The 143,416-nt window shown below is 44.0% G+C and overlaps 7 protein-coding genes and 1 long non-coding RNA gene across 8 annotated transcripts in view; 4 read left to right on the top strand and 4 right to left on the bottom strand.

Moving 5' to 3' along the window:
- The window catches only part of RBM15 (RNA binding motif protein 15), a 7,031-nt gene extending 6,841 nt beyond the window's left edge, over positions 1 to 190 (top strand). The window contains exon 1 of the mRNA XM_048498387.1: positions 1 to 190. This exon is cut by the window's left edge and continues 6,841 nt beyond it. The gene's annotated coding sequence lies outside the window, so the exon portion shown is untranslated.
- A 16,986-nt stretch (positions 191 to 17,176) lies between these two features.
- On the bottom strand, positions 17,177 to 33,103 carry SLC16A4 (solute carrier family 16 member 4). The gene is made up of 9 exons (XM_048498389.1): positions 31,793 to 33,103; positions 29,875 to 30,007; positions 29,275 to 29,418; positions 28,407 to 28,568; positions 27,587 to 27,850; positions 27,265 to 27,555; positions 24,710 to 24,921; positions 24,406 to 24,499; positions 17,177 to 17,678 (listed from the first exon to the last, which is right to left on the bottom strand). The coding sequence occupies exons 1-9, from the start codon at positions 31,928 to 31,930 to the stop codon at positions 17,536 to 17,538; spliced, it is 1,581 nt and encodes a 526-aa protein (XP_048354346.1). The 5' UTR covers positions 31,931 to 33,103; the 3' UTR covers positions 17,177 to 17,535.
- Positions 20,982 to 24,714, top strand: LOC125433680. Its single transcript, XR_007244647.1, has 3 exons — positions 20,982 to 22,148; positions 23,201 to 23,250; positions 24,140 to 24,714. It is a non-coding gene; the product is annotated as an uncharacterized LOC125433680 (long non-coding RNA).
- Positions 33,104 to 34,409: 1,306 nt separating the features above from the next.
- LAMTOR5 (late endosomal/lysosomal adaptor, MAPK and MTOR activator 5) lies at positions 34,410 to 39,223 on the bottom strand. Its single transcript, XM_048498388.1, has 5 exons — positions 39,086 to 39,223; positions 38,838 to 38,933; positions 38,639 to 38,700; positions 36,758 to 36,875; positions 34,410 to 34,963 (listed from the first exon to the last, which is right to left on the bottom strand). Exons 2-5 carry the CDS (start codon positions 38,870 to 38,872, stop codon positions 34,903 to 34,905), a joined length of 276 nt encoding a protein of 91 aa, XP_048354345.1. The 5' UTR covers positions 38,873 to 38,933; positions 39,086 to 39,223; the 3' UTR covers positions 34,410 to 34,902.
- A 9,300-nt stretch (positions 39,224 to 48,523) lies between these two features.
- On the top strand, positions 48,524 to 58,400 carry PROK1 (prokineticin 1). The gene is made up of 3 exons (XM_048498804.1): positions 48,524 to 48,736; positions 57,343 to 57,468; positions 58,224 to 58,400. The coding sequence occupies exons 1-3, from the start codon at positions 48,665 to 48,667 to the stop codon at positions 58,341 to 58,343; spliced, it is 318 nt and encodes a 105-aa protein (XP_048354761.1). The 5' UTR covers positions 48,524 to 48,664; the 3' UTR covers positions 58,344 to 58,400.
- Positions 58,401 to 65,537: 7,137 nt separating this feature from the next.
- Positions 65,538 to 82,808, top strand: LOC125433484 (embryonic pepsinogen-like). Its single transcript, XM_048498012.1, has 9 exons — positions 65,538 to 65,593; positions 67,241 to 67,400; positions 73,521 to 73,638; positions 74,007 to 74,125; positions 75,676 to 75,875; positions 77,085 to 77,198; positions 78,341 to 78,485; positions 80,032 to 80,130; positions 82,671 to 82,808. Exons 1-9 carry the CDS (start codon positions 65,538 to 65,540, stop codon positions 82,806 to 82,808), a joined length of 1,149 nt encoding a protein of 382 aa, XP_048353969.1.
- Positions 82,809 to 84,350: 1,542 nt separating this feature from the next.
- Positions 84,351 to 110,418, bottom strand: LOC125433363 (adhesion G protein-coupled receptor E2-like). The gene is made up of 12 exons (XM_048497864.1): positions 110,264 to 110,418; positions 109,801 to 109,863; positions 108,892 to 108,968; positions 106,893 to 106,997; positions 106,348 to 106,522; positions 102,798 to 102,917; positions 102,250 to 102,449; positions 101,196 to 101,366; positions 92,539 to 92,720; positions 90,199 to 90,367; positions 88,403 to 88,501; positions 84,351 to 85,290 (listed from the first exon to the last, which is right to left on the bottom strand). Exons 1-12 carry the CDS (start codon positions 110,301 to 110,303, stop codon positions 85,261 to 85,263), a joined length of 1,431 nt encoding a protein of 476 aa, XP_048353821.1. The 5' UTR covers positions 110,304 to 110,418; the 3' UTR covers positions 84,351 to 85,260.
- Positions 110,419 to 135,317: 24,899 nt separating this feature from the next.
- KCNA10 (potassium voltage-gated channel subfamily A member 10) lies at positions 135,318 to 136,920 on the bottom strand. Its single transcript, XM_048495734.1, has one exon. It carries the CDS (start codon positions 136,918 to 136,920, stop codon positions 135,370 to 135,372), a length of 1,551 nt encoding a protein of 516 aa, XP_048351691.1. The 3' UTR covers positions 135,318 to 135,369.
- Between the last annotated feature and the right edge of the window lie 6,496 nt (positions 136,921 to 143,416).

Here is a 143,416-nt window from a genome sequence, read left to right as displayed (position 1 = left end):
TGCCAATGCCCGTGTTTTAAGTGGAAAATTGACCTCTTTGCTTTGTGCTGTGTACACAAGATTTCTGCAAAAGTAAAGGAAAAAACATTTTTATGGCTCACACAGCTTAAAGTAGCTGTCACTCAAAACATGCGCTCACAGTCGAGCTGATTTTGTTTCATTCTAAATAAATTGTTTCTTTTGAGGAAAATGGTTTTTCTGCCTGGAAATGAATTGACGACAAACCTTTGACCCCTTTGTTTGCAGCTGTGGGGGTACTTTGCTGCTGCTGCTCCTCCTTGATCTGATAGTTGTTGGTCTGGCGCAAGAAGCAGGGGAGACCTACGTTTTGATATTGACCGTCCTGTTGTATCAGATCTGAAGAATCTCTAGTCTGTTGTGTTGCTTTGTCCCCTTGTTTACAGTGAATGGGGATCAATGGCTGCTATCTCCTCATCTATACGAGGAAATGGTGCTGTTGCTGGCATGCAAGAAGCAGGGAAAGCATCTTAAGTCTCAGAACAGTGTACAAATCTGGGACTTTGTTGATTTTGAAGAGCTGGAGTTCCTGAATTTAAGTTCTTGATTTGTTTTGTTCATCTAACTTGTTTGGTCTTAGTTCTGATTTTAGTTTGAAGAAAGTTTGAAATTACATTGCATCTTGCTCATAAAACCTTTTCACCAAATTGAAAAAAGAAAAAATAACTCCTAAAAATGTAAGTGATAGCACGTTTCCAGACATGCTTGAAGAGCTCCTCCACATCCAGGGGCTTTTCACCAGAGTTATACAGTCCTGGGTGTAGTTCTGAATGGATGAAGAGTTCCTGAGAGCTAGAGCGCTGTCATTAAAACTGGTGCCATTGGTGTTGGTGCTCTTACTTGACCAGTTTTGAAGCAAATGCTCTACACCCCTTGGATGTGCATGCAACCTTGATCGTTTCATAGGTACCACTGCAAACTTGTAGTTTGTAGTACAGATGATGAGAAAAAAAGTGGTGACACTTTGAAAAAAAGTTTGCAATAGTTCCTGCATTTGGGGCCCTTGAGCTTTGGAAAGCTGTTCCCACAGTGCAGGAGTACAACTCGTTGCTGCAGGAGACTTTGGGGCACTGCTGACAACACTTCACCAGAGGTCAAGAGGAAGTGCACAGTCCTGCACCTGCACCGTGGCTGCAGAATCTGCATTTGTTTGCCAGTCTCTCTTAGAATTAACTAGTTGCCATTTGACATGCAGATGGAAGACATCTTGAAATGCAAGCTTGCTCTGGTTGCCTTGAAATGTTTAACGTATTGTGGATAAAGAACACTAGCACTGTCCTGTATCCATGCAGGATAATTGCTAGGCAGCAGGTGCTTATCAACAAAGGATCCAACGATTGTGTTCTGCAAATTATCTGTTCCCTTGGCAATCTGCTGTATAAAACTCTTAAACAGGTAAGGGGATTTTAAGAGGTCAAACTAAATTGTAATTCTAGGGATTTGGGTTTATGGCTTTAAACCTTTTCTCATAGCCTCCAGACCATCAAGTTACTTACTAACCTATTCCTCTGCAATGACTTCCAGACTGAATGAATACTAATATAATATTTGTCTCTGTCACTTAATGTTATTTTTCAGCTAGTTTCTGAGTGTTTTAATTATGCAAATTGTTGGGGGTATAGAGCACTGATCCAATAATAAATGGTAACATTTCTGTTGGGCAACCTAGACTTCTGCAATTTAGCCTAGTTGCTGTAGCTGCTTTGTACATGTCTTCCTATGTGAATATTACTGTTTTGTAAGAAAAACTACACCGTCATGTGAAGAAGACATACATTGTTTTGCTTGCTGTACACTTGGCAATATACACACAAGTGTGTTCATCACATGACTGGACTTTGCAACATGAAATATCCACAGGAAGATCATTGTGTGAATAGGCAGTCATTTAATGGCTCAAAATTTGTCTTTAGTGATTTTGAGGGTACTGAGGTCTGGCTAGCAATGCAACAGTTGTTGACTGAATTCTGAAGCAGACTTTAGTATAGAGCTGTTATAAACAAGGGTAATGCAAAGTTCATATAATGCTAGACTAGATTTTATAATCAACTGGAATTTTCCCTCAAGTGTCTTGGTATTGTTATAAAACAGCCAGTTTTAATATAGGGATATAAAGAGGTTGGATAAAAAAATTCGCTATGGTTAAAATGCAGGTAATTTGGCCCAAGGGAAGACTTTCAGATGGAGTGAATGTATGTGTGACTTAACAAGTTGATCACTTTAGGAGCTGTAGTCTGAGGACCCTTTAGTTGAGTCCAGCAGATTCATTCTGGATCAGAATTAAAGAGTAGATTGTACAGCCTTACTGTTTATTCTTGTAATGTTAACAGCATTGATTAGTGGTTCTGGAAGATGTTCTAATGGCTGTCACATAATAGTGAGTTATTTCTTCACAGGATTGGTCAGCCCCTCTGGATTGGTTAGAGGGACATCTTTATCTGAAAGGTAACTGCCCTTTTCTTAAAATACTGCAATAATGCTGCTCACATTGGCTGAATGAAAGCTTCCAAAGTACCAAACAGGAGTAGGTGGTTCTTCAGACAATGAACCTGTGTTTCTTTAGAAATACACTGTATGATTGAGATATTTGAAATTTCTTATACTGAATAATGGAATACCCTTCTGTAAATTAAGAGCACAGACTAATCAAAGGTACACAATTTTAATTTCTCTGAGAAATAGGTAGGTGCTTAGCTTCCCCACTGAAATGACAAGTAGGGATGCTGTAAATTTTGCTATGAGTGTGTTTGACAGTAGAACTTTCTTTGTTTGAAGATGTCTTATTGGATGTGAGCTAATCACCTGGTCTGTTTGGTTCATGATGAACAACCATGAGTGACTGCTGACCAGGTTTACATCAAGCATTTTCAAAACCCCTCTTGTACGAAGAGACTACTGATTCAAACCAGTCATTAGCCTTTACCATTGCTAGGGACTGTTTAGGTGAACACTGAAGCTTTTTGTGACTGATTTATGGTATTTTATTGATTTAATTGTCTGTACAAACTGTTACCTGTTAGTGGAACAGTTATGCAGCGAGGGCAGGAGAGAATAGGGCTGTGTGTGATTGTGCTGTGCTGCTTAGTAAGGAATACAGCACCAAATGGATTGATAAACAGTTGAACTGACGATTGAAAAAAATCGGCTCACTGTTAGTGACTGAATGAACAAACATGACTCGAACCAATGAGTGTCTAAGCATCCATACAGACAGGTCTGAACTTTGGCTGCGTCATGTCAGAAGTGCTTGGTCTTATGTCATTCCACAATATAACGCTAACAAGGTAAACTCATTTTTATAACACATTTTTGAATTTGATGTAGCCTGATCATATGTGTGCTAACCTAGAAGTGAATCTTATCCAATTCAGAAAGTGTTCTAAAGTGAATGTGTATAGGACTATAGCTGCAAATTCTAGCTTTACTAATCCAAGTTCTAACTAAACATTTCCTTAATGTATAGAAAACAATGTGTCAAACAAAGTAGAATAGTACCCCCCACCCCTTTGATGTTTTGGTTATTTGTATTTTGACAAATATTCTGTTTCTTATTTCTGTGTCTAAGTGCCTTTGGAGATGTGCTGGGAAAAGAAACACTTCCAGTTTTAGGATGGAGCCATTTTACCCTTGGAGTCTATAGAGTCTGTGTTTTGCAAGATAATATTCTAGATTTTCTGTTACTGTTTTACAGCAAGGGAAGATGGACTACAAAAAGAGGATGTGGATACAGATAAGTTTCTTAAGGGTTGGTAGTAGTTAAAGTGACTTTATCAAAAGCAGCTGTGTTTATGAAAGTTTACCTAAGTGAGATTTCTGTTCTAATACTCAGCAAAATAATTTTGCCCATGGTTGGAATTGCAGACCTAAAACTCCACAGGTGCAAAGACTGAAGAATCCTTCCCTTGTCCCAGATTTCCAATCCAGGGAAGTTTATTCCTGTGGTTATGTATACTAACAGCCCCCAAGTTGAGTGAATATAGTGCAGAGAGGATGAAATCACTCCTTTCTTTCTCTGCTGTGAATGGAGCTTCATTTACACAAGAGACAAACACAGGATGATCTTGTTCTCCCCCCCCCCCCCAATACCTCCACTCAAACGCTGACTGTCACACAAGTCACTCAACCCTGGGAATAAACTTTCTTGGGATTGGATATGGTTCCTCGGAGTGAGCAAAAGATCCTGGAACACTGGGATATTCTGCTGGCTGTTCATGGGATCGAAGCAGTAATCTGGATACATTATTGTACCATACAAATAGAAAGTCCTAACTGAAGCTTTGAAAGATATTAAGAACAAAGAAGCATTTTGGCAAATGACTGTAGCAGAAGGAAGGCCGTGGACCATTGGCAGACTTCTGCTGGGCCTCCTAGTAGTGGATGCACATTGCTCTGGTTCTTGCATAGGAAGCTGCACTGGCTGAATCTTTGGAGCAGCAGTGGCGTAGGAGGTCAAGAGCTCGTGTGTCTAATCTGGAGGGACCGGGTTTGATTCCCAGCTCTGCCGCCTGAGCTGTGGAGGCTTATCTGGGGAATTCAGATTAGCCTGTACACTCCCACACACGCCAGCTGGGTGGCCTTGGGCTAGTCATAGCTTCTCGGAGCTCTCTCAGCCCCACCTACCTCACAGGGTGTTTGTTGTGAGGGGGGAAGGGCAAGGAGATTGTAAGCCCCTTTGAGTCTCCTGCAGGAGAGAAAGGGGGGATATAAATCCAACTCTTCTTCTCTTCTTAGTTGGGATTCAGTGAGGTGCCTACGTTCTTATGTTTGCATCCTATATTGTTGTTTTACTAGCAGAGTATAACTCCTGATTCTGAAGCATGGTCCTCCAGTATTAGGTGCTTTCTGCTTATGCAGAGCGCTTCATGAGCAGAAAGTGCCTGGTCCCAGGGGAACATGTCCTGCAATAGAGAACCATCCTTTAAAGGCAGAAGGATACAAATATTAAATGCATATTCAAGATTAAAAGCTAGTTACTGTTTCTGATTTGCAGACCCTAAGTATATGTTCTTGCTTTTTAATTTGTAAAATATATTGGCAGATCACAGGGATTCTAGTTTTTGTTTTTTAAAAGTAGGCTGTGCAAAACTGAAGTCAACCCACTCTTGAGCTGGTACCTGTGTTTTTGTAAATGGAATGCAATTTAGAGATTGTTAAAGAAGACAAAATAAGTACATCATATCTTTTGCTCTCAAGCATGAATGTAGAGGCATTAACTGTACATCATATTGTAAATCTTATTTGGCCTTAAGTGTTATGCTGTTCCAAATAAATTATAAATGAAACTGCATTATGGGGAAGAAAGTACAAGAAATTACGACTTAAAAATTCGTGTCAGTTATGTCTCCAATTACAAGTTGCATCAATTACTACTGTTTTTCATACAAAAATAGTATTATATACTTAGACTGTTTTGGCCAAATTAAAGCAAATGCAGGACTGTATGTGACCTGCAATCCTGCACAGATGGAGAATTTTTGCAGTGGCTGCAGGAGGCAATATCCTGAAATTCTCAGTACTGAATTTTAAAATAGATTTTAGCTCTTGTGTAAATGAGTGACTTTAGCTTTTCCTGGCTTTTTGGGGGAGAGGCTAAGTATGCATTAGACCTTAACTGCACCAGTTAGAATTGTCTCTATTTGGCAGTTGAGCATGATAAAAAAACCCTGATATATAAAGTCTTTGTTATAGATTTCTTTTTCTTTCAACAACTACATATAGAATTTCAGGTAATATTCTGTAATATTCTTGGAAGTCTTTTTTCAGCAAGTTGTCTGCTGTGAATACCCTGATCTTCAAAAGTTAAATGGTTATCGCTTGTGGGTAGTATTTTTTGTTTTTATTCCACTTTCTGCAAGGAGTTCAGGGTGCAGTGTGATTCCCCTGTACTCATTTGCTGTCTTCTCAACAATCCTGTTAAGTAGGTTGGACTGAGAGATTGTGACTAAAGTAACCCAGTAAAATTTTATGGCAGAGTAGAGGTTTCAACTAGTCCTAATCTGATACTCTAAACTAGGGGTGGTCAACCTATAATGCTCCAGATGTTCATGGACTACAATTCCCTCAGCCCCTGCCAGCATGACCAATTGGCCATGCTGGCAGGGGCTGATGGGAATTGTAGTCCATGAACATCCGGAGACCATAGTTTGGCCACCCCTGCTCTAACCACTATACCAAAAAGGATCAGATAAGGTATGCTTATGAAGTTGCCAGCGTATACAGTGAGTCCTGCATATTAAATTCTGCTTTCCAGGCTGTATTTTCCTAATTCCATATTTTCCTTATTTCATCATTTTTCAGAGCAGTGTAATTTAAAAACTAAAATTAAAACAGAACAATAAAACACAGCCATAGAACAGTCAGGATCATATTAGAAATAAAACTTGAGTCATAGTGACATGCATTTTAAGTGCTAGGAGCAGTATGAAATTAACCACTGAAACCAAAAGACTAAATCGGATGGGATCCTTTTTTGTAGCAGTACAACAAGCTTGTGGCAAAAACTAGTAGCCTTCCAGATTTCTCCTTTTTGAGAAAGTCTTGCTGAAAGCATCCCACATCCTGAAACCAGCCCTCCATCCTTGTTATCACTTGTTTGACATATTTAATATGATCTATCATGTTGCATTTCTCTATATACTCTGTTTCACATAGAGATATTAGTTTGGTCAGTTGAAGTGCAATGGTTGAAAAAATTGTATGTTTCTGCATTAGAATATAGTCTTGAACAAATATGAGAATTATTCATTTTCACGCATTGCCTTTGTCAAAACCATTATTTTGTGCATTATTGAACATGGTACTTTGATACAAGAGCATTTATCCCAAAATGTATTTTAACTTTCAAACGGTTCGGGGAAGCAGGGCTAGGTAGGTACTAGGACCCAGGCAAAGCATTCTGCAACAAGGAAGGTCTGGCATGCTTTGTTCTGTGGTGGAGGAATATACACTCTACTAACATCTTTATGTGAAATAGAGCTTTCTGTTTTGAACAGGAGAGATTGGGTGAGCTAAGTAGCATCCCATTTTGGAGATGAATATAACACAGTGTTGTGAGTTTTCTGTCTTCCCAGCTGCAGCAGTTCAGGAGAAAGTCATCTGTTCTGTGATCAACCTAGTTATACTTGTTTGAGAAAGGGTGGAGAATTGAAAGTTGTTTCTGCTGGGGTGAACCTCTGTAGCCATTTCATAGCCTGCTTTTCCAGTGAATCTGAGCTTGACACTGTCGTGCAAACCAGCAATGTTTTTGTAAGTTTTTATGACTGCTGTGAGAATCTGTTACTGAGGGTGTGAGCTGTTCTGTAGATCAGGAGGCAATTAGCAGCCTCTAGAAGCTGTGGTGGGAAGTGGGAGTGTTTTTTGGGTACGGGGTCAACCACATTACTCGTCACTGGCAGATTTTCCAGTACTGGCCTCTTACATTATTTTTGAAATTTTTCAGACCTGATATTCCAGGTGAAATGCTGAGGCAGACATGCCAGAGGAGAATGAGTGCGTCTTAAGTTCTGACAGCTATGGATCTTATTTTCCTTGCTGAAGTCTCACTACATGTAGCAGGACACATCAAAATTCTGTGTGTTATACTGGCATGAACATTGATATCACACTGCCTGTTAACTTTAGAAGACATAAGTGCTGCTACATCACAATCCCTTCAGGTAGGCTGGCCATTTGCTTAAGATTTGTGTTTGGTGAGATTCCAGATATCTAGGGAAATACCAATAGTCTTATTTGGTTTGTTGACATGTAAAATAAGAAGATGACTGAAGTCATTAAAGCAGGTGTCTGTTGCCAGTTCAGTTCTGTGACATAAGTGTGTGAAGGATGATTGGGAAGGGAGATTAGTGCAAAGTGTTTGTGCAGACTGCCTCACCAAAAGGGCAACAAAGTGACCATGTTCACTTGTACTGCTTGACAGCTGTAACTAGTGGATCACTTGCTGCTTCTGAGCTTTGTGTGAAAATGGCTCAGTTTCAGAATGGAGCCATTTTGCACATAACAAGAAATTGTGCAGAAGAAAAAATCTTTTGGCTTCACATTGAGGGTGGCTATTTTAAGTCCAAAATTAGAGCTTGAAATATTGGAGATTTAGAGCTGTCTCCATTATTTCGATATACTGGGTTGTCCTTTGGGGGGTATGTGGGAATCTACTTACCAGTTCATCTCAGGACAGTGGTGGCTAATGAAATGTAGTGAAAAGCTGAGTCATTTGACTAGGAATTCATGTGCCAGGGAGGACCAGGAGGATAATGATAGGTTGTATTGGTTTTCTGGAAACATTTGAATTGGAAAATACACCGATGCCCAATATAGCATCAGACGATTTCGCACAGTCATTTTGATTTGTATTTTGAAAACAAAATGGCTTCATGTGGGAATTTTTATTGGAGTACTTCTAGGAGTTCAAGATAATACAAGGAAAGTACATGCTGTGGGTGGGCGTGGGGAGAAGAACCCAGAAGTCCATGAAAAGATTGGCATACCAGTTTTAGCACATTCAAAGAGCAATTCATGATATGCTGTAGATATGGTTGTCCTCTCACTGGAGCACTTTCATTTCCACTGTCACTCTCTGAAGCATTACTAAAAAGTTTCATATCAGATTGATTACGGTATCCCGTCCACCCTGTAAAGAGCTATATAAGTAAGAATTTTTGCTTTTGTTTAAGTTTGACATGAACAGTCAATCAGGTGAATTCATAACTTGATCTTTTAATTTTGATTATTATATGAATTTGTGCTTTCTTTCTCCTCCCCAATTTACAAATAATAAAACAATAAAATTTATCCCTACAATTCCTGGGGATTACTGACTGGAAGATGTTAATTACCAGCTTTGAACCTGCAACATTTACCTGCCACTGTATTGGCCAGGGCTTTCACTCATTGTTTTTAATTTTGTGAAACCATACATCAGTAGAAATGGAAAATTTTCCATGGATGAATAAAGTACTGGGAAGAAATTGCATTCTGCATCTCTGGTTATGAAGAATTCCTCTCCGGCTAGGACTTAGGCTTCAACCTCCAAATTTTCCTCTAGCTCCACTATTTTTGGTGAACAGATGACGCTGCTAGTGAGCAAACTTGCACTATGACATGGTGTTGCTCAAATCTGTTTTCATCCAAACCTGAATGTTCAGGAGGATTGGATACAAATGATGTTAATGCTAAATCCATACAAAAAACTCAGCAGGAAACAATTATCTATGGCTGATTCCGCATGGACCAAAAACAGCGGTGTGAAAACGGTGTGAAAACAGTATAAACCCTTTTACACCGTTTTAAACCCTTTTACACTGTTTTCACACTGCTGTTTTTGGCCCATGCGGAATCAGCCTATGAGAAAAAGAGACCAAGAATTAGCTGCTTTACAGCACAATCTAAATGGTACAAAGATGGGTTAGGAATCCCAAATGTCAAAATTTACCATGATGCTTCAAAATTAAAATGGTTAATTAGATGGTTTTCAGATAATTAATTGGAAATAGTAATTGAACAGTACATATCAGTGTTCATTTAAAATCATTTTTGTGGATTCCTAAGAGATAAAAGTGATATACAATTAAGATTATTTCATGATTATGATAATCGGTTTTTATAACCTTTTTTCCCTTTAAGGAGTCTTACAGCAGTTTACAAATGCCTTCCCTTCCTCTCCCCACAACAGAAATCTTGTGAGGTGGGAGTTGGGGGCTCAGAGAGTTCTGACAGAACTGTGACTAGCCCAGGGTCACCCAGCAGGCTTCATGAGTAGGAATGGGGGGGAAATCCAGTTCACAAGATAAGAGTACACTGCTTATGTGGAAGAGTGGGGAATCAAACCCAGTTCTGCAGATTTGAATCTACCTCTCTTAACCACTACATCACACTGACTCTAAATAATTTACTAATTTCTTGGGAATCATAATAAAAGTTTATCATTTCAGGTCTCATGTTTAGTTTCTGCAATTTATGATTTAGATAGATTACATGTTTTCTTCTAAATGTTTACTTACTATTTACTTCTAAATGTGAGCAGAGGCTTTTTGCTTACTTTTTTACTTTTTGTGGAAAGTGGCAAGATTCTTGTTTATATGTTCCCAGACAAAATTTGGCATTACATCCTTTCAAATTGTCTGTCCTTTGTACTCAGTTAAGGGAAAATATATTTAAAATTCAGTTCTGGAAAATGACTGCAAAGAAACTTGCTAAAATGTATGGTCCTCTGAATAGGTGTTGCTTTTGCAAGCAATCCAAAGCAGGATTTTTACATATAGTGTGGTTTTCTCTGTATGGATAACTATTGTGGAAGATTTGCAGTTAGGTTTAGGTGTGTATGCACCTTTTGCTCCTGAAGTAGTGCAGCCCAATAATGTAATAAACTTCCCTAAAAGATTCCAAGACATTATGTTACACATGACCACTATAACTAGAATTTTGTGTGCTAGATATAGGAAAAAGAAAAATGCTTCCAGATATCTCAGAATGGACAAAAAAACTAAGAAAATATATATGCTAATCAATGTATGTACAAAAAGATAAGTAGTTAAATGAGCTAGATTCAGTTTGATTGCCTTGCATCCAGAAAATAGATTTAAGTAATCGGGTATGAGTGATTTATATAGTGTTGTGTAGTTTTGTTATGCTACTGCACACTTCAGTTATGTGTATTTTTTCATTTTTTAATCTTATTTTTTCTTGTTTAAGCTACTTAATTTTTAAAAAGTTGACTTGTGTTTGATTATAATTTATTTTTTAGAAAAAGCTACGTGACTCAAATTTGTGAAAGATGCAGAGATGGGAGTGAGCAACTTTGTGGATATTGGCAAATTATTCAGAGTAATGAAATGGCACACACATAAAAAAGGGTTTGAACTGTCATGGATTGCCTAAGAAAGATTTCAGAGATGTGCCGCTGGATCCAAACTCTCATTTCCATGTCTAGAAGAGCATTTCCGTGTCTGTGAATGTGAGCCTTTTTCACACTGTATCTCCTCATGTTGCAGCTTGGAAGATTCACTGACTTTTTTGTGGGAAGAGAGAGAGAGAGAGTTGAGATCTGCTTGTAGTTCTTGCGAACTCAGTGAGCTGCAGAAGAATGGTAAATTCAGATATTAGAAAAGGGATTGAAAATAAGACAGTATTATAATGCCATTTATATAGAATAATGTTTTCTTTTCAGTCCCTTTTACTAATGATATCTGAATATATACTCTGTAGTGCAAGTGTAGTTTAGAAACACTGTGTACAGTTCTGGTGATGTCAAAAGAATGCAATTAGTTAAAATGCAATCTTTTAAAAGCTATTAGCCATCATTCCATTTTAAAGAAAGTGACCATGAATTAAGTAAGCTTTCTAGAAAGAAGTTCTGTTTTATCTTTCCTGAATTTACTGCTAGCTAATTTTAGTGGGTAATGCTGAGTTCTTCTGTTTCACACTACCCATTTGCTGTACATTGTTCATAAATCTATGGCTGTACCCAGTAGTGGGATTCAAATAATTTAACAACTGGTTGTTTACAAGCACCATTTTAACAACCGGTTCTGCTGAAGTGGTGTGAACCTGCTGAATCCCACCACTGGCTGTACCAGGGTCCAGGTTTTCCCCCCTTCCTCTCTCCTGGTCTCAACTAAACATGCCCAAATCCCTTGTAAGGAAGAAATATTAATTCATTAGTCACTTGCATATTTCTGTATTTCTATTCTACAGTTCATTTTTGAGGTAAACTTGACCAGAACTGTACATATTAGTTTGAGTATAGCTGAGTTTAAGATTTGTGTAGTGGTATTTCTGAACCATACAATTTTCTGTAATCCCTTTTCTAATCTGGATTCTGATCTTTTGTTTAAATGCTGTGGTGTGAAGAAATGTCTTCAGTGACATTTTACTGGGGCCCCTCAAGTTGTTTCCTGGATACTTATAGCCACTTTAGATCCCTGTCAACCTATGTAGGATTTTTGGTCCCTGTTTGTCTTCTTTTAATATAACTTCCATTTTATTAACCATTCATCCCCTTTAGAAATGTCCTTGTACTGCATTTCCTGTATGATGTAGTATCATCCGAATACTTAAGAACATAAGAACTAGCCTGCTGGATCAGACCAGAGTCCATCTAGTCCAGCACTCTGCTACTCGCAGTGGCCCACCAGGTGCCTTTGGGAGCTCACATGCAGGATGTAAAAGCAATGGCCTTCTGCTGCTGCTGCTCCTGAGCACCTGGTCTGCTAAGGCATTTGCAATCTGAGATCAAGGAGGATCAAGATTGGTAGCCATAAATCGACTTCTCCTCCATAAATCTGTCCAAGCCCGTTTTAAAGCTATCCAGGTTAGTGGCCATCACCACCTCCTGTGGCAGCATATTCCAAACACCAATCACACGTTGTGTGAAGAAGTGTTTCCTTTTATTAGTCCTAATTCTTCCCCCCAGCATTTTCAATGAATGCCCCCTGGTTCTAGTATTGTGAGAAAGAGAGAGAAAAATGTCTTCTCTGTCAGCATTTTCTACCCCTATGCATAATTTTTGCATAGACTTCAATCATATCCCCCTCAGGCGTCTCCTCTCCAAGCTAAAGGGAGTCCCAAAGCGGCTGTACCTCTCTCCTCTGCATAGGGAAGGTGCTCCAATCCTTCAATCATCCTTGTTGCCCTTCTCTGCACTTTTTTTCTATCTCTCTTTTGACATCCTTTTTTTGGAGATGTATGAGCCAGAGACTGAACACAGTACTCCAAGTCGCTGATGCATGATGGCTTGTATATAGGGCATGACAATCCTTGCAGTTTTATTATCATCTCCTTTCCTAATTATCCCCAGCATAGCCAGTTTGCCTTTTCATACAGCTGCCATGCATTGAGAGTTGTATTCCATGGAACTATCAACTCAAGACACCCAAATCCCTTTCCTGGTCACAGGACTGATAGCACACTGGACCCTGTAGCGCAGTATGTGAGTTTGGATTTTTGCCCTCATGTGCATCATCATCACATTTTGCTACGGTGAACTGCATTGCCACATTTCTTGGCCCACTCACCTAATTCTATCAAGGTCAGCAGGGGCTCTTTATAGCGAATCCCTTTGTGGTTCTCACCACCATACTGTAATTTTAGTATCATCTGCAAACTTGGCCTGCACGCTGCCCACCCACCCTACTTCCGGGTCATTTTATGGACAGGGTTAAAGAGCACTGGTCCCAAAACAGAGCTTCGGGGGACACCTCCTCAACATCTCTCCATTGTGAGAACTTCCCATTTTATCACCCACCCTTTGTTTCCTGTTCCTCCAACCAGTTTTAATCCGCTAGGGAGGGGACTTCCGGCTTTTTATTCCTTCATTGCTGAGTTTTCTCAACACGGTCTGGTGAGGGAACTTTGTCAAAACCTTTTTGGAAATCCAAGTAGAACCAATGTCCACTTGGTTCCCCTTATCAACATGTCTGTTTACACCCTCAAAAGAACTCTAGTAAGTTTGTAAGACAAGGACTTGCTCTCTACAAAAAAAAGCCATGCTGACTTGTCCACTTCTCAAACTCCAGGTTGATCATGTATTAAGAAACATCAACTCCAGTATATGTCACCAGTACCCAATGTTTGTTAGACTGTTCTCCATAATTATTTATTCTCCCTTATGATCCCTAGTTCTCATGTCCTATCATCATCAATAGTTTAGCAAAAACATGTCATCAAATCTAGCTAGAGAATTGGCAGGTAATAATTGTAATTACAAAAAGGGCATGGCAAGTCTAGTACCATCCTTCACAATGCCTTAAAGCCAACTGAGGTTACTTCTTAATCAGGATTGGATGCAGTCGTGCAAAACTTGAGATCTGGTTAAATATCAGCCATAATTAACAGTAGCACAGACTTAACCCCAGAAAGTGGCTAAGGCTTTGAAGAGAAGCGTAGGATTTAAGAGCCCAGGGTGTTATGGGCTGGATCCAAACTAAATTTTACATTAACAGGAGAGGGATAAAGTAATTTTTACCAATTCCCTCTTCAGGCCCCCCAGTTTTGCCTCATGCTGTTCCCAAAGGTCTCTTATCTCCCAGGATCAGCATTTCTGGGAGATAGGGGTAGGCGAGGAGGCAGGAATGTTCTGCTCCCCAGTCAGAAGTACATTGCATGAGTGGAAAAATTAGTCTGCATCGAGTTCAATGTCTATAGCTCTCAGAGACAGAATTACAAAGAACAAGAGAACCTGAATTTTTTGAAGATAAAATCATATGTTATTGGGAAATGCCAAACGATAAGTTCTCTCTTCACTGAGTTATCAGTGTGGTACAGATACAAGACCTTGCACATTATTTATGGATATGCATTTTATACTTCAATGTTAAAGGGAATAAATAGTCAAACTGCTTGAAATAGTTGATGATCAAGGAAAATTTGACCAGAAGAATTTTATGCCAAGGAAATTTTGACCAGAAGAATTTGAAAATTTGACTGGAAGAATTTTATGCTTCAATATTAAGGGGAATAAATAGTCAAACTGCTTGAAATAGTTGATGATCAAGGAAAAGAAACCAGTGCAGATATTGGCAAATCGGCGTCTTCTGTACTTGTGGGAAAATTTGCTGTTCAGCATAGAAAATAGGGAGAATTGATAGGCTTCTATTTGAAGTAATATCAGTAATTAAATAAATGTCCTGTAAATGAGCTTGGGATAACTCTTCCTACAGGAGATTCCACATATGATTCTATCACAGGGGTCAGCAACCTTTCTCGCATCCAAGAGAGCCAAGAGGCTGGACCGGTTTTCACAGCCCGAAGATCACGAAGATACCTCCCAGTTCGACTCCCTCCACTCCCTTTCGCTTTCCTGGGCTGGAGGCAGGCAGGTGGAAAACCCCTCTATCCGATGGAGCAGACAGTCACCTCGCTGTCATAGGGCCAGAGCGGAGGATGGCGGCCATGCAGCGAAACCCACTTGCCTCTGCCACGTGGGCAGAGGGGATGGCTGACTAATGGAGATTGCAGAAGCGGGGATGCGTGCGCTCTGGAGGGACAACATGCATGTTACCTCCTCCGACCTCCGGACCCTCCGTCAAGCTATAGGCAGATGCTATATACCAGTTTTATGAGATGAATTACACACAAGAGATTGTGTTCACCAGTTATCCCTGCTTGTTTGTGTTAATCACCCTGCAGGATATAAAAAGTCACATGCTGATTAATATGGTTTTTTGGCTTTGTTTGCTTTTGCACAGTTTATTCATCCATGGAAAATTTATTTATTTCCTATATGAGCACGTTGCATCCATTTCCAAGTAGTTTATTCAGAGCTGATTGTACGCCTCTGGTTACAGACTTTCCCATATTAACTGAAGTACCAATGTACAAAAATATTGATCAAATAGGAAGCGTTGTGCCTTATTAAGTTTGTGTAATTCCTTCTAGGAAGCTGTATGACTTGAGCTAGCAGTGACCTTCCATCCTGTTCTGAGTGGCTTTGTATGTGGCAGATTACCATTTAAAGTGTAATTGATTTATTTTCTTTCTTTGAAATATACATTTCTTCCATCTTCCTCACTAGCATTTCTTCTTCTGACTTCCTGTTTACTCTTTAAATGGTGTCAGGCATTACTTTCCAAATACCGAGCTGGGGGCTTCAAAGGTGAGTTAGTTGTTCTTATGTTGGACAAGGACGTAGGTAAGGGGGGGTTCTCGGGTTCAACCCCCCCCCCCATTCATCAATCCCAAGGCTCAGCCCACACTGGCATTTGTGGAGTTTTAAAAGAAACATTTTAGTGTTTTTTGGTTTTTGGCCTGCAGGGGGCGCATTGTTTAGGCTAGCAGCACCAAACTTTCAGGGATTGTTTGGGGGGAATCTCCTGATTTTACCATCCAGATTTTGTGAAGTTTGGTCCAGGGGGTCCAAAGCTATGAATTCCCAAAAGGGGTGACAAATCCTCCATTGTTTCCAATGGGAGCTAATAGAAGATGGGGGCTACACCTTTGAGGGTCCGTCAGAACTTGGACACCTATGAACTAAATTCCACCAAGCCTGGGAGGTATCATCAGGAGGAGTCTCTTACTGATACCACCCAGGTTTTGTGAAGTTTTATCCAGGAGGTCCAAAGCTATGGACTTCCAAAGGGGGTGCCCCCATTGTTTCCAATGGAAGGTAATAGGAGATGGGGCTACACATTTGAGGGTCCATAACTTTTTGGACCCCTGGGCCTAAACTTCCGCAAGCCTGGAGTGGTATCATTAGGAAGGAGAATCTCCTAAAGATACCCTGAAAGTTTGGTGCTTCTAGCTTAAACCATTGCACACCCTGACAGCGAGGCAATCCCCCCCGAAATTTCCCCGGATTCTCCTTTTAAATCCACCCCCTTCGGCATGGATTTAAAGGGAGAATCTGAGGTCCTCAGTTTAGAAGAAGAAGAAGAGTTTGGTTTTATATCCCCTTTCTCTCCTGTAGGAGACTCCAAAGGGGGCTTTACAATCTCCCCAAGGTTGCCCGTCCCTCCCTCACAACAAACACCCTGTGAGGTGGGTGGGTCATTGAGAGAGAAGCTCTGAAAAGCTGTGACTAGACTCACCCAGCTCAATGGTGTGGTCACCCGCAGGCGTGTGGGAGTGCACAGGCTAGTCTAGAATCTGACCTCCAGATAAGCCTCCCACAGCTCTCAAGCGGAAACTAGAGCAAAGGGAATCAAACCCAGTTCCTCCAAATTAGAATGCACCTGCTCTTAACCACTTTGCCGCATTGAAAGTGATGCTGTTTCAGGGTGGGGGATAATCCACCCCAAAACAGCATCACTTTCAATGTTGTTTGACTGGGGACCCCAGATTCTCCCTTTAAGGTGGATTTAAAAGGAGAATTTGGGCTCTCTAGTTTAAACACCATTGAAAGTGATGCTGTTTGGGGGTGGATTCCAGCATCACAGCGGCTGCCGGGGATGGGGGGGCTCAGATTTTGCACCAGGCTCCATTTTCCCTCTATGCCTCTTCCCAGAGGGGAGGGCAGAAGGAACTGCCAGCTGCCGGCTGGGAGCCCAGCTGGTGGGGGCCAGGGGAGGGCAGGGAAGTCTGCCGTCCCCGGCCTTGGAGAGCTGCTTTTATAAGCGCAAGGCTGGGGGCGGGACTTGGGGAGGTGTGGCCATGCCCTAGGGGTGGGTGGGGATGCCCCCCCCCCGAACCCCCCTCCCATAAAAAATTTATATCTATGTCCCTGGTTTTGGACAACAAAATCAAGCATATCTCAGGATTTAAGGGGGTATATGGTTTATGTGTCAGAGTAAACTGGTTGTCCTTTGAAAGTACTGAAATAGCATATTGAGGCTGCTGACAGACAAGGTAGCTGGGGGTGGGTTGGAGTCCTCAGCCTTGAGTTCCAGGTATCTGTTTAGGAACAGAATTGTTTCACTTTGAAGCATAGATTATTTTTATGCTGAGGTGCCAAGACAACAGTTTCAGAAAGGTGTCTGGTTAGGTAAAAATTCTTTGATTTATTTCTTTTTTTCCATAATGAACAAGTCAATAAAATTAACTATAATCTCAACAAAAATTAACTTTTTCCCATTGGTGAAGAACTTTGCCTGCTTAAGTATCCAGTTCAGGTTCCTTCTGTTGCCTCCATTTTTGGGCTAGAGGCTCAAAGAAGAGTGAAATTGGAGAAACAAGGAAACAGATTCCAGCAAGAATGAAGGAGCAGGCGTACGTCTGAGTGTAATCATACAGCCAACCTGTAAGAATCACATCAGAGTTCAGTTATTAAAGCAGTTGGAGTTCCACCGCGTTGATATTTAGAAAATATTCCATTAAGTATATTTTAACTGTCACCTTTTCTAAGGCAAGTATTGCTACAGACCTAATACAAGTGAACCAGAAAACGATTGAGAGTGTTGTTTCCCTAAATCACATGTGAGTAGTTTGCCTTTCAGCAACTAACAGTGCATACAGTTAAAAATCACCTGAAAGGTCATAAGATCTTAGACATGTATTTTAAACTAAAACCAAATCTCACTATTCAAAAGGGCTAGGTAGAAATCTTATTTCATTTGCATAGCTTTTTAGCTGGCATTTATATATACATATATAAATATATATATAAAAGATGGTGATGTTTGGTTGCAAAAAAACCCCCCAATCCCGTGTGATAACTCCAGAAATCTACATTGTGGATTGTGAAATCTACATGTAGAAAAGCCATGAACAACGGGGGTGATAATAAATTGGGGAATTGGGTGAAACTGAGTGAAAATGCTGGCTGAATTGAACCTATTATTTGTTAATAATTTTAAAAGCAGATAACGCTGTGAGGCAAACGGTCATTTTTAAGATGTTTGTTATAATCCACTTTTGCTACTCAGACTCAAGGCAGATTATATAAGTCAGTGCAATCACTGGGATGAAAAGGCATCTAATCAATAATGTAGTAGGACTAGGACTGCAGAACTCTGAAAACACACATGTTTAAACCTCTTAATCAGTTCAAGCAATGATGTTACATAAGTAGCAATATAATGCAGTAACAGCACAATAAAAACATTCAGTAACTAATTCACATTAGTATAGTCTGCTGTCCTGTTTTCTCTATCAAAATGGCTTACTGAGTCATTCTGTTATAATGCAGAAATGTGAAAGTGCGGGAGCCTTCCTGATTTCATCATGCAGACCATTCCATGATGCCCATTTGCAGGGAGGCAGCTGTACAAAGCCCTGTTCAGATAAGTGAAATTGTTGTGGGACATAGGAGGAGAGGCGATCCTGCAGTTTTGAAGGTTTAGGGCCATGAAGTGCTTTGTATGTGATGATCAGTAACTTGAACTGGGTAGCTGATGGGCTGCCAATGACATGATTGCAGAATGCGTGTAATATGCACACTCTGCCCAGTTCTTGATGATCCCCAAGCTGCAGCATTCTGCACTAATCAGAGTTGCCAGAGTGGTTTCAAGGGGAGGCTTGTATAGCATGCATCATACAAGTCTAGTCTCAGTGCTATTGAGGTGTGGATCCAGGAGGCCGAATCAGCTGAGTCAAGGCTGGGGGCCATCTTCCAAGCTAAACTAAGGTGGAGAAAGCTGTTTTGTTTTGCAGCTGCATTAAATTGGTTCTCCAGATGTAATGATGGCTCCAGTATTATCTCTGTGTCCTTCGGTTAGTCAGCAAGGGTCAACCAAACCCCATCCAAAATGGGAAGCACAATGTCCTTCAAGACATCAGGCTTCTCTACCAGTATTACCTCTGTCTTGTCTGGGTTCAGTTTCAAATTCTCTCAGCCATTGAACCACAGAATCAGGCAGTGGATCTGGACCTCCGCTGTATTCCCAGGAGATACAGAGTTGGGTGTCACAGTAATGGTATCCAATTCCAAAACTACAAATGATTTCTGCTAAGGGCTTTACAAGAGAGATTGAATAACAAGGCTGCACCCTGTGGAATCACACACAGATAACTGGTCTCCAACAGCAACCCTTTGAGTCTGGTCCCTAAGGAATAATGTAAACCAAGCCAAAGAACATCCCCTGATACCTTCTGCCTCCCAGCATTTCAACAAGGTAGCAGGTCTACTGTATCAAAAGCAGCAGATAAATGCAGACATAAAGGATTTGCCAAATGTAGGCCTTTGCCTACGTTCTGATGGCTATCATTAGTTAAAGCCACCAGCACCCCGTCTATCTCATAGCCCAGCCTGAGAAGGGTCCAAAGTGTTCTCTAAAAGGCCGGGGAGTTGGTTCACCACTGCTGTTTCAACCAGGGAGTTAGTGATTAATTTATGATAGACATCAATGACTCATATGCCCTTTCATGATTTCAGCAACCAGGATGGCCAAGGATCCAAAGCACAAGTGCTAGCCTTCACAGAATGAAGATTTAATGAGCTATATTCACAGCAACTTATCAAAATCCTGCCCAGGGACTTGAATGATGGGCAGAAAAAAAGTACACAAATAAATAAAATGGGTGTCCAACTCTGGTGCTTCAGATGTTCAAGGACTACAATTCCCATCAGCCCCTGCTGGCATGGCCAATTGGGCTGATGGGAATTGTTGTCCATGAACATCTAATGCGCCAGAGTTGGACACCCCTGAAATCAATAAAGAGGATATCCATCTTGAAGGAATTTTCCAGCCTGAACTAGTTTTTCCCTCTTGCAAGTGCAGAGTGCCCTCCCCCACACAAGTCTCTCAAGGACCTGTTCCCAGGCAGGCTTAATTGGAACACGTACTTCAGCTGAGAATTTCACTCTGGAGGGGGAAGTTAACTTATACTCCAGAAGCCTCTGTGAAGATAGCCATGATTGGTTGAGGGGGATCAGAAGGTGAGGGGTTTGGATTTATAACCACTTTTCTCTCCTGTAAGTAGTCTCAAAGTGGCTCACAAACTCCTTCCCTTCTTTTCCTCACAGCAGACACTTTGTGAGGTAGGTGGGGCTGAGAGAGTTCTGAGAGAACTATGACTAGCCCAAGATCACCTAGCAGGCTTCATGTGTAGGAGTGGGGAAACAAACCTGGTTCTTCGGATTAGATCTCAACTGCCCTTAACAGCTACACCATGCTGGCCAGGACCAGTGTTATCCATAAGAGTAGCTAGTGAGAAGAATAGTCTCTCTTCCCTTTTCCCCCTTCCTCCTCCTTGCTGCCAGAAAGGCGTTTGTAAACTCTGGAAACTTTACATCTCAAGGATCAGCTACCCTGTGTTAGGACTTCAGTAAGTACTCAGCAAGTTAGCTTTGTCATTTTTCTATGCATTCTGCTATCACCAAACTGTATGCCTTATTTTAATATCTTTCTCTAATTTTTTCTAATGAAGCTGTTTTTAGGTTTTTTGCAGTGTGAGTTTACAGTAACTTGACATAGTATTTTAAAGATTTGGTAACTTTCAACGATACTCATAGCCATATTCCCAAACAATGAGAGAATACTGGTTGTTGTGGGTTTTCCAGACTGTGGGGCCATGGTCTGGTAGATCTTGTTTCTAACGTTTCACCTGCATTAGGAGCAAGATCTACCAGACCATGGCCACACAGCCCGGAAAACCCACAACAACCAGTTGAATCCGGCCGTGAAAGCCTTCGACAATAAAATGAGAGAATAGTTTGGGAGAGCATCACCTGAAAACTGAAATCCTTACAAGTATGAATGATGAAAGTTCAAATAGCTTATATAAGTTTCTTCTGAAGATTAAGGAGGCTGTGGTAAACTTTCTTAGCGATTTCTAGTTAAGCTTGTGTTCAATGTGATAATGTTGTGGTCACTGTTTCTAGGCTGCTGGATACATAGGGGCTGTTCTGCATTAAATGAAGGGTTGTCTTGATTTTCTGTCTGATGCTACAAATGTTTTCATGTCTGGAAAACTACATCGTAACTTGCGCTACTTGGCAAGAAAATAACCGAAGTAACCCATCATTACATGTTTTCTTTTGGTTGACTTATTAACTTTTTTCCCATCTCAAGATCACTGTTGGTTTTGGCCAGGGAAAATATACGCGACACCACCATCACTTTACTTTCTGTAACTTTTTATACAGGGATAAATAATTGCTCCCCATTGATTATTATTATTCCTTTATGATTCTGATTTCATTGTATCTCTATACATAACTGATGAAGAAAGCAGCAAAATCAGGCTCCACAGGCAAAGTAAGAGTCTCTACATACTTAAAGGACTACCCAGGTAAGTAGAAAAGTATAACTTTGTAAATCAAATAAAAAGGGGGAAAATTCAATAAGCAGCCCAGTGAGGATTGAAAATGTACCAAAAGGGATGGAATGTAGAGAACAGCAGAGAAGTCAGGGGCAGCCTACTCAAGCGCCATGGAAGGGGGAGATTGGGAATTTTCAGACGATTTATTCTCCTTCCCTTGTGATTCCTTGTGGGTTCTAAATTTGTTTTCTCTTAAAATCATAGATTGCCTCTCATGGTCTTGAGGTTTGTAGCATTAGCCGAACACAAAGCTAGATATTTGCTCCTAGAGTCTATACATCGTTTTTCATGTAATTTTTGCAATGATACTTCTCCATTATCTTTGCATTACCAACTTCTTATTACCAACTTCTATCTTTATTTCTGTTTGAGATAATGGATTGTTCCTTGCTATGGATGAAGAAGAAGAGTTTGGATTTATACTCCACCTTTCTTTCCTGTAAGGATACTCAAAGGGGCTTACAAACTCCTTTCCCTTCCTTTCCGCACAACAGACACCTTGTGAGGTAGGTGGGGCTGAGAGAGTTCTGAACAAACTGACTAGCCCAAGGTCACCCAGCTGGAATGTAGGAACGCGGATGCAAATCTGGTTCACCAGATAAGAGTTCGCCGCTCATTTGGAAGAGTGGGGAACAAACCTGATTCTCCAGTTTAGAGTCCACCTCCTCTTAACCACTACACCACACTGGCTCTCTGATATTCCAAACCAGGTTTTTCTCAATGTTTGCTTCTGGCAGCGTAAAAACAGTCCTGTCTATTCTCTTTCCCGCCCCCAACCCCCTGGCTTAGTTTCTCCAAAAATATTTCCCAGTTTCAAACAAATCTAAATCCCACTGTATCATCTATTCATTGAGAAACAGCAGCTCTAGCTGTCTAGCTGGCCTGTTCATGAATTAGCTATGTACATGTAAACATGGCATTTTTGGACATTTATGTCTTTGGAAAATAGTTCGGAGCTGTAGTGAAGGATGAGTAGCTTACAACATAATTTGGCATCATAATGGGAAGACTGAAAATTTCAAAAATAGACTAACATAATAAAGCCATATTGGCAGACAACAGACTTAAAAAGAATCAAACACAAACCATAAAGCCATGATTACAAAGCCACTTGTAAAGTAAAACAAATACAAACCAAACCAGCACTAAAGAACAATAGCAGTGTAAAAATTCAAACATTTTCAGGCTGTAAAATATACACTGATAAGCGCTCAGGAAAGCTCAGTTAAACTCCCAAAGAAGCAGAATTATAAAAGGCTTGGGAAGACAAATGTTGCCAGGTGTTTCAAAACGTGCAGTTTTGGTGCAATGGTGAGTCTTTAGGAAAAGAGTTCCATAGCCTAGGTGCCAATGCAGAGAAGGCCCTATCTTTAGTGTTTGCTTAGCATTGTTGGTTGAACCACACCAAGCAGGGTCTCCTCGACGCATTGGCGATCCTTAACCACAAAGGGCAAGGTATGTATCGGGAAAAAAATACCAGTCCCTTCCAGAGAGTACTTTTCAGTAGCACTGAGACCATTACCCAGAGCATTAATGATCTTTGATTTCTTTTTCACAGTATAATCTTTGTCAACGTTTTTCGTTGGATGCAGCTTGCTTGACAATCAGGTATGTGCTTTCATTTTGCTGGGGTGTTGATTATGTGCTACATATTTCTTGCTTTATGGGGAATAAGTCCCTCATGTGGGGCTGAGCAGGCTCAAACTATAATAATAGTAGTAATGAGAAACAACAAGGCCCTAGTGTGGCAACAACTAGGTAGAATACTTCCGTTACTAAGAAATTCAAAGTGAAATTCCAAAGCAGACAGAGGTATGCACACAGAACATAATAGTTAGATGGAGAAGAGAAGACACATAGGCCCTTTCCGCACGGCAATGGTGTGGGGGTGCGTCGGCATAAACAATGCCGATTCACACACCCCCAGGACCGTTCGCACGGACGGTCCCGGGAGGGCGGCAGGCGGCGGCGCAGCCTTCGCGCAGGCAGCGCTGTCCCTGAATGCTGTCCCTTGTCTTCTGGCTTCCGGTGTGTTGCAGAGGCCAGGGGACACCCCCACCCCCGCAGGCTGGAGCGACAGCTCTGGAGTCGCAGCCCAGGGGGGCGTGTCCCCTGGCCTCTGCGACGAGCCAGAAGCCAGGAGACGAGGTAGGCGTGCGGGGTGGGGATGCGCCTTCCAGCCGCCGCTGTTTGCACAGCAGCAGTTGGAAGATGCTGCTTCCAAAAAACCTCGCTCAGGGAGTGAGGTTCAGAAGCAGCGTCTTCACGCTGCTTGGGTTGCGAGGCTGTGTGAACTCCTCCCCAGGGACGCTGTTTTTAGCTTCCCTGGGGCACTCTTTCCCGCCCGTGCGGAAAGGGCCATAGTGATGACTTGTTATAATAGGCAATATTGATATATTGCACAGGTTATGATGCATAGTTGCGATTGCTTCTGTTAGACTGTTTGTATAAGTTGGATGAAGTTCTTTGTTACTTTCTACGTTTTTTTTCTCCCCAGAAGAATATATCTGCCATAGAACAGAAGTAAGGAAAAAGAACATGCAGCAGGGCTGAAAGTTTTCTTATCAGGGCTAAAATATCCTTTTTGTGCTGATTGTTCCTTTTTAAATGACTGAAAGCCCATAAATCTATCAGATCACAGCTCCTTGCATTTAAAAACAAATAAAGTACAAAGTGAGATGCCTTCCATTTTGCTCAGTTTGTTTTTGGCAGGGTGACATTAAGGGAATCAAGTTTTTTGTTTTATTTTTGTGCTTCTGATACCTGCAATGGGAGGACCAGCGATGACCCCAAAACCAGCAATGAATGAAGAGAGTCCCAAAGCACTATGGAAGCTTGGGGCACCTACAAGATCCACCTGTTGAAGAAACAAATATTTATTACCTCCTGCTTTTTTTGTGTGGTATAGCTAAAGCATGGCATGCTGACAAATTGCCGCCCATTTGGAATATGTTGTGTCCCTACAATTTTGCAACATTCATCAGAAAATTGTGTGTATTGTACAGATTATCTTTTGGATGTGTAAAGTGCGGACTCAGTGTTTGCCTAATGATTTTTTTCTACTTACCAATACAGGAAGCAACAGGGCCAAGTAACCACCACTGAAAATGGCAAAGACCACAGCGTAGGTCATTAGCACTGGGAAGGTTGTGGCTAGAGGACCCAGCAGGTTAGTGACACCACAAAGAATGAGGTATGCCTTGTGGTAATGATACTTCTTAGTCCAGTTCTGATCTGCAATCCAGCCGGAAAGCAGTAGGCAGACCGTCTCTGTTATTCCTGAAAAGATGGGGGGGGGGGGGGGATTAATCTGCAGTCAAACAAAATCTTTACAAAATTGTTAAAACATTGGCACCTGCTTTTCTTTATTTAAGTGTGTGTCATATTATACAGGAACTATAAAATGCATGTGAAAATGCTCAGTTGTAACTCTTAAAGGTTGATAACAATGCTCATGAAAAGAACATGACTCTAAAACTTCTGCCTTTTCATAATATTCAAATTTTCCCCAAGCAAATTAACGCTTTAGGGGAAAAGGCTACTTGGAATAATTTTGAATGTATTAAATATCCAGAAGCATCTCCTTAAGTGTTTTGACAGTAAAATCAAGGAGAACCAACAATTACTTTAATTGGTGTGGAGAAAACTACCACAACTTAAAAGACACAGGTGATTTTTAAACAAACTCAATTTTTATGCCACATTAAAACTAACTCACCCTTTATGATAGTGACTTCCAAATCACTGATTTTTCTTGGGATTCATAATTTAATCTTTTAATTTGACTAGGAAACCACCCACTTATGACCTTAACAGGAGCAGCAGTGGCGTAGGAAGTTAAGAGCTCGTGTATCTAATCTGGAGGAACCAGGTTTGATTCCCAGCTCTGCTGCCTGAGCTGTGGAGGCTTATCTGGGGAATTCAGATTAGCCTGTACACTCACACACATGCCAGCTGGGTGACCTTGGGCTAGTCACAGCTACTCGGAGCTCTCTCAGCCCCAGCTACCTCACAGGGTGTTGTGAGGGCGGAAGGGCAAGGAGATTGTAAGCCCCTTTGAGTCTCCTACAGGAGAGAAAGGGGGGATATAAATCCAAACTCTTCTCTTCTTAACACTTCATATTTCATTGACACCAGTAGCCAAAGCTGATAGTCTGGTGATCTTCTCATAAACACCTCAAGAATTGCAAGATCGTTCATCAGGATTTCACAAATCATTGTCTCCCCTCTTTTTGCCCCCCAATGGTAAAAAGAGTTTTATGCTGACAAAATTTGGGCGGTTAAAAACAAAAAACCTCCACAGCTTCATAAGCATGTTTACGATATGAACTTTTGTGGACTGTAGATAATTCCGATAGTTTCTGTTCTAAATTACTTCCCTTGTTTCATGACCATGGTTGTCAACCAGATTTTTTTTTTGAGAGGTTGCTTTGCAAATGTTATTGGGGGTTAGACTTAAGTCTGTGGTTTCCTTACTTCAGAATGGTTTGCTGATTCACTTTGTGCGCCTTTGTTATCTTTGGTTTGATAACTCGAGGCCAGACAGTAATCCTCAGGGCTTGAATGTTTCTATGAGAACTTAAGTTGCTGATCCCTATTCTGTGTTAATGTCTGCGCCACAGAACTTTTAAGTGAACATTTGAAGAAGTGATTTTGTTGACAGTGAAAGTTTGCTTTGAATAAAGTCATTTTTATTACTGGTGTTTGTTTCTTACTTTGTAATATAAATATCCAATGAGGGATCGGATTTTGTTGAGAACCATTTGTTTAGGGATTGGTTGCGAAAAGTGCACACATTAACAAATACATAAACATACCTTTGAGACAAATATTACACAGTGGCATATTCTGTGTCATCATTAGTTCGCTCTTTCCTAATGTTCTCTATGCCTGTAGCACGCTATGTTGCTGTTTCCAGGGAGCAGTCTACGCTAATCCAAAATTACAATGATTTTTTTCGTAACATGTTTCTAACGTTTGCTTTGCAATTTATAGCACCACATTAAATTTGTTTATGCCCACTATAATAGTGTTGCAGTGAGAGCCTTCATAATTAATGTATTTAATTCAGCCTTGGAGTCAAGATTCCTGACCTTTTTTTTAAAAAAAAAATGTTTCTAGAGTCATAAGGAACTATCAGCATGTAGTATATGTATTGCATCCTATGCTCATGGTTTCCTATGTACTTTGGATTGATGGGCTGTATACGCTGGAGTAGATCCAAAGAAGAAAGCTCTTCTGGTGGAATGGATTCTTCCCCTCTCTTACTATCACCCCCACCCCCACAGGGCCGGAGCGAGGGAAAACTGTGCCTGGGGCACGTGTGTGCCCTGCCACGCCTGCCCGAAACACCCCCGGAATGTCCTCACCCGGTGCACGCCCAGTTCGTCACATACCTCCCCCCTGGTGCTACGCCACTGCACCCCGTCACCCTAAGACCGGTCCAACAGTTCATTCTCTCCCCTTCCTGGAACAATGGGTGCCATAGCTTGAGTAGAAAAATTTGTGAATGTCAGTGAAGCCTTCCTTGTGTAAGCAGAAATACCTTCTCCAACACAAGGGCACCTTTGGACCCAACCTTAAGAATCCCACATTTTGAAAGAAAAATGATGTTTTCCTTACCAGCCACTGAAATGATGTAAGCAGCATCCATTGGGTCTATGCCCAGTGTTTTGGCTCTGGCTGCAAGATGAAAGGTGGGAACGAAGTAGGCTAGCTGACTGAAGAGAAAAGACCAAGTGAAAATGTAGAAGAAAGGATTTTTCAGCTGGGAAAAATCAAGATGGCATGTCTTGCAGGGAGAAGGCCCGGGATGTTTTTCTTCTGGGGGTGGAAAGTGGCTTTGACTAGTGGCTTGGTATTTTTCATTGTTGCCCATAAAGCTGTCTTTCTGTGGGTTTATTTCTGGGAACACTTATGGTTTACCGAGGAGGGTAACTGCCACCGAATTCTTCAAGCCGGTTCGCAAATTTGCTGAGTGACAACACACTTTCATTACGATTACCCGCAGGATCCATGCTGACTAATTCTGAGGTGCTGATTTTGTTTTGACAGTGCTCAAAAGTTTCTGGAAACTTGCAGCTTGTAGATATTTGGATATCATCATTTCTGATACCTACATCTTTGGTTCTATTCACATTAGCTGGCCATAGTAGCATGCTGGAAGGTACAAGGTTCAGCATCATGCCACCGTATATTAGTAGAGAACCTGAGTGAATGGACAGACATACCACCAGAGAAGCAGAATTGGTTAACGTTTTAATTCATTGTGAGAAAAATGCATGAAAAACAAAATTAGCTGTTAAGAGCTTTTTATTTTTCCTTTGAAACAGTGAATTTTCTTTTGCGATCTTATTTCCCAGCGGTATTTTAGAATGTAATTAACAAAGAAGAAAAGGATATCTAAAATACTTGGATCTTTTACCTTTTCGTGATTGTCATGTCTAATAATTAGGCAGTGCATTTCAGGAACAGGCAGTTATTCAGGCTTTTTCTGTTACATTTTTATGTGAAAGATGTGGCATTGCTGGTTTCCTGATTACAGTATAGATAAGTGGAGTGATTGAACCAGTAGAAAAATGAAGTTACTGTTTGACTCTAAAATGTCTCGTTCTGGTTTAACATAAGCAGTTTAAGTTATTGATTAACAGCTGGAAGAAAACAACTGACACTGTTGTGACATTTTAGAGCTAAAATAAAGTATATCATACCTAAAAAGCCAAATTGCAATATTGTGCAAGTTGAGATGTGGGAATGCTACTAACCTTGCCACCCGTAATTTTCTATCAGGAGCTGAACAAAAGGTGCCAGTAAAACGCACAGTCCCATTCCTGAGCGACTGATTGCATTGGCTAGAGCCAGCCGCTTCTTAAAGTACTTAACAACCATTACAGCTCCCACTTGATACAAGCAAGCAAAACCTAGCCCTAAAATGGAGAAATATAGAGAATGAAGCATTTACTCCTGGGTTAAATCACTTCCTATCCTCAGCCATTTGAAATGGAATGTCTTTACCATAACTATATTTTATTGTTCAGAAACATCAATATGCATTGCAGCGAGGGAGAGTAGGTCTGGCACACTGGGAGAGACACCAGATGTTGCTGTTGGAAACCACAAATAACTGGATCAGTGGTTTGCACTAGTGCCCTCTAGGATCTCCTTAAGATGGCAGCTATGTGTTCTACTGTCTTTGAGGTTACTATCCCTAAACTTGTGTGAACTTATCAAAAAATATAGCATGTTGACTGAACTAGCCCTCACAGAGTTCAGCGGGTATTATATTCAAGTAACTATGTTTAGGAGTGCAGTTTCAACTTGTCTTAAGAACAAAAAGGGGATTAACAACAAGGTAACTAACTGAAAAAAGTCTCTGTTGTTCTGTTGAACTGCATAGGAAGAAATGGGTTACTGTTGCCTGCAAATGTTTCTCATAGCTCAAACAGCAGGAGATCAAGCTGATTTACAGAGCTGTATTCTTAATTTTCTTTAAATTGTCTCTCATGTTCCCAAAATTCTTGTGCAAGGAAACGATATCTTCAGTCAGGACAAACTCTATAAACCGAAACTGCCAGTTACTAATAAAATTCTTATAATCTGGAGCTGACTTCTTTCCAGACAGGCTGTGCTTACCTGAAAGAAATCCCATAGACACACAAAGGAAGGAGAGGCTAGTGGCCACTGTACTAATAAGACAGCCAACACCAAACAGGCATGCCCCAATCAATGATGTATTCCGATCACCTAGCATGTCACACACTGTCGTTACTAGTGGAGCTGAAACGAAGAAGAAGGGGGGAAAGCCCTTCAGAAAAATGCACTATAATAGTTTGAGGAAGAATGCAGGACTATTCGTGGGCTTGCCCACTAATGGTGGCCCTTTCCTCTGGTGCAAGGAATCTTCCAATGCTACAGACTCTTCCAGTGCTCCTGAAGAAAGCTTTATGTGAACTTCATAAGATCAAGGCCAGAGGCTTTTATCTCATGCTGTGTGCATGTAAAGATCCTATGGTTTCCTGGCTGTGACATACTGACTGGTCCAATTCCACTTAGTAAAGTTCCCTAACCCACCACACACCCCATGGGAATTTAGATTCAAGGGTTACAAACAGTTTAAATCATGTAGTTCACAAGATAAAATAGCAGAAAAATGTTTCTGTGTAGATGTTGATGACATTTTGAATGATAATCTTTCTTTATATTGTCTGTTTAAACAAACGTAGTTGTGCTAACCTGCTAGGAATCGAAGAGAACTCATAATAGAGCCAATCCACCCAATGTGTCCAGAAGAGCCACCAACATTTTCTTGAAAGACCACAAAGAAAAGTGCAAAGTTCTTCATTGTTCCCATTACAGACACATTTACCTTAACAATAACAACAAAAATTCTCAGTACAATGTTAACTGCTAGCTCCTGCTTGTTTCCGTTCTGTAGAACCTAGTGCTTTCCACTTTAGGTTAGATTTTGTATTGAAGCTGGGGTAGGGGAATCCTTCCATGCACTTTTGTGGCTCATAGGGTAGATCTCCAGTTGGGTCTCTATGAATAAAAATGCATCTGCCCCTCCACATGTAATGTAATTACATGTTTCCAATCCTCCAGGTGTGTTTACAAATTGCAGCTGGCAACTTCCTCTGCTTCCGCTTGTGTGGGACCACAAAAAGAACCATAAGAAAAAACATAACTTTTTCAGTATAGGAGAGACACCCTCCATTCCCATGTTTACTATTGGGAGTTGACTATGGGTAATTCACAGCCCACATACACATACCTGTCTAGCATATAAGCTGGTTAGTAAACACTTAGATCAGAAAATCTGATTTAGGTCTCCCAAATTTTGAAATTAGGACTCCCTTAATAGATGGTGGCTAAGGAGAGCAGTCCTCTTAACTGATGTTGCCCACTTCTAAGATGTGAATTTTCTCCAGTTTATATGGGCTTTTTAATTTTATTATTCGATTTATAGGCCACCCTTTCCCATCAAGACAGGCTCAGGGCAGCTCACAGAATTCTATATACAAGAATAAAATAATAAAATCAAGTCAGCATATAGAAGTCTGAAATTTAAAAATATAAATTCTACTTCCGGTGTCAGAAGCCAATAATCATAAAACCTAGGGGGTTGGGGGGGAGGGAAGAGAGGGGAATCAAAGGACTACCAATATTGACTCAGAACACATTGAGAATGTTGATCTGGTTCAGACAGATTGGTAGTCCTTTGACACTACTTAGAATATGAGTTCTGAAATGAAAGGAGACTAGTATTTGCAGTAATTATAAGACCAACATTTGATTGGACTTTTCTCAACCCATTGATTCCTGGCTTATTTTATAGGTGGGGTTGTGTTTCCCTGAGACATCGGCAAGATAGCCAAACTCCCTTCGGTACACCAGACCCTCACAGCCAATACCTGAGATCTTTGGAGTGGGGAGTGCCCTGAAGGAGAAAGACTCCCAAAAGCATATTGCCAACCCCACCCCACCCCTCAACTCAGTCCACAGCTGATGAAGGTCTGATAAACCTGGGAGAACCAGCTCTTTTAAAGTGACTGTCTTGCCCAGGTCTCTGTCACGCATGACAGGTTCACTTTATGTTCTGCAAAATAATTTGTGCATTGTACAACATCAGGATAGAAGGAGGATGCTTATTCCTAGTTTTGCCACCATTGTATTGCTGGATGGGCTGAAGGTTGGAAGGAGACTGAGCACAACTGCAACTCCTTCCCTTTATATGCTTTCTCTGCCCACCATACTTATGTCCCCTAATCACTGGTATCCCTAACCCTCCACTAGCCTCCTTTATCCAATTTATATCTTCGCCCATGCAAATACTACCCATTACACAGCATATTCATCAATACCCTAAATATACTTTTAACAAAAGTCTACACAACCCCACCTTTTGTCCCCATCACACGCTCAGAGTTCCCCTTAATTGCCTAATAATGTAGGAGCCTTATCCTTAACTGGACAAGCCAGGCAATTTGATTCTGAAGAGGAGTGGAAGCTCAAACTATAAAACTACTCTCAGAGACTAGAAAGCTCTCATAGTACTCTTCCATTTTGTTATGTTTCCAAAGAGCATAATAAAAACCTATTAAGCTTACTTCTTATAATGTTCAAAGTAGCATCTTTGTTGTTTTTTACTTACCAGAAAAAAGTGAAGCACGATCATCCATCCCCACCCTCCGTCAGGAGGTTCTGTACTGTTGTGGCTTTTGCCATGTTTTACCATCATTGGCTGATCTTCTCTCATTTGTGTTTTTACAGCACTTGTACTGGCTGGCATTCTGAAAGGCCCCCCCCCCCCCCCCTTTACCTCAGAGGCTCTTCCTCAGCCTCTAAGAATACAAGCTGCCCCTGCTGCTTTATACAGCTCTTTCAAATTAACCATTAACTATGTTTTTAAACTTTGAAAAGAATTAAGAAATGAATGTCTTCTATGTTACTTTGTGGAAAAGTCCTACAGATAGGACATTTCTCAATATTTGCTGGAGTCAGGGTTTTTGTGTGTGTATGTGTGTGTGGATTATTTTGTCGCATGCTGGGATGATGGCGCCTGCTTTATCAGATAATTGCCTGTTTGTTTCTTTGTATGAACTATAACTGATTTAAACAGAACAATGTGCTTTGAGGGCCAAGGTGGATGTGGGGGCATCACCATGTCTGACACAGAGATGCTGCTTACATTCTAACTCCTAATGTTGGTGATTTGAAAATGCCAAGGGAGTCTGATGCTGACTGCCAGACCAGGCACTAATCCCATCAACCCTCCCAGCCCTTTTTCAAATGTGCCAAAGGGCTGTTTCTCCTTGAAAAAAATTTCAACACTTGGAAAGATGGAATGAGGGGGAAGAGTCCCAGGAGTGCCTGGTCCTGCCATGCTACCTCACTGAGTTTTATAACTGGCAACAGTGCCTAGTTTGGCCTGCTGCCTCACTGTGAAAAGTGGACCTATAAATTTAGTAAATAAATATTGTCATGCAGTTCACAGGCGGAGTATTCTAAACCTTAGATGGTCCAGAACATGGTGGATGAAGTTATAATTCTACTTAGTTCTTTTTGCTGAAAAGGGTATAGGAGGCTCCAAAGCCACGCATAGCTTTGGATGTGATAGTCAATATAGTCAGAGTTGGAAAGGGCTGTACACGCCATCTAGTCCAACACTAGGCTCAATGCAGGATTAGCCTAAAGCACCCCTGACAAGTGAGGTAAGGCTCATGACTGCCCTAGGCAGCTGATTCAACTGCTGAACTACTCTCACTGTAATTTTTTTTCATAATTTGAATCCAGTACGTGGTGAGCAGCTAATAGAATGACTGCAGAATGTGAGTAATGCACATGCCCCATCTAGCTCCTCTTATTAACCAAGCTGTGGAATTCGGTATAACTGATTGACTTTGAGGGTAGAACCACATAGAGTATGTTACAATGATCTAATCCACAGGTGTCAAACTCGTGGCCCTCCAGATGTTCTGGACTAGTTCCCAGCATGCTGGCAGGGGATGATGGGAACTGTAGTGCAGAATATCTGGAGGGCCACGAGTTTGACACCTATGAATCCATTACCAGTGTGGCTCCAGATAGCTAGATCAATTGAGTCAAAGTAGGGGTCCATCTTCCAGGTTTGGCAAAGTTGGAAGAAAACATTTTTTACAGCTGCATTAACTTGCTTCTCAAGCTGCAATGCTGTATCCAGGAGGATTATAAAGATACTTGAGACACTGTTGTAAGAGCCGAATATTCCCTCCATACCTGATGTGAAGTGCCTATAACAGTGGTGGCGAACCTATGGCACAGGTGCCAGAGGTGGCTCTCAGAGCCCTCTCTGTGGGCATGCACAGAGTGCCCCGCACACACATCTAGGCTAACCTGGGCTGCTGGGCTCGATTATTAGCATTAAACCTAAGACCTAGTTTTGTGGAAGCAGTGTAGGTAACCCTGTTAACCGCTGTTAAACCTCACTGATTTTCATGTGAAGAACTAAAGCACGATCCTTTACCTGGGAGTAAGCTCGGATGCTGGCGATGGGGCTTGATTAACCCGTTGGAAGACTTGCAGTTGCTTCAAAGCAAAACCACTGACTACTACCAAGATTACTCCTGAGTAACACACGCCTTGGAGCCACACGTTTTTTCTAAACTAAAACCTCCATATCCAGGTTAAATTGCCATGTTGGCACTTTGCGATAAATAAGTGGGTTTTGTGTTGCAATTTGGGCACTCAGTTGAAAAGGTTCTTGAAAAGGTTCCCCATCACTGGCCTATAACATCTGCTGTCCTTCCACACCTGTTCTGCATGTCTTTGATTGGCATTCAATAATTCTGGTTTTTGTTCTGCTTTCCACCCTTGAATGTGGGCAAAATTTAATATGATAAATTTAATTTGTGTGCAGCTGGAGGAACCTGCATCTAAAAGAATCGCACACTACAGCTATCTCATTTGGAAGCTCCTTTCTTTCCAGCTGTTTCATCTGATCTAGAAGCAAGAATATGCCTAGCTGCAAATGTTATTTATTTACTCAATGAAATATTTGCCAGAGAATTATTATCCTACAGATTGACAATGTTCAGCTCTTCTCTAAATGCATGGATTTAGAATGGTTCTATCTGATTGGTGGGGTGGGGTTAGGAATTATTGAAATACCAAATATCCGTGTGTCTTTTGATCAGGCAGTGCATTAAAAAACGTTTTGCAGAACAGGCTAAGAGACAGGATAACATGCATTTACATCTGTTCCCACAGTTATCACATAAGCTACTCATTACTTAGAAGCATAAATAGCTGTATTTGAGAGAAGTCACATGACTGTTATCACATTCCTTGCAAATTTAATAGCACTTGTAGTATTTAAAGCTATATTAGGGCATCCTGTCAACCAAGGAATAATGTTACAGTGTTTCTTAACAGTAAGCTACACTATTTGAAACCACAGTACAGCCAGAAATACAAAATGGAATACACAGCATTTTGACAAAACTGCACCAAACAAGCAATTAAGTGTCTTCTGGTGAAGCATGGGGCAGCTGCCAAGGTGCTGTTTCTGCAGCCACACCTCAGAAAAGCTTTCCAGGTTGGGTAATAGGGAGCTTCAAATATGAACAATCTGATTCCCAGGTCAACATACAAGATAGGGAAAGTATTTACAAACAGAATCAATTGGGATCTTATAGTGACACTGGATATACAATTGATGCAGGAGAAGAGCACAGTCTACAACAGTGAGTTGCTGAAGAACAAGGAGACATGCTGCAGGTGAGATCAAGATGCCATTTTGTGCACTGCCACTGTGATGCCATCATGCTTCTGGATCATGATATTACTGAAAGAAACAGAAGATTTATTTCGAATATACCATTATTATAATCCTGAGCATACATAGAACAAAAATAGTACAGGCTTACTGTTGCTCAGTTGCTTTTAATTTTATTCTCAAAGTGTTTGTGCATGGTGAACCTGTAGCATTTATTATTGAAACAGCTCTGAAGAAACGGAGGAAGTCTATGAAAGAGGGATTTCCAAACAGCTTGGCCTAGCGCCATCTCCACTCAAACAGTTTTGCTTTTTATGTTACAAATAATACTTTATATACCAGTAAGACAGATTGTGATCTTAGATCTTCAGTATGTTTCAAACACCAACACGCACTTTAATCGCATTCTAATTTGGAGAATTTGGAAGTTTTTGATCACAACTATGAAACTTACCAGGGTTAAAGTTACAAGATGATATTAAAAAAGTATCAGTTTAAGATTTGAAATTATTGCTTTAAGAACTGCAACAGTCAAAGGACTTGCAGAGGAAAAATCTTCCAGTATCATAGCAGATGTGTTGTCTCATCTACATTGCTTGTACAAATAGAAAACAGAAGTGAGCAAAATGTGGCTTAAGAGATGTGCAAATTCAAGGGAGAGACTCAACAACATGGTCTCATAGAATGGGAATACAAAATGAAGTTCTGCCTGTTCGAGCTCCAAAAGCTTTTACCTCTCCCAGTCTTACAGAGTTACGCTCACTTAAATAAGTTATTGCTTTTCAAATTCCTATCTTGTAAAAATGCAAAAGATAAAGTTGTCTTCTCACGAAAACCCCAAAGCAATAAAAATTTACTACCCTGTTTGTACTCATATATCACAAGAAAACTTAATCAGTGGACCTCCCAAGCCATTTATAGAGGGGAAAAACCTATCTACCCCATGGGAATAGCAGTCCACAAGGCTGCCCAAGAAATTATGCCAGTCATTTTTACACTATACTGTGTCTTAGATATAGCTGTTAGTACTGTCAGTTGAGTTGCAAGGGTTGAGAAAACAGTATGCTTCCACATTAGAATATAGTCCTGGACCAATGTGAGACTTATCATTCATTTTTACATGCTGCCTTTGTCAAAACCATTATTTTGTTTATTATTGAATATGGTACCTTGATACAAGAGTATCATTGAACATCTACCATGAAAGTTTCAAATGGATGGGAGCAGGACTAGGCAGGCACTAGGACCCAGAAGAAACGTTCTACAACAAAGGTCTGGCAGGTTGAGTTCTGTGGTGGAGGAATATGCTATCTACTAGCATCTTTTTGTGAGAAATAGTATTTGATTATTGAAGGCATTAGAGAAAAAACAGCAACAGATCCAAAGAAGTGGGGGCCAATGAGACTCATGGAGAGGGAACTCAACCCTCTACCTTCTCACACTCAGCTCTGCTGTCTCCACAGAGCCTGCCTGATGCGGCAGTTCAGGCTTGGGCATCTCCTTCCCCCAAAAGTCAAACTCATGGGGAGGGGAAACCTCACGCGCCTACCCCCTCCCCTGCCTATTCTGCCTGCTCACCTTCCCCCATCACTCTGCAGACAGTGGTGGTGAGGAGCAGCAGCAGCTCCTGCCCTCTCTCTCCTATCTGACTCAAACTGCAGCTCCGTTTTCGTCAATATCTCCCATATGATGCAGGGATGCTGCAGGCTGGCAAATGCAGACAATTTTCCTCTAAGGGGGAATTTAATCCCCTATTCAATTTTTTTAAAAGTTGTATTTTTTTCTGCAAACCAAGTGGTTTTTAAAAAATCTACAGATGGGGCTGTGCTAAGAATTAGATATATTGATGATGTACATGCTTACCCAGTATCTGATTCCAGGCAAACAACAGGAATATCTGTTGGATCAGATGTTAGTTTGGCTGCCTGCTGAGCTAGAACAGATATCACGCCTGCATGTTCATCTGAAAGAGTGCCACGACCTAAAAGACAGTACAGTATGGTAAAAAGAATTATTACAAAACAATAATAACAAGAAGAATATATAGGATGTAGTTAATTTAAGAGACACAATTCTATATAAAAGGATAGGATAACATTTTAACCCTTAGCAGTACTTCCTTGCAGAAATTTTTACCCCAATATTTCAAGTAGAATGAAATGTACCAAGACTGCATCAGACGAATGAAACACTGAGTCAGAAACTTGAATTCAATACTCTATTCCCACAAGCCATTTCAACTGTTTTGCTGGCGAGGCTCAAAGGGAGTAGTATGTCATACAACAACCGCAATGTTTTGTTTCCACAATATGTGGTTTTGTCTAGTAGTGTAAATGGTTTTTTAAAAGAGACACATTCAGGGAGGATAGCTCTGCCAAAGGCCACAAAGCATTTTCCGGATGCTGGGGGAAGAAACATACCCCAGTGGAGAGCTCCCAGGATGGCTGGCCACTTACTGCACACAAAATATTGGCCTACTTGGATCTGAACAGGAGTTTTATTTTTATTTGCTACTGCTACACTGTTATTGCCTTAGCATTTGTTGTGGTTAATTTTACCCATTTGCTAAGTGGCATCTACAGATGGTCCTGTGTCAGAGCATCAGGGAGAGGTGATCCTGCAGACAGGAGGGACCAAGGCCATGAAGGGCTTTATAGGCTTTGAACTGAACCTAGTAACTGATGTACTGCTGACTGGCAGAATGGGTGAAACAGGCACGCTCCACCTAGCCAATGATAATAACCAAATTGCAGCATTCTACACCCATGAGAGTGAGTTGACGTCAAGGGAATACCTATGTTGAATGCTTTACAGTAAGTCTAGTCTCGGTAGGATGTTGTGGGTTTTCTGGGTTGTAATATTTTCTCCTGGTTTAGCCTGCATCTGTTGCTGGCATCTTCAGAGGATCATTAGTCTAGCCTCAGTGTTACTGTGAAATTGTTCTCTTCAGTTACATTAGTTAACTATATTGCATAAGCTCATTTAACAATGGCCACAGAATTCTGAGTTGTAGATAACAATTACCTCTGCAATTTGGGAGAGGGGTGTGAAGAGAATTTCTCCTCTCTTTGAGGAAAACCCCTTCAAGACTAGACACAGTGTGTAACACTTTACTCTGTGATTCACCTCTGAAGATGCCAGATGCAGGTGAAACATTAGGAACAAGATCTACCAGACCATGGCCACACAGCCCGGAAAACCCACCATAACCCCTTACAAGAGTTGTCAAGTCACTTGGCTACCAGTAGGGGATGAGGGGGGGGAGTAGGGTCAGCAGGTCGAGGTTGGAAATTTGGGGATGGTGCTTGGGGAAGCAAACGACTTCAGCAAGGTACAAAACCATGGAGTGCATCCTTTAAGCATCCATTTTCTTCAGGGTAACTGATCTCTGCCGTCTAGAAATGATCTGAAATTCCAAGGAAGCCCCAGGTCCCATCTTAAGGCTAGCATTCCTGCCTCTTAACCCACAATCCTGCATTCCTATCAATGCAAGAAGCACAACCCTACTTAGATGATTAAGTGTTCCAGTGGTCCATTTTAAACAAATTAACCATCTTTTGTAGCACATTAGAGGAATCTTAGGAGTTAATAGCAGGTAGGAAAAAAATTAAAAGAGCTCGCTAAGGACTTTATTGTTATTATTTTGCTAAGAATGAGGAGAGAATGAAGGAATTCTAATGGTACAGGAAAGAAAAGCTTGAAAAGGTACTGTTGAATGAGTACTAAAGTTTCTAGGTTACTCACAGCCCAGGTTTAGTCCCTGAGAATCAGTACACAGGACTCCCGCAATGGAAGGATTCTTCATGCTAGCAAACAGGAAAACGACAGTAACTGCACCAGACTGCACATTTATCGCCCGCCAGCCGCGCGCCCCTCCCCCAATTCCAGCTCTTGAAGTCAGGAGGGAACTTTAGGTGGAGGAGAGAAGGGAAGCAGCACTCACGTGTCTTCCAAATGATGCTCCAACGCTCCTTCCATCTTGCGCTGCGCCAAGGCCTCTTCCGCATTCCAAAGTTTGTCGTCAGCTGGTTTTAGTCACCTGATAAAGGAATATAAACGGTGGCTCAGAAGGGACAACGGTCTAAGCGGAGAAGGCTGCGTTCCTGAACATTGCTTCATGATCGGGATGACTTTAAGCCTTAATCAGACTTATGCTGTTCTATGACTGTAGTAAAGATTTGATTGACTAACTTGCGCGAAGAGAAGTCTCTTAGATAAGCGGAACTTATTTTCGACTAAACTTCTTTGAGATAGGGTATATTGTCATTTTGATCAATTATCGTGTAGGCTCAAATTACACCGTGGAGCCGTGCTGGTACTCGTTGGTTGGCTCCTGTGCTGTGCACTGCTTGGTTCCTTCCAAGTATGGCCAATGTGGCGACATCAGCACCGTGCTTCTCCCTGATTGGTGGCTATTGGTAGGGTCAAGTGTCTTTCTTTGATTTCCCGCCCCCCGTGTCATTTCTCTGCTGGCAACATAGGCTACCTATGTCAGCGAGGCAACAGTGCTAGCGATACATCGACACAATAGAATTAACCAAATTTCCTCTCACTGGTTGTTGTGGGTTTTCCGGGCTCTGCAGCCCGGAAACCCACAACAACCAGTTGAATCCGACCGTGAAAACCTTCCACAGTACATTTCCTCTCACTGCCCATACTTGTGACGGCTTACTTTACACTGCCTGTAACTGACCACGTGTGCACGGAGCACTGGTTTCCACAGATTTATCTGCATTCTGCACCTGTTCAACCTTCCAGGAAGATCGTTCTTGGGGATGGTAGACCCACAGGAAGGAATACACATATGGGTTGAAGCACTGCCCAGAGGAGAGGGAGAAACTTCTTCTTTTGTCCGCAACACAAGCTCAGCTGTGCTGACATGTCAGAAAAGAAAGGTGCGGTGGTTTCCTTCTCACTGCAGCTCAACCCACATAGATATTTTTCTACATGGGTCCAATGACAGCAGCTTGGTCACCAAAGACTGTTCCCTAAAATTTGCTTTAGTGTTTCATTGCAGCACTAAATACTAGTCTAGAGTACTGTGTCCTTATGTTTTCTACAGTACTACTGTACTTACACAATTGAATGCATTTTATTTTAGTAAGTAATAAAGCACAAAAAGATTGAATAGTGAAACTCTGCAACTCAAATTTGGACTGCTGAGTCACATGTCAACATGATATCCAATACGATTTTATGACTGTTGCTACTCTGTCTATTGTATGTTGTGATATTTATTGTTTTATATATTAGTATGTGATTGGCTGGCCAAAAGGCCGTAATAATAAATATCTATCAATATATATATATATATTAGTATGTTACTCTGGCTTTTATTTCATGGCTGTATGCTCCCATGACTATAAAAATAGAGGCTGAAGGGGAAATTACTTAAATATCCTTCTGTTGTCTACAAATAATATGTATTATGACAGATCTTTAAAAACCTACTTACCTGGATTTCATACCTGACATATAAAAACATTATGGGTTTGTTTACTTGTTTGTTTGTAGCTATTTTTACTTTGCTTTTCTCCCCATCGCAGCTTACAAAAATCCAATTAAAATAAACAAATAGAAAAGCAAAGAGTGCACTGAAGCACATCCTGGGCTTATATTGTGGAGATAATTGCAGTTTAAAACTAGAATATACAGTCTCTGTCTGCCCCTCCATCAGCCCCCCCCCTCTCTCTCTCTCTCTCTCTCTCACACACACACACACACACACACACACACACACACGTTGATTTGCCCAACAATCTTCTGCAGAACTAACTGCAACCCCCACTCCTGGACAGCACCAGTGACTGGCCCCCCAAAGCTGTTTGTAACAACTGGAATTGAGCACTGTGTTCTGCATATTAAATGAAATGCCACATTAATTCTGGTGCATCAGCACTCTTTTCCTGATGAGAAAGTCAGGCACAAAAAGAGTAATGTCTCTCTTGGTACTTCCAATCACCTATGGGAGTATGATAAACATCATTCCATCTGTCACATCAGCAGCACAGAGCCCAAGAGAAAAGTCATTTGAGTTATGTGTGGAAAGTAAAGATTTATCATACTGTGGACAAGGACCTGTGTACAGAAGAGAAAACTTGTTCATCATTCTAGGCAAACAGGAATCAGTTGGGGTAAGAGAGTGTTGGAAGCCGCTACATATTTCATCTGTATAATACAGGGACTGCATGGACATACAACATCCACACTGACAATATTAAAAGTTCAATCCTGATAACTGCTGCTATGATGGTGGCCAGCTGCTAATGTAGTAGTGTTGCCTTTGGTGAGATCCCTGTAGACGTTCCATGTGGGAGGGGGCATGCCACCCTATCATAAGGCACAGACCATGTAGTAAGCATGCTGGAGTTCATAGCAACCTTAGCAACACCTGCCAATCAGACTGTGACCCCTGGTGACATCCCTCCTAGGAGCTGTAAGCCACCAGCTGCCAATGAAGTCACTGCTCCTCTTCACCACTCCCCCTCCCACATGGAATACCAGAGGACAAGGAGGGAAGACCCAGCAAACGCGTAACTCCATGAGAGGCAATTGACCTGTGTTCCCCCATGGCCCATAGGAGAAGGGTCTCCAACCAGCAGAATGCCCTGGCAAGGATCCGATTGTGCTGCCAACATGTAACCACCTTTGCTCCAAGCCATACATGCCCTTCCTTCAAAGAAAGAGAGAGCAAGAGTGAGAGTGAGAGATCAGGCAAAAGTTCACAGCCTTCACATTCAAGACTAGCACTGTAACGAATGGGCCAAGAAGGTAGATCCAAAAAAGGCATGCCATCAGGTGCTCCACCGCAGCCCTGACATCACCACTTGGCAACAGGCAGACAACGCTGCAAACACAGGCATGGCTCAGTGGAAAGGCACTAAAATAACACATCCAGGGCTCCTCATTTAAGGGGAGAGGTAAAAGTTTTAGAGCTGATGTTTTGCCCATGCAACCCACAGAAGGGGGTACAGAACAGCCGAGCTGATGGGCCACGGTGGACATTTATCAAGTTGGCTGAGACATCTTTTCACAACTCCTCTGTGCTGCATTATTGCATCCTGACTCTATAAACTGTCCCATTTATTTTGTAAAAACACTCATTCCTGAACTATTCTGTGATAGTGCAATTCTATTTCCTTTATTTAAAAAAAGCCCTCCTGATCAATTCTGTTTTATATAATCTGCATAGTGGCAGAAGAATGGAAGCTTTTGGGGCCTTCTAAGGCCAGACATATAAGAAGTTGGGAGCCATGACAGAGAATGCATATATATGAGCCACTATCACCATTTGCAAGGTGGCACCTTCAGAAAGTTCTGCTCAAATGAGTGAAGCTGTTGTGGGAGAAGAATGGAATCAAAGTGCATGAAACTATGTTGCAAAGTAGTAATCATTGGTTATTATTGCCCTCTTATAACTGATTGTTTTTGGTGGTTTCCTCTTGTAATGCTACCTGCTGCTGGTTAGTTCTTGATTAGATTGATTTTATTTATACTTTATATGTAATTTTATGTTTGTAATTCTTTTAATGGTTTTATTATTGCTTTATGTCAACACTGAAATATATTTTTCTTTTTAGAAAATGCTTTGAATATGCTTAACAAATATAAAATATTTTAAATAATTCAATGAAATTCATAACAGGCAGAATCTTTTTCCAATGCAGCTCTTTAAAGATATATCAGCTTTGCCAAATCTATCCGCTCAGTATTACTCTTCATCAATTGACTCTGGCTATCAAAATCCCCTTGCCTAAAAACAGATTAGCACTCCATTTTACCAGAAAAGGTCCTGGAGAATCACCATCAGCCAGGGGTAGAGTGAGTGGTGCCACAGGAATTGTAGCTAGAGGCTACAATTTTCCTTCCCACCTCAGATGGAGGGGAAGGTTTTTGCCCATAGCTACTGATACAGACACATGTCAAGGTGCCCTACCCTGCTGGTCATTCAGCATTGACAGAGGACATTTGGAGCATTTAAGACCTCAGAACAAATCACACCACCACGTTCTCTCATCAGACATAGTATGGTCAAGTCAAGAGGAAGATGCATGCTGAACCAGGAGGCTGACATAGCTTCTCTGGTGATGTTCTAAGAGAGATATTAGTATTGCTTTGTCATACAACATAGCTTCCAGCTGCTTCAACCCAGGAAAACCTGTAAATCCCTTTCTCCTGGATAAACTTACTAGGGAGCTAAACGATGTGTGGGGAACAGGTCAATTTGCCCTTATCCTTGGATCTTTTCTTACTTTAAATTTGCCCCCCCCCCCCCCCCCCCACACACACAATTTATATTTTGCTGGGACAAAAGTACACTTAAAAGATGTTCTGCTGCCATCACACATTTCCAGCTTTTAAACTTTTGAAGGTAAATAAATGCCTGCATGTGTTCCAAATAGTTGCACCAGTAACACAACTACCACAGAAAAACTGCTTGTGGAATCAGCCTGAAAAAAATTACATTTTTAAATATTGCATCTATTTGTGTTTAAAACTATAAAGTTTCTGACACTGGTTAACTGTGCTGGTTCATAATTAATATGAAAATGTAATGAACAACAATGTCTGAATGCTTCCAGTCCCACTTCTGTGAATGAAAGGGAAGAAGTCATTTTGGCTAGGGCTAATATCCCAAACAGTTGGAGTAACTTGGTGAGACAGGCAGATGATTTGGAATGGATCTGAAGAAGGTAACCCAATTAAAGGTTAATAAGAAAGGTGCTAAAAAAAAACCTCCTAGCAGTTAAGACTAGTATCAACTGTATTCTGCTCCAGTGAGGGGTGGGAGAAAGAAATATGAGGTAGTCTGGGGAAGAGAGAGAGAGAGAGAGAGAGAGAGAGAGAGAGAGAGAGTTGAAAAGCAGGACCTTAAGAATATTGAGTGGGGCAGATGCCTGTCGCTCTAGGCATTTGTCTCTCAGCTAGACTCCAATACCAGAAGTGTGCCCAGCTGGGGCAACAGTGTGTGGGACAATGAAGTCCAGGGAAGCAATAGGGATTCAGTTCCTTTCATCCACATAGCCCCTTAGAAACAGGCTCCTTCCCATGGCAACATCTGTGATTGAAGCACACCAGTATTTAAATAGGTCTGTCATTGATGGTTGCATCTAGTTGAAGGCTGATATTGCTTTATGAAAACATATCTACTTACAGATGCTGCGTAAATTAGCTTTTTGTTCCTGTCATCTTTTCATGGTGGAAAAAACATTTGCAGTCATTTATTCAGTGGAAGATTACTTACAGTTACTGCAGTAGACAGCCTGAGCTGGTGAAATGGCTTCCTTGAATTTACTCCATTAAAACCAAACTAGAGTTCTTCAAATATGCCAGTGCTGCACTCAGTGAATGAATCTGTTAGTTTTGACAGAGCCACTGGACTTCCATTTTATTTTTTTACAAAAGACTAACATTGCCATCCCTCTGATATTAACCTTCTTCTACTGCAAGCATATTGGGAAAACAGAATTGAACCATTTTGCCCTGTGATAGCTCAATCCTAGCCAAGTTTATTTGAAAGGACATGGTGTTGCTTTCAAGGAAAGTTTCTTCCATGTATGTTTAAGAATATTGTACTTTGGTCACATTGTTACAATAATTGTAACATTGTCACCGCCCTGAGCCTTCGGGGAGGGTGGTATATATATATATAAATAAATAAATAAATAAATAAATAAATAAATAAATAAATAAATAAATAAATAAATATAATTCTAAGAAAAGTTGGTGGCAGTAGAAAAAGAGGGACACCCAACATGAGATAGGCAACAACAACAATATTACTATCCTCCTCTTCCCCAAGAAAGTGAGACTCAGGGTAGCTAACAACAATAATAACAGTAATAATATACATTCATATATCATTAATAGTGTGGTCATAAAACCTACATATTTCCTTAATACCAGTTAAAACCTAACTAAACAAAACTATCTAAAAATGGGGCCTTAGCAATAACATTCCCCCTTATTTTACCATCATCCTTCTAAGAGGGGGAATCTCATGGGTGAACAATTTATTTTTTAGAACTCATGCTAGCAGCAGATCTTTAGAATAGTCCAACAGGTAAGGCATATTGACCTAAAGACTGTTTTGGCCTTCAGCCATAGCCAGAGGACCAGCTAGGAAAAATGGAGCTCGGGGCAAAATCTGAGTTTTCCGCCTACCCCCCTACCCCTATGTGGGTGGCCGCCACCCCCCACAACTGAAGAATGATTTTTTGCACCAGGTCATCTCAAACTCACCATCACATTATAGAACATGCCCATAAATCAAAACACACCCAGGAGTCCTTAATTTAAACAACATTGAAAGTGATGCTGTTTCAGGGGGAGGGGAATCCACCCCACTTTCAATGTTGTTTAGACTTAAGGAGCCCAGGTTCTCCTTTTAAATCCACTTTAAAGGGAGAATCTGGCCTCCCTAGTTTAAACAACATTGAAAATGATGCTGTTTCAGGGTGGACCCCCCCCCCCCCAGCATCACTTTCAATGTTGTTTAAACTAGGGAGCCCAGATTCTCCCTTTAAATCCACAACGAAGCGGGTGGATTTAAAGGTAGAATCTGGGGAAAATTTGGAGGTGTCTGTCAGGGGAGCAGTATTTAAGCTAGCAGTACCAAAATTTCAAGCTGTCTTCAGGAGACTCTCCTGATGATAGCACCCGGTTCTGGTGAAGTTTGGTTCAGGGGGTCCAAAGTTATGGACCCTCAAAAGGAAAGCTCCTTCTACTATTAGCTCCCTTTGGAAACAATGGGAGATAGGGGCACCCACTTTGGGGGCCCATAACTTTGGACCCCCTGAACAAAACTTCACCCAAACTGGGTGGTATCATCAGGAGTGTCTCCTGAGGATATCCTAAAATTTCGGTGCTGCTAGCCTAAAGATTGTGCTCCCTGCTGGCTGAAAAGTCAAAAACACTAAAAATGCATAAAATGCAAACAAACCCAAATTTTTCAGGCCCCACGTGATCAAATGGTGGGCACTCGGGACATTTGTCCCCCCATGTCCCCATGGCGTCTATGCCCTGGTGTATCATCTCCATTTTACAGACCCTGAAGAACTAAATCAAGTCCTGCAAGGCCCAGGTTTCATTTGAGAGAGAGTTTCACCAGGCTGGGCCAGAGCCGAAAAAGCCCTAGCCCTGGTTGTGGAAAGATGGATATGTCTTAGGTCAGATACATTGGCATAGGTATACTCACTCTATGAAAGTGAAAGAAGTCATGGTCTTCAGTCTGCAAGACCTGAACAAAGCTGTGAGCAATAAAACATTGATTTATAAGGTCAGGGGCAACTTGACAGCACTTAACACACACACACACACTTGTTTAGGAATGCAGCTTCAATGTCACTAAAGAAATGACTGATCATAGGCATAAGTCACTGGGAAATTCTTCTTCACACAACCCCCCTTCCCCCATGCATGGGACATCTGTGAAGATAAATAGTTTTACACAGCCCCCATATATTTTAGGGGGGCTTCCACAGGGGAATTTCCAGCTCCTTTACCCAGTTTGTATTTAATTCTTTCCTATTTGTTGTGGACAGCAGTCCCCTAAAACAAAGAAACTAAACTTTTCCAGCCAAGCAGTTTTTTAGAGGATACTCTCAGAAAGCAGTAAGATTGTTATTCTTGAGGTGCACATTTGTAAACTCTAACATAGATATAAATAGGTTGCCAGCTACAGTAAATTGACCCATCTGTGTCAATGGATCCTGGCTTGTCACATGAGAAAATTAAAATGTTATTGATCAGGGAAGTTAAGCAAAGCTTTTGAAAGAATCTCTGCTTGAAAAATGTTACCAGCCTCCTTTCACTCTAGTGCTGACATCCAGTTAACAACCGCAGGGCTGACTCATATGGCAAATGTGGTCAATGATCTCATTCTGTACAAACTTTCCCCCCTTGCATAGAGAATGAGAAGCGCTGACTTCTTCTATGGCCCTCCACAAGTCACTTACCTGCATACCTAAACAGCATATCCACACATTATTCAGCAGAGGAGCACCACAAGGTGTGAAACTGCTCAACAGAGATTATACCCCAAGGAAGACAAGAATTCCAGTCCTGCCTTGGTCAAAAAAGTCCTACTCTCATACAGAATGATGTAGTTCACAATGGGTGACAGTCATACATCCTATCCATGTAGGTAGGATGGTTGAAAAGTCAGCTGACATGGTGCAAATCAGCAAGAACCACACAGAAATGTAATTGTGTGATCCTGGATGAGATATTTCTAGATAGAATGTTGACATCCAGAATCTCTAAAATAGCATCTTCAGAATCTATTTCACAAGCAGGGCCAGATATTTGTGTGCATATGAGAGGGTGGGAAAGCTTTAGATTTCTTAGATCCAGGGGAATGTTTTGGGACAATCTGGGCCTGTACAAAAGAGATATATTTGTACACGTTGACAATTCCATGTGTGAATTATACAGCATCATATGAAATTCTCTTGTAGTGAATCACACCATTAGGCAGTCTAGCTCAGTCTTGTCTGTGCTGAATGACAGCAGTGGTCCAGGGTCTTGGTCATAGAAAGGTCTTCCCCAGTGCTTCCTGCATCTCCTTGGTGGTTCAGGGTAAGTAACTTACAGCTATGTCAGCAGGGTAGTATTGAAGCACTAGGGCAATCCTGAGTGTGGCTTTTCTTAAATAATCACTGGTTCCCAACAGAGATGTGTTTTTAGAGGTCTGGATAATTAAATTTGAGCATTTAAATAAAGGAAGTCTGTTTCCAACTATTCAATCCTGCTATTTAGCATGTCTACCAGTAGTGTCTTTCTAAATTACACATTTGTCAGTATACCAGTTATCTTGCCTAGCACTTTGGGGCTCTCCTTTGCCCAAGAGCCTAGTTGGCATCCTAATCCTTGTGGGCAGCCTTCACAGATGGGGTGTGTGTAGACTCCTTCATATGGGGCCCTATGGGCTTCACCTTCTTATGGGCAGATGTAAGTTTGAGCACTGCCATCAGGGAACTGTAGTTTGTTCCTGCAAACTCCGACTAAGTGACAACACAAGGAATGCTGTAAACTGGGCAGGCACAAAAGCAGCACCTTGAAAAGTGATTGAAATACAGCTGTTCTTAAATGAGACATGACCTGCCCATGATGATCCGGGGGGGGGGGGCGGGGGATCTAATCTATGCAAGTTATCAGCTTATATTGGCAGTGGTAACCCAGTCAGCCACCATGCTGAATGCCACAGTTGCATAATTATGTTGAATAATCACTGGAAATATTGTGACTGGGGAAGATGCTCAACTTGACACAAAATGGGCATTATAAAAAGGGAAGTTTGATTTTCAAACATCTTTCTTGCAAAATTGACACAACTGAAAGAAATTAATAGGTTAAAATAGAACTACAGAGATCTGATCGCTATATTATTTGTAGGCCTGCCAACATTGAAATTTTTTTAAAGCAGCCACCCACAAAAAGTATGTGTACTCCAGTTCTACACCAAATAAATCTTGCAAAGAGCCAAGACTGATTGTCCCCTCCTCGAATTTTATGTTATAGCTTCAAGGCTCATCCTGTGATCTCTGGGATCATTGGAGCAAGTATCACATTGGCAACAGAGACAAACGAGTGGTTGAGATGTTAAATAGCAAGCCAGGAGAGGCGGATGTGATCAGATCTCATTGAGAAACCAGAAAGACAGGAGGGAGGAGAAAGACTTGCAGCATTGCAGTCAGTGCAACTGTGAGATGAGAGAGGGATCCTGAGAAGGAGGACAAGGACGAGGGCTGACTAATTGTCGCAAGCATCATGAAAATGGTTATCCAAGTCTTGTGCTTCTCTCTCTTAATAACCTTGTACAAGTGTGCTGTGATCACTGGGGTAAGTGGCTTTCATTTGTCTTTTGTGTAATTGTTGGAAAAGTCTTACCATGTGCTGAGAACTTAAGTGAACATTTGCAAAAAAAAAAGTGGACTGTGATTTTGGCAAGTGTGGGGCTGAAGGAGACAAGCATTCCAATAACCTTTAGTATAGAGATAAGTTGTTGGGGCTGGTGTGTTTTAAAATCTGGCATCTTTGCAACTTTCCTGTGACAACCAGCCACTACACATTGTTACAGTAGTTTTCAGCCTCAGTTACAGATAGCTGATTCTGGCACTAATCAATGATAGTTATGAAATGCAACTACATCCAACTGGAACCAAAAAGATGAGTTTTGTTTGAGTCAGAATGTATAGATCAGGGTATAAAGAAAATTAAATTAACCAAGAGAAGTTTCAGGATGAGTTTCATTTTGGATGCAGAAATAAAATAAGTATTCACAAATGTTATAAGCACATCTGGAAATTAAGTATGTAAAAATCATTCTGTAAGTATTATTAGCTACTGTGCTCTCTTGCAAGGCTTGTGCTGTTCTGAGTTTTTGACAAAGCAGGTCCTGGACCTACGGAAAAACTTTGCTTGAATTTATTCCAAAGAATCTTTCTGATACCTTTGGATTCAGGAAAAAAATCAAAATGTAATCTTCGAGTTATATAAGAATTCAAGTGTTTGTATGGATAAGCAGATCGAATAATATTTTAATTTTTCCTTTTAAAAATAAAGGTTGAGAACCTAGCTGTGCTGATAACATTCTACAGTAAAAATTGCTTTATTTCCAATTCAAGTGATTATTTTTTCCCAATTTCACTTAAACATCTTCTTAATGACATACACCTCCCTCAGGGCAAGAAATTTCTAGCTTTATTAGATTTGTCGAAGGCTTTCACAGCCGGATTCAATTCAGCCTCTAGGAGTTTGAGGTTGTGTGGAGCCGAGGTTCAGGATCTTTTGTCTCCTTGATCGCTGTGATTTGTTGGTATCTTTCAGAGGTGTATCACAGAGAGAAGTCTGTTACACACTGTGACTTCTGTGATATACTTGAAGATGCTGTCAGTTGGTGATGCAGGTGAAACGTTCTAGTGGGTTTCCAGGCTGTGGCGAGGTCTGGTGGATCTTGTTCCTAACGTTTCGCCTGCATCTGTGGCTGGCATCTTCAGAGGTGTATCACAGAGAGAAGTCTGTTACACACTGTGACTTCCCTCTGTGATATACCTCTGAACAAGATCCAGCACCAGACTCTGATAACGTCCATTAACAGCCTGGAACTCCAACCTACCACAATGGAGAGAATACCAGGGGCTATTTATTAGATTTATTTTTCACATGAGATTGTCTAGAATGATAAACTGATGAGATGAACTCAGCTCCAAGCTGGGGCAGATGTTACATTTTTAAAGATTTGCAGTATGTTCTTCCACATGCCAATTAATGCCTGATTTGCCAACTCACAGAAGATCATAGCAGCTGCTTCTGGGACATGAAAAATCTGACCATGGGGAAAGCTCCAGAGACCTTCTATGAGTTCATGGATTACATAGTACATGATTCACATGAGCAGATTGCTTAAAACAGTTTGCATATGCCAACTAACTGCAATAAGGCTGTTCTGTCTTGTAAATGAAATTCTTTGACTGGAGCTGATGGCTCCTTGGTTTGATGGTTGCTTACAATGTTACTTGTTAATGTGCCAGGTTGATGCAGTAATCCTAAATGCTAAAAATATAATAAATGGAGTCTGCAGTCTTATACATATTTATCTGTAAATCCCTTTGAACTGGATGAGATTTAGGTCCTAATACATATGTTTAAAACAAAGTTGAGATCACACATATGTGATTCATTTTAGAGTGAGACTTAAACCCTTACCTACAGATGATCTTTGTTTATGATGGCGACTTTTGAAATGCTATAATTGTGCAAAGTATTATAGGATAAAAAGGGGTTTAATTTTTCTGTTTATATAATGAAGTCCAGCTTCAGAATCAACAGATAGTACTTTGGAAGGATTCTTCACTTAAAACTTTGCTTCGACCCTCTTCAGGCATCTCCCACCAGCTGTCAGCTCCAGAAATATCAAGTCATACAGACAAAGACAGACATTTTGTTTGCATCCCCAGTGGGGAAGAGAATGAGGTAAATATTGCACTTGCCTCTCCCCTAGATGCCAGGAAACATTTGTTGTCCATGCATTCAGAACATAAAGAGAAGCTGCAGCGGTTCAGTGGTTGTAGTCCCATTCATTTTTTTAAAAAAAGATTTACATATCCAAGTATCTCATAATGTGTACTTTCATCCTGAAGGAAGGGAGGGAATCCTTGCCCGGTGATGTCACAGAGCAAGAAGAAGTGCTGTGTGATTGTCCTGCAAATCATGTCCTCGTCTGATTCCATTCCATGTGTATTCAGTAGAGAGATGATCCCAACTTTCTACCTAATGTGGTACCTGCCTGATAGCAGTTTAGTTATTATTTGTATTTTATTTGAGCCTGCTATGCCCTGCTCAAAAAGGGAAGTCATGAGCTGCAGTTTGCAAATCCTGAACAAAGCTTTGAATGCTAGGATGTTTTGGAGGTCATTCATTCATAAGGTTGCCACAAGTCAGAAACAACTTGATTGCACGACCCACACACAACACATATGCTACTTGCTTTATTGGATCACCAAGTGCCCCCTTAGTCAACTGTGCCTATAAAACAGGACTGCTTATCAGTCTGAAATGTGTCAGAGAGTATATTTTTTGTATGAGAGATACAATGCCTTAGAAGTTCAGCCCTGTTGGGATGAATGGGGGATTACCGGTGGAAATATGTTTCCCATTGAAACCAAGAGAAACAAATATCAGTTAAATAGCTAAAACAATAGCTTTAATAAGAAATATAATGAAACCAAATGAGTATATTTAAAAAGAAAAACAGGGAAAAATTAAAATGGATTTATTTGCACATCTCCATCATCAAGTACAACTATATCAGCAACAATTCAACATTGTGCCCCCTCCTCAAACAAAATAACAAACTTAATAAGGAAGGAACTGTCAGACTTTGAATTCTAATAACTAAGTGCTGATAGCTTCATTCTTGATAGATTATTTCCTGTTCCCTAAATACTTCTAATGGTTTCAACATAAGAACTCATGAATAGACTTGGCAGAATTTGATTTGTATTTGTTTAGCATTTTCCTGAATAAGGCTGATGCTTATGTTCCCCTTGTCTTTACTTAATTTAAACTGTTTCAGTTTTAACAGATGCAGGAAACTGCATTATTATATATTCGTCCTGACTTTTATCTATTTAAATCATGACAGCTGTAGCTCGTGAGTCAGTCATTTTTTGTATGATAGTGTAAGTAGATATTTTAAAAAGATTAACCCATGTTAGTACTACTACTGTCAAGTACTAACAAAAGAAATTACAATAATAAAAAATTATAGTTGGAAGCAATCCTCCCATATCTCACCCAAGTCACTGGTCAATAGCACTATCCACCATGCCCTTACAGAGTAGTCTACTCTTGTCCGCTTGTCGTGTGCCGTGAGCAAAGATCAGAAGTGACCAAGCTGGCCAACAAGGCATTGAAGAACAGATAATGAAGTTTAGTGTGACCAAATACATTCTCGGGTTTAGCTTGAACCTGGCACATCAAGTTTTAGTTAAGAACCGACTAATAGCATTCTGGAGTGCCCCATCACAATCAGGTCCAATCAGTGGTGGGATTCAAATAATTTAACAACTGGTTGTTCACAAGCACCATTTTAACAACTGATTCTGCTGAAGTGGTGCAAAGCTGCTGAATCCCACCACTGGGTCCGATGCTGAAAAGTTCCCACTTTTTGCAGCATAAATGTTCTTCACATTGTGGAAATGAGAGAAGCATTAAAGGGTCCCCCCTTTCTGTTCGCTTCTTCTTCCCATCAGTTTTCTTGCAAAAACCCAACCACCACCCTCAGACTGTTCCCTTCAAATTCTCAGCAGTTCAGCCTACCATCCATGCAGTGTCTTCTAGACATACTGGCCCTTTCCACACGGGCCAATAACAGCGCCCTAGGGACGATAAAAACGCCGTCCCTAGGGAGCTGTTCGCATGGGGGGCGCAGCTGCATTGCAGCAGCACTGCCCTCGCTCCCCCCCAGCGGTGCGAAGCCGCTGTTTCCCAACCTCGTTCCCTGAGTGAGGTTTTCTGGAAACAGCGAAGAGCTCCAAGCAGACCTCCCCTTTCCCGAACGACGTACCTTCCCTGCGACCTTCTGGCACATCGCCCAGGCCTGGGGACACACACCCCTGTCCTGCGACTCCAGAGCGGTCGCGCAGGGCAGGGGGGGCGTGTCCCCTGCCTGGGCGACGCGCCAGAAGGTTGCAGGGAAGGTACGTCGTTGGGGTGATGGTGCAGCGCTGCGTCGTCTTCCCTGCCCCTACCGGGACCCGCTTCAGATGCTGTAGCGGTCCCGAGGAATGAAGTCGGCGTTGTATGCACCAGACAGCACCCCATCGCATGGCCCGATGCAGAAGAGGCCACTGAGAAGGCAGAAAGGGGAAGAGGAGAGCTCAGCCTTACTAATCTGCTGCTGTATGTGCTGTCATTGGGGTGAGAAGAGAAAAGGCTGGAACTCTATTTTACTCCAAAAGCAGAACTAAAGCCAGGACATTTTCCCACTGGTACACTTACTTGGACACATTTAGCTGCTTTAGTTGGTCTATCATGGCCAAGACTGTCTATTCTGGCAGTGGCTCTCCAGGGCCTCAGGTAAATGTCTGCCATGTCATCTGGTATTTGATCCTCATAACTGGAGATGCCAGGGATTGGAACTGGGACTTTGGCAGACAAAGCAGATGCTCTCTGCACTTCTTCTATCTCTTCGATATCCTTTTTGAGATGTGGTGACCAGAACTGAACACAGTACTCCAAGTGTGGTCGCACCCCTGCTTTAAATAAGGGCATGGCAATCTTTGCAGTTTTATTATCAATTCCTTTCCTAATCATCCCCAGCATAGAGTTTGCCTTTTTCACAGCTGCCATGCATTGAGTTGACATTTCCATGGAACTATCAACTAAGACGCCCAAATCCCTTTCCTGGTCTGTGACTGATAGCACTGACCCCTGTAGCGTGTATGTGAAGTTTGGATTTTTTTGCCCCTATGTGCATCTCTTTACATTTTGCTACACTGAATTGCATTTGTCATTTCTTAGCCCACTCGCCTAATTTATCAAGGTCTGCTTGGAGCTCTTCGCAATCTTTTGTGGTTCTCACCACCCTACATAATGTGGTATCATCCGCAAACTTGGCCACCACGCTACCCACCCCTACTTTCAGGTCATTTATGAATAGGTTAAAGAGCACTGGTTCCAAAACAGATCTTTGGGGGACACCACTCCCAACATCTCTCCATTGTGAGAACTTCCCATTTACACCCATCCTTTGCTTCCTGTTTTGAATCCATAGGAGGACGTCCCCTCTTATTCCTTGAGTTTTCTCAACAGTCTCTGGTGAGGAACTTTGTCAAAAGCCTTTGTCAAAAGCCTTTGTCAAAAGACAATGTCCACTGGTTCCCCCTAATCCACATGCCTGTTTACACCCTCAAGGAACTCTAGTAAGTTTGTAAGGCAGGATTTGCCTCTTCAAAAGCCATGCTGACTTTTCCTCAGCAGGTCTTGCTTTTCTACATGTTTTATAATTTTATCTTTAATGATAGATTCTATTAATTTACCAGGAGCAGATGTCAAACTGACTAGCCTGTAATTTCCTGGGTCCCCCCTAGATCCTTTGTTAAAGATTGGTGTGACATTGGCCATCTTCCAGTCTTCAGGGATGGAGCCTGATTTCAGGGATAAGTTGCATATTAAAGTGAGAAGATCAGCAATTTCATGCTTGAGCTCTTTAAGAACTCTTGGGTGAATGCAATCTGGGCCAGGGGATTTGGTAGCATTTAGTTTATCAATGGCTGCCAGATTGACCTTCTTAGTCAATCTGATAATCCAGTGAAGTTAAGAAACCTTATGCAATTAGCCTGTTCCTGCTCTGGACATACAATGGGTGCCCCCTTCTTCCTTATGTAGTGGGTGCATAGTGCATTTACTGGTTCTGTCCCTGACGATGCTCCCCAGGAGGATATTCTCTTGCAAGTTCACACTGCTAATTCTAGTTTCTTAGAAATTCAATGTTTGCACCCCTTAGTATTGTTAATTAAACTAAATCTAAATCAGTCTTTTTTAATTATCAATTTTAGTATTGTCAATAATATGGTGAACAATGCTATGTATGAAACAGAGTTGTGCATTCACCTGCCCTGCTACCCCTCCTGTCCAAACTGCTAAAGTAGATTATGCACAGAACATAGCAACAGAAGGAGAAAGCAGCAGCCCCTTCTTTCTAGCAAGGAGCTGCTTTGCCAGTGGATTACATCTCCTTCCTTCCTGGGTAAATAATATGTCTCAGGTCACCCAGCACACTTCCACTATGGACTGGTAATTTGAATCTGGGTCTGTTATTCTACCAAAAAATGAAGATACAGCTCAGAAACTGCTTTGTTATACTCATGGATAAAACTTCAGTGCTGAATCAAGATCATTTAAGAAGACATACATGCAGGATGTATTTGATCAGCACTGGTTTCCTTTTTCCAGTTTGTGGAATAGGAACTTCCTTTGAAATTTGTAACAAAAGAATTATTGGATTGGACCTAAGGATCAGTAATGGGTGTTTTATATATTTCTAGACTGGCTGGGTAGTGTGGAAGCGCCCCAACTTCATATTATAATTGACTAAAGCACCTCTAACTTCATATCATAATTGACTAAAGCTATTTGCATAACACCACAGTCTTCTATAGAAAAATTAAGTTCCATCAAACATCTCCAGCAGTCCAGCAATCATGATGAATAGAAGGATTATGTACCAATATCCTACCATAAGACAGACTACAGCCAGGATTCTCCTTATTTTTTGCATTTATTTTTCAAACATTATACTCTCTGGCATCACTTAATCCATCTCAAATGGCTTAACTCTACTTTTGCTTCCATAAATTACTTTACTGAGGACCAACACAGCTTTCAAAAAGTCAATAATGAACCTCTTCAGGGACACATAAGCTCTTGTGTACACCATAGCTTCTCAAAGTGCAGCTTTTGGGGGTTTTTCCTTGAAGAATAGTCTCCTAATAGCACCTACAAACTCACCTATAAACTCCTCTGGATTACAGAAGTGGCTTGATATATGCAGTAGACCGGCAGAGATGGCACAGGTTTTAAGATAGTAAAAATCCTGCAGGGTACCTAATGCTCATTGTATGGTTTTTGTACATTGTGCTCTGCATTACTAAGTCAATCAGAAACTTGCTGCTTTTTTCGTCCCATATATTTTCTTAATTTTACTTATAAACTCCTCCTCACTGTTGAAAAAAAAGTTCCCAAGCTGTTCACAGCACTATAAAATTCCATAAACATATCTCATTATTCAGCCAAGCTATAAAGTAAATCGGCTGTTGTATATGTTATAATTGTCTAAAGGTTTATCATTATTTATCATTGTTGTTTATCATTGGAGTCAATTAGAGAAATCACATGTTCACTTTTAAAAAAAACTTGGGTCCAGGTTCCTTGTACCTGACTTGGGTTCCAGCAGCTGTGGGGAATGGCTATTTAGGGGAAAAAAAAGCAGAGCCCTTTAGGGCTTAGAACAGTGCTGCAGGGGGAGGAAGGTTTAGGTCGACTTGACTTTAGCTATAAAATGTGAAGGCTCCCTTGCATATCAGAGATCCTAATGCATAGCTACTATACTACATGAGATGTAAAATAACTAGATTAAAATTAGATTAGATCTTTTGGTGACTATTGTATTGTGCCCTACATGAGGCTGCCTCTGAAAAGTGTTTGGAAGTTTCAACTGAGACAAACTGCAGCCTAACATGAGCTAGTTACAGGAACCACATGGCCCCGTTATTGCCACAGCTACAGTGACTTTCACAGAGCTCCCGAACTCAATTCAAAGTGCTGGTTATGACTTACAAAGCTCTTTGTGGCATTGAGGTGGGTAATCTGAAGGACCGCCTATTTTTATGCAAACCTGCCTGTTTTGTAAGGTCATCTGAGGAGAGTCTCCTCTCCATCCCACCTGTATGTTTGGTAGGGACTCAAGAGAGAGCCTTTTTGGTGGCTGCACCTAGACTCCTGAATGCCCTCCCAAGAGAAGCTTGGTTTGCTCCCTCGCTGATTGCCTTCTATCGCCTAGCCAAGACTTTTTTTTATTCCAAGCAGCTTTCACATCTGAGTATTTTAACAACTGAGAGCTTAATAAGTGAGTTATTTTAGTTTATTACTGTGTACATGGATTATTAATATTGTTGCTAATAATGGTTTTATTATTAAAATGTTTTATTCTTAGTATTTGGTTTTGCTGTCAACAAGCTGCCTTAAATTCTAACTTTATCATATATATTGTAATTGTAATTTTTTATAAGTTGTTTTGGATACAGATTATAGAAAGGCAGGATGTCAATATTTTAATAAGTAAATAACATTTCATCTTCATCTGCTTCCCCTCCATTTTATCTCCCTTTCTTACTGTCTTTTAAAAATTGGCTAATTGATACTGCTGTGGTGTTTCCTTCTAGGCCTGTGAGAGGGATCTCCAGTGTGGAGGTGGGACATGCTGCGCCATCAGCTTATGGCTCCGTGGACTGCGGATGTGCACTCCTTTAGGGCAAGAGGGAGATGAATGCCACCCCATTAGTCACAAGGTATTTGTAAATGTTTTTTTCCCTTTCTCGGCTGCAACACTAGCCAGTTACAACTGCTCTAGTTCCAGTTCTTCCTGTCAAAGAAAGTTGGAGAATGGCTGCTTTGGCTAGAGGAAAATTTCAAATGTTTCCAGGAGTATATCTACAGAAAATGGCACCCGGAACAAGTGGAGAAATTGCACACACACCCATCTGACACTCATCTTTTAGATTGTTGATTGTACTGATTCACTATGTGTCATCTGCCTTGAGTCCCTTTGAGAAAGACAAACTATAAATAATGTAAACAAACAAACAAAATCCTCCAACAGCATCGCTAAGAGTTTCACTCCCCCCTTTGACCCCAAAAACCTTCATGGAAACATTCAAGAGCAGTGATTCCAGAGCTGATCTTGACAGGACTGCCTCTTTTAGAAATACAAGTTTGTCTAAACCTCAAGATGCGCAGCTTGGGCAGGAATCTTTTGGGTCAGCCTCTTTTATCTAAAATTCCCCTCCCCCAAACTCTGGATCCTTTGCTGGGCTCTTCCACTTTCAAGAGAAGGTGCACATGGCATCCCCAGATGAGTCTGTGGGCTGTAACATTTTATAGTCATTGTGTAGTTTCAGATCACACAGACAGGGGTGTCAAGATTCAGCCATTAAACCTAATGGCGATTTTATCTATACTCCTTTCCTTATTCCATGTTCTTTCCCCCTTGATTGCAAATTATGTATATTGTTAATGTTTTCTGTGTTTCTGTTTTCTCTTAAAGGTTCCTTTCTTTGGAAAACGACAACATCATACCTGTCCATGCTTGCCAAATTATATATGCTCCAAATTCATTGATGGCCGATACCGATGTTCTGTTGATTTCAAGAACATGGACTTTTAATAAAAAGGCAAGAGTCTTCTGGCCCTTCCTACCCCAGAATCCACATAATGTACATCACTTAACTACACACATCTGTCTTTAACCCTTGTAAAGGCATTGACATTCCCATTTACACAAGCTTTGTCCATTGACTTACATAGGATTATGGCTGTGTAGGAAGTCAGTAATTCATTGTTTCAGTGCCTACATGCAAGTCTGTCAATTATGCACAAAGTCTGTCTTTAAAAATGAATATAATTGTGCACAAAGTCCTGGAATGCATTGCCACCCTTCCTCAGACAGGGTTGCAACAGTGGTGGAGGCAAGGGAAAGGAGTGAATAAGGGTACCAGTGGAGGAGGAAAAGGAAAACAGCTGCTGCTTGATTTTCCTTCCTCCCCCCCTCCCCTAGCAACAGGACCCCATGGGCTATAGCAGCAGCCTCAGCTGTTCATCCTCATTTGTACTGCTAAAGGAATGGTCCTCCTGCATGCTAACCTTCCTCCCTCATTTTGTGCTGTGCCTCCAGGGCTTAACACAAGTGACAAAACAACCTTTGAGAAAGAAGAAGGTAATGGGACTTAAGAAGGAGGTGGCATGGGGGGGCACAGAAGGTAGCTGGAGCTAGAGGGGAGTGCAAAGTTGGGCAACTGTGGCTGTTGACCATGCAAGAGCAATGGTGATGCACGCCTGGGAGAGACATCAGACAGCTAGCAAAGTGAAATTGGGCAGATCACATTTAAAAAGTAAAAACAAATGTATTCTTGAAGCTACTTGAAATTGACTTAGAAAATTATTAAATCACAGAGCTGCTGGTGGTAAGGAAGAAACAACTAAATCCCATTGAACTACAAAGGACTTACTTTTGGGTAAACGTAACTTAGAAGAAGAAGAAGAGTTTGGATTTATATCCCCCTTTCTCTCCTGTAAAGGGGCTTACAATCTCCTTGCCCTTCCCCCCTCACAACAAACACCCTGTGAGGTAGGTGGGGCTGAGAGAGCTCCGAGAAGCTGTGACTAGCCCAAGGTCACCCAGCTGGCATGTGTGGGAGCACACAGGCTAATCTGAATTCCCCAGATAAGCTTCCACAACTCAAGTGGCAGAGCTGGGAATCAAACCCGGTTCCTCCGGATCAGAGTGCACCTGCTCTTCACTACTGCTCTTAGCCACTACGCCACTACGCCACTGCTGCTCCAGATCTTTTGGTGTGGGGACTGGGGACTTTGCTGAATTTAAGTAGGAATATAACATTAAAAGCAGTGCAGAACCACAGTCACAATTTAGCTTCCAGCTGACTGGGCAGTGTAAGAGGACCTTACAGATCATTCCAGGGAAGCAACACTGTGGAATGCCTTGCAAAGATGTTTTTTTTAGGCAGCCAAGATATTTTGATTTCAAACCCATCCTACTAACACATGTGGCTAAGTCTGAAAGGGTCCTCTTCAGACTGTGGGGTGTTGGCCCTTTTCAGTCTCTGAAGCATATTTCCATATTTGCTAAAGAATTCCAGGGAGAACTCAATGGTCTTTGGAGAAGTATCATAACTTTATTCTAGTTTGCTACTGTTCAGTGTGGTCAATTACACCTGCCGCTGACTGAAATTAGTGATGTTGCAAAGTGACTTCAAGTTGCACCTGACTTAGGGTGACCCTGTAGGGTTTTTAAGGCAAATGACATTAAGATGTGGTTTGCTATTGCCTGCCTTCACATAATAACACTAGACTTCCTTGGTAGTTTCCCATCCAAATATTACCTTGGGCTGACCCAGCTCAAGCTTTCAACATCTGATGAGATCATGTTGGCCTGGGCCATCCAGATCAGGGGTATTGAAAGTAGAATCAGCCAGTATTCAATCTCTTCCAAGGTTCTGAAAACATGTGGAAAGACTTCTTGATTAAGTGAGAGAGGGTTCCTGATTTCCACTAGTGAAGTCTGAATAATCAGCATTGCTCTGAAGCTATGGCTAGCTATGTATGCAAAGAAGAGACAGATATAAAAGTGCCAAGGGTTTTATTGTTCTGTAACACAATATTTGAACTACTTATTTTATGTCTATGAAGAACACTGCTTTCAATGTGGACAGAAGCCTAGAATTACATAGATTGAATGTGAACTGTTGGTACAATATGGAATGTTTCCCTGTAATGTCCTTTATTGCTATCTGTACTAACATAAATTATTTTCCTGTATTTTATCATAAATTGTGTAAATACCTAGTTTTTGTCTTCTTGTGTAATAATTTTTAGTCATCACTGACTGGAGGCAGAGAACCAAATTACACATCTGGGCATGAATCAGGTACTGGTTTCCCCAACCCAAGTCTCTTTCCCCACAGCAACTGCACAGAAGTTTCTTATCCAAGCTCTGCAGCAGTTCTGTGGCTACAAAAACCAAACAAAAAAAGAGAAAGATACAAAACCAGGGCCTGAAAGGGGTACTCCAAACCATGTTTTATTTGGGCTTAACAAATTCCAGTCTGATTTTCAGAGACCAGAAACTGCTTTCGATGCTAGCTTGCTTTCAGCAAACAGAATTCTGAAGTATACTTTTAGGCTTCTAATAGTGGAGTGCCCCAGGAACCAACAAGTCACCTCATGAAGGGCTATATGGAGAAGCCTAGATGCAAGTCCAATCAGGCTCTTTGGATATGTCATGATCACCTGGCCTCAAATTTCAGTCTGCAGAATGGGAATACTAATTATATTCCTCACAGGACTGTTGTGAATGTGAGCGTAATAAAGATTCTAAAACACTTTACAAATTTTAAAATGCCACACAAATGACATTAGCAGCTTTAAGCCCCCCGCATCTAATCACATGTGCTCTATATGTATGGAAGGAGTATGGAAGGAAAGATGGCAGCTAATGGAATTTTTGCTATGCAACATTATACTATGGTACAAGGCAGGAAAGGTGACCTACAATATGAGTGATCTTGCTTAATCCTTTGTTTATTCACTACGATAAAGTTTCCAACAAATGTAGTTTGACTCATTAAGTACTTCTGCAAATTCAGATGCCCTTTTTACCAAAACAAGTTAGGCAGATATCAGATGGCCTTTAAACTGGGATTTTAGTAATGGACTGATTGCATTATGGCCAAGTATTAACAAGATAAAGCCAAAGAGAGTTGTGTACTAATTTGATACCTACAAACTGACAGAAAATTGGACAATAAATTTATATTGCAGAAATACAGTCCAATATTCCCATCTACTATTAGGACTTACATTGCCAGTAAATTTTTATTGTGCAATCTGGGGCAAGGCATTTGGGTCTGGAATGCCTACATTGTATCCCTAGAATGTGTTCTAGTCATGCAATTGTTTTATAGTTTGTAGTTTGATGCCAAAAAAACAAAACAAAACACCCTACATGGCAGGATTTAAAACACATGAAACTCAGTTTATTTTCATAGGATTACCAACTGCCAGGCAGAGCCTGGCATTCTCCTCGAATTAAGCTCCAGGCTACAAAGATAACTTTCTCTGGGGAAAATGGATCCTTCAGAGGGCAAACTTCATGGTATCATATCTGGGATGATCTCTCTTTCCTCCCCAAACTCCCCCTTCCCCAGGCACTGATCCCAAATCTTCACAAATTTCTCAAACCAGAGTTGGCAACCCTATGAATAGTCTGCCCTTCCTAAAGCCAATGCCCTTCTCTCTCCTTCATCTGACTCTTTCCTCTTCTATCCTTACTTTTCCTTTTGACATAAAGCAAGTATAGTCTACTTTCAAAAGGACAAACTTCTAAAACCTTTTTGAATGAACTACAGCTATTAAAATACAGTAGACAAAGGGCATTTGGCAATGCGATGTTTAGCAGTGAATCAGATGATCATTCGTCTTGCAGTGCAATGACTTGTAACAATTAGGTCTGTACTACAAACAGCAGATTTTAAGGATAGCTAATTTTCTCTGGTCAGTTATGTAAAGACATATATTTAAAATGTGTACAGAAAGAAAACCATGGCAGGAGCCTGAAAAACACACAAATGTGCAGCAAAACCATAAAAGTAATGGTGATAAAACCTTTCTAATTAATGTCTAGTCTTTGTGGACTTTTACACAAGATGACCTTGAGTGATCATTATTTCTCTCTCTCTCTTGGCCTTACCCACCTTTCAGGGTTGTTGTATGGACAAAAATGGCAATTATATGCAGAGGCATAGCTCTAAGGGGACAGGGGCACACGATGCACTGGACACATGCCCCTGTGGGGGTGTGGCGAGGGCATGGCGGGGGCATGATGGGGTGGGACGTGGTGGGGGTGGGATGTGGCGTGACAGAGCATTCCAGGGTGGGGGCAGAGGATGCACCGGTGCACCAGGTGCTTTCCCCTCTTGCTACGCCTCTGACAATATGTCCTGCTATGAATTTTTTGAAGAAAGAGCAGGATAAAATGTATTCATAATAATTATGTTATCATAGGTGTTTAAAGGGGTTAGAGCAGCATAGGGTCATTCCAATTTAGGAAATTTATCAGCTATTAAATGTCATTACCTATATCAATTTTAAATATTTGAACAGAGTCTAAAATTTCCTCACCTATTGTGCTCAAAAGATTAGGCTTGAGGATTTTCAGATAAAAACTGTACATTTACTTTGGCCATACAATGGTGGTCATTCATCAAAGGCATGTAGAACATTAGCCAACATTTCTCCCTTTTTCTTTTATTTCAGTCTTTTTATTTGACCAACTATTTGTTTATGAATGGTGAAGGCTGCAATCTGATGTACACTTTAATATCAAATATGATAAATAGGAATAGATCTGATTGCATGTAGTGGAAATTGTTTTTAAGGAAACGTGCTTAATCAGTCTGTAAGAAATTTTTTGGATGAAATAATACCATACAAAGATCATTACAGCTGCAAATGGAGGATTGTTTTATGGATGTGTACTTTAATCCAGCAACAGGGCTGGTAAAGCAGATGACTGCATGGGGTGCTCAAAACCTAGGGATGCCTGCCAAGCTATCACAGTGCAGCAGACAGAGATCTGTTACCTGGGCTTTTGGAAGAGGGGTGCAGGGAGAACAAAGTAGCTCATTGGCTCAACGGGAACCCCCACACTTTAGGGCAGATAGTTGACAGCCTTTTGCTCCTGCTGCCATAAAGCATAGACACAGGTTTAAAAGATGCAAAAAGACCAACAAGTATTGAGAAAGCAAATAGTATATTGGTCAGCAACAAACTGGAAAGTTAAAATAATCTGGGGGGAAATGGCACAATTGTGGTCCCCTGACTTTGTACTTCTCAGCCCATCTCAGGGCTCCCGAAGTTACTTGCAGCATAATTCTAGGAGTATCTAATCAGAAGCAGGTCCTCTTATGTTCGGTGTGGTTAACTCCCATGTATGCATGCTTAGGATCGCAGACTTGGAGAGGTTTAAAAGCTCTACCTGTCCCAGTGACAAGACCCTTCAGGAGAGCTTTTTAAAGAATGTAACAGCATATGATAAAACAGGAGGTGTAGAGCATCCATAACTGTAATTTGCCTTGGGCAACAAAATTTTATCCAGTATATAACTAATGTAATCTTATTTAAACTACATAATATGACCATGCACGTTATTCCAGTAGTCCATATGAACATATGAAGCTGTAAGGCTGAACACACTCAAACAAAGTCAACTTTAATAAAAGGAACGAACTTTATTGAATTGTATCGCCCTAGCTACAGGGTGCTGAAACTGGGGGTTCTTGCCCTCAGCTCCAGTATATGTAGGGTGTACAGTGGGCGGTGGCGGGAATGGGAGTTGTTGGGGAAAACAAAACTGAAACTTACTGGAAGTACGGGGATTGGGACCTGGTCCTGACAGAAGCCGCATTATAAGGAAACATTGATCCACCTAGCTCAGGACTCTTATTGGCAGCTGCTCTCCAGTTTTTCTCCCCCAAACTCTGTTACTGGACATCCTTCACTGTAGATGCCAGGGACTCAATGTTTATATGCTGAGCATGTTCTTTAACACTGAGCCACAGCCCATTCCTATGACATTCAGCGTTGAAAATTTATTTCAGGTGTCCCATCTCATGTCAGGACCTAGGTTTTAAACTTATTTATTTAGAAAAATGATATGCTGCTTCTCCTGAGACCTGCTCAAGACAGCTCACAAGGTAAAATCAATACGATAAAATCCTAAAAACTAACAGCATAAAAGCCAGCCATAAAACCCTAGTAGACTAGGTATTCAAAATAATCCTTAAACTGTAACTGGACCATTAAAATAGCTTTAAAAAGATGGAATCTCTCTCTTAAAAGCCTGGGTAAAAAGCAATGTTTTGACCTGGTTCCTAAATGGCAGATAGATAACAGCTAGGTAATTTCACTGTATTATCTGCTAGGCAAAATGTTATTGTTTCACACTGGAAAATGTTTTAAGAGTTACATGCTAGGACAAGTCATCTGAGCAAAATACAGTAAAAAATATGCACAGTGAAGCAGTTTTCCTTCCTCTCCTTTATCCCTCAACTTTCTTAACATCTGGGACCAATGTGTACCTCTCCATCAATTACAGATACAGAGGAACAGGCAACCTAAAGTGCCAGCAAGGTGTATAAATGGCCACAGGTAACTCACAAACCAAACATTTATGATTCTATTTTATTTTACTTCATCTATACTCTGTCTTTCTTTCTGATGGGATCCCAAAGCTGCTTACATTGTTCTACTCTCCTGCATTTTATTACCACAAGCCTGTGGGATCAGGTTAGGCTGAGACTGGGTGACCTGTCCAAGGGCACCAGCATGCTTCTATGGCTTGGGGAGTGAGGATTCGAATCTGCATTTTCTAGATTTCAGTCTAATATTCTAACAACTACGCTACACTGGCTCTCAGTTCCAAATACTATGATCAGTTCAATGAATAATCCCAAAATAGAATCCTTCAAAGTGTCACTAGAGATTTTGGATTAGTGATCATCATTCAATGTAAATTACTTGTGTGTGTTAAGCTCAGTCAGTGTAGAGGAAGGAGGTAAATTAAATAACCTTTTACAATAGAATACCAATGGAAAGGAGTAGGATACACTTAGTAAAGTGTTTGGTCACTTGGCTGGCTTCCCAGGTTCCAAAACTGGGCTGGATTTTCTATGCTAAAATATGGTAATTTATTTTAAAGATAAAGGCAAGCCCTTCTCAGGCTATAAAATAAGAACTGCACACAAGAAGCACCGGAGAAACTGAATTGGTCTCTTGAATAAGCAGGATGAAGTGCCTGGCAGTTCTCTTCACAATTGTTGCTGTCACCGAGTGTATCACTAAGTAAGTCATCAATTTGTTGTTAATATTTGCTTCACTGACAGCTAATTGATTGCTTCAAATATCATGGAAGGCAGATTGAAAAACCCACACAACAGTGCCATGTACAGACAGGGTCATTTTCCTACAAGCACAGGGAAACACCAAGGTTTGCAAGAAAAATCACAGTTTTCTTTTAAAAATTGACAAGGGCTTGCAAGAACTCCAAAAATGGAGAAGTGTTGAATGAGCAGTTGGAGACTATCAGGAAGATTTTCAACCATGGTGAGTGGGAGTGAAGGTGGCTGCTGGTGGCAATGAGGTGAGGACAGAGAAGAAGTCTGGCAGGTGAGGAGAGAGGGCTGGCAAGTGGGGCTAGTCTGAAAGAGAAGAAAGTAGATGGTGGTGGGAGCAGCCACAAGCCAGGAAGGAAGCCAGGTGGGTAAACAAGTTGGAAGTGGTCAGAAGGAAGAAGCAGATGCATCCTTCTTTCCTTCCCTCTTTAGTTATCACTCTCCACAGGGAGAGAAAGTGGACAAGTAGTGGTATTCAGGAGGAGGACATGCGGCTGTTCCTTTCTCCTTTCCTCATGAAGAACTCATTCCGCACATGCAGAATAATGCACTTTCAAACTGCTTTCAGTGCTCTTTGAAGCTGTGTGGAATAGCAAAACCCACTTACAAACCGTTGTGAAAGTGGTTTGAAAACACATTATTTTGCATGTGTGGAAGGGGCCGAAGAGAAGGTGGGCAAGCTGTAGTAGCAGCAGCAACTGGGGGAAAGGGTAGGCATTACTGCTCCCTCTTTCTCCTTTCTTCCCCACACACCACAGCCCACACCAAAGAGAGATTGTGGGCGATGGAAGAGGAGGAGGAAGCTTTCCTCCATCACCACACCTGTGAGTTTGTCACAGGTTTCCACTTGTAAGACTACATTTGAAAGGATACACCCCTCCACACACATATATTCAAAAGACCAAAATTTAATGAGCAATAAAATGTATCGCTAGCAGTACCTATATAGTTGCACAGAGAATGAAAACAGGCTGCCTGTGGTAATGCAATAGGACTCTTCGTCTTCAGTGACTCAGTGACAGGATAATGCCAGAGGGGGCAAAATAAAATGAGTTCCAGCTTTTTAAGTTTATCCCAGCACAATACTGCACTGCTGCAATGATGAGGAAAGGTAGAATTGCCATGCTGTTCTCTGTAATTCAACTAGTAAAGTCTTAGTAGTACTCTTTTAAAAGTTACAGAGATGAAAAACATCTTTAAAAGGACTGGGAAGAGTTCCATTTACATAAGTCAACAAAAGGAGAACGCTAAATGTATAGCTTTCTCCTTTTGACATTAAGGCAAATCATCCAAAGACTCCACTTTTGGGACCAGTGCTACCATCTGTTACTGCTGTGTGAGTACCATTAAATATAATGGACTACATATATGAGGAACTATATGCAGGACTATTGTTTATAATGGCATTTCTTGATAAAGATTTTGGGCAGTCATTCAGTTAGATTCCCTCAATGCTTTAATTCAAGAGAAGTTTAGGGCTGTTAAGAAATAGTTAAAACCATAAATACATTGTTGTTTGTGAGACAGAAAGGCAAGTCTTGCAATTGACACATATCTGTGGGGAAGATATCTAGTAATTTTGTTTCCCGAATACCAGGGTTCCTTTGGAGAGAGGGAAGAAGTTGAGAGACGTTCTCAGAGAGAAAAATTTGCTGGAAGGTTTTCTTCAGAGGCACCCTTATGACATTGGTACAAAATACCACACTTTTTCCAGTGCTGCCCAAGTGGCCAATGAACCACTTCTGAACTCCTTAGATGTGAGTAGATGCTTTGGTGTTACCAATCTATATATATAAAAATCTAAACGTGTGTTTGTCCCTGATGGTCTCCCTCAGAAGCTGCTGGACGGATCGCCCCCAAATTTTCACAGGACGTCCCTCCCCATTCTGGGCAGGTAATCGGACCTTCAAATCGCTGAAAGTCCATACCTGAGCCAGGTAACACGTCTTTTTCCTGGCGCACCAGGCCATGAAGCTGGCTGTGTTTAACTGTCACCCTTAGAATGTTTGTGCAGCATGTCTGTGGCCTAAGGGGTTGGTTTGCCCTTAGAATGTTCGCTCAGATGGGCAGAGATGAGCAGTGAAAACAGTAACTAGGTAATACTGTTAGGTAATACGAGTGGAAGTGAAACACATACACACTTTGCCACGTGAGACGTTAGGTGGCGTTCCCCCCTTCACACGCTGGTAACTTTCACTCTCTGTGCCTCACCCACTGCTACCACACAACACACATACTCTCATACACATCCAGCTCATCCTCACACACCTCACTCTGCCCTCCCTCACATCCAACCACCACTTACCCACTTCCTCACCCATATTCGCCACAGCTCTCTTTTACTAAAAGCGAGTTGGAGTTTGCCTTTTTCTCTAAGAAAATCTGCGGGATGGGGGCGAACCAACACTACCGGCTCCGCTTCTTTTGCACATGGCCCTTTAAGAACCCAAGGAGCTGGCCTCGATTTGAGCGCCTCACCACCCTGCCTCTGCTGCCTGACTGGGATAGCCTGCTTGCCCAGTTCTGCCTTACCCAAGCCAGGACTGTGCGTGTCAACCAGCCTCATGGACAGCGCGATTCGCACTCTGGACTGTTCCGTTGTGGAATCGAAAGGGTTACCTTATACTAAAAAAACAAGACACCACCATATAACAATGTGCATTGAAAAGGGAAAGAGGGATTCCATTTGATCACCCCAAAAGGCTATGCTGTGGATCATTGGACCTGCATGGACATCTGTGTGGGTTGCGGACTGTGATCAGAAGGACAATTACCACAGCAACGCGTGGCCGGGCCTGCTAGTTTATCATAATATAAAAACATTTTGCAAAGATTGCATGATATTCACTTTAGATCATCCTGATATGCCTGCAGCTGACATCCAGGTTTTAGCAAAACAATGCACTCAATCCAGCAAATTACAGTCAATACTAATTCTCACAAAATGCAAAAGAATGAGACAAAGCCAAGATATTCTTTTGATTCTGGTGATGTTTAAATTATGACTTGCTTTTGCTGCATTGCGTTCAATTAATTCAGGCATGATCTAGCCAAAGTAATGAGTCTAGTTGCTTTCACATACTTAATTGTCCCACTTAAATAATTTAGGCTTAAATATGTTTAACTTTGGCTGTTGTATTCCAAAGCTTCCAGGATATTTTCCTCAGGAAAAAGTGAGCTCAGCCAAAGCACTTGAATTAGATCTTTTCTATGCTTTTCTATGTTATCTACCTATGTCGGTGCCATTGTTTCCAAGACACGGCTAGGGAAAACAATAGTTCCGTTGTTTCAAGTCAGTTATTACAGTTTTAAAATATAAGTTACTAACTCTGTAATTTATAATGCCAATAAAGGCTTTGGAATTGGAAAATATAAGAGCAACTCAGCTGGATAAGAGCTGGATCAGAAAAGTAGTTCTTAGAATCATAGAGTTGGAAGAGACCCCAAGGGCCCTCAAATCCAATCCCCTGCAATGCAATGCAGGAACACCAGTTCTTCTGATCCAGCATCCTGTTTCACAGAGTGGTCAACCAGTTACTCTCTTGGCACTGGCTTTCAGAGGTTTGCTGCATATGGAAGTTGCTTTTAGTCACCATGGCTAGTAGTCATTGATGGACCCATCCTTCATAAAACAATCTAATCCCCCTTTTAATGTAATCCATGCTCATGGCCATCACTAATTCCACTGGTAGTGAATTCCACAATTTATTTACTTGTTGAGGCAAGAAGCATTTTGTTTTGTCTTTCTTGAATGTATTGCAACTTTGTTGGGTCTAGTATTTGGGGAAAGGGAGAAAAGGTTGGCCATTTATGCACTTGTGGCCTCATTTGCATTGATCACACATTCCCTTCAGATTTGATTCTCATTGATGCATGGTTTCCCCTCTTTGGAATTTATTGTGCTCTCAGATCAGAGAATCCCTGCAATTTCTGAAAGTTCTCGAAGTAAGACTTTTTCTGTCCCTTTTCAGGAAAAGTGAAGGAGATCCATATACATTAGGCTTCTGGTTTTCTTCTGGTTTTCTTCTGGTTTTCTCACTCCTCCCTACCTTTTCCTGCCCACACAACAGCAGTTCCTCCCACTCTTTTAGCCACTATCAAAAAAGCTTTCTTTCTTTCTTTCTTTCTTTCTTTCTTTCTTTCTTTCTTTCTTTCTTTCTTTCTTTCTTTCTTTCTTTCTTTCTTTCTTTCTTTCTTTCTTTCTTTCTTTCTTTCTTTCTTTCTTTCTTTCTTTCTTTCTTTGTTTAAACACCTAAGCTCTATCACTCCCACAATAGACCCTGAAATTGATATGAAATTTACATGCAAAGTAGAAGATGAGTTGGTTTTGACATCCACTTTCTCTACCTTTAAGGAGACTCAAAGTGGTTTACAATCACTTTCCCTCCCTCTACAACAGACACCTTGTGGGATAGAGAAAACTAGTCCAAGGTAACCCAGCAGCCTTGTGCAGGAGTGGGGAAACAAACCTGGTTTACCAGATGAGAGTCTGCCACTCATGTGGAACAGTGGGGAATCAAACCCAGCTTTCCAGATTATAGTCCACCACTCTTAACCACTATGCCATGCTGGCTCTACCAATGCTAGACCAAAGAGGGAGGGGGTGGGGAAAGGCAGCATGGCAGGTAGCCTCCCCAAATGGAGGTTGCACAGAAAGAACAATGAAGTAGTGGGAAGGAAACATGGATAGCTCAGCTAGGGACATTTTGCAGGGGAGAATACCTGTGTAAACAAAAGAAGTGGTAAAATCCACAATGAAGCAAAAGCTGTGGGCTAAGTAGTGAAAGCATAAGTGGTATTTGTCTCTATCCACTTTCTCTACCCCATGCATAATTTAATAAACTTCTCCCATGTTCCCTATTCTCACATTTTTTCTAAATTTAGAAGTCCCAGGGCCTTTCCCCACTCTCGTCGTTCCCCTCCATGCCGCGCGCTGCTCCCAGTGCGCACCATCCCAGGCGCGCGCCTGGCCGTCCCCATGACCCCGCGCTCTGCGCGGGGCCATCAAAAGGCGCCGTTAAGAAGAGCGCCTGGGATGCTGGCGCTGAGGGGCACGACAGCAGCAGCTTCGGGGCGGCTGCGCTGTCGCGGCCCCTCTCAGTGGGGAGTGTCGAGGGACCCCGCGCTACTCTCCTTGAGTAGCGCGGGGCTTAAGGTAAGTGGGGAAAGGCCCCCAGACTCTTTAGTCTTTTCTCATAGGAAAGGTGATCCAATCAACTTGCCCTCTTCTGTATTTCCTCCAGCTCTCCCATATCCTTTCGGAGATATGGGGACCAGGCCTCATCATAGTACAACTATACTGAGACCCCTTCCGCACACACAAAATAATGTGTTTTCAAACCACTTTCACAACTGTTTCCAAGTGGATTTTGCCATTCCGCACAGTTTCAAAGAGCACTGAAAGCAGTTTGAAAGTGCATTATTCTGCATGTGCGGAATGAGCCTGAGGCATGATAATATTGGCCATTTTATTTTCAGTTCCATTCCTAATTGTAGTCGACCCACGCGGTCAGCGTAAGAACGAGACGAGACGCGGAGATAACATCTGGTGGAGATCGCCAGAAGCGGGAGACCGGAGGTCCGTGTTCCTAGCGAGTCTCCCGTCTGCCGGTTCCTGGCACCTTTTATTGTTACCCATCGGGAGCAGGAGGACGAGGGGGGGAGTTCCGGGAGAACGGGGAGGCGGGAGGTCGGGAGATCATCATGTGATGCATGATCTCATCTGGCTACGTGCGGAGAGGAGCGTACGCGTCTGAGCCTAATCCTCACCTGGGGGCAAGACCATTGTCCCTGGGCGTACCCGGTGATTGAGTCGAACAGTTCATGACCCGTGACTCATGGGGATGAGGAGGCGATGCGACCGGCACGGGCGCTGCTGGGTCGGCAGTGCACTACTACATCTCCTCCTTTTTACATTTTAGAAAAAGTGGGACCGAAATGTTAAGCGATTTAAAGGGACGCTTGTCTCCGCTTGGTCAAGCTGACCAAGCTGCTTGTGTAACATTAGAACTTGGTTGCGGGGTAAGGGAAATTCGGGGGGAGGCTTCTTACACACGTTACAGGCAATATTAGACACGCATTGAACGAAACAAGATCCGATAACAAGGCACACAATTAAACCAATGCAGAGCTGTACAATAGCACTCAACCATCCTCCCGGCAGCCAGCTCCAGAGGGCTGACCACCAATGGGGCAAAACATCATACTTCAGATTAGATACAACTTCTTGCAGCTCACGCGCTCTTCATGTGAATCAACTGGGAATTATCAGAAAGATTAAACAGTACACATATTATGTACATTCTCACAACCTTGGTGATGTAACAACAACAAGTAATCAATAGCGGCACGATTGTCTAGGGTCGCTTGACGAAGTTCCTGCTGCTCGGAGGCCAGGGCATCCAGAGCGGTGGAGGTGGAGTTGATGGACTTCGCCAAGGGCACAGGCCAGCCGGCCAATAGTCTTAGCATTGTAGGAAGCAAGTCCGGGGACTCCCACTAGAAGTTAAGCGAGGGAGACGAACTCCGCTTCGGAGAGGGCGACCGCCGTCGCTCCGACAGGACTAATAATCCCCAGTATGAAGTTTGCCTTTTCATTGTTGCCTCTTCATCCAGAATCTGTGACAAGATGGAAGATTAGTTTGCTCTGGTTCCACTCATTGTAGTTTTTGACATAGTAAAGTTGTCTGAAAATGATTATTTCGTGTGGTGAACATTACGTTTGAACATGCCTTTCCATAGTGAAAGCTGGTATTTACCATGTTCACTATCTTGAATTTAGGGGTTTGATGATTTAGGTGATTTAATGATGGGTAGGTTATTAATTTTAAGTATTAGTAAATTGTTTTAAAATGTTGTGTGCTGCCCTGACCCCAACCATGGCCAGGGAGGGCAGGATACAAAATTATAAACAAATAAACAAACAAACTAAAATATCACAGTACTAAGATATATTAACAAGATGTATTATGTATTATTATGGATGTATTATTATGGATATAGACTGAACAATGACAGATGAAAGATCCATTATATGTATTATGCATGTTATTGCTTAAAACTCAGCTTCAGAAATTTTGTAGGTAACTGTAAAGACTGGGAAGAGCTGACGAAATGGGCTCAGCATCCTGCAAAATATTACAGCTGGCTGAAGTATTCTCCGATTCCCTCCTTTCAAGTTGGATGCTATTACACTGAAGACTGCACAAGCAGCATATAGCATACCTTGCCTTGCTATTTGTGGTTCTGGTACCACTGTTTTTGCATAATCAGGATGCTATGACTTTAAGGACAGACTTTTCTGGATATAGTGTACCTTGCCATGTAGTTTTGCGGTTCTAACCTGTTTGTGTAATAGTGTATTTTGTGTAGTATTTTGCTTTAGCCTTTACTGTGTTTGTTGCACTAATGTAAAATTTGTTGCATTTCCTTTGGGCTCATGGTTTGATGTCTTTGTATGGTTCATTTATCATGACCAAACAATACCTAGATTTTAGAAACTTACAGTGCAATCCTAAACTGTTATACCCTTCTAAGTCCATTAGCTTCAACAGACTTTAGTCAGCTTAGAAAGGTATAACTCTGAATAGTATTGCACTGAAGCAACAGTAAATAATAGCCTGCATGTTACATTTCTAGCACATGCAATATATATACATACTGCCATTTATTACATTGGCATGCATTCAGGAAATTTCTTTTCCTTTTCACACAATCTCTTAAGCGGTGTGTGTCTTTCTGTCTTTTTTTCTGATTTTGATTAGGTGGCATTCAGATTTATTGTAATTATGATACACATTTTTATTATGTTAAAATGTTCAGAAAGGTATAATAGGAAATAAAATCTGACAACATATATGTATTTTATGAATCTCTAGACTGAATACTATGGAACAATCTACATTGGAACTCCTCCACAGAAATTCACTGTTGTTTTTGACACTGGATCTTCCAATCTTTGGGTACCCTCCAGTGACTGCAGCAGTCCAGCATGTCGTAAGTAACCAAGTGTATCAACATTCTAGGCCAAAAGCCAGGTAATGCTATTGATTAAGACTAACCAAAAAAACTCAAAACAGTGTCCTGGTTTTTTTGTTCTCAATAATTTTTTTCCAGCCTGCTAAACAGTTTGAGAGAACTCTGAAGTTTCCATCCTGGTGTGTGCTATTTTGGTTGGTTTTAACAAAATATATTACATGGTTTTTGTGTTTGGTTTTAGACCAACACAGCTACCTTTAATTTCACAGTCGATCAAAGTAATTAGCATAACCTCATGCCAACTACTCATTATATAGAGCTTCTGTTCATACCTACCATTTACTAAAAACTTTTTTTTAAAAAAATGCTGTTTTTCTAACTTTTAGGAAACCATCAAAGGTTCAGTATGTCCCAATCTTCCACCTTCCAGAGCACACAGCAGACTATATCCATTGAATATGGTACAGGAAGCATGGAGGGAATCTTAGGATACGACACAGTGATGGTAAACAATAGTAGAGTAATGTCTTGGAAAGTAAACCAGAGGAAGTAATCAATGGCCATCTTTGCTGTAGGTCACCATGACCAGCAATTGTCAGCCTCTCTGAATGCAGGGACTATGATTTCAAAATAGTGAACACCATGTATCTTTAGGAATGCATTTTTAAAATAGCAACAGTAATGCTGTGAACCTAACGTTATACACCTAGAGTAACAAAATCATTTAAATTGAAGGTACTTAGGTCAAAATGGGTTTAAGGTTGGGTTTTATCTCTGAAGTATTAGATATAAATACACAAGCAAGTAAATAAATAAATATGAACAAAGTAGAATTAATACATAGATAAAATCAAATATATTTCAATGAACTGAATATATAATGCTTTAACATATTTGAAGCTATAACCATCAGATGAAGGTTCAAAGGGGGGCGGGGGAGAGAGAGAGATTTAAAATACAGTGTCCTCTTCCCTGTGTTATACACTTGTGACTCAATCCTATATAATACTGACCGGAAGTGAAGTTATCTTAACTCTGTAGGATAGTGAACATTTAGGATCCAATCAAATGATCTTTTGTGCAAACGGCAGAAAAACTGTGGCTGAGATGGCACAGATAAAGCCAGTCCGTGTGGAATTCTGTGGATGAGGCCAGCATTTGGGTGGCCTGCTCAGCACATAGCAGGTTCTACTGTTATCTGGAAAACACCCTGTGCCAATTATAACTTACTCTGTCATACACAGAAAAAGTTATGGCAACTGGATTTTATACTGATGGGTACATAGTTCCATTTTCATGGATTCATATTCATCAGAAGGATGGGAAAATATATCCAGTTTCTTATCAGCTCGGGAAGGCTTTCATTGATCAGCTTTTATGCATCCCTTTACCCACTCCCAGGGAAACAAATTTCCTATGAAACGTCATGGTTCCAACATGGTAATTATTTTGCCATGGTTTTCATTAAGGCAGGGTTTCACATAATAATAGGATATTGACTGGAGATCAGTGTGATTTTACTGCACATGCTAAGTGTGTATGTACCACACATCTATATATACCCTCTGGTAAAATGACAGGGTGACCAACTAGTTACATGCACACTCTGGTAAGGTACCACTTGGTTAATGGTCATATAACTGTAATGTAAAGATTAAAATACAGAGGAGTTTATGCTGGTAATAGGTATGGTTGTGGTGGGATAGAAATCAGTACTGCAAAACCAGACAAGCAAAGCATTTCATAAAAACATTAATAATTTACTCTCTAAATGCCATTTTCACAATAGGTTATCCCTGGAATGTTCCTTTGCAGAGTTAATCCAGACTACGCCCGTTGATTTGAATGGCCTTAGATTGGAGTAACTCCAAACGGAATTGTACCATGAATCTTCCTACATATTCTAAGACTACAATAGCACCCCACTGATCTACATCCCACTGAATTGAATGAGGTTTTCTCCCAGACAAATGGAATCAAGACTGCAGCCTTGTCATTCTTTAGCGAAATCCTGTTCTGTACCTCATCAGTGAAGGAATATTTTCTCTCTCTTAGGTGTCCAGTCTTACTGATGCTCACCAGATGTTCGCTCTCAGCACCAATGAGCCTGGCTTCATCTTTGTCTACTCTAAATTTGATGGGATCCTGGGATTAGCCTACCCCTCCATTGCTATTGGTGGAGCAACTCCTGTGTTTGATAACATGATGAGTGAAGGCTTAGTGCCACAAGATTTATTTTCAGTTTATCTCAGCCGGTAAACCATAGCTTTCTATCATGAGAAGATTTATATCATTACTAGGGAATGGACAAAGCATTTATTGATTGATAATGTACCTGAGATTGTTTCATACGCTGGCTACCACTTTACCTGCAGCATTCCATAAGACAGGCGGCCCAATCTGTCGTCTAAGTAAGATATTGATGAATGTGTTGAGGCTCACACTAGTACAAGTGCAATGCTGCAATCATAAATCCTTGTCCCCTTAGCATTGTAACTGGAGAAGAGGGATGCATTGTAAGAACCATTTCAAATAATTACTTTTAAGGCAGAGGAGTCATTATGGCTATCTTCCCTCTCACTCTTTGGATGCTTTCAGTGGTTTTATGAAACAAGAATGACCAGAGGCTGTATCTTCAGAGGTTGTTGTAGCCTAGTCATTTTGAGGATATAGAAACCTCTATCATTTTACCACTTAGGATCCCTTTCAAGTGATATGAATAATGAGGGGAAAAGAAGAAGAGTTAGTTTTTATGTCCCACTTTTCTCTACCTTTCAGGAGTCTCAAAGTGGCTTACAATCAGGTCAGAGTCTGTCGCTCTTAATCACTATGCAATGCTGGCTGTCTTGGGATATATAGAGAGCAAGGCAAATGATGTCATTATGTAGAATAAGAATGGTGGCATGATTTGCTTTTGCGATAGAGGTTAATCCCAAAAAGTGGTTTAGCATTTTTGAAAATATTTTCAGAGTGTTGGCTGAGGGGGGCCACGGCAGTGGAGCCTAGGTTTTTATTAAACTAGCTGAGTTTTCTCAAAGCTTGACTATACTGAAAAATAGCACAACTCAAACATAACAATGAAATCTGCTTCCCTCTGCTGTTGCCTATGCTGTCCAAGTCTTTTTAAAAGTAAGTTGTTAGGAACCATTACAGTCAGCTTTAGCCTCTGAATTTTAAAGTTTAACTGCAATGCTGAGTTGAGAGGAAGGGGGGGTACAGCAAGGAATTATTGTCTTCTTATATTTAATCAGGATTTTATCTCTTCATATCCATAGCTATAAGAGAGCTGAAAGTCTTTATGAACCATCACAGCTGCTGATAGGATACATAACTGACTTCCCTCTGTCTCTTTTGTAATGGGAAAATTTGAACCAAGACATAGAAATATGATACTTTTTGATTTGCAGCTGGATGAATATTGAATGAATGGCTTGTAAACAACCTATCATTTATGCATATTTCAGAGAAACAACTGGAAGTGTAGTCATTTTTGGTGGAATTGATGAATCATATTTTACTGGTTCCATTAACTGGAATCCTGTCACAGAACAAGGTTATTGGCAGATTGCTATGGACAGGTAAGCAATTTAGCAACACTAGTATTGGTATTATTATGGAGTCCCATATTTTAGTATAATTTGAAAATACTATAAACCAAATGTCTGTGTAACGTTTACATTCTATGTATTTATGTCTTTTAAAAAATTCTATCCTTGGTTATTTCCTTACATTCAAGGCAGCTAACTATGGATCAACAAGGTGCAAAGATACAAAAAGATCTCTTAAAAAGTTGGGGGGGAAAGGAAAGGAAAGGAAGAAGGTAGAGAGGAAGAAAAAAGTCAGTATCGTTATTCATATAAACAATATGTCAGCAATTTGTAGGTGGCAGCGGTTAGAGAAAGTTATCAACATGAAAGAAAAACTACAGCATTTATATATATATATTTATTTTCTGCTATTGCAAGCACAGATCAGGAGTCCACCTCACTTTATGAACCATATAATTGCAATGGCAAATATTTGCATTACAATGACAGTTGTGTAATTGCATCTTACCCCATCCAATCTCACCAATAAGTTTGTTTATTTAAATATTTATATCCCATCTTTCTTTTTGGCTCAAGTTTGAAGTCTCCATCCATTTTAAGGACACTTGCTTCCAATCAACAGCCCCATCCAAAGTTGTGGAGGGGGTGTGTGTGGAAAATGGGTCTTTGGCAAATGTGCTGGCAGGGTGGGCAATCTGGAAGGCAGATGGGCCCCGTGGACCTCTGGGCCCCGTGCCCAATTCAGAAGGGTGGCTGGCAGTCCACCCTGCATTGGCATCCAATCAGATGCCAGCACAAGGGAGGTGGGCCAGGGAATTCCTGGGGCCCACCCAGATTTTCAAGCTATGGGCACCATAGCCATTCAGAACCATGGAGGACTTTGGGCTGACTGGGGATATATTTTTTGTTCCCATTTTCCCAAAAAGCCCTCTGGATGGGGCTACCCCTGGCTCATCTGTGGGAGGAAGACTCCTTAGGCTGTAGGAAGGCTGCTTGAACGATAGTTGGATCTACCTCATGATTCCCAAAGCTTGATGTTACATCTTAAAGCATTACCTGCAATGGGAGTATGATGGCTAGCTAAGCACCCAACTATCACATCCCATTTGGCTGCAGCCATATTGTTTCCAGTACATAAAATTATCAGCATCTCACAATTTACAATGTCTCAGTATTTTAGTGAATGGCGAGGAGATTGCCTGCAGTGGTGGTTGTCAAGCGATAGTTGACACAGGTACCTCTCTCTTGGCTGGCCCACCAGCTTCCATATCCAAGATACAAAATGCTATTGGTGCTACTCCAGCGAACTATGGCCAGGTAAGATCATGCTAAAATATTTTATTCTTTGTCTCTGAATTTCCACTGTTGATGGAGGGACACGAAAGTTGATCCTCGACACCCCCCCCCCCCCCACATCAATCCTTAGGCAGGGCTCAAGTTTCAGGTGCACCTAGAAAAGTTGGGACTTATCTTAGTTTCTATCTAAGAAAACTAAGCCAGTACATTAGTGACAAGCATTGTGTTTTTTCATGATGCATATGTGTACATGCAGGATCACAAGGAATCATGGTTTAGAAGAGTGGAGTTCTACCTTCCACTGGATATATCAGAGTTAGATGATGGGGAGCAATGACCATTAGAGGGAAGGCTTAACTGGGCTGGCACCACATGGGAGAGTTTCTGGCTCAATAGCACAGTGCATGTTTTGCATGCAGAAAATGGCACCTGGGGCAAGCACTCAAACTGTACCCTCCCCCCTTTGTGGGTGTTATGCCTCTATTGATACATGCCAAAATCACATTAGCGCTTTTTGTTGTTGCATCACACTGACTACTCATATTTAATTTACTGTCCACCTGTATCACAAGTTCGTGTACTCATACACTACTACTCAGTAGTGTAACTCCATCCATAGAAAAGCGGGGGGAAGAGGGAGCTGGGGTGGTGGCAGGGGGCAGCAGGGGGGAAAGGTAACTAATATTCCCCACCAACACCAACACACTGCTGCAGCAGCAAAAGTCTGCGGTTGCTTTAAAATTAAGCTTAATTTACTTTCAGGCAAGTGGTGCTGAGGGTGGGAGGAGATTGGGGGTGGGGACAGGCCAGAGAGGATGCTCTTTCCCTAGCCTTGTTCCTTCCCTCAGTCTCCTCCTGGCTGCCACTCACCTGGAATTAATTAAGCTTATTTTTAAAGCAACCACAGCCTTTTTTTAGGAAGCTGTGGGAGCAGTAGTGGAGGGGTGGCAGACAAGATGCCCCCATGAAACTGATGTCCGGAGCAAGAGCCCTCCCTTGCCTCACTCTTGTTGTGCCCCTGAGCCCAAGTTCAATTTCTGGCACTTCTATTTAAAGGATTATAGATAGAAGATATTGGAAAAACTGTTTTCTGCCTGGGCCCTTGGAGACCTGCTATGAGAGTTAAGTATGCTGGGATGAATGATCCAATTTGATATAAGGCAGCTTCTTCTATGTTCTTATTAATTTAGTGTGCCAACAGAACTAAATCCAGAATGGGGAATGTTTTCTCAGACCAAAGTTTATGCTGTACATATTATCTGGTCAGAGTATAGTTTTGTGTATGATGACAAGGTGAGAAGCTATGGATTCACTGACCTGTAAATTTTACATACTTGTCTATAGGCCACAATATGCTATTCAAAGTGCAACACTATATTGGATGGTTTTTTGGATTAAATTCCAAAGCATTGAAGTTACTTAAGATGGCAGGTCTGAACATTTCCTGAACATTCCTGTTTAATTTCAGTGCATTAACAATGAATGCCTACAACCTTCCTCTAATTTGAGGTTTGCTAGTTTTTATTATCAGAATAACAGAAGAACTCTCTTCTTTATGTCTTGCAAGTATGACATCAACTGCAATAACCTCTCCAATATGCCTGATGTTGTTTTCGTGATCAATGGAATCCAGTATCCACTGACTCCATCAGCCTATACCAATCAGGTACGGAATGAAACACTTTTGTCCATCATAGGGATGCAGGTTCAAGGAGCTGCCTTGTCTTGGTAGCCTCCATTGCAGGACAGCAAGATGAATTTCCACAGGGAGTTTATATCTGAGGTCCTGAAGCCAGAGGCGTTCCTCCCATAGGGCAAAGTGGGCAGTTGCCCTGGGCGCAGCCCTGTGGGGGGCGCAAAAACTGCAGGTTCGTTTGTGGGATTTTTTGTATTTTCAGTGTTTTTCCATTTTTGGCCTGCAGAGGGCACAGTTTTTAGGCTAGCAGCACCAAAATTTCAGGGATGTTTTGGGAGACTCTCCTGATGCTATCACCCAGGTTTGGTGAGGTTTGGTTCTGGGAGTCCAAAGTTATGGGCTCCCAAAAGGGGTGCCCCTATCCCGCATTGTTTCCAATGGGAGATAATAGGAGATAAGGCTACACCTTTGAGGGTCGATAACTTTGGACCCCCTGAACCAAACTTCACCAAACCTGGGAGGTATCATCGGGAGAATCTTTTACTGATACCACCCAGGTTTTGTGAAGTTTGGTCCAGGGGGTCCAAAGCTATGGACTCCCAAAGAGGGTGCCCCATCATCCATTGTTTCCAATGGGAGCTAACAGAAGATGGGGGCTACACCTTTGAGGGTCCATAACTTTGGACCCCCTGAACCAAACTTCACCAAAGCTAGATGAGAATATCGATAGGAGAGTCTCCTAAAGATACCCTGAAAGTTTGGTGCTGCTATGCTTAACAATTACACCATGACAGCAGGCACCTCCCAAATTTCCCCAGATTTTCCTTTTAAAATCCCCCTGCCTTTGAAATGGATTTAAAGGGAGAGTGAGGTCCTGAGTTTAAACATTGAAAGTGATGCTGTTTCGAGATGAGGGGAGAATCGGCCCCAAAATGGCATCACTTTCAATGTTGTTTCATCAGGAACCCCAGGTCTCCCTTTAAGGTGGATTTAAAGAGAATCTGAGCTCCCTAGTTTAAACACCATTGAAAATGATGCTGTTTGGGGGTGGATTCCAGCATCACTTGTTTAAACTAAGGAGCCCAGATTCTCCTTTGAAACAATGAAAGTGATGCTGTTTCCCCCAATCGGGGGGACTGGATACAACACCATAAAATGTTTTCACAGCAGTAATAAAACATTTTGAAAGCATTTTCAAAATGTTTTCAAAAATTATTTCTGCTGTGTGGCATGCCCATTGCTGTGTTCAGATTTGTGAGTTGGGGGATGTTCTATAATGTGATGGTGACTTTGAAACAACCTGGTGTAACAAATCATTGCTTGGTCACAGTGGGGGAGGGTGGCTGCCCATGGGGGGGCGCTAAACTCCAGTTTGCCTAGATACGTGGCGTAGCTACAAGGGGGGGTGCGCGTTGCATTGGGCACGCGCCTGGGGGGGCATCAAACTCAGGTTTTGCCCAGGGCTCCAGTTTGCCTAGTTACGCCACTGCCTGAAGCAGAGTACCTGCAAGGGAACTGAGCACATGAATGATTCATCTGCCTGTCCTGCATGGGTTGTTAGCCTTAACTGTTTGTGCACAAGGTGCTTGTGTGCAAAGTTCCCTTTCACCAGTGTTTCCCATTATCCCTTCTGTACTGAGACAAAGGGTCAGCCTTGTGCATTTGTTTTGTGCATCTTAAAAGTATGCACTACTATTTATCTCTGTATCTAGATTGTTTCCCTCCTCCTTTCTTTGTGAAGGTCATATTTCTACCTTCCATGCTTAGGGTCTAGGCATCCATCTCCCATTGTATTGCTCTCTCTTGCTGTTTTTATCAGCTAACTCACAGTGTTGCCTGTTGTGCTCTTGCTCTTGTAGTGAGCATTCTTCCTTTTCCATGTGACCCTGATCTCTTTCTCTTGCAATAAGACTGGTCCCCTCACACAGATACCAATACAAATGTGTCTAGTGCAGGATTCTTTGAACAATTCCCAGACGCAAAGTGCATTGGGCAAGCTCAGATCTTTGTCACCTACAACAGGGATGCCAGCCTCCAGGTGGAACTTGGAGATCTCCCAGAATTACATCTCATCTCCAGGCTACCGAGATGAATTCCCCTGGAGAAAATGTATGCTGTGGAGGGTGGGCTTTCTGGCATTGTGCCCAGATGAGGTCTGTGTCCTCTCCAGGCTCCAGCCCTAAATCCCCAGGCATTCCCCAACCTAGAACAGGCAACCCTATCTGCTTACCCTAAGCTGGCTGTCAGGGAGGACCTGGAAACCCAAACCTACTGGTCCCACTTATTGGCTTTTTGTCCACTGGATCACTGGAAGCTCTGAGAAGGGAGACACTGGGGGGATTTAATCAAAAGCTTTGTTTTCAGGGATTTAATCAAAGCCTGTTTTATGCATTGTGTGTAGGAGGTCTGTGGGACTGGCTCCGTGATGCTAGCAGAACCATGGAACTGCTCTGCTCTTTGTCATATTTTTAGCATACTGAAAATGTTCAGTTTTGAGTACTCCATTTAATAATAATATAACATGGAGAATTTTCTATATCTAATTGCTACCCTTTTCTTCCCAATTCTAGGTCATGCAAGGAGATTGCACAAGTGGTTTCCAAAACACATCTGGGGACCTCTGGATCCTTGGAGATGTGTTCATAAGAGAATACTACAGCATTTTTGACAGGGCAAACAACCAAGTGGGACTAGCAAAGGCTGTTTAGAATTATAGTGTCTTTAAACAAACAGCATGTCCATGTAACCATCCTTCTCAAATTCTATTTTAGCATCATAGCACTACATTTATGTTAAGAAAAATTGATTGCATCATTTAAAAGTAACATCTGTCCAGTAAGACATGTATGAATACAAAATTATGAATGTCAAATTTGTGTACAACAGATGAAATAATAGTCCAAAAATGATTATTTGGAGATATTCACTTCAAAAAGCCTTTAACTAATATCAGTGAAGCTGACTGGGAGGGGGGAGGTGGTAGAAAGAGAGAAGATAAGATTCAGAAAATTGACTCAAGGGTTCACTCTAGCTGACATGGTGAAAAATCTGTGTATTTCAAAATACCTGCTTTGAAAGGTGGACTGTATGCACCTTCTTTACATGTAGAGGGTTCAGGGTTTTTTCCAGTTCAAACTGGGCTCTCCAGTTAAAAAAAAAGAAAAGAGAAGATCAGGTAGTATGTGATGTGAAAGAGCTCTGGTCTTTCCTGGAAAGCTGCTGCTAGTCAGAATTGATAAGCCTGCCCTTGGTAGACTAATAGATGGACTCTGTGTAAGGCAGCAACAGGTAGGGTTGAAACCTCCTGGTGGGATCCAGAGATTCCTGGAATTACAGAGATCAGTTCACCTGGGGAAATACCTGCTTTGAAAAGTGGACTGCATGGTGTTATACTTTGCGAAGGTCCAGCCCTTACTCAAACACCACCCTATCCAGGTTCCATCCCCAAATCCCCAGGAAATTCCCAACCCAGAATTGACAACCCTAGCATCAAAAGCCTTCCTGGAGTGAAAACTGATCTCTGCCTCTCTTTTTGGTGAAATATTATAAATTGCAATGTGCCCTTTAAAGGCACAAGCTCTTGTCTCATCCTTTTCAGCACACTGGATGGACCACAGTCCATGTTGGAATGAGGCACAGCAAAGTGGTCATCTGATTGCCTCAGTGCGCATCCGGACTGTAGATCTTATCCTTTTAGTAGGCCAGTGATGGCGAACCTATGGCACGGGTGCCAGAGGTGGCACTCAGAGCCCTCTCTGTGGGCACGTGCAGAGTCGCCCCCCCCCCACACACACATCTAGGCTGGCCTGGGCCGCTGGGCTCGATTATTAGCATTAAACCTAAGACCTAGTTTTGGGGAGGTAGTATAGGTAACCCTGTTAAGCGCTGTTAAACCCCACTGATTCTCATGCGAAGAACTAAAGCGCGATCCTTTACCTGGGAGTAAGCTCGGTTGCTGAAAATGGGGCTTGCTTCTGAGTAAACCCTCCTAGGGTTGTGATTTACCCGTTGCACGGTTGCTTCAATGCAAAGCCACCAACTACCACCAAGCTTACTCCCAAGTAATGCATGCCTCAGAGCCAACCATTTTGCAAAACTAAAACCTCAGTATTCATGTTAAATTGCCGTGTTGGCACTTTGCGATAAATAAGTGGGTTTGGGGTTGCAATTTGGGCACTCAGTCTCGAAAAGGTTCGCCATCACTGTAGTAGGCAATCACTTCGTCACACACCCAACTGGAATTTGAGCTCTGATTTTATATGTCTTGGAAAAATAGCAACAATTATATTACATAGTCTATGTATTATCATGAAGTGCACCTCCAAAGCTTCACAAGGATCTTCAGTATTATTCTTATAACAGCCCTGTAAAGTTGACCAGTCTGGTCTGAAACACAGAGTATAAAATCAGTCTGTAATTATGCTGATCCATTCACATGAATCCTAATAAAAAACATTCATGAATCCTGGACTGAAAACAAATTGCACTCCAAATGCATTCACCGCAAGTTTGAAAGAACCTCTGAAAGAGCTTTTTGACTTGCTTCTCGGGTGGAAGGGCCTGACCCTTAAACCCATCTTTCAACAATCCTCCTTTACACTTCATGCTGCCACATAAGTACCCAGTGCATCTTTATACTTGGCCCAGTCTTAGAAGTCATCAGTTTTGTGTGTGTATATTTGTATGTGTACATACATGTATCCAGACACGTATCTTCTATCGTATATTGGCTGCAAATGGGATTCTGTGGACAGAACACTACCAAGAGAAGAAGTAGAGCCCCAGGCAAAGTCATGTTGTCTTTCCTCTGAATTCATTTGATCCATCTCTGATGCTTTGTTCACTGAAATGGAAAGTGCAACAGGAGCACAGGAGAACTATTCTGTATTGTTTTTAGATTACAAAGAGAAACAGAGGAGGCAAAAATAATAATAGGGAATGGCTGGAAAAAAATCAGAATCTCAAAATGTTTCTGATTTTTTCAAGAAACTGCAGAGGCAGTACACAACTATTGCTTTGATATGCAGAAGACTAGCACTGTTAAAAATGGTCTCTTCACGTTCAATCCACTGAAGATGAGCAGGGAAGGATGAGGCCAATGTAGGAAATATGGAAAGGAATATTGGATTATGGATTTCTCTTCCACGTTGCTTTCTGTTGCTATGTTGAAGTAGTAGTTTGCACATTTTCCTGATAAAGAAAAGAACCACAATACTTGAAATCGACCATGAGACATCAGAGGGCTTTATCACAATTTTTAAATCAGCTGCTCCATTAGACGGTTGCATTGAAATGGCTGCATTACACAGTTGCACTGAAATGGCTGCAAGTCATTTCTGACTCATGGCAACCCTATAAATTAATGACCTCCAAAATGTCCTGTCGTTAACAGCCATTCTCAGGTCAAATACCTGTAGGCTAAAACGTTTTGACAGGAGAAATTCACTGTGAAGATATATTTATTTCCAAAAAGTGGAAGGTGCAACACAGCTTTCTATGAAATATTATATATATATAAACCTTTATTAGGCATAGAATCCATATAACAGCCAACATTGTCCAAACAAGTATCTATGAAATATTGAATCTACTAAATACTTCTGTCAGAGTTGTAACTGCAACATCACTGACAATGTACTCACATGGAGTTCCTTATGGCCCTGATCTGAAACATTAGTTTTTATTTATTTACTTATAAAAATGTATACCCCACTTCATACTCGTTTCTCTAGAGGCCTTTCCCCACTCGCTTCCATCCCCCCTATGCCGCGCACTGCTCTCAGCGCGCGGCATCCCAGGCGCGCGCCCAGGCGTCCCCACGACCCCGCGCTCTGTGCGGGGTCGTCAAAAGGTGCCGTTCAGAAGAGCGTCTGGGATGCCGCGCGCTGAGGGGCGCGACAGCAGCAGCTTCAGGGGCGATAGCGGCTGTGCCCGCCCCTCGGTAAAGGGACTGCCGAGGAACCGCGCGCTACTCTCCTCGAGTAGCCCCGGCGGGAGAAACAAAGGGAAGTGGGGAAAAGGAAATGAGTTAAAACCAATAAAAACCCAGGTTAATACCAATTTAAAAATCACAATAAAACATCATAAATAAAACATAACAGTTAAGGCAACAATAAAGTAACATTAAAATAACTCTAACCCCCCACTTCCCCACTCCCATCCTGAAAAACCAGCAGTTGTAGAGAAAGTTTCCAGAGAGGCTAATAAAATGCCTGGGTGAAAAGGAAGGTCTTCGCTATGCATCTAGACCCATAAAGGGCAGGCACATGGCAGATCCCTGAGGTGAGACTATTCCAAAGCCTGGGGCAATCATGAAGAAAGCCTTCTCATGTGCCCTCACCCTCTGCACCTTGGCAGCTGGAGATAGCATGAGTGCTTCCCCATGTGATCTCATTGCCCAGGTAGGTACATATTTGCGCAGGTGCTCCTTCAGGTAAACAGGGTCCCAGCCATTTTGGGCTTTGTTTGTCAGTGTCAACATTGGGAGTGAATTAGAAGCCAGTGTAGTTCCTTAAAGACCATTGTGATGTGTGTCTGGGCCAGATGTACCAGCTAACAGCCTAGCTGCCACATGCTGCACCAACTCCAGCTTCCCGACTGTCTGAAAAAGCAGTCTCATTTTTTTGGACAGTAGTCCAATCGAGAGGTTACCAGAGCATGTAACATTGTGGCCCAAGTTCCCTTTGTACAAAAATGGACAGAGCTGGCGAACCAGCCATTGCTGCTGGAAGGCCCTCACGGCCACCGCGGTCACCGCTGGAAGGCCCTCACGGCCACCGCGGTCACCGCGGTTCAAAGGACCGCGATGAATCCAGGAGCACCTCCAGATCTTGCACCTGATCCTCCCGGGGCAATACACCCCACCCAGAACAGGGTGTCTCGTGGACTCAGAAGCCCAGAAGTCAGAGAACCTCTGTCTTGTCTGGATTCAGCCTCAGTTTGTGGTTCCCCATCCAGCCCATAACTGCTTCCAGACAGTAGTACGGCACACAGAGTGCCTCTCCTGACTGATGAAATGGAGTTATCTGCAAACGAATGACACTTGACTCCAAACGCCCTGGTGACCTCATGCAATGGCTTCGTATAGATGAAGAATAACATAGGGGACAGGACTGAACCCTGGGAACCCCACCAGGAAGCTCCCAGGACTGCGAGCAAGAGCCCCCCAATTCTATCTTTTGGAGCCAACCCCGCAGGTAGGAAAAGCACCGCAGTCCTTCCTACCCCCAATCCCAGGTGCCAGTCCAGCAAAATACCATGGTCTATGGTATCAAAAGCCATGGAGAGATCAAGGAGAATCAACAGGGTAATAGTTCCCCTGTGTCTCCCCTGATAAAGGTCATCTGTCAGGGCAACCAAGGCCATAACCATGCTGGAAACCAAATTGACATGGGTCTGGAAAATAAGTTTCTCCAAGCAAACCTGCCGTTGAGTCACTGCCACTGTTTCAGCATCTTGCTCAAAATTGGATGTTGACCACTGGGCCATAATTGCCCAGCATCTTAGGGACCAAAGAGGCCCCCAACAAAAGGGGGTGAACCATCACCTCTTTCTGGAGTACTGGAACCACCCCTCTACCAAAGAGGCATTTACCACCTTGTGAACCCACTGGGCCATCCCCCCTCCCCGAGCTAGCTTTTATCAGTCAAAATGGACAAGGATCCAGAGGACTAGTAGTAGGCCGCATACCTGCAAGCAACTTGTCCACATACTCGACCTCAAAACTGAAACTGATCCAATATAACTGGACCAGACAGGATGCTGTTCAATGGTGGAGTCCAATTCCATGCAGATCTGAGCAACTTTGTTCCAAAAGTGCACAGCAAAATCACCACAGCAAATACAAGGGGCACTCCAGCTGTAGTCCTCCAAGTGGAGGACAGCAAGATGTTAACCACTCTAAATAACTCTATTAAACGGCTGCTTGTGCAGTCAATGAGGGTGGAGAAATACACCTTCTTCGCCACTGCCACTGCCACTGCCACTTGGTAGACCAGATAATGGGGCACAGAGTAGAAGTGATGATAGCATACAAACATCTAGGACCTCTTCTCTGCAACCCATCTCTCAAAAGAGCAGGTATACCACCTTGGGCCAGTGGTGTCCTTCCATTTACAGAGCAGAGATGCTGAGAACAATGGTGGTTTCTGTGTGAGGATCAGTTATCTAGAAGAGCAATTCTGATCCCTAAAAATTGTCCTGGACAGACATATCCTAAGAATACTTGTCTATATAAATATAAGGGTCTGAAAGAAGCAGGTTATCCATTTCATCATTGCTTTAGACAATGCATTGGCCTTACCGTGGTAACACTAGAGGGAGCACCAGTCATAGATATAATGGTAGAAGGAGGCTGGATAGTTTTGTGGCAACAAATCCAATTCCAATATGCCTCTCTCACCTGAAGAACCAAAACACACAGTGAGAATTCCCTTCTTTAAAGGACAAAGGCTCTGGAGACTGTGAGCTTCAGTAATAGCTTAACAAACAATTGTTCGAAAGTAGAAAGTTATCGCTATATCTCATACTGAAATATGAACTGAAGCAACATTAGACCAGGCAATCAGAGAAAGAGCTAAAATATGTGAAATATCATATTTGGTCTGGATTTGTGGATTTAGACATTAGCATGTGCATATTAGTTTGAACAGAGTACAGAATTAGCTGATTGCTTCAGGATGAAGGAGAATTTGAGGGCACTGTCTCAATTGGCCACAAGAGAGTAGTTTTTTACCAACTTATTTACCTGAAACAGGGAACTTAAATTTATTTAATAGACCTGGCCAGGGTGGACTGTTAAGGTCCTTAGTGAGGGGAAAGGTATGAAGTCAACAGCAGCTAATAGCCAAGTTTGGAATTAGGGTGCATTCATTCAAAGTGGATTCACCAAAAGCTGATTGCAACTTACACTAGAATTAGGGTTGTTTATTTGAAAATAAATATAAAGAATGTTTGAAAAAATGAAATGGCCTGGGGAAAACAAGAACTCTCAATCAAAACACTCTAAGAGCTCTCTTGCAGGGTGGCCTCTCTCCTCCTCCCACAATACTAAGAAATGTGGAAGAAGCACAAGCTTCCCCTTTCCCCAATTAAACTCTTACATATTACAACTTCTCCTACCTTCTATAATTTGCCTTTCCTTTGCCATTTTTTTTGTTCAGAGGGGAATGTCTGCAAAGCTATAATGACACAAACATGTGCATATTGCAGCTTCACTAATCATGCACATGTAGCTTCACAGACATCCCCTCAAAACACATAAAAAAGGGAAAACACTACACACGGAGGATCGGCAGGTAAAACAAACTTTATTAACCTACATGGATGAGCTGCAAGCAGAGGAAACCTCTGCGGGGAACCTTCACAGAGGATCTCTGCTGTAGCACACAAAATGGTGGGCACAAACGACAAAAATGAAAGTAAGAGGTTTGGGTGGGAGAAATAAAGCATCTCCTGCCTGCTCAGCATCTCCTGCCTGCTCCGTCTTCAACCCCAGTTTAGCAATTTTAAAAAACTGGGTGGAGAGAAATAAAACATCCTGAGGATGCTTTCAGAGGGAGAGCTGTGCAAACTTCCCAAAATGCTTTTTATAATGTCTTCAAGATGATATATTTCTGTTTTGTGGAAATCATCCCTGCAGTCAGAGGACAGCTGCAGAGAACTCATTACTTAAGCACTGCAGGGGCCAAACTTGGTCAGGAGCTGTAAAGTGGGGGAAAGGCACCATTTTCCTGACCAAAAATAGTCTGGAGGAATGTTATGTACCCTGCCTCCCACCCAGGAAGGCGGCATGTGCAGTGCCATTGAGTTATTCAGAGCTGCACGCAGGAAACTACTGAACTCACTGTACCTAGCATTCTCTTTAAGATCTCTCAATTCTCTCTAGACCCGATATCTGATCTCTTTTAATGCATCTTCCCATTCCACATCTTCCCACTCCAACAGACAACCCTTCTGGGACTTCCAGCACAGTGATTACTTTAACCCTCCACTTTGAAAAATTAGATGGAGTACTTCAAGAAGCTTCATCTCATAGCCTATAATGCCAACTCAGTGTTGCTGCCCACGAATTCCACCCTCTTTAGTCTTGTACATTACCTTTTTGTTGAGCAAGCAGTGAACTAGGAAGATGAAGGCCCCTTGTACGCTGTTGGTAAGAGTGAACAGATACGCCATAATATCAGCCAATGGTCCAAACTGAAAGAGACCTAGGCACCAAGTCAAGCCCAGGATGAACAGATGAGCTATGGCCTTAAATGTCAGCAATCTGTATCAAAGAAACATAACGTTGTAGATATCAATAGGAGAAAGAAATGCCAGGAAGACAAGGGAGCCAAACTGAACTTTCAAAGGACAATTCTGGAGTACAATTTGAGGCCTGAACTGGACAAGATGTTTGGAATTGTGCAGCTCCCTACATTTAGGCTCAATGCTTGCTTCCTCATCGCTGACAGTTGGTCAAGGATGAGGTGTCTATAAATATGACTTGGTCAAAAAGGCCATCTGATAAGACACAGGACCTCTGCTAAATGGCTTTTGAGTGTTTTATTCATGATTATAGCCCTCGTGTTAAGTTCTGTTCTCAAGCCTTGCTCTTCCTGCCTTCACCTGCATGTGGCTACTGGAGACAATACATTTTTGCATGGTAGCACCTCACCAATGGAATGCCCTCTCTCTTGAGGCTCACCCAGCACATACTTTATTTTCTTTTATGTGCCAGGCTAACACACATCTTTTTACTCCACCTTTTAATTAAATGTTTTATCTTTAATTAGACATTTTATTTTTAGCTTTTACGTTTTATGGATGGTTTTTATGTGGCTTACACCTAATGGCTTGCTTTTTAATGTCAAGCTAGCTTGAGCAAGACTTTGAACAGGTAAAGAAATATTCTAAATAAAATAAGTCAATGGGGAAGAAATTGTTTCCTATCACTCCCCCTTCTGAGGGGAGAGGTCAGGTGTGTATGTATGTGAAGAAATAGTCGACAATTGTGAAGGGGGGGGGGCAAACCATGACAGCTGTGAGTTGACTAAAGAAGACACTCTCCCATTGAAAATCTTATACGGGCAGTAGATGTGATACCTTCAAGGAATGCATGTTTGCTTCTACTTGTGCTCTACTTTCATACATGTAAACAAAGTAAATATTACAAAAATGCTATAAGTTCCCAAACACCACCAAATCTGGGTAATGCTAACCCTGAACTTCTCACTGCTCAGAGAAGTGAGTAATAATGCTACTATTTTATATCTTTAAGTACTGAACTCAGGAGTTCAGTTAGAAATTTTTGAGTTGAGTTGGAAGAGACCTGATTAAATTGAGAGGCGCTGACAAACTTTGGCTTGGATCTGGAGAAGAGCTTCTCAGCTGCCCTGGCAGAGGAAGGAGTTTCTTTCAAACACATTCCAGTTTATTGTGCCACTGAAGAGGCATTATGCAGTGGAAGTCAAAAGCAGCTGAGGAGAGAACTGTCTTTCATTTGCACTTTCACTTCTTCAGCAATGCATTCCAGGGCTATTTACACACTTATGGTCTCCTTCGCATTGAGCTTATATTCCCTTCAAGTTTGACTCTCAGTTATGCACACATTCCCCACTCTTCAGCAGCAACCCCACCTTCATATCAGAGATTCACCACAATCTCTGAATGCTCTGAAAGTGTGCCTTTTCCTTTCCCTTCTTAGGGAAAGTAAAGGAGATCAGCAGGTGTTTGGCTTTCATTGGGTTTTCTTGATCCTCCCTGCCTTCCCCCACCCACACCATTCTTTGAGCCACTATTTCAGAAGGATCACAAAGGATTTCTTTTTTATTTTCTTGCTACAGGTCTATCACTAGATAGACCCAGTGAAACTGACAAGAAATTGACATGGTCTAGCAAACTAATTCTAACCAAAGATTGCGGGGTGAAAAAAGTCAGCAGGCAACCTTTCCAAAAAAGTGGGGCAGGCAACGGGTGGGTTGCATGGAAACAACCAGGAACTGGTGGGCAGGCAAAATGGTAGATCAGCTCAGCCAGGGACACTTTGCAGGAGGACAATCCCTGTCCAAACAAAAAAACTGTGGGAAAACCCCACTGTGAAGAAAAAGCTGTGGAGTAAGTAGTGCATGCATAAATGGCCTAAGAGCTGTAGATCCTTCACAGTTAGCAATAATGATAAGGCATTTTATTTATTTGTACTCTGCCTCTCTCCCCAGCTACATCACTCTCCTCTATTTTATCATAAAGCAACCCAGTGAGGTAGGTTCAGTTTAAACGTGTGACTGGCCCAAGGTCACCCAGCAAGCTTCCATGGTACCTCTGTTTCACCCCAACAAACTGGCCTTCACAATGCTACTGTACTCTTCAGTAACCTGGGTGCTAGTCACCAGTGTGATGACTGAATGCCTATCTTTAATCCCTTCTATGTCTCATATTGTTATTTGTAGCTTTCCTTACCTGGTATTTTTCAAGGTAGATACTTTTGAATTGAGAGATGCAAGTTTCTCATGCAAGATCTTCAGAATAAGGCAGAAAAATAGTGTATTGATCTGATACAGAAAACAGAATGTAAAAAGAAGGTCAAACAAATTCCACTGGGTATGGTGACATAAGATCCTTCGCTCTTGATCTGACTTTGCCTTTAATGGAATGATGTCACAATTACGTGGAAACACACTTAGGTGGAAACACAAATATTGATGCCACAGATTCTTTACTTAAACTAGTGGTGTCACTGCAGTTATTTCTAATTCAGTATCACTGCATAGTAGGCAATCCTGCATGATAACTAGTTTCTCAGAAGATATAAGGTAAATATGAGACTGGAGAGTCTGCCACTGGTCTGAAGTTCTACTAATTCTAGATCAGACACAAAAACAAAGTAAAGTGAGTTTACACAGATACAAATCCTTAGGAACCTTGTGGTTCAGTGAACAAATTCCATTGTTTCCAATGGGAGCTTATAGGAGATGGGGGCTACACTTTTGAGAGTCCAAAACTTTGGACCCCCTGAACCAAACCTCACGAAACTTGGGTGGTATCATCAGGAGAGTATCCTAAAGATACCCTGAATTTTTGGTGCTGCTAACCTAAAAACTGTGCCCCCTGCAGGCCAAAAACTGAAAAACAGTAAAAAATACAAAAAAACACAAACGAACATGGGGGGCGCAAAACTCAGATTTTGCACTGGGCTCCATTTTCCCTAGCTACGCCTCTGTTTATAAGTACTCAAGATACCTTTTTATAAAGCTGAATTATTCCTTGAAGCTTAGGGTGAAGCTAAACTGAAATTATTCAGCTCAAGACAACTTCAAACCTATCATAGTGGAACTGCTTTTTGCTGACCGTGGAAACAAAAGCAGCTATAATCTTGTTCCATTCTTTAACAATAAATAATCATTCTCTCCAGTCTTGCTGATAACTTTTATTTGGTCCAATATTATTACAGTTACTTTTAGATTTTTAATACTATTTGTACTATTGAAAAAACCCATTTACTTTGATACTTTGCTGCCACCTCCTGGAATGGAGAAAATTAAACAGTTTCAGTCAACCTCCCTGCAAGTAAGTCAATCAGAACTTGATATGAAGAAACATTTTAAGGGTTTAAAACAAGAAATTCAAAATCCAATATCAAAGAACAAGTAAAGAATAAACTGCCGAAAACAAGACAGGAATTTGTCTCGAATCTGCTTATATTCAATGGAAAAAAATCAGAAGAATGTCCAAGACACAGGGACAACCATTCAGAGCCAACTGGAATTTGTTTGCCAAGCAAACAATCAGCACAAAAGAATACTGAGTGAAGAGGAAACAACAGGTGATATAGTTCTTGAAAAAGAATTCATTGAAAGTCCACAAAAATATATCCCAGTTGGTGAAGATCTTTTTGATATTGAGCAGACCGACAACTATATACTAATCTTTCAAGATCCACTGAATACACCCCTGAAGAAAAGTGAGTCTAACTTTCTAAGACAAATTCCCTTGAAAGAAGAAGTGGAATAGAATTGGAAATTTTTATTACAAGAAAGATTACAAGAAGATTACAAGAAAAAGAATAAAGAACAGTGGCATTTATGCTGGAAATGCAGTGAGAAATCTGTCTTATTTTTTTTCTTATGTTAGAAGATATATAAAAATTGGATATTTACACTGAAATGTTAAAAATACCATAATGTTTAATCTCAGTATGAACTAATTATACAAGTATGATGATATTTGGTCATTGACTGTAAATAAAGTCTTCTTCTCCTACAAGTATGATGGTCTAAAGGAATTGCCAAATTTGTGTACCAAGCCTCTTTCTTTTCTTTCTTTACTTTTCCCTGTATCATTTAGAATGGTTTTCTTTAAGCACAAGTTTATATTCTAGTAATATGATTTTGATGTATAAGAGCAGAAATTAATGTATATATCTCTAACATAGATAATTTCAATATGAATGTATATAATTAATGACTTAAATGTAATTGATGCCTTTATATGGAAAGATGAAAGAGTTCCTACCAGAGGCCGTTTCTGCCACCCAGTCGCGAGCCCGGCCCGGTCGGCGTACTCGGCGCCGACCAGCGAAAGCTTAGAGGCCGATCGCATGGGCTGATCTAGAACGAACCGGGCAGCCGGCGCCGCGAAGCGCCGGCCCCCGACCCCCACCCCCCCCCCCCCCCACCCCCCCCCCCCCCCCCCCCCCCCCCCCCCCACCCCCCCCCCCCCCCACCCCCCCCCCCCCCCCCCCCCCCCCCCCCCACCCCCCCCCCCCCCCAACCCCCCCCCCCCCCACCCCCCCCCCCCCCCACCCCCCCCCCCCCCCACCCCCCCCCCCCCCCACCCCCCCCCCCCCCCACCCCCCCCCCCCCCCACCCCCCCCCCCCCCCACCCCCCCCCCCCCCCACCCCCCCCCCCCCCCACCCCCCCCCCCCCCCACCCCCCCCCCCCCCCACCCCCCCCCCCCCCCACCCCCCCCCCCCCCCACCCCCCCCCCCCCCCACCCCCCCCCCCCCCCACCCCCCCCCCCCCCCACCCCCCCCCCCCCCCACCCCCCCCCCCCCCCACCCCCCCCCCCCCCCACCCCCCCCCCCCCCCACCCCCCCCCCCCCCCACCCCCCCCCCCCCCCACCCCCCCCCCCCCCCACCCCCCCCCCCCCCCACCCCCCCCCCCCCCCACCCCCCCCCCCCCCCACCCCCCCCCCCCCCCACCCCCCCCCCCCCCCACCCCCCCCCCCCCCCACCCCCCCCCCCCCCCACCCCCCCCCCCCCCCACCCCCCCCCCCCCCCACCCCCCCCCCCCCCCACCCCCCCCCCCCCCCACCCCCCCCCCCCCCCACCCCCCCCCCCCCCCACCCCCCCCCCCCCCCACCCCCCCCCCCCCCCACCCCCCCCCCCCCCCACCCCCCCCCCCCCCCACCCCCCCCCCCCCCCACCCCCCCCCCCCCCCACCCCCCCCCCCCCCCACCCCCCCCCCCCCCCACCCCCCCCCCCCCCCACCCCCCCCCCCCCCCACCCCCCCCCCCCCCCACCCCCCCCCCCCCCCACCCCCCCCCCCCCCCACCCCCCCCCCCCCCCACCCCCCCCCCCCCCCACCCCCCCCCCCCCCCACCCCCCCCCCCCCCCACCCCCCCCCCCCCCCACCCCCCCCCCCCCCCACCCCCCCCCCCCCCCACCCCCCCCCCCCCCCACCCCCCCCCCCCCCCACCCCCCCCCCCCCCCACCCCCCCCCCCCCCCACCCCCCCCCCCCCCCACCCCCCCCCCCCCCCACCCCCCCCCCCCCCCACCCCCCCCCCCCCCCACCCCCCCCCCCCCCCACCCCCCCCCCCCCCCACCCCCCCCCCCCCCCACCCCCCCCCCCCCCCACCCCCCCCCCCCCCCACCCCCCCCCCCCCCCACCCCCCCCCCCCCCCACCCCCCCCCCCCCCCACCCCCCCCCCCCCCCACCCCCCCCCCCCCCCACCCCCCCCCCCCCCCACCCCCCCCCCCCCCCACCCCCCCCCCCCCCCACCCCCCCCCCCCCCCACCCCCCCCCCCCCCCACCCCCCCCCCCCCCCACCCCCCCCCCCCCCCACCCCCCCCCCCCCCCACCCCCCCCCCCCCCCACCCCCCCCCCCCCCCACCCCCCCCCCCCCCCACCCCCCCCCCCCCCCACCCCCCCCCCCCCCCACCCCCCCCCCCCCCCACCCCCCCCCCCCCCCACCCCCCCCCCCCCCCACCCCCCCCCCCCCCCACCCCCCCCCCCCCCCACCCCCCCCCCCCCCCACCCCCCCCCCCCCCCACCCCCCCCCCCCCCCACCCCCCCCCCCCCCCACCCCCCCCCCCCCCCACCCCCCCCCCCCCCCACCCCCCCCCCCCCCCACCCCCCCCCCCCCCCACCCCCCCCCCCCCCCACCCCCCCCCCCCCCCACCCCCCCCCCCCCCCACCCCCCCCCCCCCCCACCCCCCCCCCCCCCCACCCCCCCCCCCCCCCACCCCCCCCCCCCCCCACCCCCCCCCCCCCCCACCCCCCCCCCCCCCCACCCCCCCCCCCCCCCACCCCCCCCCCCCCCCACCCCCCCCCCCCCCCACCCCCCCCCCCCCCCACCCCCCCCCCCCCCCACCCCCCCCCCCCCCCACCCCCCCCCCCCCCCACCCCCCCCCCCCCCCACCCCCCCCCCCCCCCACCCCCCCCCCCCCCCACCCCCCCCCCCCCCCACCCCCCCCCCCCCCCACCCCCCCCCCCCCCCACCCCCCCCCCCCCCCACCCCCCCCCCCCCCCACCCCCCCCCCCCCCCACCCCCCCCCCCCCCCACCCCCCCCCCCCCCCACCCCCCCCCCCCCCCACCCCCCCCCCCCCCCACCCCCCCCCCCCCCCACCCCCCCCCCCCCCCACCCCCCCCCCCCCCCACCCCCCCCCCCCCCCACCCCCCCCCCCCCCCACCCCCCCCCCCCCCCACCCCCCCCCCCCCCCACCCCCCCCCCCCCCCACCCCCCCCCCCCCCCACCCCCCCCCCCCCCCACCCCCCCCCCCCCCCACCCCCCCCCCCCCCCACCCCCCCCCCCCCCCACCCCCCCCCCCCCCCACCCCCCCCCCCCCCCACCCCCCCCCCCCCCCACCCCCCCCCCCCCCCACCCCCCCCCCCCCCCACCCCCCCCCCCCCCCACCCCCCCCCCCCCCCACCCCCCCCCCCCCCCACCCCCCCCCCCCCCCACCCCCCCCCCCCCCCACCCCCCCCCCCCCCCACCCCCCCCCCCCCCCACCCCCCCCCCCCCCCACCCCCCCCCCCCCCCACCCCCCCCCCCCCCCACCCCCCCCCCCCCCCACCCCCCCCCCCCCCCACCCCCCCCCCCCCCCACCCCCCCCCCCCCCCACCCCCCCCCCCCCCCACCCCCCCCCCCCCCCACCCCCCCCCCCCCCCACCCCCCCCCCCCCCCACCCCCCCCCCCCCCCACCCCCCCCCCCCCCCACCCCCCCCCCCCCCCACCCCCCCCCCCCCCCACCCCCCCCCCCCCCCACCCCCCCCCCCCCCCACCCCCCCCCCCCCCCACCCCCCCCCCCCCCCACCCCCCCCCCCCCCCACCCCCCCCCCCCCCCACCCCCCCCCCCCCCCACCCCCCCCCCCCCCCACCCCCCCCCCCCCCCACCCCCCCCCCCCCCCACCCCCCCCCCCCCCCACCCCCCCCCCCCCCCACCCCCCCCCCCCCCCACCCCCCCCCCCCCCCACCCCCCCCCCCCCCCACCCCCCCCCCCCCCCACCCCCCCCCCCCCCCACCCCCCCCCCCCCCCACCCCCCCCCCCCCCCACCCCCCCCCCCCCCCACCCCCCCCCCCCCCCACCCCCCCCCCCCCCCACCCCCCCCCCCCCCCACCCCCCCCCCCCCCCACCCCCCCCCCCCCCCACCCCCCCCCCCCCCCACCCCCCCCCCCCCCCACCCCCCCCCCCCCCCACCCCCCCCCCCCCCCACCCCCCCCCCCCCCCACCCCCCCCCCCCCCCACCCCCCCCCCCCCCCACCCCCCCCCCCCCCCACCCCCCCCCCCCCCCACCCCCCCCCCCCCCCACCCCCCCCCCCCCCCACCCCCCCCCCCCCCCACCCCCCCCCCCCCCCACCCCCCCCCCCCCCCACCCCCCCCCCCCCCCACCCCCCCCCCCCCCCACCCCCCCCCCCCCCCACCCCCCCCCCCCCCCACCCCCCCCCCCCCCCACCCCCCCCCCCCCCCACCCCCCCCCCCCCCCACCCCCCCCCCCCCCCACCCCCCCCCCCCCCCACCCCCCCCCCCCCCCACCCCCCCCCCCCCCCACCCCCCCCCCCCCCCACCCCCCCCCCCCCCCACCCCCCCCCCCCCCCACCCCCCCCCCCCCCCACCCCCCCCCCCCCCCACCCCCCCCCCCCCCCACCCCCCCCCCCCCCCACCCCCCCCCCCCCCCACCCCCCCCCCCCCCCACCCCCCCCCCCCCCCACCCCCCCCCCCCCCCACCCCCCCCCCCCCCCACCCCCCCCCCCCCCCACCCCCCCCCCCCCCCACCCCCCCCCCCCCCCACCCCCCCCCCCCCCCACCCCCCCCCCCCCCCACCCCCCCCCCCCCCCACCCCCCCCCCCCCCCACCCCCCCCCCCCCCCACCCCCCCCCCCCCCCACCCCCCCCCCCCCCCACCCCCCCCCCCCCCCACCCCCCCCCCCCCCCACCCCCCCCCCCCCCCACCCCCCCCCCCCCCCACCCCCCCCCCCCCCCACCCCCCCCCCCCCCCACCCCCCCCCCCCCCCACCCCCCCCCCCCCCCACCCCCCCCCCCCCCCACCCCCCCCCCCCCCCACCCCCCCCCCCCCCCACCCCCCCCCCCCCCCACCCCCCCCCCCCCCCACCCCCCCCCCCCCCCACCCCCCCCCCCCCCCACCCCCCCCCCCCCCCACCCCCCCCCCCCCCCACCCCCCCCCCCCCCCACCCCCCCCCCCCCCCACCCCCCCCCCCCCCCACCCCCCCCCCCCCCCACCCCCCCCCCCCCCCACCCCCCCCCCCCCCCACCCCCCCCCCCCCCCACCCCCCCCCCCCCCCACCCCCCCCCCCCCCCACCCCCCCCCCCCCCCACCCCCCCCCCCCCCCACCCCCCCCCCCCCCCACCCCCCCCCCCCCCCACCCCCCCCCCCCCCCACCCCCCCCCCCCCCCACCCCCCCCCCCCCCCACCCCCCCCCCCCCCCACCCCCCCCCCCCCCCACCCCCCCCCCCCCCCACCCCCCCCCCCCCCCACCCCCCCCCCCCCCCACCCCCCCCCCCCCCCACCCCCCCCCCCCCCCACCCCCCCCCCCCCCCACCCCCCCCCCCCCCCACCCCCCCCCCCCCCCACCCCCCCCCCCCCCCACCCCCCCCCCCCCCCACCCCCCCCCCCCCCCACCCCCCCCCCCCCCCACCCCCCCCCCCCCCCACCCCCCCCCCCCCCCACCCCCCCCCCCCCCCACCCCCCCCCCCCCCCACCCCCCCCCCCCCCCACCCCCCCCCCCCCCCACCCCCCCCCCCCCCCACCCCCCCCCCCCCCCACCCCCCCCCCCCCCCACCCCCCCCCCCCCCCACCCCCCCCCCCCCCCACCCCCCCCCCCCCCCACCCCCCCCCCCCCCCACCCCCCCCCCCCCCCACCCCCCCCCCCCCCCACCCCCCCCCCCCCCCACCCCCCCCCCCCCCCACCTATTTGCTGAAGGAACAAATCCTCAACTGGTTTACACCTGACCTGTCTCAGTCCATTCATTGCAGTGGTTGAAAATCACATACTGAGCATCTTGCAGAATTCATTTAATGTGCCTTCTGTGCCACCTCCAGGTGCCATAACCAGATCAACCAGCAGTATTTTGGAGTTATAAGTGTACATGTGCAAAGTGTTGTTCTCCAGAGGCCCAAACAACTTTCAAGCAAACATCCCACAGAAAGAGATTTGACCACTGGTGATCCACACATACAGTAGTCAAGGGAATAGGTGTGATTCTCCTCATTTGTGTAATCTGCCTTGGGTCCAAGTTAGAATGGTGGACTATGGCCTATTACCCACTGCCGGCATTTTCCAGCCTTGCCCTGCTCTGGCGTGAAAAGTTGCACCAGAAATGCTCTCGCTTTCCCCAGGGAAAGAGAGAAGCACACACAGGGCAAGAGGAAGCAAGTTGGGACAAGAAATCTTGCCCCAACATGCCTCCTCTCTTGGTGCGTTGTAAACATCAGGTTAAGATTTCTTGCCCTGACATTCTTCCTGTCCCATTGCAGCCAGTGGGTAATGGGCCTATAAACAACATAGATAGATTTTTAAAAAAACAGATGCTCTAACTCAGTGTTTCCCAACCTTTTCGAGGTCAAAGTACCCTTGACCTCACTCTTCATATCTCACGGTACCCCTGTCGCCACCCTCCACCTTCCCCTCCCATTGCCCCTGCTTGCCACACCCCCCACCTTCCCCTCCCAGGGTGAAGGGAAGCACTGGGGGGGGGGGTGGCTGCTGACCTTGGGCCAGCTCCATGTCCTTGCTGGCACCGGTGGGAGACACCACAAAAATGAGGGGGGGGGGCAGTAGTGTTGCCGTGGTACCCCTGGGACATGCTCACGGCACCCCAGGGTACCACGGTACCCTGGTTGAGAATGGCTGCTCTAACTCTAGCTTCCCAAACTTTAGTGAAGTTACACAATATCTGGCTCTGTCGAATGAGACCCAAGTCCTGCAGGATATTTCACAGTTCTGTAGGGCATGCAAGACGGAGCTGCTCTATCAGGCCTACGGTTGAGGATAGCAACAGTGTCCATAGCTAGCCTCCCCTTTCCCCTTCTTGTTCCCCTTCTTTCCCCCCCTCCCCTTTCCTCTTTAATTCATTCCCCTTAGTTAGTTATTGGTTTGTTTTCATTGTAAATCTACTATTGTAAGCCACCCTGAGCCTGTTTATGGGGAAGAGTGAACTATAAATCAAACTATAAATAAATAAATAATTTTTTTCTGAGAGTTCTAAGGGCATGGCAGATTAATACACTGCCTTTCTTTGGTTCAAGGCAGATTACAAATCCCTTATATGCTCAGCCCGAGGTGAACATCAATAAATGACTTAACACTGGCTTAAGCTCCCTTAATCTTTGCTTCAAGGGGGAGTTGAGACATTTCCAAACCCAAATATCACATACTTGCTTGGGAGTGGTAGCCATTAACACAGCATATGTAGACAGATATTGACAACTGCATTTGGTATGAGAGATGTTAGAATGCACATGCCAGCAGCCTTCAGGAATCCAGGCACTATCCTTGCTTGCAGAGCTCAAGTGGACACAAACAGTCTCTTTCTGGAGATTCTTGTCCTTCAAGAAAGAAGAATGGTTGCAAAGGGATGCCAGTTTCATTTATGGGACTTTATGGGACCCGACCTTTCTTAAGTTCAAGACAGGTTATAGATCCTCTAAACTTTGCTCACGGAGTGCTCATACCATGCCCACATGTTTTCTTCTATAATACTAATCAGAAATCACTTAGAAAAATATACAATAAATTTAAGATGAGCTAAAGGAAATATTGTTGGGATTTTGCGAATGTCTGTCACAACTCAATTATCAAAGGGTTAACTGTTTGTATATAAACGAGTTGCTGAAGTCACTGTTTATGACCTGATCTATTGATTAGCTATTGGTCAGTGAGATAGCCATTGCTTACATGTTAATGAGCACGCACATCTGAACTTAGAAAGTTTACCCAACAGATATAAGACATCCCCGAAAAATAAGACATAGTAGAGGTTTTGCTGAAGTGCGAAATATAAGGCATCCCCCGAAAGTAAGACATAGCAAAGTTTTTGTTTGGAAGCATGCCTGACGAACAGAATACAGAAAAATAAGACATCCCCTAAAAATAAGACATAGCGCATCTTTGGGAGCAAAAATTAATATAAGACACTGTCTTATATTCGGGGAAACATGGTATATATATATATGATAAGCCTAGGATTCAGTTTCAGGCAGGCCTTCATAGTTCCCTATGTCTGCTGCAATACTGACTGGCAGGGACCAAACTTCACTTCTGGCGGATGGTTCAGTTTAGGACACTAGCCAGCTCTAAATCTTCCTTGACATTCATGTTCTCTATCACATCTTAATATGCATCCGCAAAATGAATAGACTTATATGACAAGGCAAATAGGAAAATATAGCGGCATTATCCAGATGTCTTGAACAGATTTGATGTACACACCTCAAGGTGATGAAAAGTGAGGTTGACGGGGCTTGAAATATTTCTTGTCCAGCTGCTGGTAGCAGCACTTACAACCTTGGAGTTCATATGAATGTTTTCCAGTTTTCTGCCATTCTGCAGAGTCATATTCTGCAGGGAAGAAGAATTTTCTAAGAGTGATTCCAGCCCATTGAATGATAAAAAAGCCACAACAATGGATCCTGTGGGAGACATTGTGAAGACACGGGTTAAAGGTGCAAAGAGAGAAATGGCTTAGACGGAAAGGTATATATTATTTCCTAGACATTGGCTAGACCTTGGCAATAACTGTAACAGTAAGATGCACAGTAATTTCTGAAGAAACAACTTCAAAATGTAACAAGAGGTATACAGGAGGTATAAAGCACAGGCAAATTGGCACCTCCATCCCTCCCTATTCTCTCCCTGTACCATGCCTGTCTGGCTGGCAATTTGTAATCTTGAGTATTTGTATTTTAACCATGGTTATAGCTGTTTGTCTAAAAGCTTATGTACCATGTAGACTCCCTTGAATAAATGGAATTGAATACCTTGAGTGGCTGTCCTAGCCACTGCACTTGGATGAATGTCCAGTTGGTCTCCTTGAGCTTCTAGCCTGACAGCCTCTCTTTTGGAAATTTGTTCTTCACTAATGAGCTGTGTTTGAATAACTAAAATCAGAAGAGAAGGGACCTGAGTTACTGGATAACCACCACTACTATAAATCTTACCAGACAATGAGTATATCCTGCAATAAATACAGTGTTTCTACTGATGTTACTATAGACAGATAGAGAAGAACCCTTTTATTGGAGATATAATTAATTTGCAATATTTATATTTAACTTTTCATTTTAAAATCAGAAAAATGGCTAACAAACCAGTTAATAAACATTTTTTTTATTTTTTAAAAAATCCTGAAGCAGCACCAGCAGCACTAACATATACCAGAAGGCACCATCTACTAAAAGCTTGGGAGAATAAAATTATTTTAATCTGGCACCTACAAGGCAATGTCTTATACCCAGAGTTGCCTATGCAGAAAGTGAAAATGCAACCAATTGCAGTCCACAGGGCATGATGTGAGTTCCTTTGGAAGGGAATCAGTGAAAATTGCTCTTTTTTTCTATTAGTTGGTGATCAACTGCTGGTAGAAAACAAGGTTTGGATTAAGTAAGCAAAAGATTTGGTGTCAGGAGGACATTCCACTGCAGAGAAGGCAATCTTTCTGGTCATCCCTACATAACTTTTGAACATAGGGAAATTTGCTGAATATGATCCCCTACAGATGATTTGATAAAATTTGCAAGTTGTCCTTCAGATAAATTATATTCCTCCAACATTCAAATGGCTGAGAAGATCACTGAGAAAATATTATTTCTTCCCCAGATATTAAGTAGTCTTGCTACTGGCATTTATATCCTGCTTTCTTTCCCGAAGTGAGAAAAAAGAAAAAGTAGTTAACACAGAGACACTTTTAAATGTTTTGAGCAGGAAATAAAACATTTCCTCCATGGAGTTCTGCATTTTCCCCCTTTCATCCTCAAAACATTGTATTTCCAGCTTGAAAATGTTTTAAATGAATCCCCAGTTAAAATGATTCTTCAATTTGAAATGTTTTGAAAATAGATTCTCTGTTGTATGAACACTTTAAAACTTTCTCATTGCTTCCTGCCTCCTCTGAATGTCCTCCCCAGTGCCATGAGCTCACTCTCCCATTTCCCCTCGCCTGCTTTTGGAGCATTTTGAAGCATTTTTGTGATTTGAGTTGGGGGTGGGGGCTTAATCTTCATAGCGTTAACTATAGAAGACTCAGGGAATTGTAGCACATGAAGAATAGAAGCATATGTGAAGCATAGAAGCAGTGATTTGTCAACACACTGGGGAAAAAAGGGAATAACAGAAAATGGTGGCCAGGAATCATTTTGAAGGGTTGCGTATGAACAAAAAAAGGGGGGTTGGGGGGTGTCTAAAATGTGTCAAAATTGTTTTAGGTGACATGTGGAAACAGCAAAAAAAAGGTATATTAAAATCCTTTAAAATACAGTAAAATACAGAATAAAAAACACAAAATTCATTGAAGGCATAATTAAATGAGAATAAGTTTCTTTAAAAATATTCTTCTGGAAAGCTGTAATGTTGATGTCTAAAGATTATTAAAATATGAACTGGGTCACAACTACTAGAAATATCGAGCAACTGTGCATTCAAAAATGCTTTCAGATGATGAACACACGTGGTAAGTAAACAAGGCCCTATGCAGTACAGCCAATCCCATTTCCCTTGGTTATTTGTGCAACAAACCATCACTTTTAACTGTCTGGATTAAGTTTCAGACTGTTAATTCTCATCCAACCACCCATGGCTTCAACTGAAGCAGAACTAAGGTGAATGCCTCCAGATCTGCTGACAACAGATAAAGCTTTACACCAATTAGCATAGGACACATAATTCCAAGGACACCTCATTCCACATCCTCAGACAATTCATGCAATGGCTTTACATAGGTGGGAAACTGTACTTTTGATATCCCACAGGATAATTTCCAAGAGTTAGATGAAGAGTAACTTAATGTCATGATCTGCCCAGTTCTGGCCTGATGTAGAATCCTCTCAACATAAGACTGGTTTCCCCTTCCTTGCAACTGCTCTCTGTTCTTTGTCTCTGGTTTCACTTTCCAAGCAAGGCCTAATCTGCTTGTTAGACACCTTCTGGCTTTTGCACTTCAAAGTGCTGGGGAGTGTGGTTTGTTGTGACCTAACTGAAGCCTGTGCTTCCTCCTTCCTGTGAGACGGGAAGGACCATTCCCCCCATGAGAACTGATACTGAGGGGTGGTGTTATGCAATGAGGAGGGACATGGAATGGGGTATAATGGAAGATGGCTTGGTGCTTAATTTTAATTCTGACAATAGAAATCTAAATGCCTTTTTCTAATATTACTTTCAATAAAAGAAATTGTCTAAATATGAAGTCTCATTATTAAACAATCCAGAGACATGACACTTAACAGTTCTTTTTGGGAGTGCTAGAAAAACAATACTGCTCCCAAACTCACCCCCCCCCCCTCCAAGAGATCATGGGGGGAAGAATGGAGGACAAGATACATATTGCAGTAGAATTACTACTAGCTAGTAGTAATAAATTAATCAGAGCAGTCTGTGAAGAAGTGCCTTCTAGGCAGAATTTGTCCAGCCAGGATCTTGAGTAACTAAAACAAAGTTTCTTTCCTCACAAGAAGCAGAAGGTGCAGCACACACACAACATAAAGGAGGTACAAAACAGCCAAGGTAATGGACTGCTGTAGCTTAAAATTTCCGTCCTCTCTGTGGGAAGACTGTGATTGGCCAAGGCAATATCCTCGATCAGTCTCAAGGCTAAAAATGGCTGTGAGAAATGCTGTTTCCCAGAGAATGAAGAAAAACTTTTTACAGAATAGACAGGAAGGCTCTGTTAAATTCCCAACAATTACTTCACGAAGCTAAGAAACCTGGGAAACCTTAGACTGCCTCTGACATAGCCTACCTGATCTGATGTCATGAAACTTGGATGAGTTTTAGGGTCAACAGTATCTGACTGCACATTCCTAATATTTAGGCAAAACAAGCTGAAACTGATCCTAGAAAGTATGAGAAGACAATGCCAGTGATACCTCTGACTTAAGCACTGTCTCTATTGTAGCATTGTAGCAGGTAGTCATTTATTCATTTCAGGAATCTTTGCAGACTCAGATCTAGTCGGATTCTAAAGAACATTCTGTCCCTTGTACATTTGCAGAGTTTCTTCAATGCCCTTTGCCATCCAGTAAACCAAGGTTTTTGGTGTCTAAATCTCTGGAATGGACACTTACAAGTTACAATTATAGTTACACAACAGCAACTTTTCATTGAAAAGATCAACTAGACAGTAATCAAGGAAGTTATCAGTATAAGAGGAATGTTTTCTGAAAGAGTTTGGGAAGCTACATGGATCCCCCAAAGAGAGACCATGCTAACTGCCCCCTCTTTCCCCCCCCCCTCCCATGGTTCTTTGCCATCAGAAGCATAAAAATGGCAAACTAATTTTTTAAAAGATACGATGAAAGTCACTTTGTAACTTCTTACCTACTGACTTAGTAGTCACAGTTTGGATGGGTGTCTCTGGAGATGAGAGAGCTGTTTTTACCGCAGTAGATCCCAGACTTTCCACAACCAGCATGACAGCTGACACAACCTCCTCTTTTACCTCAATATTCCAGAGAGAATTGTTGACGAGCTTTTCAAAGGATTCAGCTGTGTCCTGCAGCAGTACAAGAATCAAACAAACCTCACAACAATTATGACTGTTGATCATTGTCAAAAGAGGATCAGGTAGTGATTCTACACAGAAGCGGCAGAGATTTTTGATTTTTAAAAAATCTTGAAAAACTAGACAATAAATAGGCATTGTCTTATGGACCAGTAATCCACTCAAATGCTAAGTAATGGTCAAAAATTTTAAAAATTTAAAAAGGAGAGGAGGTTGTTGTAAAACAGATGTTATACCAAAAAACTGCCTTGGAGACATTCAGTATAGTCTACACAACATGGCATCATAGGAGAAAGTACAGCAACATCTTAGAAAGGGGAAGGTACAATCAAACTTCTGTTTAGTTCTTGGTAAGTCTCACCTTCAAGGAAGATGTCTGGTTGTCAGTTTCACAGGCAGATGACAAGAGGCTCAAGGTAGACCCCACCACTAAGCAATAGAAGCTGCTGCTATGACCCAAGGAACTCTAAGAGAAGAGGGGGAGAAATCTGTGTTGGCAGAGGTCAGCCAGTAAGGAGAAAAGAAAATCTTTGTATGTCATTAGATGGTTATGAAAAGCTCTAGTTTAAGTCTGGCAATGAACATAGAAAGCTGCCTCAGAGCACTGCCCTGTCTATTTTCAATGTTCCCAACTTCAATAGGCAACTTTAGCTCTCCAGAGTTTCAGGCAGTGGCCAGCACCTGCGAACCTTTTAAAGCACAGGTGGCAGGGCTTGATCAAATAGAAGTTTCTCTCAAATAAGAGAAAAGTTCAAAAGGGAAGAGTTTGGAAGTGGTTTCATGTTAAAGTTTATCTTTTGAGTTGTGCTATTCTTACTAGTTCTGCCAGTCTTTGGTCTCCCATTTAGACTAACTGGAATTCACATGGGAATCGGGTAAGAGGTAAGAGTAGGTAAGAGAAGCATGCAAGTGAAAATGTCTGATCCTGAAAGACATCTTGGCGTTGTAGTGGAAAGTTCAATGAAACTGGTTCTGGTGGGTTTTCTGGGCTGTGTGGCCGTGGTCTGGTGGATCTTGTTCCTAACGTTTCGCCTGCATCTGTGGTTGGCATCTTCAGAGGTGTATCACAGAGGGAAGTCTGTTACACACTCCATGAAGTTAATTACTAAGCTTTTAAAAAATAAAAATGCCAATATTATAATAGTGCAGTTTAATTTGGAATGCTTTGTGCAGTTTCAGTTGCCATAACTCAAAAAAGACATTTACAAACCTAGAAAAAGTACAAGACAAGACAATCATAATGATTCAGATAGTCGATGAGTAAAGGATGAGATGAGGATTTTTTTCAGGTTAGATAAAAAAGACAGCTGAGAAACCCAGTCCCTCTCCCAAAAAATCTAGAACTTGGGGGCATCTAATGACATTGATGGACAATAAATTCAGGACAAAAAGAAAGACAGTACTTCTTAACAAATGGTTAAAATGCAAATTTCACTACTTAAAGATGGTCTGGAAGCTTCATTTGGTCCAAAATGTAGTAGCTAGGGTCCTTAAAAGTGCTTTCCACACCACAGTGATTATATTAAGCCAGTGCTATGATATCTACATTGTCTTCTAATCTGTTTCCAAGTATAATACAAGATGCTGGTTTGACTTAGGGTCAGAGAACCTGAAAGGTCATTTCTACATTTATCAACTAACCTAAGATTTGAGGTCAATCCAGAAAGCCTTCCCTCAAAAACAGTCTTAGCAGAGGTTTGGTTAATGGGAACCTGGGGGAAGCTGCTCTCCACCACAATTGTGGGACCACTTCAAAGGTCAGTAAGGTCTGCTTCCTGAAAGGTCTTTAGGTTGGGTTTGAAGCCCTGCCTTTTCCAAAGGGGCCTTTGAAGTATAAGAAATGTTGCAGCAAGGGGAGTGATACTACTGAGAAACTATTTTTAATGTTTTTTTATTGCATTGTGTTTAAAGTATTTTACTGAGCTGTAAACCACTTAAGGGACTTTCAAAAGTGAAAAGCAACATATAAATAAATTAAAATAAACATTAAAATGGTTTGTCCAATAACAAATAACATATTATCTATTTTGTATTCCACATTCTGAGGAACCAGCATGCTTGTGAACATCATGATTTGAGAATTATACAGTAGACCCTCATTATCTGGAAATTCATGACATGAGATTTCACTTATTTGCACTCCTTGGTCCAATAATGAAATATGGTTTTCAGACACTTTACTCCCACTATACTATCATCATGATGATTACATTATTACATTTTGCAGAAAATTTGGATGCTTGCTATTAGGATCCCTTCCTCCAGTATTTGGGGATTTTGCCATTTGCAGTGATCCTAGGAACAGATCCCCCATGAATAGCAATTGTCTACTGTACTAAGTTCTCACATTGAAAACTTACTTGTTCTGTTGCATTTAAACACTTCATTACATTGTCATTTTCTCTAAATATATTTGATTGGCAGTGGTAGGGAATTTCTGTGAAAGAAAACAAAATGTTATTGCAACTGCACATGTAAAACAATTTAGATTGTCTACTGTCTTTGTGGATTTGACCAACAAACAGCCTCATTCAAGATCTGGGCACCTGGCCACAGCCACACCGGGATGCTGCCCCCAAACAGGCATCTGGGTAGCGTGGGGGAGGGGGGCTCAAAAAGTGAAAAACCTCCCTGAGAAACCTCTATGGGGCTTAATAGATTTACACCACCCAAAAGGGCAGCATAAGTCTGAATTCCCAGCCATCAGTATAATGCCGCAAATGGCCAGAAGAGGGCCCACTGAAGTTGGCTCCTTCCCATCCACACCCCAGCTATTCCCCTGCTAAGCCAGCAGGAGTGCTGGGACACTGGAGCCATGGGTGCCGGATCCCAGCTCTGGTGGGGAAGGGAGCAGCAGCAGGTGCATGCTGGCAAAAACACCCCACCACTGGGGTAAGTACCCCAGAGAGAACAAATCCGCCAGTGTAACCTCACACTGCTTCCCCCAGCAGATTCAGGCCCCACACTGACGGAACTCAAAACCACTCCAACAAATATGGCTTTATAATTCTTTTCCAATCCAAAGTTCATGGTTCTTGATGTAGCCCATTCAGTTATTTCTCCATTTATTGGACTGGAACCTACATGCATTTGGGCTACTCAAAATTTGAAATTAGCATGGGTAACCATTTTTATATTCCAGGTTTCACATAGAAACAGTCATTTTGGTGAAAGACAACAATTTAAAAACGACTCTCCAGCATCTGTATCTACTTCAGGTATATACTAACTATTGTTTTACTGATGAGAAATTATGTTTCCACACGTACCAATCCAGCTTGAATTGAAATGGTGCTTTGCAGACCCCTGTGGATAGGTCCAGGAGGAAATAGCTGAGGAAGAGAAGACAGGGGAAAGTGAGGGTCCCCTCACAAATCTTTGCAGGTTGCCCATAGCACAACTGGCCCCAGTGCAGCAGTCAGCACTGCACAGCTGGGCCAGATGTTTCCCAAGTAGACTGTAGGGGAAGGAAAGGGAAAGGTACAGGAACAGATAAAGGTTGGTTGACTGGAGGGTGGGAAGAAGAGAAGGAAGCAGAAAAGGAGAATAGTCTATCTGGGTTATCAGGGAAGCAAAAGAAGAAATAGTGTGGGAGGGTCCTTGCAGGTCTCTCACTTGCTCTACTATATCTCTCACTTGTTATCAATTATATGCAGGTTTTCCAGATTTTATCGTATTTACCTTTGACACTCTTAACAGTAGAAGGCCATTGCAAAGAACTAATACACTTACTCTCACAAATACACTCATCAGTTCCCACAAAGGTCACCATCCTATATTCTTTTTCACATATACAGCCAGATGCATTATAAAGGATAGTGTCGGGACGACAGTGTGTTATGGTGCCATTGAAACCACTGACTTCATCATTCAATGGATCACAGTCTGGAAAAAAAACAATATGTTAGTTCACTGGCAGAAATTCAGCTCCAGCAAGGGTGAGCAGTGCATTTACTTTTGTATACTAGATCTTCCTAGGTGCACATAAATAGGAACCCTTTCAGCTTTTAAGCTATTCATTGGCCATAGTTTTCAGATTTTTGGGAGTAAAAGGAACCCAGGAATGATTCCTACATTATAATTTAAAGGAAATACTTAGCATCTCATCAATCTTAGATTACTCAGAGCTGTGGTTCCCAGGTTTATTTGGGGACAAAGATGCCCACCTTAAAATTAGTGAGCCTGGCCTGGTGTGTGTGTGTGTGTTAGAGAGAGAGAGAGAGAGAGAGAGAGAGAGAGAGAGAGAGAGAGAGAGAGAGAGATTTAAGCTTTGTCTAGCTTGCACTAGAAGAGGAGTTGGATTGCTTCAACTTTGGGCAGCTGGTTCTGTATGCCAGTGCACAAGTCATCCATGAAACCTGAATTATGCCATGAGTCATTTGAACATGGGCTATATGTTGATAAACAGAATATCCTTAGAATCTACTTAGTGTCAGGAGCAGTGTTTAATAATCTTTCCTCTCAGTTGCAGCCCTTCCCCATACTTCTTGCTAAATAGAATTAACAGATGAAGACATGACTAAAAAGTAATTTTTGAACTTGAACACTTAAGTCTCGATACCAATCCAGAATTTCATCATACCATGCCTGGCATGCCCAGTTATTCCCACCAAGAAGCAGTTCTGTTGTATGTCTATTTACATGGATGAGTTCTGTCTAGCAAGATAAGTCTACTACATAGATTCCTCTCCTTGGCATAGGAGTTCTATCAGAAATTGGCATGTCACAGAAGTTGGGATCACAACAGAAGAAGAAACAAAGCAAAAGGCACTAACAGCCTAATCCAGTGTGGGGTGGGGGGAGACCTCACACTGGAACTGGTCCAGCTCTGTGCTGGCCTGGGTGCCCATTCTGCCAACACAAGGGGCAGATGCACTGGCTGAGGGTCAACTTACCTGGGTGGATGAGCGCTGCACAACCCAGCACCCAACCCAGAAGCCTTCAGAGGTGAAGATACCAGCCACAGATGCAGGCAAAACATTAAGAACAAGATCTACCAGACCATGGCCACACAGCCCAGAAAACCCACAACAACCAGTTGAATCTGGCCGTGAAAGCCTTCAACAATACATCTTATGGGACGTTTTTGAAAGCCTATGAGGTGGTGATAAAAGTTGCAAAGGATTTAATGGTTTCTTGGAGCTGATATTGCACCAGTAAGCTCAACTGTTCTACTGGTTTAGGATACGAAGCTAGTCGATATCTGGATAGGAAGTTGGTCTGTCCCTAGTTTACTGCCATGATTTCCGCATGACTTCCGGGTCTAATTCAGGCCCTCTCTTCTAGATTTCCCTTATCCCACGCCTTTAAAAAAACAATAAAATTGGGGGTTCTTTTTTAAAAAATGCGCTGTTCCCACTCCTATGCAAACACTGCGGGAGATGGACCAATTTATTTTTCCTGCCTCGCCAGTTGCAGCCAATCAGAACGGCGGAAAAATAGGATGGTTTGTGCACGTGTGGCAACATCAGCAAGGAAAATGAAACTAAACCAGGGCCGTGCATAATCACCTGCTGTTCTTCCTCCCGGCCTGAATGCCCTGATGGGCTGCTGTGGGGAGGTAGAAATTGAGATAGAAACATCCTGGTATATATAATCCCGGTTTTCTTCTGGGATATTTTGGCCGTGGGGAAAATGCTGAAGACACACAGTGAGATGGATTGACATTCTCTATAAAGGAAGTCGCAGTTCTGAGTTTGCAACATGAGCAAGAATGTTAATGACATTAGGCCATTTTGGAGGACATTAAGGATTCATAGGGTCGCCAAGAGTCGATGGCACTTCACACACACACACATACACACACACACACACACACACACACACACACACACACAGTGTCCTTATAAATAATTGCAATGGAGCCCAGTCACACAAACAAGTGAATTCAACAAGACTTACTAGTACAGACTCTTTCAGGCCTGATGCTGTCTCCCAGTACCAGGATTCAGAGGTTCACTGCCTCTGAATATAGAGGTCCCCTTGATGATCATAAAATATTTGCGCAAAGCCTCCATTACAACCATTCTACATGAAAACAAAGGGAGTTCCATGCAGAATACAAGCTCTCTCAAATGCATATTTGAATTGCCAGAACTTCATTCTATTCTTCAATGCTACTAACACATACGGGAAGAGGTAAATGTGGAGCAATATATCAGACAGATGCACACATGAACGCTCACACCAATGACATTGCTTTGAAACTGCAATGAACATTTGGGAAACGGCAGGAAGGGGAAGATGAATGGCAGATTTATGGCTTCTTCTGGTGGGAGGTAAACACTCCTCCCCTGGCTAACACTCAGTGTTTACAGTTCAGTAGGGAATGCAGAAAGGAAAACAGATTGTCCCAAGGAACAAAACACAGAGTGCCATTAGCTGCCCTGGAAGGGTGCATATGCCCATGCACTGGGCTCCATATGGCATTTAACAAACACCCACACACCAAAATATGTAGCATTGCAATCTGACTTGGGGTTCAGTCGAGTTCAGTCCAAGAATCAGCCCTAGAGTTTGCATATTCAAAGAGAGAGATTCTGTCCATGTACATAGTGCTGTTCTATTACTTCTTGAAGGAAGCACAAGCAAGGTCCACAACAGAATTGCAAAGGGGCACCCAGTTTAGTCTGTCATAACAAAATAAAATCAAAGTCCAGTGTCACCTTAAAGACTACCAACATTTAATTCAGTTTGAGTGAGTCACAGTCCTCTTCTTCTAATAGTCACACAGGACTCAAGCCTCAACATACCTGATTGAGAGGCTGGCCCCATTCTGGGGCCAAGGGACAGGCAGCTGAAGCCATGGCAGGGGGGCATGCCACATAGTTGGCCGTAATACCAGGGGCCAGCGGTAAGAAAGCAAACTGTAATTCAGAATGCAGATATATCCAAACAGTTCAGATGCAGATGAAGAGTGTGTTGAATGACAGAATCACTGATAGTGATCAGAAAGCAAGACATGAACTGAACTGGCATTCCTGCCTGAAAATGATTAAGAACAAATTGAGTGATTCAAATCTGAAAAACTGTTTGAAGCTTTCTGTAACTGATTTAACTCCAAACATTACAAACTTAGCAAAAGCAAAGCAATTACAAAAGTCTCATTAAGGGAATTAATGTTTATCTCGTCTTTATATGAAATCCTTTTATTCAAATTTGTCAAAAGTGTCTATATTACCATATATATAATAAATCATTTTATGCATAATATATCCATGTTACCATATTTTAAAAAGGACTGAAAAGGAGTATAAGATTGTATGACACATCTTAACTAAAAAATGAAAAAATGGTGCATGAACTATATTGGCCACCCCTGAACTAGATTGTTTGAACCATGGATGCCATGCTTGCAGGTTCCTGAAGGAATGTGACTTTCCTCTCAAAGATCTCAGCGAACACAGTAAAAGGACAGGGCCCAGAGCAACATCCTCCCTCCGTCAATTTCATCTCCTTTAAAGCAGCTCATTTCCCACTAACGTTATCTTCCATCCAGTGTCACATTTACGACAGAACAGCCACATTTGCAACAAGTAAAATGAGGGTCTAGCTTTGTTACCTACCAATTCCTACCAATGAGACATTGCAAGCTATTGGAGGTTGGTGCAGAAGGGAGTTCAGTGGAGCTGGTGACTAGGAGAGGACCAGGTTTGTCGAGTCAATCAGTTGAGTACAGCTCAGACAATAAGGAAACCTTTGGTCATCAGTCTTTTACTCTCCTGATGACAAAAAATAAAAACCGCTCTACCTTTTTCGAAAAAATTCAATCTCGGTACACTATTCCAGATGATCTATTAAGAGTTTCAACATCCAATGCTGAACTCTGAGACTGGGTGTACGGAGAAGATGCCAGAATAAACAGACAATTAATAGTTCAGACAAAAACTGCTCCATGGTATAAACTATTTAAAAGAGATCATATTAGAGCTACATATCTGATCACTACACTAACAAGAAATCTAAGAATAGCTTATTCTTCTATTAGATTTCAATCAATGCCTTCAGCAGTGCTTAGTGGCAGATACACACGAGTACCATTTTCTCAGCGCTTTTGTATCCTGTGGAAAACAAGAGCCTGGCAGGATCTCTCTTCCACTACATACCTCTCCTGTCCTTTATATTCCTGGAAATAAAGAAAAAAGGTTTTTGGGAGCCAATACTACCTTAGGACGAAGCTTTTTTTGTCCGATGATGAGAAACTGATTTTTCTTATTATCGGATATTGATTCTATGTTTCTTAAAAGATGGCTCTCTTTGGACTGGCGGCTGGGAAACTACGAGAGCCAAAGGAGAGTATTTAAAGCTGTTTGAGACTAATGTGTTGTAAAAGAATTACTGGGAGATTAACTTAGACTAGCTGGAAGAAGCTGCAAAAACATCTGCAAGCGTGTTGATGTAAGGCATTTAATTTAGAGATTGTGAACACTAATAATTTATATTTTAATGTAAAACTAAATTATTGTTTTAATTTAAATTATTGTTTTAACTAAGTTACTGTTTTAACTGCATGTATTTTTGTATTGTTATAGCCAATGGCTCAAACAATAAATACTTGACTGACTGACTGACTGACAATCAGTTGAGTAGGGACAAATAAATTCTCCAAAAAGGATATTGTCTCCAGGAATGTGACTGGCTTACTCCAGAGAGTCCATATCTGGGCTTCAACCAAAAGTACTTGGGGGTCTGCTTGGCCACCACCATCTCTATGATCTGTCATCTAAGTTCCTAATGGAAGGTGCTCCAGATGATTGCTTGACAATGAGGAAATTGCAGTAATCTCATTGGGGCTGGTCAGGAAGGGTGAATCAATCTAAACACAGTTTGGGTATCATTATTCCTTACCACATTGTCAGGTCCCTAATGCTGGGTATTATATAACAGGTCTGTTTTAGATGAAATTATCCTCTTGAGAGAGATGAAGGGGGTGTGGGCAAAGCATCAATCAGCCCCTAGCTCTACTCCCTTTAGTGATGGGAATCAGAGTTGCTGTGGCCTCTTCGGCTTCTTCTCTCAGGCACCTGAAAGGGTCCAGCCATACCTGGGGCATGCCAAGTGACCTCCCTCTATCCAGAAACTCCACAGGAGTGTAGCCAAGCCAATGAGGGACCAACAGTGGCCTTGGAGTAACCTGAAGGGTGAAACTGCTGGGCAGGCACTGTAGATCAGCTGACTGGCAGAGCTTTAGAAGGCACGCAACTATAGGGAAAATCAGCTGATAGAGGTGAAGCAAGACATTGCAGCTACAGTTTATCAAGTACCCCTTCCCCAAAGGAAAAAAAAACTCTACCTGATCCATCTGTGCAGAGAAGGAGTAATCCAAGTCCTGGAATAAATAAACAAATAAATATATTGAAGTATTGGTGGTATAGCGAGCTCTTTATTAGGTTTGGTCCATAAAAATAGTTAACACAAAAAATAAGGGAGAATTAAAGGGGGGGGGGGGGCGAGAGAGACATCCAGTGCAGCAAGTTATTCCTTACAGATACTCACGCTTTAGAACATAAGAACGAGCCTGCTGGATCAGACCAGAGTCCATCTAATCCAGCACTCTGCTACTCGCAGTGGCCCACCAGATGCCTTTGGGAGTTCACATGCAGGATGTGAAAGCAACGGCCTTCTGCTGCTGCTGCTGCTCCCGAGCACCTGGTCTGCTAAGGCATTTGCAATCTCAGATCAAGGAGGATCAAGATTGGTAGCCATACATTGACTTCTCCTCCATCAATCTGTCCAAGCCCCTTTTAAGGCTATCCAGGTTAGTGGCCATCACTACCTCCTGTGGCAGCATAGTCCAAACACCAATCACGCGTTGCGTGAAGAAATGTTTCCTTTTATTAGTCCTAATTCTTCCCCCCAGCATTTTCAATGGATGCCCCCTGGTTTTAGCAAGTATTGTGAGAAAGAGAGAAAAAAATTCTATCTCTGTTAACATTTTCTATATCCCATGCATAATTTTAATAGACTTCAATCCCATATTCCCCTCAGGACGTCTCCTCTCCAAACTACAAAGTCCCAAATGCACTTGGCAGGCCTCTCATAAGGCAAGGTGCTCCAATCCCTCAATCATTCTCATTGTCCTTCTCTGCCCTTTTCTATCTCGTCACGACTTATCCTTTTTTTTTTGAGATGTGGCTGCACTCAGAACTTCGAACACAGTACCTGCAAGGGTGGATTTGCACCACTGCTTTCATATAAGGACATGACAATCTTTGCACTTTTATTATCAACTCCTTTCCTAATCATCCCCAGCATACAGTTTGCCTTTTTCACAGCTGCCATGCATTGAGTTGACATTCCCATGGAACTATCAACTAAGACGCCCAAATCCCTTTCCTGGTCTGTGACTGATAGCACTGACTCCTGTAGCGTGTATGTGAAGTTTGGATTTTTTTGCCCCTATGTGCATCACTTTGCATTTTGCTACATTGAACTGCATTTGCCATTTCTTAGCCCACTCACCTAATTTATCAAGGTCCGCTTGGAGCTCTTCGCAATCCTTTGTGGTTCTCACCACCCTACATAATTTGATATCATCCGCAAACTTGGCCACCATGCTACCTACTCCTACTTCCAGATCATTTATGAATAGGTTAAAGAGCACCAGTCCCAAAACGGATCCTTGGGGGACACCACTCCCTACATCTCTCCATTGTGAGAACTTCCCATTTACGCCCACCCTTTGCTTCCTGTTTCTCAACCAGTTTTTAATCCATAGGAGGACTTCACCTCTTATTCCTTGATTGCTGAGTTTTCTCAAAAGTCTCTGGTGAGGAACTTTGTCAAAAGCCTTTTGGAAATCCAAGTAGACAATGTCCACTGGTCCCCCCTTATCCACATGCCTGTTCACACCCTCAAAGAACTCTAGTAAGTTTGTAAGGCAGGACTTGCCTCTGCAAAAACCATGCTGACTCTTCCTCAGCAGGTCTTGCTTTTCTACATGTTTTATAATTTTATCTTTAACTATAGATTCTACTAATTTACCAGGAACAGATGTCAAACTGACTGGCCTGTAATTTCCTGGGTCCTCCCTTTCTTAAAGATTTCTTTCTTAAAGATTGGTGTGACAATAGTCATCTTCCAGTCTTCAGGGATGGAGGCCCATTTCAGGGATAAGTTGCATATTAAAGTGAGAAGATCAACAATTTCATGCTTGAGCTCTTTAAGAACTCTTGGGTGAATGCAATCTTGGTCAGGGGATTTGGTAGCATTTAGTTTATCAGTGCCTTGGTCTTTACAGTTCCAAAGACTTCTTTACCATTATGCTGAAACAGGCATCTAGTATACTCAGGTTGAGCTGAAATGAACCTTGGTCTGCTGTTTCCATTGCAAGCAAGATGTGTTAAAGTTCCTTTGGCTAGGTAATCCTCAGAGCACCTTACAGCAGCTTGCAGAGACTGTGATGGAAGGAACAGTGAAGGCCCATGTAGTAATGCACTGCTGACCCAGCAGCACCGTGGTAGAACGTTGGGACGCCAACGGACCTACGGCCTTCTGGTCGCACCGCACCCCCACTCCTCATCCCCCTATGAGTCACGGGTCATGAACTGTCTGGCTCAGTCACCGGGCGCAGGGACAATGGTCTTGCCCCTCAGGTGAGGGATTAGGGCTCAGACGCTTATACGCTCCTCCTCATGCGACGTAGGCCAGGTGAGATCATGCATCACATGATGATCTCCCGACCTCCCGCCTCCCGCTCTCCCGGAACTCCCCCCGGTCCCTCCTTCCTACACCCCCGATAGAATAACAATAAAGGTGCCAGGAACCAGCAGCGCTGGAGACTTCGCTAGGAACCACGGACCTCCGGGCTCCGCTGCTGATGCTATCTCCACCAGATGTTATCTCCGGGCTGGTCTTCGCCTCGTTTCTTATGCTGACCCACGTGGAGTCGATACCTGCCACAAGCTGGTGCCGAAACCCGGAATCCCTCTAGACCTCCACCCTCTACCCGTCGCCTGGGAAAGGGTCAGCGATATCGAAGTCCGCTGGATCGAGCGCGATCCAGGGGACCACCCGCTTTCGGTATCGCCCTGTCCCTCTGGATCGGCGCATCCAGAGACATCGCCAGATCCTAGGGGACACTCTCGTCGTCCGACGGAACACCCACGGTGAGTATGGGAGCTTGCAGCAGGGCTTATGACAAGCACGCTGGATCTAACTGAAAAACGGCGAAAGTGCAATAGTGCGAGGGTCCCCTCAGGTAAAGCTAAAGGGAGCTGCGCAAATTGGTTGAGGAGTCATTGAAGCTCAATGTCCATGGTACCCAGAGGCGGGGACATTGAATCTTTAAGGATCGTGGGAAAACATCTGGGCGCACTCTTCTCGCGACAGAGCCTCAGCGCGCCGATGCTCACTCAAGCTACTGATCGTGGAGACAATGTTATGTCAGCCATCAGCCCGCGGCAGACCTATGGCTCCCTCTTTGCTGTAGGCCGCCCTCCTTTCTCTCGATCTTTCACCTTTCGGAATTTCAACCCGGAGAATTTTCTCTATCCACTCAAATTGGACGCCTGTCCTTCCTTCTGCCCCTGCTCCTTCGCCCATGCTCAAACTTCTCCCGCGGCTCAGTCCGCCTCCTTGTTCCATGCCTTCATTTTCCGAAGCCACCAAGACGCCTCCGTCAGCGCCACATAATGGCGCTGGTTTCAAAACTCTCGCAGAACGTATTAGCCACGATCTGGCAGAAGAAAGAAACCCTGACGGAGAGACGAGTGCCGATATTCTTGCATTGTGCCCACGTCACCAGATCCATTTCTACAGATACCGAGTGGGAGGGTGGCGTCGATTCGGGCGGGTTGTCGAGTACCATGCCTCTTTAAACTATAACATCCTCACTGGAGCTCCGCATAAGCGATGCGAGACGTAGGAATCACTAGCCCCTCACGCGAGAGGCATGCTGGAGGCAACTTGTCAGCGAGGAATCACCTAATGGTTCCTGGACGCACTGGAAAACCACACTTCGAGATGCTCCTGGAGCCCTGCACAATTTGTGATCTGGGAAAGCGAGTTCCACCAGCAGTGCTTCAACAGGGCAGCCACCTCTGGCGGCGCCTACACTTGGGCTAGCAGCTTTAATGGCTTCGATGCACCTTCACCAACCCCCCCAACGCATCAGATTGTCCTGCCTGTGGCCACCCGATTAACGGTCGGCCTCTGAATGCCTCTCTACCAAGGCGTTTTTGAAAGTCCCCAATACCGTTGACAGCCAACTTAAAGTTTTTTCTAGCACCCAGCAGAAGCCTCAAAGAGCCCTATGCTGAGTTTGTGAACAGGCTCCAGGAGGCCCTCAAGAGCAGGTTGACAACGAGGGAGGTCGCAGGGCGTAACTCCTTAAGCCGCCTTGCCAAGGAGAACGCCTCCGCTGGGGAGTGCCGCAGTTAAGCGATCACAGGCTCTAGGAAGGGAACCCCGAGCTGGCCGACATGCTCAAAGCTTGCCAGGATATCGGGTCTTTTCGCCCATCAAAGCCAGCTCTTCTAGTCGCCGCCTCCTCTCCGGGCTGCCCTTAGGAGACAGCCCCGAGATTCAGTGTTTCCAATTCGCGGCAAAGCCAGGACATTTCCGGAGGGGAATTGCTTAGAGCTGCACCAGCTGGGGGGCCTACAAGCTTCCCTGACGGGAGGAGGGTCTCTCCCCAGAGAGGCCGAGACCCCCAGGAGAGTCTAAGGGGCCGGGCGCTCCCAATGCCGCCCAGCTGGGAGGCCAGCGCCGGGCATCTCCTCAGGCCCGGAACCAAGATCCAAGCACCTCAAACCCCTTTCCCCCAGAGCTCCCCATGAGATCTTCGGGCTGCTCCAGCTCAGTATAGTGATCCCATCATCCTCCACGGAGACCATTAGGCTGGTCTTGCCAAAAGCTTCCGCCCGCTGAACAGGGGTTGTTCATCATCCCAGGGGTCATCGACTCCATGCACCAGGGGAGAGCCATCCCACATCCAAGTATGGGACAAACATCCCGCAGAAACTGCCAAGTTCACCTGAACACCCTGCCTCTATGCTCTCACTTGAGTCTAATCTAGAAGTTCAGCTAATCAAATCGTCGTTGCTCGCCTCCCCCCCCTCTACTGTCTATACTTCCTGCCTCTGCTTTAAGCCCCTTCTATTTCCAAAGTCACCCATGCACCTCCGCCAGTGCCACAGAGTGCTTGCACGCATTTCAAAATCTCTGCAGAGTCCACAATCACTGAACTACAAGCAGCTGTGAGGGATCAAATCAGATCCTAAGTCAGCAGCCTCTGAGCCTGTGCAAAGCCCTAAGCCTCAAAGCTCCCAGTGGCAAGCAAAATCGGGCTCCAATACCTCAGAGAGAGAGCAAGATCTCAAATCAGAGTTGCAATCCTCCTCCATTACTTCTATGCGCAGCTCTGTATGCCTATATATGCTCTGTATGTCTTACCCCCTTTCCAAAGAGACCCCTTAAATTCTCCCCTCTCTATCAGGGGATTTGTCCATTGCTTCTAAAGCTATGCTCTTATCGCTTCAATTAAAGTCTCTCTCCTTTTGATTATGTGTGCCAATGCCTTGAAAGGCTTCACCCATTAACAGCAATAGCAACCTTAAACAGGACGCAGCTTCGTGCATGTGCTCCCTAGGAGGCCGATGGGACCTAAGCTTCAGGCCATACTTCCATCTTAGCTTTAAACCCTCAAAACTCTTCTTCAAACCTCTCCTTGAGAACCTTTCCCTTCAGCTTCCATCTGGAGCTCTACACTGCCACATTGGCGTAGCCCTTAAGTTACATATAAAGCCGTCACAGATCATTGATCCCAATTGTGACTTCCGAAATTCACTTCTAATTTCCGTAAGGAAACTGTTTCCCTCTCCCCTCCTCTTCTCCTTCTAGCTACGACCAGTAAAGGCGGGAGGGCCAATTGGCTGACTGGCCCTCCCTGGATTAAAATCTGGGCCCGTCCTGATACCATAGCACTGCCAGGACAGGCTCCCAGCTTAAAAAAAGGAGGCTGCCGCGCCAAATTCACCCCACAAACCAGTCACAAGAACTTCCAGGTGAAGGTGATGGCATTATAGCACCATCATCACTTCTAAGACAGCTCAATGAGTGGTTTCGGTGGGCGGCCTCTCCCAAAGATAATTGATCACAAATTTCAAGGGCCACTCCAGCCTTCCTGCATTAGCCACCAAGGTCACGGTGAAGTGCCAACTCCCTTACCAAAAGAAACCCCCCCCCCTTTTTTTTCTTTTGTCTGTCCTGAGGAATCTGCCTCTAATCGCCTCGATTGCTTCATTCCCCTCGGATGCACTCATCCCCCCCCAAAAGGCGCTTTCCAAAGCCCTTTTTTGTGTTGCTGATTAAGCATGCATACCCACAACTCCCCCCAGGACCCTCGCTTCTGTCCCCTCCTCTCGAGGCTCGGACCTCGGCCTTGACGCTTTTCCCTGATGACGCTCTGAAGCCAGATTCCCACTCAGGGTGCGCCTACCTCCTGCCACTCCCCTTCTGTCAAACAATTAAAGAAAGAGGGAGTAGGCGGCCCCCAGGAGGATTGCATTAAAAGCAACCTTCACAGGCTGCAAAACAAGCCTCCTTATATTAAACTCTAAACTCTAAACCCTAACTCAGAAACAACCAAACCCGATCCTGATCTCCCACGCCATCGTACGCTCTAGAACTGAGCCTGGCGGGACCTCGGCCCCCCCCCATAACCTGGAAAAGGGGGTGTGTTTCAGTCCCTCTTCCACTACAGGTCCCCTGTGGACTCCCGATTACGCCATGACAGGCCAACCCATGGAATGGCTTCAGGGAGAGGGAAACCAACCCCATCCCGGAGAGATGGAACACATCTCCCTAAAGGATCCGGGCCCAGCTGTCTCAACAGGAACGCTGGGTCACAACGCCCAAAGACCAGAATGACCTTGGGAGACGTCAAGGGAGCTGCACCACCAGCCAGGCTCCTAGAGATGCTGGGCGCCAGCAAGACCACCCCGAGACACCCGAGAACCTCTGTGCCGCTCTCTTTGCGTATCATCACACGCCAACTTCGGGCGGGCCCACCCATCCTTTTGCCTGCTTGCTGCTGCCTCCCTGCCGACGGCGCATCGGCCACCCTGACAGAAGCTTTCACTCAGACCAACATCTGGGAGCAGTTTGCTGCCGCTGCCAACGCTCTCATCTTTCTGCCTGGGCCGGGTACTCTAGGAGTCGGGGAGCCTGCTAAGCTCCTGCCTGCTCCCCTCGTCTGCAAAGCGCCCGGAGACTTCCTAAGCTGGAGTCTGGGCTAAGCCTTCCTTCATGAATGCCTCATCCATCAGATTTACTCTTGATGAGCGCCGGGCTGGGGACCCGTCTGATCCAAAACCCTCCCGGCTGGCGCTCTCTCTCCCTTGTCCACCACAAGACTGTCGCTAACCATCGGAATCCAACACCTGCGCCCGCATCACCGGGCAGCAGCTTTCAAACGGGGAACCGTAATTCGGGCCCATTCGTCGGCTCGGCCAATTGGAACTGCACACACATGGAGGGACATTCCCCCCGTGTTCGGAACATCCCTGCTCCCCAGGGGGGGCTGGTTCCTGGACTCCACGGGAGAGAACGCTTAATTACATTCCCGCCCGACTCTCTGCCGGAACTCTTTGTTGCCTCAGTCGCCTTCAACCATCGTCTCTACCCCAGGCTCCCACCCCGGGAGCCCCGGGACGCCTACGCCGCCAGCCCGCTCCGCTCTGCCTTTCCAACCCCTCCTGTCGGAGCGACGCGGTGCATCCCTCTCAAGCGGAGTTACGTCTCCCCTCGCAACTTCCCTGAGTGGGAGTCCCCGGACTTCGCCTCTTACAATGCTAAGACTATTGGCCGGCTGGCCTGTGCCCCTTGCATGAAGTCCATCAACTCTACCTCCATTGCTCTGGATGCTCTGGCACTCCAGGCAGCAGGAACTTCGATCCAGCGTTTAACCCTAGACAATCAGCGCCGCTATTGACTAATGTTTATTGTTATTACATCACCAAGGCTGTGAGAATGTACATAATATGTGTTGTTTTAATCTTTCTGATAATTCCCAATTGATTCATATGAAAGTACGTGAGCTGCAAGAAGTTGTATCTTAATCCTGAAATATGATGTTTTTGCCCCATTGGTGGTCAGCCCTCTGGAGCTGGCTGCCGGGAGGCATGGTTGAGTGCTATTGTGCGAGCTCTGCATTGGTTTCTAATTGTTATTGCTCCTCGTTATCGGATCTTGTTTCTGTTCAATGTGTGTCTAATATTGCCTGTAACGTGTGTAAGAAGCCCCTCGAATTTCCCTTACCCCGCAAACAAGTTCCTAATGTTACACAAGCAGCTTTCGGTCAGCTTGGCCAGACGGCATGGAGGAGACAAAGCTGTCCCTTTAAATCACCCTTAGCATTTCGGGTCCCCCCTTCTTAAAATGTAAAAAAGGAGGAGATGTAGTATTGCACTGCTGACCCAGCACCGTGAGTAGAAACGTTGGGACGCCAAGCGGACCCTCATACGGCCTTCCTGGTCGCATACCCGCATCCTCCACTCCTCATCCCCCTATAGGGAGTCACGGGTCATGAACTGTCTGGCTCCAGTCACTGGGCGCATGGGGACAATGGTCTGCCCCCCAGGTGAGGATTAGGCTCAGACAGCTCTTACGCTCCCTCCTCCATGCACGTAGCCAGGTGGAGATCATTGCATCACATGATGATCTCCCCGACTCTCCCGCCCTCCCATCTCCCGGAACTCCCCCCCGGTCCTCCTTCCTACACGCCCCCGATAGAATAACAATAAAAGGTGCCAGGAACCAGCACGCGGGAGACTCGCTAGGAACACGGACCTCCGGGCTCCCGCTGCTGGCGATCTCCACCAGATGTTATCTCCGCGTCTCGTCTCGTTCTTACGCTGACCACGTGGGTCGACTACAGGCCCAGTCCTAATAGAAATGACATGAGACTAAGAGCCAAGCCACAGGAAACCAGCATGGCCTGTTTTTTGGATCTTCCATAGCTTTTAAAAAACTAATGAACAGCTTCATGCAACTGATCTAGAAATTAGGGAAGGAACACTGTGGGACAGCTATTTAATCCTTTCTTGGTTTCAGTGCTCTCAGTGAGAGTTTTGTGATTTAAACAGGTCATTTGAAGTTGCAATTATTTCTGCTTGGAGGGAAAGAGAGGTACAAACACTTGTCACCCCCCAATCAAATTCCAACTTGCCATATCCTTATGACTCTTGGTTTGCATTTCTGATTTGTGGGGGGGGAGGGGGGACACCAAACTTCAGTTTCCCCAGGCATCATGGATTATTGGAGTTTGACTGAAGGCTTCCCACGTCAGAAAGCTTGAAGTCCTGCTTCATACACAAGGGGAGGTGGGAAGTCGCTCACAAGCACGAGAGTGAGCCGTGCTTGTGCCTCATCTCAGGAAGAGTTTTGTTTGAATCCAGCCTGGAACTGCCAATGATCTTCTTAAAAATTTAAAATACTGCAATGTCATAGTTCAGCTCCTAGGGGGATTTCACACAAGCACTCTTAAAATTCTCCCTCTCCCAACGTTGGTAGGCAGTTAATTGTACTTCTCTCAGGATACTGAATCAACTGATGGTTCTGCAGGAACGGTGATTTACAACTGGGTTTCATCCTTCTTGCAGTTTATAACATACGTGTGATTTTGATCTTAATTCTTCTGATTGGAAGTCCTCCTGCTCCCATTTCAACACCGATTCAGGGACAGGTGGGCTTTTGTAAAAAATAATATAGGTATAAGCAGTGGTAAGATTCAAATAATTTAACAACTGGTTCCAAAAGGACTCAGTGGTGGGATTACAACCAGTTCTCTGAACTAGACAAAAAATTAGCTACCGGTTCTACCAAATAGGTGCAAATAGGCTGAATCCCATCAAAGGATTTAAGATAGTATACAATAATTCTGCATTGTTATTCTCCCTTGGGTTGTGGGAATGGCAAAACTTGTGCATTCAGTACACTATAATTCACTTCCCAAGATATACATAGGTTGCATGGTTCACATACATTGCAGATAGGTGCATTTGTTTTCCCCATTCTGAAAGTCCAGTTTGGGCATTACAATGTTCACTAACACAGCAGGATCTGTAGTAAAAGGAGCTTATTCGATACAATAACAATTCTTATACTTGCTAAATAACCCTGATCTTGTAGTTTGTGAATTGGTGGCCAAGTTCTTACTAGAAATTATACACCCTAAAGGATAGCTCTGTTTTTTAACTTTGTTGTGTCAGTCCGTTATTAAGAGATTCTTTGTTATCATTCTCTTTGGGGATTGTTTTAAATCTGGCTTTCGTTTTTTCCCCTCTGTATTTTACCTGCATTGTCTTATATGCCAATAAAGTCTTGGTGGTACTACTACTATAAAGGGAAGGGCAGCCTATAAATGAAATAAATAATAGTAAATAAAAAGTCAGGTAATAACAACTGATGTACAAGGTCCTGTTCACCTTTTGAAGTATCAAACTATACATCCTTACATAGCTTTTCCCCACTCATCTCTACAATCCCCTTTTCTTGCTTTTGTATTGGGGGATGTAATGTGGATTGCTTCCCCATAAGGCACTTGATCTTGTCTGTCTGTCCTATATTTGTTAACCTATGAATTTCCTACTCACCAAGAAAAAGGCAGATGAATGTGGTAGTCCTCATTGTCGTCTTTGCAGTGGACTAATGAATTATCTATTTGTAGCTCAAAGAGAAAGGAACTTCTGTGTACTGAGAGCAGCTTCTTACAGAAAATTTTGTTACGTCAGCACTTCCCCAAAATTGACAGAGGCAGTGGAAGGTAACATTCACTAACATAACTACTTTATTCACTGTATACTGTTATAGTCTCACCTGAACATATAGCATTGTTTTCACCTGAATCAGATCATTGGGGCATCACATCCTGCATTGTTTACTCTAAATGGCACAGACTTTCCAGAGCCATAAACACAGAGAGTCTTTTGCAACACTGCTGTCCTAGATCCTTTTACTGATATGCCAGGGATAAAATTTCAAAGCATAAGGCACTTAACAAAGCAACCAAGAATACAGAATAGTATGAAATGTGAGTTCCCAAGGCATAATTTTACAAGGAAGAGCCCACAGGGCTACCCTGGAGTAGTAAAGGAGAAGTAGCCAGATTCTCCATAAAGCATCCAGTGTTCCGCATTTTGTCCTTAAGAAAAAAAAAATCCACAGCTAACGTTCTGCATATTTGAGAAAATAGCTGACCCTGTCATTATTTGTAGTGACCTCCATAAGCCATGACTGTCGATAATGGTTAGATTTCACTGTGGGAGAAAAAGAACTTCATAATAAAAAACACATTGTACTCTAGCAGTTATTTGCACCTGGAGAGGTTTGTAAGCATCTGGTAACCCTACCTGGGACTTGCAGTGTCATGAAAGAGCTAGGGATATCTCACACAGAATTTTCTAATAGAACTAGCCGATATGACAGTTAAACCAGTTCAAAGCCATTTAAATTTCAAGCCTTTACAGTGTAATTTTTAACATATAGTGTCTGGGTTTCCCTAATCCAATTTTGACTCAGACATGTCAGGCAGAATTGTTTCTCAGGTGCACAGGGTTCTGGTTTGGATAGGGACCATACTATGGGGGAAGAAAAGGGGTGTCTTTCCTACACAGTTCTCCCAACATGATGCATCTTCAGGGAATGCTGTTTGCCATGAGACAAAAGCCCACCTGGGCTATTTCAGGTAAACAGTTCAGGGGAATCGCTCTCCCTACCCCCAGCCACTGCTGTCCCACTCTGAATTGGTCTCAATTGCAATGAAAAGGGGGAAGAGGGCTTGAGGCTAAGTATAATAAGAATTTGCACCCAGAACATATATACCCAATAGGGCAAAAACTGCATGATTCTAGAATCAACTTTAAGATAATCTTTACTAGTGATAATGTAACAGCTATTTTTCTAAACATGTGTAACAAATACCAGTTCACTTTTGATGTTTAGAAAAATAGTTGTCCACTCTGAATTGGGGCATCACATTCTTGGGAAACAAGTTCCTTCGCATCTGACATGTAACTGTCTGAATGTTAATTCTGGTTAGGGGAACCCAGACACCATATGTTAAAATTGTTTGGCCCTTAGTAAAATTAATAATCAACACCATACATAATGTAGATTAAGTATATAGCATCTTTGACAAGTCAGAGCATTAAAGCTGTTCTCAAATTTCTTCCTGGCTCTAGCAGAAAACCTGCATCAGCCCAGAGACATTAGCCTTTCATTCCAGTAACACATTCAAAGGAAGAATTGCCAGACAAACACTATACGAAGATAACTAATGTAATCTGACTTTTTAAATAAAATACTCAAGAGTGGAGGAGTTCTCTAAAACTCTTCATTTCTTTCCTCATCCAAGACTGAGACCCTAGTATATCTTAGCCCACAAGCCAGGGTATTTTAAGCAAAGTAATCAGACGAGAGGGATTTTGGTTTCCAATTTTTTTTATTTCAAAATGTAGATTCCTCTCCCCAGTTTGTATACTTTGCCTGCAAATGAAACCACTCTTCCTTGTAAAAATATTCAGCTCTCCAGCCATGACATATGCTATTCTAAACACTTTTCTAGGTCATATGTCATACACTCAATTGCATGGATTTGCAGCAAATTACTGTAATTGTTGATGAAACTAAGATAATTGCATGCCACTGCGCACCTCTGAGGAAAAGCTGAGACAGTAAAAATTAATAGAGGAAATCCCCCTGAATTCCCAGAACAGTGTTATAAACCACATATTAAATGAGGCATATGCAATGAGGCATAGTGCATGACTAGCATTGTCTCTTTTGCTGCCTCATTACATTTTGCTATAAAAAGCAGAAGAAATTCAGACAGCGATTTTTAAAAAAATCACACTATGTTAAGACCAAAGGTGGGATCCAGCAGGTTCTCACAGGTTCCCGAGAGTAGGTTACTAATTATTTGTGTGTGCCGAGAGGGGGTTACTAATTGGTGATTTTGCCACATGATTTTTGCCTTAGTTACGCCCCTCCTCTCAGCAGTAGCGGGCAGAACTTGAAGCAGTCTAGCAGGAGGTGCACCGGCGTGTATGGCAGCCTGCACCTGCGTGCATTCATTTCCCGCCCAAGGACCGGCGCAGCGGCTGCGTCCTTGCCACAGCCCCGCCCAGGAATGCCCCACCCCTGAAATGCCCGGCCACGCCCCCGTCGTGCCCCGCCCAGCCCCATTGGTGCCACAGTTTGAATCCCACCACCATGGGAACCTGTTACTAAAATTTTTGGATCCCACCACTGGTTAAGTCTCTCCCATGTTCGTTATTAAATGTTAAGAGATTAAGAGATTATTCAGAAAGGTCTGAATAACAGCAAACATCTTCCATTTGTAATTGTAGATTTAAAGCTCAAGAAATGAGGAATGGCTAGGCATGTTTGGTAACTGCTTCCTCTTTTCTTGAGGCCCAAATTATTTTTCACTTTTATTTACAGCCAGAACAATACGTTACAGTAGTATATGTCCCTCAGTAATCATTTTTGGTGTAACAAATACATGTCAAATACAAATACATGGCAGCATACCCAACACCCTACAAGAATCAATCCATAAATTTTGCCCTTGTTGCCATGAGTCATCTGCAATTTGACAGCACTTTTCTAAACCACCATTCCATGGATGCAATACCATGAAAACTGTGCGGGCTGCGGCATGTATTTGGGGCTGCCCGCACGGAAGCATGCGAACGGTTGCAGGGCTCCACCAGTATTGTTTATGCCGGTGGGCCGCTGCTTCACAGGCCCATGCGGAACGGGCCTTAGTGTCTGCAAAATTCCTTCACCTCACCACCAAACAATTGCAGCCAGTGCCCTCTCCACACACTTAATTAAAGAGGAATTCCAAAGCAGATGCCATGCATCCCATCCAGGCCCAAGCCTAAGCTGTGCTACTGCTTAGTCAGCCAAATTTGAGGATTGCAGAGTAATAGCAGTGTGATGATTTATTTATTTATTTATTTATTCCATTCATACCCGACCCTAAACCACAGTCCCAGGTTAGCTTACATCATGGGGTTAAAAGCCCCGTTAAAACATACAATCCTAAAAACATAAACATTAAAAATCACCATTAAAACATCCTTTAAAAACAGTCAATAAAAACATCATTAAAAATCCCCACCCTCCCCTCCCCCCAACCTTTAGCTGGAATCGATGCCAGGGACCCTGGGGGTCACACATTGAAGACCTGGGTAAAAAGGAAGGTGCCAAAATCCATAAAGGGTTGGCACCTGGCAAATTTCTGCAAGGAGGCTTTCCACAGCTTGGGCCTACTAAAGAAAAAGCCCTCCTGCAAACCCCCTCCTGCTGCACCTTGGCAGCAGAAGGGATCACCAGGAGGGCCTCCCCACTTGACCTTAGTGCATGGGCCGGCTCATGTGGGCGTAGGCACTCCTTTAGGTAGGTGGGATCCAAGCCATTTATGGCTTTAAATATGTTTGTCAATATCTTGAATAGCAAATGATTGCCTCACCAGAGGCTGCAGCCAAGGCCCACTGATAGCTTCAGTAAGTGAAATAGCAATGGCAGCAGCAACGGTGAGGCCAAAGATTTTTGAAATGTTGAATGCTTATAGTGGTACTTCCATAATTATCACTATACATTATGGCTGTATTCCATACCTGATTGTCCCATTACACTTTCACCACTGGATTCCTCCCACCAGAGGCAGCCCATGTCCAGTCAAGGAGCCTGCAGTGTTTTTGCTGTAAGACCTGAGGGACAGTCAGCAGTGGAGTCCAGTGAGGAATTGTCTTCAAAAGAAGAGAGTCATCCATCCTTGTCTGAGGGAGAAAGTGTGAAGGCAGCAGCTGGACTGATCAGTTAGCCCATCTTGCTGTCCCCTCACTTTCTTTTCAAGATCTTCTTCCAGACCAAGGCTGAGGCCACCATCACTACTGCTGCCTGGAAAGCATGCCAACAAGCCCAGGGCTGAAAGGCTGTGAGAGACCCCATTTTTATTTCCCCCAGCTCGTTCCCATGCCCCCCCCCCCCATCCAATTGACATAAAATGTTCCTTCCCAAAATGACACTGTTGCAGACAGAGACAGACCACTTTCCGCTGCAGGCAAGTTTGCTGCAGTCACCTGAATAATTAAGGAAGCCCAAAAGTAGCTAGATGAATGTTTATTTCCTTGCAGCTCCTAATTTCTCTCCTGGATCTTACTGAGTGGGGGCTTTGTATAAATAAATTATAGCTAAGCCCAAAGGATCTGTCGTTCTATTTTCACAACATAGCAATTATTAGTAAATATTCTGATTCATATTCTCATTCATTCTTGATGTATTATTGCTGTTCTAAGTTAAAAGGTTTCAATAGAGTTGGTTCTACTAATTAAGGGGTTAAAAACCATACCCAATTCTGGGTAGATCATATGATCCTGAAAGCTTGGTATCAATTTTTTTTATTTGCATTGGCGAGTGTGTCTTCTAGACTCCACTGCAATAGTCATGATCATTTTAAAGATGGGTCAAGCATAGGACGGAGGGTTATATACTACAATAACCTGGGAGTCCATAAGTGCCTAGCTCAGGTTTCAACCATTACATGGCTTATTTATGTTATTTCAGAAGTAAAATGGAACTGTATTTGTTTTGTGCCTCATGGGATTATATTGAGGGGATGGAGGGGACAGTTGAACACAGAAATGTGTTCTGGGCCCAGATATATGATACTTGAGTTCTGATTTTGTGGCAGAAAATTCTATAAATTATCTGTTGTATGAAAACATACCTCTTTTTTTCTGCCTTAAATCTATTCTCATTTCAATTTTATTAAGAAACTCTTAATCCTTTCATCATGGAAGAAGATGCTTGATCAAACTGTTCCATTCCTCTCATTCTATAATTATCAGAGCAGCTTAAATGCAGCATCCCAAAATATCAAGGGAGGCACTGTTTTGGTCCCTCCCATGCTTTCACAGATATTCAACTTTCAGTAACCTTTGGCATTCAGCCAAGATTGGAGGTCTTTCTTCATTTTTAAAAACTGAATGTTTGTAATAGAAGAGAGAAGTGAATAGGTTGAATGATTGGGGAGGAAGCACTGTAATGCTCCTATATTTGAAGTAAGCTGAATTACAGAAGTTTGTCATTTTATTGTGACAGAATGTAATGAATCACCAGGACAAGAAGGTTGTAAAATAAAAGGAAAAGCTCATCTCTAGCAAGACAGGTTGCTAAACATCTGACCTCTAATCCCTAGAGAGACATCAGTTATCTAATTGACCTTCTCATGGTTGTCATAGCAACTGACAGAAAAAGAAGAGAGTCCCAGAGAAACAGCAGGACACACGATTTGACATGAAGAGTAGCTTCTCATTATAGTAAGCAATGAAGGGAAACACTGAAGAAGGATGCCAGACAAGGTCTTCACATCCCATTTCAGGATTTCATAGGACTTGTGAATCACTCTCGTCTACATGTTTCTTTTTGATATCATCATGGGGTGTTTGTGTTCACTCCAGTCTCCAGTACCTCTATTTCCCAGGCTCACATTTCAGGACTAGAGATACATTCATCCCTTTAAACTGAAGTCCTTCAGGTGAGATTCAAATGACCATTAAGCATGTAGTAATCACTCCAAACTCCTGCTCCCACTGACTTCCTGTTCACAGCAGCTGATCATGTACATCCACAACCATATTCCTGATTGAGTTTTTAAAAATATTTTGCTTGGAAAACCTTTTTTTACAGTAAGATGTCAATAGCTCAGTTCCATGTGTGATCACAGCTGCACACAACTAACTGCTTCAGGGGAAGGATGTTTGGGTTGCCCGCTCTGGGTTGGGAAACACCAGAAGACCTGGGGGGTAGAGGTTGGGGAGGGTGGGGTTTGGGGAAGAGAGGGACCTCTGCAGGGTATAATGCCATAGAGTCTACCTTCCAAAGTAGGGAAACTCATCTTGGTTGTCTGTCAATCAACTGTAATAGAGGATCTCCAGGTGTGCCCTGGATATTGGCAATCCTACAGGAAGCCAGCATGGTCATAATTTCCATGCATGGTTGTATGAATTAGGTCTGAAAGAGAATAAACTGCATTCAAGCTGAGAGGAAATAAATATTCAGGTGACTTGACCAAAGAATGGCATTCATGTGAGGAGAGAACAGGAGTATGGGAACCCTTTTGGAGAGGAACAAATGCTTTTCATTACTGTAAAAGTGTTTCCAGGTGAGGCCCTTTTCTGAAACTGTGGCTACTTTTTTTCTCCATAAAGCAGAATAGAAATTAATGGAGGATGCTTGTCCCACCAGACGTGGGACTCCATGTGGGTAAATGTATTCCTGTACCATCAGCTGTGCCTGTGAATAGTACCAAAATAGTGATACTGTGCATGTGAATAGTACCAAAATAACTTTTCAGAAACTGGCACAGCCTAATGTAATTAGTCACTTTGGGGCAGGGGTCACACAAAAGCTTTTGAATAATTGTTCTGGACAGAAGTTTCTTGTCTATAGTTTGAAAAACAAAAAGTCATCTATTATGGGAAACACCTGAGGACTAGAATTAGGACAGAGAAAAAGAAAAGTAAAATTAAATTAAATGGAGTGTTCAGTTGATGTATTTTGAAGAAAGGAGTAACACAAGAGGAAGAGAGGAATTACCTGAGATTGAATGAAAGCAGGTGAGTTGGGGATGTTATTTTGCAGCATTTTTAACAGACAGGCAGGGTATAAATGTTGCAAATTAAACTAGTGTTTTAAACTAGAATTGAGTCCTGTGGAAAGATGCAGGAGCAGGGATGAAAGAACTGAGAGAGCTAGAGAAAATGGCATTGGAAATGAATGGAATAGTAAGTTGGAAACAAGAACATATTTAGAAATACTGAAGCCTAGAATTGTAATAGTAGGAAGAGGAATTTTATCCCAGTGGAAAGTGGGGGAGAAAGAGTCCTGCTACTTTGGTTCTTATAGATTCTTTCCTCTAATCACATCTGCTGTTTTTTGCTTAAATAAATGAGAAAACCTAAAAAATGCATAAATACTCAGCTGGCAGAATTTGCTAATTTTATTTTTTCCTTGAAAATGAAACTGAGATAGTCTAATTTTTAAAATATGTTCTGCTTACCTTCCATACTGATTTCATTCACAAAGCCATTGCTTTAAATTGATAGCAACAGAACAAAATAGTATAGGAAGGGGTCCTAACAAGGTTGAAAGATCTGCTCTCACATATATTCAACCCTCTTACACATATTTTCAGCTGTGTAAAAGTTCAATTTAAAAGCTTTTTGGGCGTTTGGGGAGGCCGGCCGCTGATGTACGCCCTCCTCTTCCCCCCTTTACACTCTGGACCCTTAACTTTTACAGGGCCCAACTCTCTGGGTTTGTCCTTTCCAGGGTGGGCCTATGAAGTTTTATGAAGTTTTATGCTGGATGCCGATAAATTTGTTTAATCCGCTGTTGTAATTGGGGTTTTAATGTGAATTGTTGAATTGCTATTATTGCGTTGTTCATCACCCAGAGCCCCTGGGGGGGGGGGGTATATAAAAATGATTATGAATAAATAAACAAACATAAATTAAAGAATTTGTAAATAGCTCATAATAAGCAGGGATATAGTTGCTCCTGAGCAAGATTGTGTTTGTGGAGGAGATGAAATAATTCCATTCCCCTCCCTGTATCGCACCCTAAATGACAAATCCATTAGAAAAAATGAAGCAGCATCAGTTTACCTAAGCAATCAATGTAGACAAATATCATGCAAGTAATATGAAAACTTGGGTAGAGGTTCTAAATTAGCACTTAGGTTGCACATTCTAGCAGAGATCCAGTGTTGGGTGGTGCAAGGAAATGTTAATCATCAGAATACACTGACTCCCGATCCTCCCTACTCATTTTTACAAGATTCTGTTCTGGTTGTGGTTACCATCAAGTTTTATAACATTTTAAATTCAAGATTAAATTTCTTAGTCCAAAATCAAAACACAACTTTTCTGTCCTTTTTCCTCTTGCTTTTTACAAGTTTCACAATTTCATTCTAAATGTGCATGACAAGTTTTAAAACATGCCCTAGTTCTACACTATTGCAAACATTGATTATTCTTGAGATTTGTTCTACAAAAATTCTCCTCTTGGTGAAGTGGCTAGTTTGTGCTGAAGTCAAACTATATGCCCTTTTCATGAGAGTTTCATTGATATTTGAAATTCTGTATCAGGATTTGACCCTGCGTCCTGTGAAGTAATAAGAACTGCCTCTGAGCATATGAAGAAAATTTCCATCTCTACTATGAGCAATTCCCAAGCATCATTGGGATCAGTGCCAGGTCTTTAGGAAACACAGTAGAGTATGGTTCAGGTACTTCCTACTCTTGGGTTTACAGTTTTGTACGGCTGTAGCTCACCCTCTTGTGCCACTTGTACTAGTCTCTCTGAACTAGAAGCAATTAAAATGAAGATTGCCTCTGATTGTGCAATTTGCAGGCATGAACCTGTTTGTGCCAAAGCCCAAAGTATTTACAGCTTAGGAGGAATGGCTTACAGCTATGCCTTCCAGGCATTTTTTTAAAAGGTCAAACATTTTAGATCATAACATCTCACACCCTAGGAAACAAATGTTGATTTCAAAGTAGAGAAACAAACAAACAAAAGTAAGGCAGCCTAGAATTTGATTATAAAAGAGATAGAATATCAAGGAGGAAAGGTAAGAAATAAATTGTTTATTTAAAAAGTCAAAAAAAAGAAACTAGAGATAGAAAAAAGGCTTAAAAATCAAAATTATGTTTTTAAAAAAGAGAGTTACACAGTGTCAACACAGCATATATCAGTCAGTCAGTCAGTCAGTCAGTCAGAGCTTCTCACACACCCTCAAGCCTTCTATCCTCTGGGCCTCTTCAATATTTGTTTGTCTTATCTTGAGAATAATTTTCATGTGCTTTGTTCAGGGAGTCCATACTCCCATTCCCTGTCACCACACTGGTCAGTATTTTCTCTACCTCCCTAGGTAATATTTGTCTCTCTTCATTCTCTGTCTCCCTGTGGTAGAAATAGTTGAAGTTAGAGACAATGACTGGCACAGGGAGTGCAATGGTCAGCACCCCTGCGATAGCACATAGAGTCCCCACTATCTTTCCCCCCAGGGTGGTAGGACACATGTCTCCATAGCCAACAGTCGTCATGGTGACCACAGCCCACCAGAAGCCATCAGGTATGCTGGAGAAATGTGATTGTGGTTCATCCACCTCTGCAAAGTAGATGGCACTAGAAAATAGTATGACTCCAATGAAAAGAAAAAAGATGAGCAAGCCCAATTCCCTCATGCTGGCCTTGAGAGTCTGTCCCAGGATTTGTAGTCCCTTTGAATGTCGAGAAAGCTTGAAGATACGAAAGACCCTGACCAGACGGATAATCCTGAGAATGGCCAGGGACATGTTCTGTTGACCATTTGGCTCACTGTGCTGAATCAGCTCAGTTATGACAGTCACAAAATAAGGAATGATAGATACAATATCAATGATGTTCATGATATTTTTGAAGAACTCAGTCTTGCTGGGGCAGACAATGAATCTGACAAACAGCTCAAAAGAGAACCAGATGATGCAAGCAGTTTCTATCACAAAGAAGGGGTCTGTGAAAGTATTGGGGATGATGAGAGCTTTGGTAAGGTTGTTTGCTTCATCCTTGATAATCTTCATCTCCCTCTCATCTCTGAACTCAGGTAAAGTCTCTACACAAAAAATTATAATAGAGATAACAATAACAAGGACAGAGACCAAAGCGACACCTCTGGCTGCACTAGAGCTTTCAGGATACTCAAACAGCAGCCAGAATTGCCTGTGAAAGTCATTGGTTGGCAGGTGGGTGATGGGGTCCTTGATAAAACCTTCATCTTCTCTGAACTGATCCATGGCATCTTCACCCAACTCATAGAACATGATCTCATCAGCAAAGATATCTATGGGGACATTGGCTGGACGCCGAATTTTCCCCCCAGATTGGTAGTAGTACAGTATCCCATCAAAACTGGGTCTGTTCCTGTCAAAGAAGTACTCATTCCTCATTGAATCAAAGTAATGTATCCTCTTCTCAGGGTCTCCAAGAAGAGTCTCTGGAAATTGATTAAGAGTTTTGAGTTGCGTCTCAAACCTCAGTCCAGCAATGTTGATGATGACTCTGTGTTCTCCCTCATCTGTACCCACATTCTCTGGTCCCAAGTAGTCACTGAGCTCGGAAGACAATTTGGAGAATATAGTCTCGTTGCTGTTTTCACTGTTGATGAGAATTCTCCAATTGGATAAGAGGCTGGCACAACTAGAATGGCTTTTGTGTGATTGGCCAGCAGCACTGAGGTCATTGGAATAACAGGGATCTCCAGTGACCTCATCAGTATTGTCAAAACTAACCAGTGCCACCTCCATTTCTTTCCAAGTGGACATATCCATCATATGGGAGTAATCAGATTACTGGAAGAAATCCCCTGGTTAGAGACCAGTAGCTTGTGTCTTTCCCACGCTATGATGATCTGCAACTGAAGAGATAGAGAGAATTTATGACTATGTATCACTTTCTTGCCTGTAAAATATGAAATAAATTCACATCCCAGCTCTAACTTAAACCATCAAAATTAATAACTTTTAATACTGTTCAAGGATTCTAGGATTTTGGTACAGAATTTAAGGACAGATTCAATAGTTCTATTGGATAAATACATTATTACACCAACCAGTGCAATATTACAAGGTAGAAAGGGAGAGAGATTTGCAATATCCAAAAACGTATAGCCTCTGTTCTTGTAACTGGCACAGTAGATTAGGGTCCCCAGAATGGCACCCATTGGCACCATGTTGACCACTGACACCTTTCCTGATACCTGCCAAGTGTTTGTGCAGAATGGGAGGGACCAAGGGGACTTTTGCCCAGCAAAACTTCAATTTCGCCATTGAAGATCTCATTAGCTATGGAGATTTTTTTTAAAAAAATGCTTTGACAGCAACTGTTATCATAGCACAAAGATCTGTACTCTGTGATTGAAAGTATGCAGTGTGCATTCATTTAAGTAGAGATCCCTCCTGAAATTTTCAAGAGTTACTATTAGATTTATGCATAATTTCACTCCCTCATACTTGGTGGTTGATGCTGTCTCCTGTAGCAGCCATTTTTTTAGTTGGCACTGCCTCCTGCAGCAGTCATTTTAAGGGTGTACCCACCATCTTGTGTCAGAATTCCAAAGGAACCTGCAGGGTCAAAAAGTTTCAGGACTCCTGCTGTAGATTATCCCTTCAAATAAAAGGGACAGCTTTCCAGCTTGGCCATTGTTCAGCACCCCAAAGTCACTGAAAAGGTTCTGATGAAACAGACTTTTCTCTGTGATACACCTCTGAAGATGCCAGCCACAGATGCAGGCGAAATGTTAGGAACAAAATTCACCAGACAACAGCCACACAGCCCGGAAAACCCACCAGAACCAGTTGAATCTGGCCGTGAAAGCCTTTGACAATTCATTGAAAAGGGTTTACCGTATTTGTGGGCAGAGAAAGAGCAAGACAAATTTTGCAAAAGACTATTGCTAGCAAGATTCCCACCCTGTTAGTTTGCATGGGTCCTGACCTACTGCAGATAACCACTGTTTCGCATGTTGCTTGTTGATTCAGGGGGGAATGCATTTCCAGACTTCTTAATCAAAAACAGAAGCAATAATTCTGCATAATTCCATATTAACAAAAATTGCAGATGTTTTACTCATTGCAGCATCACAAAAATTTTATACCATAGAAACATAAAGCTGGGAGATATCCCAAAGGTCATCTAGTCCAACCCTCTCCACAATGCAGGGAATTCACAACTATCTCCCCCTCACTCCCCCAGTTATCCTTGCTCAATGCCCAGATGAAAGCAAAAAACCTCCAGCATTCCTAGCCAGTGTGGATGATGGTCAGTTATTACTAATGAAGAATACAAATTCAGGGTGCTGTATACATCAGGCCTCAGTCTTACAATTCAATTACATTTTTCTGTTAATTACACACACATTAAAAACATCATCATTACTTTTGGGGCTTGGATTCCAAGGGATTTCATCACTGGACTGAATGTTCCTTGCCTCCCCTTCCCATTTTAGCCCCTAGTGCAGGGGTTGGGAACCTGCGGCTCTCCAGATGTTCAGGAACTACAATTCCCATCAGCCCCTACCAGCATGGCCAATTGGCCATGCTGACGAGAGCTGATAAGGGTGTGAATTCCTGAAACGATTCTACTGGTCACCCCAAAATTCTTCTTTTGTGGGATAGGAGATCCCCAGGAATAGCAAAACAATTTTCCTGGCTGCAGCAGTGTCAGGAAAAGAGAGAGAGAAAATAGAGGGGAAGGGAGAGGGATCTAGCACACTGTCATCTTCTTCAGTAGCATGTGGTCCAGGGAATGGCTTTGCCTCCTTCTTTTGAGGAGTTTATGTTGGGTATGGGTATATAGGTATATTGATACAGGTATATTGATACAGATGCAATTTAGAGGGCTTTGGAGCAGGCAGAGAATGGCTCCTTGTGTGTAAACAGAAAAACATGAGGAGACCCCTCTGCAAGCCCACTGCATATTGAAGAGCTCCTGAAGAGCCCCAAGGTAAGTGTTCTATGCATAATGGGCCGATGATATCCTAGAGCAAATCAACATCAAAGGAAAATAAATCAGGCAATTTTGAGAACAGATTTTTCTGTTTTGTGTGTTTGTTTATAACCTGCAACCCCTCCTCAACAAACAATGATTGCAATGCAACCAGTGACTACAATTACAAGTAAAATCAACATTTCCTTTTCTAAAAAAGGAGTTATAGTGGTTCTTCTGTACCAACATACAAACCTAGTTTGGGCCATGCTTGTCAAGGTATAAAGAAATAGTGCCTGGATCCAATTGACTCTAAGACGTAAGATTCCTAAGGTTTCCCTTATATTCAAGGTAGTTCAGCCAGGAAAGGAATGGAGTTCTAAGTCTGAAGATATGTTTTCTTTGAGACACAAAGAGTTTCATTTCCAAAGTCATCTCTCCAAAAGCTTCTGGCAGTGGCAGCAGAAAAAAAAAGGCTTTACTTCTATTGGGAAGCAGGTGGAACAAGGCTGGAGTGGTAAATTGTCCTTTAGGGTCTTGCAGCTTCGGACCAGGGCCCAGTAAATACCACCATCACCCCCACACACACACCATGGTACAATACATGGTGCCTCTGGTCTACTGAAATATTACTTCTCAGCATTGTTCATATGCATCTCAGCATTGTTCACCACCATTGAAATATTTCAGTGCAACACCAGATCAGCCACAAACACCACCACCCATGGACTCAGGCAGAGCTTGGTCAGTATATGTAGGTACAAATTCTAATGAGCCTGATCTGTATGCCTGAAGGCTTACAATTTGCAGCAACCGTTGCTTGACTGTTTCTAGAATCTAGACTGTACTATGATATCTGAGAACAACAAAAGGCAGATAAAGTTCCAGCAAAGACCTGAATGCTGTTAAAATCATGTTTACCAAACTGAATGTCTGGAATTGAATTTGCTCCATGAAATGGCACATTGCGGGGGGGGGGGGGGGGTTTTTATGTATTGAGCAGAACAGTTGTCTAGTGCTTTATAGCCTTCCCAAATGGCATTGTAGAAAGGAAGATTTAGGTTGTCTGGGACCTGAGGATTCTGAGGTTACAGTCTTCCAAACTGATCTAACAAAAAAAGTCTCTTATCAAAGTGCTTTGGTTAAAGCATGGCTTAGACTTTGCTTGGGGTAATGCACCAGTTAAGGGGAAATCTGCTCAGGAGATGAGTGCAGGCTTTATGAAAAACCTGGAATGAGTGAACTGGAAAAACAACAGCAGCAACAATGAAGCCACAATATTTTATACTCATAGTCTGGTGTTCTCTTTCACTCTGGTATTCTCTTCAGACCCAGAGGTGTTCTAACCTAGGAACATGGGGGATACCCATGTCCCCGGCGCATGCCTTTCAATCATGTGGGGGTGCTCCCCCCCTCCCAGGCTCCCTGAAGGCCTGCTTCTGCAGGAGCCAGCCTCCAGGGACATAAGAACATAAGAACATAAGAACTAGCCTGCTGGATCAGACCAGAGTCCATCTAGTCCAGCATTCTGCTACTCGCAGTGGCCCACCAGGTGCCTTTGGGGAGCTCACATGCAGTGGATGTGAAAGCAATGGCCTTCTGCTGCTGCTGCTCCTGGAGTTAACCCTGGTCTGCTAAGACATTTGCAATCTTGAGAGATCAAGGGAGGGATCAAGTGATTGGTAGCCATGGGTGATTGACTTCTCCTCCAAGTAAATCTGTCCAAGCCCTTTTTTAAAGCTTATCCAGGTTAGTGTGGCCATCACTCACCTCCTGTGGCAGCATAGGTCCAAACACCTTAAATCAAGCACGTTACATTGTGATAGAAGCTCTCCTTCCTTTTATTAGTCCCTAATTCTTCCCCAGCATTTCTTCAATAGAATGCCCCCCTGGTTCTAGGTGCATTTGTCAGAGAAAGAGAGAAAAAATTTCTCTCTGTGGGTCAACATTTCTCCTTTCTACCCCATGCAATTACCATCCTTTATAGGACTCTTCAATCCCATATCCCTCCCTCAGACATCTCCTCTCCAAAGGCTAAACAGTCCCAAACGCTGCAGCCCTCTCCCTCATGGCAGGGAAGGTGCTCCAATCCTTCAATCATCCCTCGTTGCCCTTCTCTGCACTTTTTCTATCTTCTTCGATATCCCTTTTTTTTGAGGATGTGAGCGACCATAGAACTGAACACAGTAACTCCATAGTCGCGGTCGCACCACTGCTTTATATAAGGGCATGACAATCCTTGCAGTTTTATTATCAACTCCTTTCCTAATTATCCCCAGCATAGAGTTTGCCTTTTTCACAGCTGCCATGCATTGAGTTGACATTCCCATGGAACTATCAACTAAGACGCCCAAATCCCTTTCCTGGTCTGTGACTGATAGCACTGACCCCTGTAGCATGTATGTGAAGTTTGGATTTTTTGCCCCTATGTGCATCACTTTACATTTAGCTACATTGAACTGCATTTGCCATTTCTGAAGCTCCACCTTTCACCCTAATTTATCCAAGTTGTCCCGCTTGGAGCTCTTCGCAATCCTTTGTGGTTCTTACCACCCTACATAATTTGGTATCATCTGCAAACTTGGCCACCACACTACCCACCCCTACTTCCAGGTCATTATGTGGGAGAGCTCTGCATGTGGGAGAGCTCTGCTCCACCCCCACCCTGCTCCAAGCCCAAGCCCCACCCCCTCCCCCAGGCTCCCTGTAGCCCAGCTGCTGCTCTCCCCAGAGCCTAGAGAAAGCAGTTGCCAAGCCTCCAGAGACATGTTTTTAAAAACACTCGAGGCAGGGGGCGGGACTTGGTGGCAGGGTCCTGCCCCAAGACCCACCCCAAGCCCTGCCCTTGGCCTTTGTGCTTTTAAAAGCACATCGCTGGGGGCCAGCAACTGCTCTTCCCAGGTTCTGGGGCTTGGGGGGAAACTTGGTGTGGGGCCCAGCCCCTGAGCTCCACCCCTTGCCCTGCCCCCTGCTTCTGTGCTTTTAAAAGCACATTGCTAGTGGCAGGCAACTGCTCTCTCAAGGCTCTGGGGAGAGCAGCAGCCGGGCTGCAGGGAGCCGGGGGGGGGGCGAGGCTTTGGGGTGGTGCCATGCCTCCTTGGCCCACCCCTGAGTATGGGGGCGGGCATCCAGAGACCGAATTGTGTCCAAGCTCCATTTTCTCTCTGTTTGCCTCTGCTCAGACCCCAACAAAAGTTTCAAGAGCTGAGCTAAGAATATGATCATTAGAACACCCAGATGAACTCTGTTTTAATACTTTTCCTCTAAAATGTTCAAGTTGTGTTTCTTTTCAGTAAAATAGGCTGAGGTGTTAATTCCTGAGCTGCCACGGAGTACCCATAGTTACCCGAAGATCAAAGAATGGCTGCTACAGCTAACCAGGTTGTTTATGGTGAATGAGAGTTGGATGCCATAAGAAATGAGAACAGATCCTTGCAAATTTTGCCATCAATAGCAAGCACCTGAAGAGCAGACAGAGCTGGCACAGTGTATATTTATTTACTTTATAGTAATTATGTATAAATCCTCATCTATATATGTACATCAGAATATGCAAATTTCACCACTGTTTTTGGTTATGCCTAATGGTTACCCTAACTGGCATGCCCTTGCATGGCTCTAATTAATTTAAGTAGGGATTGAAGAGAAGAACATCCCAAAGTGTCGTCCCCTGCACCATGTACAGCTGTTGTGCGGATTATCGAAGGATCAGAATGGGCCATGTATCTTACTGTAAAACAAAACAGTCATAATCAATACATCTAATAGTTCCAGGCAGATATGCTTCTGTTACCTTTTTCTTATTTATTTGTTTGATTTTTATCTCCCCTGCAGTTGCAGACTCAGAGCAGAATAAAAACAATAAAATTATAATACAATAAACAATTACACTAAAACGTATCAAACATATCCAAATGGTGCTTACTACTGAAATTAGAAAAGGCAATACTTAGGCACAACGTTTTATTTAAAGCTGAACTAAAAAAAACCTGACCAGGAGACTTGTGGTAACTTCCTCCATAAAAAAAACCTGACCAGGAGACTTGTGGTAACTTCCTCCATAGTCTCTTTGGTAATACACATGAATACCTGTTGTTGCTGCTTTCTTAACTGTAATATGCATCCTTATTATCAAGCCACCTAGCAACAGACAATTGGTTCTGCAGTGATATTTTGAAATGACAAGTTTTCTGATTCCCCCTCTGGATATCCTCCAACATCTGCATCCCAGAATCTGATTAACTAACAGTTCGATCCTATGTATAGTTACCCCAGTTTAATGCCTTTGAAATCAACAGGATTAGACTGGAGTAACTCTGCAAAGGATTGCACTGTAATACTCTT

This window comes from Sphaerodactylus townsendi, linkage group LG05 (genome assembly GCF_021028975.2).
Source record: "Sphaerodactylus townsendi isolate TG3544 linkage group LG05, MPM_Stown_v2.3, whole genome shotgun sequence".
NCBI lineage: Eukaryota > Metazoa > Chordata > Lepidosauria > Squamata > Sphaerodactylidae > Sphaerodactylus > Sphaerodactylus townsendi.
Note: the sequence above shows the minus strand (reverse complement) of the source record. Positions and strands in the feature narration are given on the sequence as shown.

Bases quoted from the DNA above. Each gene is read 5' to 3' on its own strand.
- PROK1 (XM_048498804.1), top strand. From the start codon at position 48,665: ATGAAAATGGTTATCCAAGTCTTGTGCTTCTCTCTCTTAATAACCTTG. The intron at 48,737-57,342 runs GTAAGTGGCTTT...GTTTCCTTCTAG, and splicing joins AGTGTGCTGTGATCACTGGG to GCCTGTGAGAGGGATCTCCA. The intron at 57,469-58,223 runs GTATTTGTAAAT...TTTCTCTTAAAG, and splicing joins GCCACCCCATTAGTCACAAG to GTTCCTTTCTTTGGAAAACG.
- LOC125433484 (XM_048498012.1), top strand. From the start codon at position 65,538: ATGAAGTGCCTGGCAGTTCTCTTCACAATTGTTGCTGTCACCGAGTGT. The intron at 65,594-67,240 runs GTAAGTCATCAA...CCCGAATACCAG, and splicing joins GTCACCGAGTGTATCACTAA to GGTTCCTTTGGAGAGAGGGA. The intron at 67,401-73,520 runs GTGAGTAGATGC...ATGAATCTCTAG, and splicing joins CACTTCTGAACTCCTTAGAT to ACTGAATACTATGGAACAAT.
- KCNA10 (XM_048495734.1), bottom strand. From the start codon at position 136,920: ATGATGGATATGTCCACTTGGAAAGAAATGGAGGTGGCACTGGTTAGT.
- LAMTOR5 (XM_048498388.1), bottom strand. From the start codon at position 38,872: ATGGAAGGAGCGTTGGAGCATCATTTGGAAGACAC. The intron at 38,701-38,837 runs GTGAGTGCTGCT...CCTGTTTGCTAG, and splicing joins GAGCATCATTTGGAAGACAC to CATGAAGAATCCTTCCATTG. The intron at 34,964-36,757 runs GTAAGCATGTAC...TGTTTCTTTCAG, and splicing joins TGCCTGGAATCAGATACTGG to TAATATCATGATCCAGAAGC.
- LOC125433363 (XM_048497864.1), bottom strand. From the start codon at position 110,303: ATGGTGACCTTTGTGGGAACTGATGAGTGTATTTGTGAGA. The intron at 109,864-110,263 runs GTAAGTGTATTA...TCTCTTCCTCAG, and splicing joins TGATGAGTGTATTTGTGAGA to CTATTTCCTCCTGGACCTAT. The intron at 90,368-92,538 runs GTAAGGAAAGCT...TCTTTGATACAG, and splicing joins TCTACCTTGAAAAATACCAG to ATTGCTGACATTTAAGGCCA.
- SLC16A4 (XM_048498389.1), bottom strand. From the start codon at position 31,930: ATGCCAGCCAGTACAAGTGCTGTAAAAACACAAATGAGAGAAGATCAG. The intron at 24,922-27,264 runs GTAAGGAAAACA...CCATCTTTTCAG, and splicing joins TTACATCATTTCAGTGGCTG to GAATAACAGAGACGGTCTGC. The intron at 24,500-24,709 runs GTAAGTAGAAAA...TTTCTTCAACAG, and splicing joins CCCTGTTGCTTCCTGTATTG to GTGGATCTTGTAGGTGCCCC.